Raw genomic sequence first — 144179 nt, 5'->3', positions numbered from 1 at the left:
CTCGAACCCCCAGTGCACATCACCATTTCAGACTCAAATTGTATCACATTAACATACATTATGTTGCGTCACATTACGTTACATATAATGTTATTCAAAGAAGAGTATTTTTAAATATCTGAAGGGGCTCTTTAACCATAAAAATATAATAATTTGTCCTTGCCTTGGGTTGTGACATCCTGCTAAGTACATGGAGGATTATCAAGAAAAATACTCGCATCAGGCCTTCCTGCACTGAGTACAATATTAGACTATAATGTCAAGTAGATTGAGATTTGAAATCAGAGAAAAAGAGGCTGACCTCTTTACTTAACGGGCAAGCCTGGAGGAAATCATATTGGCTCTATAGGTCACATAAAGAAACAAGATTTTAAGCACTTAAGGGCAAAACTCTCATGCTAAAGAAGAAACAAATAGATAAAGAAAAATGTTTTTCCTTTAACGATAAAGAGCTAGGACAAAAAAGCAATACTCTGAGGGCAGAAAATGGTACAGGTGACTTCTGTTTTAGTGTTGCTTTCTGCTAAAGATATCCTGCAGTCAGCCTGATTCACCTGTACATCATACTATGTGTGGACACATGAATCCTCCTGTGCAGCAGGAAAAGCCTTGATTTCCCAGTCAGATAGCATACCTGTCCCAGGTTGATGTAAACAGCATTCTGCAGGAACTCTGAAGCCTCCCTGGCCCTCTTCTGAATGGCAAGCACCCTGACCGCTTTCACGCAGGCCTCCAGCTCGATCACGCCTGCATTCTTATACTGTGGGAGATAACAGGGGGAGCAGAGGAGGGCTCGGCATTAACGAGAAATGAATTGCCCCTGAGGGTCGCCTTGACATCTACAACCCACCTTTTAATCAGAGCGAGTGTTTTTTCATTAACATCTGACCACCCTCATCAGTCAGTGCAGACTGTGGGGTGATAGACACGTGTGATAACTCTGACCCCCCCCCAATCGCTCGTTCTTTCAGGGATTCCCAGCCACTACACCGTTTGTGCTTCCGCTGAAAACCTTAGCCACTGCTGCTGAGGCTTCACGCACTGCGCAAGTGTGTGCATTTTTTATCTTGCCGTCCCTCAACTTTCTTCCACTTTCACGCTCATTGTCTCCCTTTTAAAATTCAATTAATATATGAATGACTATGTGTTGAGATATAATTTAATTCTAAATGAACTAGTTACAGGTAAAAGGGCTGAGGGAGGTCAGTGCAAAAAGGCAATTATAATAATAATAATGAAGATAAAGCACAGGGTTGCTTCTGAATAGTCGGATAGCATAATGAGCCTATTCAGCTTTCCCTAAGCATTAAGGATACTTTAATGCTATTCTCTCTGACTTTGTACAGGTATAGTAGTCAAAAGAGAGGGTTGTCACACTATGAACTTATTATGCCATGAAAAGATGCATAACACTGACTGATTTGTCTGCTTTAAGCAGGTTATCATTACTGACTGATATGGTTTCATTTCCAGAGATTAGACATTCTCTCGTGCTTGTTTGTAAGCCCTGTCCCCATGTAGCATTCAGTAATAAACAGCTGCTGTCAGCAGGTACTGGTCTGATACTGCTCAAAGACAGTGTTGTCACTGCCTTCAAACTCCATCAAAGCAAATCAAACACTGCCCCCTGGTGAGAGGGATAAATATTACACAATGGAGATGTAGCTACATTTCCGCCTGCAAGAAGTGGCTTTGTATTAAAGCAACCTGAACAAAAACACTGTCATATATGACCATGTCTGAGGACTGGCAGAATCCAATTCAAGATTGTTGTGATCACTTTTAGAGCTCCGGATGGTCAGGCACTATGCCGTCTTTATCCTATCGATATATCCTACCTATTTAAATCGAGACAAAGATAGGATAAAGACGCTATAGGCCACCTGTCTACAATAGAGAGCTACTGCAGACTTACATCACCAGTACATAAACTGCAGTACTTTTTCTGGAGTTAAAAGATAAGGCTGGTAATATTCTATGTTTTTGTTATAGACCCATCCAAAGGCCAAAACCAACCTACTGAAGATGGAAATCTTTAAAAATGATCCATGATTATGCACATTATTTTCTTTAAAAAGGCTCAGTAATTTTTATACCATCATCAGGTATTCTGCAGGGGTTAGCAAATTAAATATAATAAACACCTTGTTATTACCAAATAGAATACAATTTGATTTGTTTGATGTTTCACATTCATACCAACCAAAGTATGACAGTATGATGCAAACTCAGGAGGGATGATATGGCCTACAATTATTTGTTATTACATTATTTTTTCAGTACTTCCCAGCAGGATATAACATAAATTCCTACCTATATAATTAATGAAATTGATGGGACCTGGGTATGTTGCAAAAAAATGGATGGATAAACCAATTGAAAATAACAGATACATTTCAGTTATTCTTATTTTGTACTAAAATCGACACTTTCCCCTTATGAGACGATGAGCACCCTAGCTGCCACTTCGTGATGTCTGGCAATGAAAAATGCTATATTAATCTACTTTACTTACTACAAACTCAGAATTTAGTTAAATTATTAAAAGCATTATTTAACAGTCCTTCAGACATGAAATGAGTATTGGGACAGTAGAGAGATTTGTTAGTGTTAGTTAGTTTAGTTAGTGTTTGATCAGGTGGATATGTTACAGTTTGTTGTTGTACAGTTGATCAATATTCTGGTTTTCCATGTACATGTAAACCCTTACTTATACAGGATTCCAGCTGGAAATTTTGATTGACATTAGGCACAAATACATTATTTCTACAATGTAAGTTTTCATTTGAGTTTTTTTGTTTCATGGACTGAACACTGTTTCAAAAATTCCCTTTGTATTTAAAAGCTGGCGAAAACTCACCCAATTTCATGACACTGCAAATGATATTACACATTAGTATCTTTAATCCAATAGTAAACATGGGTTGAAATACTGATTTAACGGTTCTGCAGTTTGTGGTCGGTACCTTGCCATAGTAGGAGATGGCCTCTTTGTATTTCTCGATAATGTCCTCAGGACTCAGGCAGTTCTTTGCTCGTCCAATCTCAGTGCTGGTATCAGCACTAATGCCGTTGGCTGTGAGGGCACCTACACTCAAAAGAGGATGGTATATGATTAGTCTAGGAAAGACACTGGGACGTCCATTCTTCAGTCTGTTCTGCCACAAAAGGAAGGACAACGGGAAGAAGGGGAACCTTAAATACTGCTTAAATACTCTGAAGACATCTCCGTGACACATTGTTACATACTGCACATTAAATAAGACGCAGATATACAGTGTTCAAATGTTGCTGAAGATGAACACAGAGAACAGGATTGTTTTATATATATATATATATATATATATATATATATATATATATATATATATATATATACACACATATATATATAATATATCTGAGCAGATAACAGCTACTGTTATGTAAAATGTGTGTTTATTCCTAATTCTAACGCCTCCTGATCGTCCCATTTAAAAACTAAACGTAAATCTTACATTTACGCCAACTTGCCCCACTCTCCCTTACATCAGTAGTAAGTGATATCAAGAATATTCTGAGGCCTCTGGCGTTTCCAGGGTGTGATCAATGCAGTGTTTACGGCTGTGTCCCAGGCAGAGTTAGACTCACACCTGAAAAGTTTCAAAAGCAATTGCGAGGCGCATCTCTTGGCCAGGTCTGGTTAGAATACAAATACCAATTTAGAGCTCCTCACCTAGCAACAGGGCTGTGCCCAGCAACACTGTAGTGCTGTCACTATGACAAACATGCAAATAATGAGATGCTGTATTGCGCTATTTCTTGGCCAAATTGCACATACAACATGATAAAAAGAAAACACTTCATGCAATATTTGCACAGAACTACAGAAAGAATAATTTTTGAGACAATGAAGTGACAGAATATAAATACATTGTATGAATTTTTTTTCCTAGTCTGTAAGCAACAGTGAGCATTCATCAAGTGGGAAATCAAAGTATGTACCATTGGTAATGGACTACCACCTTCTGGTACTTCTACAGGGTTCTGTAAACTTGTCTTAAAAGAAGTAAATATTCTGGAGACATATTCAAAATATTTTTAATAGGGTGATGTGATTTTTGCCTGATAATCCAAAGTAAGATTTGAATTGATAGAATAATAGGAGCTTAATAAATAAAGAATGGAAACAACTAGGAAAGGTTATTAAAAGGCTTGGTCTTCAATCGTGTAGTCATGTGATAGTGATCATCAAAATGTGGCTGTGGGGAAAAAGCAGGCACATTAAAAAAAAAAAAAAAAAAAAAGTGATTTTAAATCAACACAGGAAGACACTACCTGCAATAGGAGGAGAGGAAAAAAATAAAAAATAAAAAAAAGCATCAGTTGATTTAAGATGCGGGATGAGAAATGACATCAAACACAGGGCTAACGCGACCACAAGCACACAGGCTTCTTGTTGTCTACAAGAGCGATGTTGGTTAGACATACCATACCTGGGTCAATGAGAACCTCTTGAGCCCCTACAGACAGAGAGAAAGAATGCAGATTCACTCCATGACGCCAGGCGCAAGGTTAGCAGTGTTAGTCTGCGTACTGGCTGCTGCTGCTCACCTTAACACACTAATCCAATACACTAAGCAATGATAAGCTTCTGGCATGCAATTTAAAACAAATTTAAACAGCTGGAAAATACTGTGAAAATTCTAAGAAATAAATGCCAAATTAATTTACTTTAGTAAAGTGACAATTTAGACATATTTGGCATATATTTATCTTTTAAGTCATTTATCAAGTAAAAATGGTGGTTTCAGTTTCTAAAATAGAAATATTTGTATGCTTTTCATCATTTCATAGCATTGCAAATCAAATTTTACAGGTATAAACTAAATTATTAAAAAATAATAATCCCAAAATGAATCAAAGTTTGAAAAACTCCTTATTTGCGACCCTTAATTAGTCAGGCCTTAGTTATCACCCTGACACCATAAAAGCACCTCGTCATTATTTATATTCAAGCAAGCATAGGATGATCGAGCGAAGATATACACAAGGCAGTGTTAATAAAACACCAGGTGAAAAGCATGTTAATAACAGAGTGGACAGATTAAACAATGTTAAATTGTCATTTAGTGAACAGTCGTCAGGGTAAATAAGAGAAGCTTCGGCAGTTTAGGAAGAGGATGTCTTGTACTCTGCACACAAAGAAAGCAGCTTAGAGCCAAGTTTATGGACGTTTGAGCTGACAGTGAGCAGTGACATTCTCACTCGATCGCGCCTCAGTCACAGACAACAGCCCTTCAGCTGATATCCCATCAGTCTGGTTACGGAGTGATGTGCTCACCTGGTCTGTGGCGTTTCCCTGCATCTGCTGGCTGGGAGATACTTGGCTTGCGTCCTACCGTCTTCCCCGCTGTGCCCCCAGGGTAGTGGAATATAACAGAGGCGGAACACAAACCCTCCAATGCAGCTGGAGACATAAACAAAGCAATGATAAAAGACATACTTTCTATCGCTCCTTAGTTCTTTCCTTTCCATTTCTGTTTTCTACATCTTACTCTTGGAAGAGCCTTAGAAGGTCCCTCTCGTTCTATGTGGCCCCATAGTACATATTACAAGATTACGCGTCAGCATTAGCAAAGAAACAGATTCTGGCAGAAGCTGCCATCATCTAGACTTACCACCCAGCCAGAGGAAGTCATTAACCCCTCTGAGCAGCTCCACGGCCATGTGGTAATGGACCAGGGCGTCCTGCAGCATGCTTGCCTGGAGACACAAGTCCCCAACATGCTTCCTCATCCGTCCCTGGCAACGCTTCTTATAATGCCTGAGGAAAAGCAGCAGGAAGAGAGAGAAAAACTTTTTCAGACGACAGGACGAGTAAAGTAATAACATACATGGCATTTTGGCTGTTAAATAGATTTTTGTTCACAATATGTTTTCTTCATATAGTGGAGACTTTCCTTCTTATAAAAACAGCTCTGAATTTCTGCTATTGTCATTTCTTATGTCAGCAGGTTGTGAGGAGAGGAGACTCGATGGAATCTTATCAGTCAGCTACAGAGGGAATGTATGGGGTGGGAAAGCACAAGCAAAGGAGAGCAACAAAACAAGGACAGCGTATGAGCTGACCTATGACCCTTTAGTCTTGCACAATAACAGAGGAACTGAGGAAGGAGCAGCTTCACCGGGATACAGGGAAATTTAACGGTTTTGAGGAAAAAGATGATCCCGTTATGCAAGACATCTGAGCATCCCAAAAAGACTGGGAAGGTCATGTGAAGAAAGTAACGTGGATCAGTAGGTGATCGCAGACTGGAAGTAAAACAGAGCCAAGAACAAAACTCTCTTAGTTGTACAATCTAGAGGCAGGGATATAAAAATCTACAACAACATCTATTCTAAGTAAATCTATATCATACATCTAGCAGATTAAAAATTCATACTAATGCTCAGTTGGCTACTTCAGAACAACAATAAAACTGTTCTGGCAGAATAAAACTAAAATGAAAAGGCTTCTCTTAAGGGAGTCATGAAATATTAACCACAGGAATTAAACACGATCTCTGGACACGGGTGTCATTATCTAATTCATGTTTTTACAAGTAGATGCAGTGCTATACCAAGCTAGAACATAATGTATGCTCTCATGAATAAAGTTGAGATTCGTGAGGCCAGTGTGTCACTCTGGCTTCTACGGCCAGACTGACTAAATCCCAAACTGCGCCTTCCCAAACCAAATCTCAGCGGCATGTAACGTGCCAAACTGTGTTCAGTGATTCCAAACTATCGGCTCCTCCTTTAAAAGACCATACCAGTGTTTTTGTGTGTTTCAGCACATAAATATTACCTTTTTTACCGCTTTTAAATCACAAATACAGTGTTTAACAATAAGGCTGAGCATTTTCCAAGGCATGTGGTGGTGTTTTGAAATGGTGAAGGTGGCCACTAGTTTCAGTTCATTTTGTAATGTATAAAAATCAAATTACAGAGACAAGTAATCCTACACTTTGTCTACAAATGATGGAAAATCATTGTCCAAACTTTGAAGCCTTACTTATAAAACTTATAAAAAGTGTAGTAGTTCAGAGCTTCATGTAACACTTTATTTAACAAGTCCCTAGAATTTCCAAGACCTGTCCAGCAAAGAAGTATGAATAAAAAAACAGCATTCAATTAGTACACTATTAATTAACTCTCATTCGTTTTTAGCGTAACCTCGAGAGCCTTTTCGTCGATGCACAGCAGGTTATATGAACATGCACAAACGTAAAATTTGTCCACGGGCGAGAATACGATTCACCATATTGAGAGACTGAAGTTTCCAGTAATAAATGAAAAAAAAATAATATTCAGGATGTTTTAATTGGAGCTTTTATTTCAAGGAAAGTTTCATTTTCCCTGAAACTACTACCAAACTACATAGTTCTTTCCAAGAAACTTCCTACTAAATTATTGTAAGTATTTCCTGTAAGTCCTGTTATTGCAGGACATTCTTCCTGTGTATAACTCAGCTTGAACTATATTATATGTATGTAAAAATATTTAAAATCATATAATTACATATGAATATACTTTACACTTAGTTGCCACTTTATTAGGTACACCTGTAAAATCTAATGCAATCCAATCCAACTGCTCTGCCACAAATTCTACCTTTACAAAGGTGACATTGTACATGTTTACTTTATTAAGTGGCATGAGAGTATATATTGTTTATGTATATTAATTTTAATTATTAGCCTGACAAAATCAGCCCATGTTTGCAATGTGCAACTGTATAAATGAATTTCTTTTATTGTCTTTCTAGAGATTATATTGTTTTGCTATGTTTTGTTTGGGGTTATTTTATTGTTTTTTAACGATAATGCGGATGAAAGCATAGATTGTCTTTAAGATGTTCTCGGCAGGGCTTTCAAGTGCTGGTCAGAATTTCCAACATCTAGGTTTAAGGATTTGCTGAAAAACATCCCCTTCAAAGAAATGTTGTTGGAAAATCTGACAAGGGAAAAACAAATAACAACTTAAACAGTAACGTGCACTTGGCCCCTTCTTGCTTTGAGAAGGTACCTTATGGGCTGCAAACCCTGAAGTTTGAAAAATTGAGCTCTCCATCAGAACTTAAAGAGGGACAGACCATAAATACAAAACAGTGTTTACTGGCAGCTGTATTACAGTAGTAGAGTAACTTAAAACAAGATGAATGGACGGTTAATCAGACAGATAGAAAGAGAGCCAGACAGCGAGATACATGAACATACAGCTCACCAGATAGATAGATAGATACTGAAACCAGTGGCTGCCTGGGGGGTACAAAGATTGACAATTAGGAGTATACTGTACATGATTTTGTTGTAAATGAGCAAAAGCCCTGAAAAACACGGGTATGGTCCTTTAACTGCCCTCTGCCTTGACCATACCAGTAGTGTAAGACTGGAAGTTTCTAGCCAAGACTGAAAAAAAGAGGTCCCTGGGCCTGTGAATATAACCTTGCAGTTCTCTTCACTGTAGCGGTGTCAAACACAGAACTGCTGATACAACATTTGTGTGCAACCAGTGCAATGGACTGTAATGTAGCACTGTAAATCAGGCCTCATGTAGACCGCTAAAAAAACAGCCCTGAATAAATGGCTGGTGGTGGGTTGTGATGAGCCTAGATTCGCTTATATTTAATATTGGCCTTTTTTATTTTGGTGGCTAGTTTTACTGCTGTGGACTAGACTGTTTTGCTGTCAGTGTTTATCACCACTGTTTTGGCCTATACCTTCAATCAGTATGTGTATAAACTGAAACCTGTGGAGGAGCGATGAGTTTGGCTTGGAGTCGTGAGCAATGCACAACAGCACAGAGGTATGGCTGTTTCTTTCGGGGCAAAGCTAAAGCTGGTGGGATTGGTATGGGTTTACTACACTTATGAATCTAACATCTCACCTTTTCACACCCAACAATAAACTCACAGGACAGTATGAAAGAAAAAAAGAAGAAAGACAAATAAATAAACCAAGGGAAACAAAGGAACAAAATGAACGCAGCAAAAATCAAAAGACAGATTTTTGAGAGAAGAATTTTTGAGCTGGCAAGGCCAGCTGACAAGCAATTTGACACAGAAACAAACACACACTAAGAACTTGGAAACAATGCAGTATATCACATTTACTAACTGCCATGAACATTCACACTCTTTGACCAGCGTCTACATGCTGAAGTGCTTTTGAAAAGGGGTTTAGGTGCCGAGAAGAGAACAACTCACCTGCTATCTGTGTCCAAACCCACAAAGTCCTTTTTTTCAAAGGGCACACAGAGCAGAGGGATCTTGTCACCAGACTTGTCTGTGGCCCGGTCAAGCCGCTTGGACTCCAGAACGATAAATATCGACTCCACAAAGTCTTCCACTCTCTTCTCCACATCTGAGCAGTCTTCAAAGCTGGGGTAGAAGGCCACATCGGTGCGCTGCTGCTCGGCAATGTCGCCCTGCAGCCCAAACACCAACAACCGCGAATCATACAGCGTGGAGCTGTACACTTCCTTTTGGCCGTGGAAGCGCTCAGCGGTCTGGGGCCACTCCTTAGCTGAGCCGCAGCTGGTGATAGCGATCAGGCCCACCACCTTGCGGTGCGTCTGGAAATCTCCCCATTCGTTGTTTTCAGGCAGGTAGTGGTGGCGGTAGCGGATGTAGAGGAGGCGCTGCGAGTCCCTGATGCTCACCTGGCTCACGCTGGCGATGCGTTTGTAGATCTTGAAGAACTGGTCCTCGGGTACTATGCCGACCGGCTGGACCACCACAAGCACAGTCTGGTGGTCCTCGGCACATTGCATGTAGTCTGGGACGCTCATCTTTACATGTGGCTTGACGGGACAGAAAGACAAACACGTTTAACAGAACTGATCGTGCTCCCCCTTTTTGATTCATCAGTCGCCATGCCCGCAACTGCCACACACCTGCAACACATCATCTCACCATTTTTTTTTTTTATTTCTTCTGTAGAAAACAGTTGCAATGAAAACTGTTTTTTTTTTCCTTTTTAAATACAATTTTTCAATGCTGCGAGCACCACAGACAACATTCTGTTCAGCTCCATTGTATTGGGATGCAGGCAGACATCTGAAAACCGAGGGATGCTGGCAGATAAAAGCAACACTATCCGCAATGTATAGAAACCACTGGAGGTAGGCGAGGAAAGAATCAGTGCTTGTTTGTTTCGTTTTGTTTTGCACTTTTGGTGAACTTACCCTCTGCCAGTAAAATATCTGATGAGAAGAACGAGGGTGCATAGACACAATTAGACTCATTTAACGTACTCTAAAATGACGAAGCACAGGGCGTTTGTGTAGTGTTGTGAGTGCAGGCACAATGTGCACACACACCTGCCGTGTCTGCGCTCAGTGTGTGACGTGTACTCCGAAATAACAGCGTCTGACGTTTGAATGAGAAAAGTGCTGCGTGGAGTCTCTGATACGTGCGGGACGGAGACCCGGACCCGTGGCGGCTCCCCGGCGGTCTAAAAAAAGCGTTGTGTTTACGACGAGATGCAACGTTACCTTTGCCGCAAAGCAAAGCAGCACACGCTGCCGCCCGTGCTAAACGTAAACACCAGGCAGTGTCAGCCTGACGCGGCGGCCGGCGAGAGTCTTGCGGCGGTCGGACGTCACGGAAACAGAGGCCCCGGATTCATTAGCTTGTATCACGCTAATTTTAAACCGAGAGAAATTGCTTACTTTAAGCCATATTGTCTCCAAACACTTGTGTCAGCTAGCTTAGCTTAGCTAACTAACCCATGAACTTACTGCTCCTGGCAGTCACACAGTAACAACGTTGAAAGGGATAAACACGAGTTCTGAAGCACCCATCAGCTGAGTCAAATCAACTGTCTGTCACGACAGTGCATTTAATACATAACGTTAACTCACGTTACCTTGACAGTATCCTGTCGAATTTCACAGCTTCCTTCTATAGAGCAGTGTTTGGCAACACTGACCCAACAGCCAAACGTCCGGTTACCATTTTCAAAATAAAACCTCACAAGACTAGTAAATGTATCTCTATGCGAGATAATAAAACCAGGAGCTGTTTATTTATCGTTTTGATTATTTATTTATGTTTGGCTCAAGGAGAGCCCCCCGAGAGACATTATTAACTTATATTAATTTGTAGAAAAGCATCATAAAGAATGCACATCTCCATCATATCCACATCAAAATGTTTCCCAGTAGCAAGCCTTGTTTTGGATCCAAAACGCTCTTTTGAATGAAATGAATGTATGAAAACAGCTTGGTCTTCATGACCAAATATGGGGAATTAAAAAAATTAAAAAAAACATTTGAAAAAACATTAGTCTAACTGTGAAATAAGCACACGAGGCTGCACGGAAGATACAAACATCATTCCACTCAGTTGTGTTCATACTATAGAATAATTGGTGGAATGGAATAAACTATGGGAACAATCTTCTATAATAGCATATTTGCCCAAATAAGCACTTTGCGCTACCACAGCACAGATGATAATAACGTGCAACTTTGTATTAGCTTTTATTTTGAAATCAGAATCCTTGTTTCTTTTTTTCTTCTGCTGCAAAGGTAAAAGTCTAAAATCTTACTTCTGCTCTGCCCAAAGGAGAAATGAGGTACTGCAACTGAGCAAGACCTTACGAGTAACGACAGACGGATGACAAATTAAAGGAAAAACCAACACAAAGTGTCTTCTTTATTCGTGGAAGTTTCTACAACAATACAGTACATAAACCCTCACACGTGTGACTGGATAAATGAAATAAAAGAAAACCTTCTGTAGAATGAGGTATGCATTGGCAGAGGAAGCTATGATAGCAATACAGGAGGGTAGTAACAGCAAAATAACCGCAAGGGCAGAAAAATAAAGACATAAAAATGCCTCCTTTATACAAGATATTTTAGAGATTATAACATAATAGACACACTTCGCACTAGTAACATGAGGAAAACTGCAGGACATTGATCACTCAGCCAATGGGGACAGCATCCACCTGAAAGGACCCAACATGTTCTAAGTGTAGCCAAATTTCAGAAGAATTTTCTTTAATTTCACAAAGGATAGGGCCGCCTTTATCCACTGGGTATGAGAGAGGGACGAGGACTCTTCCAGTGAATCGGAATAACACGCTATTTCCCGTAGATCTAAATGCAGATGTCATTTAGTCACTCTTCCTACTGAAACACCAGCCAGTGGAGCAGTCTTTGTGACTGAAGCTCCTGCCATCCGGCCCCCACAATGAACCTTCTTTCAAACTCACTTATTCAGATTTTTTTCCTCTTGCTGTCTTGATATAAAATCAAAATCCACTTGGCCTGCTCTGCATTTTTATACATGACACAGAACATGATTGGATGTTAACTGCTGAATTGTACCATGCAGTGCAGCTGTGGAAGCATCTGCATTTGTTGTTTCTCCATTCATTTATTCAACTTTTTCCTTTCATTTTTCACTACCTGTCTATAAACTGTGCATATGAATGTACTTCATATTAGATTTTTTTTCATATCCATATTATAATACTCTTCATAATCATACTATGATTTCCTAATTACTGATGATCATTTAAATAACATTAATGACATTATATTAGCCAGAAATGAGTGTTTATGCATTTAGACTAACAAACTAGGTCTGTGTACAAAATTGATAATGTCCTATTTCATAATTATACAGAACATACTGATAATGACGTCTTTAGACAATGGTTCTGAGTAAATACTGTATTTAACTCACAAGCAATTACTGCTGAAACTGGAGGATGTCATCCATATGACTCTACTGGCACCATAATATTTTGCTGGCTTACAAATTAGAAATGACCCTCTAGTGGGGGAACAGACAGCCCAACTCTATCTTTTTAATTTCTCATGAAAATGGGGACTGAAACGAAAACGACACGTTCACAGTTTTCATTAGGTTCCATGTTTGTATGAAAAAATAACCAGAAAGGTAGATTCAACTCCATTTTATTTTTTTAACCCATAAATCACTTTTCACAATCTTCTTGGAAGACAACAGCATTTTATTCCCTAATTTCTTCTTTTTTTGGCCAAGGAGAATTGGTCCAAAAGCAAAGCAGGAGCTCAGAGAGACATGGAATGTCTAAAACATGGTTCATAGTGAATATACATCAATAACAGGCAAACATCTACAACCATCAACTTACAAAACAGTGCACAAACATTGTGTCTGAAGGCTGTCATTACTGGGGATCCCAAACTGTAGCAACAGTCATGAAGACATGGGGGTTTGAAAGATGTTAGGAGTGGGAGAGGGAAACCACGTTGTTCTCAATTTAAAAAAAAAAGACATGAGACCAGTACATGAACATATTTCAACTGAGTTCAATTAAATGAATGAATGCAAATACATAAAAAGCACAAATAAGTGAAGCCTTCATTTTTCCCATGTGGTGAGTTTTCCCTAAGGCTAATAAGACTGAGTCAGGTCAATCTAAACACACCAGCTTTGACCTCCATGTCTGTTCATAATGAGGCAGGGTTTCAGTGCATAGTCACATTACTGCATCTTCATGCCAAGTACAATCAGTGAAAGTGGAACATAAAATAAGCAGAGGAAGGAAAAGCTACATGGCTGAAAGCAAGAAGATTCACATCTTTTCTGTCCAATCATTTACACTAGCTGTGAAATGCTCCCTTCCAAATGTTTGGCGTCTTTTTGCTCTGTCATTCAACAATACAGAGCACCCATTGGTAAAATGAAGCTTTCAAGTTATACAGTAAAATTATGGAAAACATAGAAGATGTCAGGTAAGTGCTAATCCTACAGTGAATAACCACCTCCAAAAGCGCATTACAGATATATTGGCACCAAATGTGATGTTTACAGACATGTTCATCCTGCGCAGCTGGATGCTAAAATTATGCTGCTAACTGCTGAACTGTTTAACCACTGACTTCTGAATATACCAACTTTTGAATACGTCTGGCTCACTGGAGACCCTTATAACATATCTAAGGAGAGTGTTTGGTCCCCAAATCCACAATTTTTTGATAAAAACAGGGGCTTATCCATGATCTTAGAAATACTGAGGTCATGAGTCTAACCCCCCCCCAAAAACCCTACCCACCTCGGAGAGGTTTGACCAGAAACCATAAACAAAGTTTGCAAACTTTGTCTAATTATTGGGATTTTTTTTTTTTTTTTTATAAAAAGGTACCCTGTGAAGTTTTTGACCACTTGTAGCAGTATAGAGCAATGTTTTTACAAGTGGCTCCCTTTTTCATCTTTATCATGCACACAAGCAATGGACACTGCTACCACCAGTCTCACATTACTCAGATCGACAGCTCATGGCACTAACACGCAGACAGGGGTACCAATGAGTTTTCAACAAGACAGAGAGGAAGAAGTCGGCAAGATAGCAAACACAGATGTAAACATTGCACATTTTAAAATATTTTAGCAATCAGTCTTTGCAAATGTCGAGAAGGAAAAGAACAACACATATGTTAAGCCCTCAAGGACAATGCATTGTGGTGGGAAACACTAAATGTAACTGTACATTTGTTTTACAAAAAAACTCCACAGGGTACCTTTAATGTGTCACAGACAAGTGCTAGTTTCTAGCTTTATTAAAGTAAATTGCATTTTTAATATCTGTCCAAAATTACACTTTCTGAAATCTGGTGGCTTTGCCGCTCCTCAAAACCGGTCAAATCAGCACAGGACCTCAGTGGGCTACGGTGTAATCCCAATTCAGAATCAAACCTCTCATCACATAATGAATAAGGTAACCAATGGACCAAAATAATTAAAAAATATATATATATATCCATGCCAAAAGGGCATCTTTCAGCTGCTATATGTCATAATTAATTGGGTTTAAAGGACATCGAAGTCCTTGCTACTTCCGTGTGCATTTGCATTCATGTGAAGTACAAATAGGGTGCCGTCATGTACAACATGGGAACTTGAAGGCTACAGAAAAAAAGACAACAAAGTAATTAAGACTGAGTGATAATACGTGTTTGGTCTGCAGAGGATCAGGAAGATTCTGGGTTGAATGTTGTCATCCAGTGGATTAGTTTAATCTCCAGCGATCATGTGGCCAAGGCCAAGATTAGTCAACCTAATTACTGCACATTTAGACACCCCCTTGATTCCCTGTCAACTAGGAGCACTTAGTAACACTGGTCTGTCAGACAGGAAAAGGGTCTGAAAGGAATCAAAGGAAAGAACAGAAAAATAAACACATAATAATAAAACAAATTAAGACTGATTTAGAGTCTAATGGAGCAGTAGGGGGAATGTGTGTCTTCTGATCAGCTGAATGTGAGATATTTGGCATTCTTCATTATGGCATTGAAAGTGGTTGGACACCGCCAGTGGTGCAGAGAGAGTGGACAAAAAAGGGCCTCCATTAGGGCACAGGGTGGGTGGGGTTAAGATGGAGAATTACACTTCACCCTCCTCACGCCAGTTTCAGAAATTGTTCCACTGTATCTGCTTCCACCGCTTCAGAAAACATTTCATAGTTCTGTGGAGAGGAAGAGTGTCAATCAGCAAACAAGAAGACAAAGAAATTCTGATAGGAATTTAAAGTTTGATACTGAAAAAACGGGTTAATTGGGGGAATACTTTTTTAATCTACAGAGTAGAGATTGATTGATTCTGGATGTGATTTGATATTTGAGAGTTTAAAAAAAAATCTCCTAATGTGTTGGCTAGAAATGTATAGGGTTTGCTTTCCTCACCCCACAGTAGTGGTCTTCATTGAAAAGCTGAGGGGGGACTGCTGTTGGGTCCCCTGCTTTGCTTCTCATTTCATCACGAAGGTCTCCGCCCACAGAAATGTCAATGAGTTCGTATTGAATGCTTTTACTGTCGAGGATTCGTATCACTTCTGCCTGTTGAGACTTCACCTGAGAGAGAGGGAGAGAAACAGAGAGAGAGAGAAAAAAAAAAAACAGCAGCCACTTGAAATTTATTCAACTCCAGCACAACAACTAGGAAGGAGTCAAGTCATTAAATATTAAGCATGTTATCTTCATAGAGCTATTTGCCACCACAGCTTCATATCCTGCTTTTATTGACTACATTTCTAAGAACTAAGTGGAGAAAAAGGCTGAAGGATGACATGCCATTTTACTGCAATAAATAGATGAGATAAACAGATGAGAAGATGAGAAGACGAAGGCCACCCAAAAAAAAATGAGGGACTGCTCAAATAAACTTGTACTGTCATTTCTCCTTTTTTCAAGGGAGTGCTGATATATAGAAAACATAAACTATATGATGAGTACTTTTTGTAAGACAAGACTAACTGGAAACCCACAAGCTGCCATTTTAGTTGGCCACACACGGTTTTAAGGCCAGCGTCACATCCTTAAACTGAAAAGGGGAATTGCTTTTGCTTGTTTCACGAAACTTGTGAAAGCAGACTCAGCAGTTTAATGCTCCTCTGAATCATACGGGCTGGTGTGCGTTCTGCAGTTGACCAACTACAGCAACTAAAACTGAACACAACATTTTTAATTTACTGTATATATTTATAAGCCAGGCATTAGCAGGCTACCCAGAGGCATTCCTGCACATGAGAGGGTTCAAAACTAATGCAGTCTCAAAAATTTTCCGCTACATGAATTCCTAACACCTAACAGATACCAGATGTTTGGTTCAGTGCATCGCAAAAATTATTTTAACAGTGGATATTGTGCTGTACAGGATCAGTTTATTGATGTCTGCAGACAGTCCTGATGTCAGGACTACTGTTCTACTCAGGCCATCCTAATGTATTGTGTGGAAAAATACAGCAAAACTCCGTCACAAAAATCAAACATTGTAAAAGTATCTTGCTTATCAAGAAACACATACATCAAAGAATATAAATGTCTGACTTTTTCTAAATGAAAGGCTCTACTGGTTAATTCGGCTTACATATAATGTACCAGGCAGCTCTTACTTCATAAACATTTTAGATATTACAACTGGTTCGCAGTGTCGCCTACCACCAACCGACAGTAACTGATTGAAGAATGAGTGGAGGGTGTTCAACTATCAGAAGATTAAATTCCTTTCTTTAAAAATAGTCGTTTGGCGTATTTGGTGCGTGTGCAACTGATAAACCTATTACACCTTGTTTGTAAAAGGCCTTTCCATTACACTTTGTACTTGCCATATGTAAGGCAACCTTAAACTGCCACATTTTTACACGCAGTTTGGCGTGCAGTTTTCCGTACAGGAAACGGATACATAAGGTCGATACAGCCAGCTATTCCGGCCAGTTGTAGGTACCAGAATGACACTATGATAGTGTCAGCGGTTAGAATAATTAATACCTTCTATATTTTGAGGAGAAATATCTGCAAAAATAGCTAGCCAAGCATGCTCGATTTAAAAAAAAAAAAAAAAAAAAACCGTCCCTCTACCAAGATATAGGAAATGAGGTGGATAACGCAGCCTGGCGCGTGTCTGCAAGTCATTTATGTTTTGTTACATTTCCCAATGATAAGTTTAATCTTCCTTAACGCCTACAACCTAATAATGCTGGCCCTACAACAATGACATAAGTGGGCAATGAGTTGCATAGGCCCGCTGCACTGTTAGTCAGGAGGAAGCTATTACTGATAGGGTGCTAGGTGTGTCTGTTGGACTTCAGCAATGTTAGCTGCTGCCACCGGAGCTGAAAACAGAAACATAACATTACACTCATTAAATTGCGGCCACTCGACTCACCGTCCGTGAGGCCGTGACGGTGGTGTAGTACAGTTTGACTCCCATTGCTGCAGGTTCTTCCACTCCCTTTGTGTAACCGCTTGTGAGTAGCTCTTCTCTCGCTCGAGTCAAGCTGAGCAGTTTTTGATTAAAGGGGAAGGAAGTTTGGCGACACTGCTTTCAGAATAAAAGCGACATGTTTGCTTACCGTAGCCCATTGAGTCGAATGTGATTGACAATCTCCGTGTTACATATGTGGTTGTATATGGTATGCAATGCAGTTTTTCTTTCTTTTTTGTTTTTTTTTGTTTGTTTTTTTGAAAACACAGAGGAAAACAATAATCAGCAAACATGGACGTTATGCAAGGCACTAGGTTGTGTGTAAAAGGTTGCTGTGTGGTGACTGAGTCTGAAATGTCTGAAACGAAACATCCTGGGGCAAAAACGAGCTGATGGGCATCTGTTAAGGGATAGATTCATGTTTACAAATGTGTCTAAATACAGCAGTCACGTGCCTATATGTATGTATATTCAAAGACTTTTGGATGTATGTAATTGTTATTGGTCACTATTGTCATTCCTCCACTCCACACTGGCCATGAAGAGATGCCTTGATGAACACGATTCCCATGTAAGACATGAGGGACTAATTCCATGGTCTTTGCTCTCTTAAAAAAACATATTATGCATTATAAAGTTAGGCCCAAGCTAATATAAGCCTTTGGGCAAGATTTTCTCTTTTTGTTTCCCTGGACAGTGATAACATAAGGACAGACTTTCCTACAAAAAAGTATGTAACTTTGGAACATATCAACTAGATATAAACAACTCAGGCTGCCAAAGCCTTATATTAGTTTAGCTTAAAGTTTAAGTAAATATCCATTTTTGCATTTTTGTTCCCAATCTCTTTGATTTTGTTCACCCACAATTCGATTTGCTGTGTGGTCATTCGATGAAACACAATTTAATGTAGGAAAATACAACATACAAGCCTACTTGTCAGTTACACCTTTCCAAACAAAGGCTGGTGTTAATCAAACTGCCACAAACAAATTGACAGCCATTGAAAATGGGGCTTTTTGTGCTCTTAGGTGTCTGGGGCCCAAGGGCAGTTGCTGACTTTGCCCAGTTTATAAACCAGCCTTGCCTTGAACACATTAACTGGGTGAGTTTTTATGGTCAAAATATCACTGGCAGAAAAACAAGCAGTACAGATATCTAGAGCTGAAAAAGTTAGTAGATTTGCTGATTTACTGCTACTTTCTTTCCCTCTCTCAAGCTTTTTACAGTACTTCTCTTGCCCCTCATCCCTTCTCACTTCCTCTCATGCTTTTCCTTCTTTTCTCTCTTCATTTTCTCCTCCTTAGTCCCCCTTTTCCTTCCCTTTATAACTCATTTCCTCTGTTCTGCTTCATTCATTTTCAGGCAATAACACAGACACACACTGCTCCCCTCGTATCTGACTCAAAGACGTGTTTGGGGTTTTTTTATAATTAACTGTATCTGGCTTACCTTAATTGATTCATTGGTGTGTGCGCACGCATGTTTGTGTGTGTGTAGGTGTGCAAGTGTGTGTGTTTTGTAAGTGTAAACTTAAAGGTCCTTGACAGCTAGATGCATGCTGGGCATCATATGACAAACAGAATTCTATAACATCTCAACATCTCACATAAAAAAATTCATTCAGCTTTTATCAAACCATGGCAATGAGTGAATTGAAAAGGTTAATTCAGGATTTATTCTAATTATCTTGGATGAATTACTCAAATTGTAAAGATGAACATCTCCATTTAGGTTAAAAACTGATTGATTATTTATTTATTTTTTGTAATACCAAGAAGCCTCTTTTGTTGCTTCGTTAATAGTGAATAGAAAACCGTATGTTCTCACAAAGTAAATGTTGCACATAAACTCAAACACTTCTAAGCCAGCCAGTGTCCATCGTAATGTTTATCTCGTAATGTTTAACATCCGTTCCTGCATAGACTACACTTCTTCATTATTGGTCTAATTCTGGCATATATTTTCCCCTGGTTTATTCAGACTTTTCTGGCTTACTGAAGTGCTCCGCCAATTCTGGTTTGTTTCTAAATCCAAAAACAGCTGTGTAGATCAGACAGTTAGTACTGCAATGCAGTATGGCTTATTTTGACAAAAGCGGCGACTGCAACCAACAGGACCTTTGTAACCATGGGACTGTACCCTGAGCATGCTGTCTGCAGACAAACACCTCTGGAGAATGGATCCAGGGCGCAGAGGAAGCCTTCATTGTTCAGCAGTACCACACACAGTGAGCCTTGTAATGTGTGTGGTCACAACAATGAAGGAGCAGTCGTCCCCACTACACACTTGAAAGTCTGGAGATGTAACAGAATATTTGGAAAAATATTTTTGATGCTCTTATTCTGTGTGATGACATCACTGCCTTTTTGATGCATGGGCTTACTGGGGCCCAAGCCCCCGGGGCCTGATGACTTAAAGGTCCTACGAGGCTCAGGGGGGAAAAAAAAAATCACGCTTAACTTTGTGTGGTATGTACTCCTGAAAAAATAATCCACTGTGATTCACAAACTGTCACTCAATGTCAATCACAGGTATGACACACCTGTCTTCATTGTCCCATGAATGAGCTGCTATTTTCAATTTCCGGCTTGAGTGGAAATTTAATTCAGCCACAGGTACTTCAGCCACAGGAAAAGATATATGAAAGTGGAGCTCGAAAACACAAAATTCAAAGAGAGAAAGTGCAGGGGAGTCACAGCTATTAAGAAAAATCCCCAAGCTGACAGGATATTTCAAATATGCAAGCCCAGATGTCAAGACAGACGAGAACAGTCCAGCAGCAGTAGCAGAGCCGACAAGTGTAACAACGTCGATGAGGACACCTGCTTCTGCAGGTTAGCAGGCTAGGTCTTAGGTAGTTAGCTAACTAGCTTGACAACATTAGCGAATTTAGCAAACAAGTAATGACAGGCCCAAGCCCATTAACTTTATCTTGCGTAACTCCAGATAGTTATGATTTGAGCTTTACATTAGCTAGTGCTAGGCTAAAATAGGCTATAATGTTATCTTTAACTGTCCCAGACTCCCAGCCTGGCTGCCTAGCATTAGATAATGTGGTAACACTCTATAATAATTGTACAAATCATATACTTCAGTAATGCTGTGACTCAGTTTGATTTAACTTAATGCATGAATTACTGCAGGGTGTATCATGAATTCCTGTTGCTCACATTAACAAATGAACAAGTCGGTATGACTTTGTGTGATTAGTTCACACACATATGATCAGCCTGTCTGATAAGAAAAAGAACCGCCTCATATTTCTATGAGAATAGACCCAATGTGTAGCACGGTAGAGAAAGATGCACTTTACAAATTAGAGGACAATGATCAGACATGTTTATGCTCAACAAAAGTGGCATAGGCATAAGTTTTTATTTGGATATGTGATTGCTTTTGTTGGGACCTTGAAAGAGTTGCAGCCCCATGGCCCATGGTACTTTAATGTGGCCTCGGTTGACATATTGTCTCAATTATCTATTCGCAGCTTCCTGCTGATTGTGTCTCATTTCAACTAAAGACAGAGTCTACAGTTGTGCTATAGCAGCCCTGTGATTCTGCTAATGGGCACAGTGGAGCTTTGAACTAAAGGCTAATATTAGCATGCTTAAATGCTCACAATGGCACTACTAACATGCGGATGCTAAGCATGTAAAATATTTACTATTTTCACCATCTTAGAGTGCGTCTACATGTGCATTACTATCCTGGTTTGGCGCCTTGTCCTGGTTTTGATTATATTCAGGATATGGCATTAAAGTGGAACATGAAAAACCTGATTATTCATATCCCTGTATACATCATAACAGTATGCAGGTTTTGAATTGTCTGCCTGCAGATGTGTCTTGATTTCTCACCATCTCAGCCTCTCTGAGATTGTTCAGAAACCTACATAAAGTGTTTACATGCTACAGTATCCTGGTTTCTATCAGAGTGCTCGAAGTAATATATCCAAGTTTCTCAAAACCAGGATAAGGTCTTATCCAGATTTCTGAAACCAGGATAAGCTGTTTAAATGCACAGAACATAATCAGGATACTCCAAAAACATGATCGTAAACAGGATAGTAGTGTGCATGTAAATGCACTCTTACTTTAGCATGTTAGCTTGCTAACATTTTGCTAATTAGCACAACACACAAAGCTGAGGATAATTGAATGTCATTCGTTTTGCAAGTATTTGGTCATAAACCAAGTATTGGACAAATTCAAATTCTGACCTGATGAATAGTCAGAGGATCGCCAAAGTTATTACAATTCCTCCTGAGGAAACATGAATGTACGTACCAAATTTTATCATAATCCATCCAACAGTAGACATTTTTCATTTTTCAAAAAAATTACACCTTATTGTGCTGCTAGAGACAAAGTCGGGGAATTACCAAAGTCAGTGCAGGGACCATTGATGTCTGTAGAAAATTTTTGTGCCAGTTCATCCAATAGATGTTGAGATGTTTCATTGGATAAGGATCACGAAAGTCATTGGGATTCATCCTCTAAGCACAATGTGTATCTCAGCCAAATTTCATGGCCATCCATCTAATAGTTGTCATGACAAGTTACTAATAACCGAAAATGTCAACCTCATGGTGGTGCCAAAGGAAAAGTCAGCGGCCTTATCCTTTGGGGAACATGAGCATCTTTACAAAATTAGAGATATTTCAGCCTGTACCAAAATGGAACAACATACCAGCAGTTTCGTACTACCACTGGCAGGGCTAAAAACATTTAGTATTTGATGACTTCTAATGGCACAGTTTAAAAAATGAATCCCCCTTTACCAGAAGTTCCTTTGAATGTCATACAATGAAATACAGTAAAACACATGTTGTAAGCCGCTACTCCTTTAAAAGAACACTTCACTGTGAAGGACATACAATAAATAAGAAGATAGGGGGGTTGGTGTTGCTCAAGGAAACATCAATGTGACACATGGCTGCCAATGGGATACAGTCTGCGATTGTCCAGTTTTGGTACACTCTTTAGAATCACTAGAGCCCCATTAACCCCCATGACATTAACCCCCATGAAATTTAATTCGGAACTTATCAAAGGGAAGCAAGCTGGCCCCTTCTATTGTGAGTCAGACAGGAGGAATGTGGGAGAGGGTCCAACAGTGCCATAATTCAGCTGATTCAGGGTTTTAAGTGAGTAACTGAGCCGTGCAGTATGGACCAGCACACACCAGTGCACAGCAAGACTGGAGCCACACTGCAGAGCCGGCCAGAATGGTCAATATATCTGACACTTTCATGTGAGGTGAACAATATCATTTCTGACATTTGCACTAGAGGAAGTATAAAACTAATTCTGCTCATAATATGCGAAAAATAAACCAAGCCTTTCTGCTAATGTGTTTAACTCAAATAAATGTACTTTCATCAACACTTGGGGGCAGCAGAAATGTGCAACAAACACAGATGCACAGACAGGAACTGCTGTTGCCTTGATGGAAGTGTATGGAAAGGCTCTAAAATGTCTTTATTTAAAAGGGCATCTCGATTGTGGAACTGGAGGCAATGGTTGACATTAGTTTAATTTGGCAATCACATAAAAAAAGAAAGAAAGCAGACACTTTCTAAAAGTCCTTAAAGGAATAATAGAACATTTTGGAAAATATACTTGAGATATATTGAGAAGATCAATAACATTCTCATATCTGACCATTAAATATAAAGCTGGGAGGAGCCAGGAGACTTCATCAACATCTGCACCAGCCTCTCTAAAGCTCATTTATTAACATTCTATATCTCATTTTTTAACCTGTACAAGCTGAAGTCTGAAGACCTGGACACACCAGAATGTAAAACAGCAAAATTTCACGGCAGAATAAATTAATTCCATTAGAATCGCAGCAATCAGAGGATCCGCTCCAGAAGTTGACAGTAATCCAGGCAAATATTCTAAACTGATATTTGAGGGGACAGGCAGCAGGAGAGTCCAAAAATGGAGAAAGCTAAAGGGGGCTTTGTAATCCTTCCAAACTGTTTGTCGAATGGTTGATAACTTCGGAAACCCCCTCCCTCATAACCCTTTTGACATTGGATTAGGGATGTCTGTGTTCTACGATTTCTTAACTTTTCAAAACTGATGACCCGAAATTCAAACCCATCTCACATCCTGAATGTCCAGCTGTGTGGAGGTGAGAGAGGAGCCAGGCATTGTGCATCCCTTTCTAGCTCTCTTCTTTCATTTGTTACTCTGGCACTTTTAGTATGAACAATTACAAAACTATGAATGTCTTGCTGGATAGACTGTCTGAAAATGGGCACCGTTAACACAGTTTTTAGAGGATATAACATCTCCCTGCTCTATATGATGGCTGGCTTTTCACTCCACCTCCCAGTGAGCTGTTCAGAACAAGTACTAACTACTTTTGATTTCCGACCTGGTCTGACAACATGCTACATAGAGACGCTAAGTATGAGTGAGGACCGTGGATGTTTTTTCTTCATATAGTCCTTATCAATAGTTCAGGTGCTGCTGAGAAGATCTGCCCACTGGTTAGGGAATCATTGAGGCAACACACAGGAGGGGTGTGAACCATGCAATGTTCCCTTCCATTCCAGGGTTCTAGCATGCATCCCATGATGAGGCCATGAATTTGCCCTGCATTGCTTCCACAAAAAAAAAAAAAAAACAGAACAAAACAAAACAAGAAATGGATTGCCAACATTGTGAGCAGCTGGTGCATCATTTAGCCCAGTCTTGGCCCCAGGGCTGTGCACAGTTTCACCTACACTGAATAGAGTCTCCCGATTCTCAGTGTGAAGTACCCTCTTGCATATAGTCTTAACAGAGTTTCTTGGGCATCAAGCCCATGTTTTTATACGTTGACCCAGTACTATAAGGCACACAGTCACTTTGTGCTAGAGGCTAGTCTGAGCTTACAAATTTCCAACACACATGCACAGCATCAAAGTGTCAACCGAATCCCTGGAGTACGTAAATAACAGCTTAGGCCCTGCTAGGAGGAACACTGTTTAATGGGTTGCTATGGAGACCAATTAACCATTGAGGGTCATCCATTGAGAACCAGCCTTCACATTTGGTATGCTATCTGTTTTGCATCAAAAGGTTGTCATTGTATTATTAGTATTTTTCAACCAATCTTCCATAAAAAAAACAAACATAGAAGATCAGGAGGAAATTGGTTGACTTTAATTTCATTTGGCAATAACAAGAAAAACTGACAAAAGCCTACAGATTTAACATAATGTCAAGAAAATAATTGGACATCAAGAAAAAAATATCTGCAAGTTTCATAACAACACAAAAACAGGCACAATAAGGAAGGACTCTATTCCCATTTCGATTTTCAGTTAATCAGACATTATTCACAGGCAGAGCATGATATTACATCAGACAATATACATGTGAGGTTTTACTTTCACTTATGATTGTTGTAATTACCTCATTGAAGATACCATTCGGTAACTACATTTTATTCTATTGGCCTGGAGGTAGGCTATAAGCATCTTATATTTTAAAGATATCTATAAAGGTAACAAGCATGTTGTTCCTTGCACAGTGCGTAAGGCCAATATACTCGAGTAACAAGGGGATTTGACAGGGCGACTGGCAAGACGTCAGGAGACGAGATGTCACATCATTAGTCAGTGTAGCACACATGAAACTCTTAAGAAAGTCATGAAAGAAATTGTAGTTTAACAGAATCGTTAAGATTAGTTCGTCCTCCAAGGAATGTTTATTTAACTCTATCCAGCCGTTTTTACATTCTGGTCAGTAGTAGGCATTATTATTTCCCAAAGACATACATTATCATGGTACCTTTATCTTTGATTAGTACACTTATGTAACACCCACAGTCACTTTCCCCTAATGACTCAAAAGCCACAAACCGGATTTCCAATAGGACACAATACAGTGATTGCTGACACCCTAATATACAGGACATAATACAAAACAGTCTACATATATATACTGCATGTCTACAATAAGATATATTCAAAAGGTTAAGACTTTCATTACATATTAAATCGCTCATGAAATATCCAGCTGTATCAAATATAGTCGAGGGACAGTACATTAAATTACCGTATATCTAAAAGTGCTATGAAATCAAACTAGCACAACAACAACATAAAAAAGGTTTAAATCTCAGACTGTCAGTGTAAAACATCTTTTCACATGATGGCAACTTAAATCCTAAAGCTTTAGTTTCTGTAGAATCTACACACTACGCCATTATCTGATGGCATTTAGGGGTTGAGAACAGTATATTACAGAACATTTTTAATAAAATACTCAATCAGTACCAACTTTATGCTAAATTGAACATTCAAATTGCAATCATGGGCTCTCAAGGCACAATGACAAAGGCCCCTGTGTGTTGTAATATTAACATTGTAACATTACACTGTAAAATGGTAGATTGTTTATGTTACTATCTGTACCTCAATTATGAAGTAGTTTTTTGCATAGGAGGAATGCCGCCACTCAGTGTATAACCTTTAAATCATTTCAATAATCATCATCCAACAAAAATCATCCAAATCAATCCAACAATCAATTTGTCTAGGTGAAATATGGCCAAAATATAAATAACAAAACCTCGAGGGAGTCATTTTCAAAATATTCAAAATAAATATTTGCACATTCAAGATGCTATTCCATGTCATCACAGTATTGTAGGATAAGAATTTTAAAAAAAATCCCAACAACGTGACTCTTTTGATTGGCTGTATAATGTAGGCAGTGATATCCACTTTTGGACAGTCTTTGTAAATTGTGAGAATCTGAATTTGATTATTTTCACTTTTTCAAAAAGCACCATCCTTTGCTAATACATGAAAAATTCTGGTTTTCGGAATTATTCCAAAAATTCTAATACAGGTGAGTATCAAAATACTATCTCCTAATAACATTATGTATCCCTCATTTAATCTGCAGGCATTTACATTTACAAGCCTGCAGCAAAAATAGGTCCCTTTCTATCAAAGCAGTGTCTGGAAGTAAAGGCACATAAATGCTTTTGCACATAGTTCCTACGACACTGAATTTATTATGTGGACTTGGTTTTGAGGTCAAGCACTTGTTTAACTTTCCTCAGCATGAAGGCACCAATTAGCACACATACAACCAAAGTGACCACATAGAGCCCCACAAAGACAGCAACCTCACCACTGTAGTGCAGACTCGTGTACAGCTTTCTACGGCCCACGAAGTCAAGGTGGGAGGCATGAATCTGACACAGGGTGCAGCAAGATAGAAAAATATGGAACATCTGATGACTCTGACCAACAAAATCGCACCGTCCAGGGAAAAAGCGCTCTAGCAGGGGGAAGGTAAAGAAGAAGGAACAGCTGAGAAAGAAAGCCACCTGGCCGTAGTGATAGAAAATGGCTGGGTCATCGCTGGCTGTTGACCAGGATAAAAGTCTCTTAGCCACAGGACTGCTATCCCAGAAATAGGCGAGCGCTGAGGGCACCACCTGGCACACCTTACGCACCCACGTTGGTAGGCTGTGGTTGCAGTATTTGCCATAGCAGCACCCCAAGCATGAAAGACAGCTGAGAACAGTGGCAGTGGGCATGAAGATCCCATGCACGTGTCTGTGCAAGCTCTCATCAACAGCATAGTAAAAGTGAACTATAGCACTGCCGTACTGGTACTGTGCTACCCCAACATAGTCCAGAAAGAAGAAAGTGTAGTGACACAGCTCAGACTTGCCACCCAATAGGTGAGCTGCTACACTGAATGCCGTGTAGTTCAAAGAGGACAGGATGAGAATCAACAGGGGCCACGAATGAGGATCACTAACAAAGTCCACAGTCTCAGCGAGCTGGCGCAATTTAACCAGAAAAATTAAAAACGCCAGCAGGTGAGTCCAGATGTTGAGGGTCTCATTGTGGCGCTGGAACATGGACAGGAGGTAGTAGCGCCAGTTTTGGTTGAGCGGTCGGTAGCCCGTGGAGATATAGCGCTCCCTGAAGTAGGAGGGAACCTCAGTGTCTCTTATGGTGCCCGGCATGGAGGGTGCGGCCTCAGTCAGCATCCGGGGAACCTGCCTGATCTGCTGCAGGCTGATGAACACTCGGCCAATTCTCTCCATCACAATGGTCGCCATAACTGTCAGTCGCTGGCTGATGTACGCTGGATGGTTCCTGCGGAAAAGACTTTAAGAGTTCACAATTTTTTCATATTTTTATTGTGCTATATTCCCAACAATTTGAGAGTGAGATTAAATATCTGTGGCTAAAAATATCAATGAATCCATGAAAATGACAAAATGCTGTAACGTGGATCATCAGCAATCAGATGTGTCTCCCCCTGCATGTATTTGGAAATGTTTCTAAATTCAGTTTCATGTTTGTGAGTGATAAAATGATATCCGCATATGTTGGTTCTAATAGACTTGGAAGATGATATATATATGACCACTAACAGGCTTTAATTTTGACAGCAGGGCCGGGCTTCGACCGTAGCCATACACAATTGATGAGTACATTCTCGCGCAAGCCACGTCCTCGTCGTGGCGGCGGTGTGAAGAACACGTGCTTGGTCGTACTTGCTCCTCAGTTCTTCTGGCCCTTAAAAACATATTGGTTATTTGATATTGGGTGTTTTATGGAAGGAGGTCGAAAAGGGAAGTGACGGGGTCGGGGTCCCATTAGCCCATGAGCCAATCACCACCAAGGAGCCATGCAGTTAGCACAGCCAGGGACCTCGATGTTTCAGATTTCCAGAGGCAAGTGAGCCCAACCCCCCCGCAAGAGTCCACGGCTATGCAACAGCATCTTAATCGCAGACCCTGATGCTGTGCTTGGCTGTACATGGCTGCGGGGATGGACCCAGGTTGGGCGCTGAAGTGCAACTTATCTGAATTTTATAGCAGTTATATCAGGTTATATATCACGTCAACGTGTTTTGTATGTCTGTTTGTACGTATTTTACATTTAATCCATGTGAAGCGTTGGAGTTAGATAGTGAGTCTGGTGCCTTTCTCCTTTCTTTTTTAGTTAATGTTAGCCAGCTTGGTCTGTTGGTCAGTGTAGGCAGAGAATGATGCTGCCAACCTTGATCATAATGTGCTGAGATGGAGGGTGAAAATACGTCATAACTGGACTAAAGTCCGTGTCTTTGCCGCTGATGAAACAGAATAAGCAGTAATGATGACAATAATGCAGTGGTAAAGTTGTAGTTGTATGGCTGGTAAAAGAGCGATGGGTCAAATTTTCCGTTGAACATGGCATTAAGACTACCCCCCCCCCACCTTAACTTCTAAGGCCCCCAGCCATCAGTATTTTTATACATTTCATTTGTTTTTCAGTACCCGCTGCCGCGCCGACTATCCAGCATCGAACGGACTGCAGCTGGGGTCACTGCCCCGCGTCGGAGCCACTTACCCGCCAGGTGCGGCGAGTAACGCTGTGCTGCCGCACAGGTCTGGTGCTAACCCCGAAGGCAGTTGAGAAAAGTTCTGCCGCAGCCTGAAACCAACGGCGTAACTTCCTCCGCCCGGTGCCCATCACTTTAGCGGGGTGTTTAGCTGCTGCCCCGATACTCAGAAAGTGGCGCCATGGCGATGTCTCACCTCGTAGCGACGGCTGGCGTCCTTCGGTGTCCCCCGCTGAAGCGACCTCTTCCTCCTCCTCCGCCCGCCGAGAGAAAATATGCAACAGAAGGGCTCGTTGCTGAGAAGTGAGAGAGGAGGATCAAGGTAACGTCCTTAAAATGAGCCCGGAAGTCTTGCGGTTTGGGACAGAAAAGTAAAAGCGTCGGTCTTCGACGAACGCGATAACGCACAAATGGTAGAAGGCGATTGGTCGTGCAGTGAAAAGGGAGCTCGTCCCGTTAACTATGTCAGATTTATCGAGGGACATTTTGAAATGGAAAATGGGAAAGAAAACCAGGGGAAATATCATATTAACTAGGAGGCATAACTTCTGAAAATCTACTACATGTTATCATTTCAATTTGATAGTGTGCAGTTGACAGCGTTTAAACAGACACGGAAATATGCACAGTGTGGATAAGTACGTGCCGTGGGAAATGGGAAAAATATACTAAAGAAAATTCGATTTAGGAAAATCAAAGTATAAAGGGAAAAAATTGAATATCTGACTCCAAAGTCTACATATAAACTCTGCATTAGCAGGCATGCAAACACTGGTGGGACCCAACTAAGTGCATTTACTCAAGTACTGTACTTTAGTTCAATTTTGAGGTGCTTGTACTTTACCTGACTATTCCCATTTATGCTACGTCGTACTTCTCCCACTTCTACCCACTTCTTCAGTGGGAAATATTGTACTTTTTACCCCACTACATTCATTTGGCAGCTTTATGTTCATTCTTACTTTGCAGATCCACATTATTAATACAAAATATAATCAACTGATGAATCGTGATGTATTATTATACATTAATAGTAGGCGGAAATGGTTAACACAGTCCCACATTCAGAGCTGCAATGTTAACAAGTGATGCACCAATAATTAGGCCTATAATCCAGTTCGATCCAGCCAGTGCTGTGTTTTATTGTGAAAACGTATACCGGAAAAGTCGTTGCGCTTGTAATTTGAACCACCGTGTGGACCAGAAGGTGTTTCTGTAAGGAGAATGAAAAAAAAAAAGAAAAAGAAAAAAAAAAAAACCCTCAGAAAACCTCGAACGTGAGGCGCTTTAATCCCGTCGGATCTGAATGCGCAGGAAAGGTGCTCGGGCTAGACCAGCGCAGGCAGACGCCCCGTGCCCAGCGGTAAAGTGACGGGAGATGTGAGAGGACGTGAAGTCAGAACGCCCTCCAATCGCAGGGGCCACCCACGACTCGCTTCATCCCCGCCGACTCCCCGTCGCCGAGGCCGAGTGGGAGCTCTCGACACAACTTCCGTCGACGCATTCCTCCGAAGGGAGAGCGAGAAAGCCCCGAGGAAGGTGTTCCGACTGCGTGGGTGTCAGGTCCTGGAACATTCTTTGCCAGTGACAGTCTGCTCCGGAGACGTTGACGTTATTATTATCACCACTTGTTTTGTTTTGTTTTGTTTTGTTTTCATCCTCGGGCCCAGCCATGACACGCAGCACACGGACACGCATATCATGCAGGCGCCAGCAGAATAGGATCACATTACTTAAACATGATTTGAAGGACTCCAAACTGCTGAGATACTTATCCGATTCTACACGTTCATTCCGATGTGTTGGAGGATAGAACCAGAAGGCGTGGGGGGATTAGTTAAAGGGTTTTTTATGAATATAGCTCATGGATTATTCTGATCTCACCTTGAAGTCCCGTTAATATTTTAAAAGGAGGGTTCAGTGACAATGGAATAACTGAGTGAACAAGTGAATTGGGTCATAGACAAAAGGCCAATCTCAAATGTAGCTAATTCTCCCTTGACTGGACTGAAAGCATGGTTGGTTTCCAGTCAATGGGGAAATGGGCCATGGGATACTTCAGGGACCTTAGTTTGTAATAAAATGATAGCTTGACATTTGGGGAAATATGCTTATTCGCTTTCTTGCAGGCTTCCAGATAAGATGTTTCCCCCTGTTTCCGGTTTTTCTACACAGCGAAGCTAACTGTCTCCTGGCTGAAGCTTCATATTTATCGTACAGACATGAGAGTGATACCAACTTTTAGTTATATGTGCACAGTTTAAAGGATGATTTGTGTATTTTTTAGATTTCAGAGGGCTCTATGTCCCTTTGTGTCTGGTTTGCAGTGTTTTGTGACATTTCAGGAAATTGTTCTGAATCAAATTCAGACTGTGTAGTCAAATAGAAACGGCTCCGGTACATCGCCAAAGTTTCCTGTATGTTATCAAATCCAGTTTTCACCGAAGCTCTCCTTTGTTTGGATCCAAGACAGCCGAGCTGCCTCTTACGTAACCATTTAGCTTGAAGCGAGATTCAGAATTGGTCCTGGGGTTTGAGCTTTGCTGACTTTAAACTTCCCAGTCTGCTAACAATATTTCACTCCGTTTTACCTTTGGAGCATGAGGGCATGTAACAGTATTAGACTGGTACTGTGTGTGTCTGCTGTTTTCTTGGAACTTGACTTACAGCACTGAGGTTTTGAAAACACAACATACACTATTTTCATTGCATATGTTGTCAGAAAAGCACGAACATAGAAGTTGGATAATGTAATAACGACTTTATTCTCAGACAAGTAATCCATTTGTAGAGTGTAATATTTGCTTCTTATGTTTTACAAAAAAGTTAATAGTCAGTTCTTTTTTATTATTGGGCCAAACATGGATTTCTATGTGTGTTCTTGTACTTATATCTTTGTTAGGGCCAATTTGCATTTCAATCCTTGAGATTAAGGACGTTTTTTGGAAATTAAAGTGGACATTTTGGCCAGTCCTCACTTCCTCAAAGGGCTATTTGATGGTTAACATGTGGCTAAGGTTTGGTTAAGTTAAGGTTTAAAGGGTGAGTACATTGTTCAAGAATGTACTCACAAGTGTAGAAGTAGTTTGTGTGAGAGAGACAGAGTGGTCCCAGTTTTTTTGCAAATTTGTGAGTGTGTGTATGTGGGATGACAGGAAGAGGAGGGGGAAAGCATCACCACAGACACAAATAAACCAACTAGAAAAAACGCTCTCGGTAGCAGACGACGTCATAGAATAAACACCAGACTTCAGAGGAAAAAATACTATTTCGTAGTAAATGATCCGGATCTTCCCATCCCTCCACCAAGTTCGGTGCACATTTCACTGAAACAGCAATTAAAAAGTAATTCAAGCTGTTTCCTAGCTGCTCGTAAAATGTTTGCGGTAATCAACAGCTCTGTCCTGTGCTGGAGGAAATTAGTTCACAGTGTACCAGACACCAGAAAGTGTGGTCCGCTCTCAGTGACACAGACTGCGTCTGGCTCTAGCACTTTTACTTTACAGGCAGGATGTCATCAAAGGAACCTCACAGGGTTAAATTCACATCGCATCTGAAAAACTGTAAAAAATATTTAAGTTGCTGATGGTGGCAACTGCATAATGTTAAATTAGTAAATCATGTGCACACTGGACAAATGGATTCTACAGTTGCATCTAAACTAATAGATGAGAGTCATCTGAGAAGCCTCTGTGGTCATTTCGATTAGTGAAATCATTCTTAAAATATTAAAATCTGAGTCAATTTAAGTCAAATTAGTTCTGCAGTACAAATATCTAAATCTAGACCATGAAGCCAGGTTCAGTTCTTTGGCATCTTGATCAGTAAAATAGAGCATGTACTTGTATCTTTCCTTGACAAAAGATGAATTCTCTGTATAACTGATCTAAGTTTGCCTTCAACAGAATTCCTTCTCGATGCTCGTTAGCTCTCAGCTATGATGATCTCTTAAAGTGCTACACCGAGGTCACCAGTAACTCTGTTTCTCTTCACAGTTTCAGATACAGACATATGGCCTCTGATAAACACACATAGATCAAATGAACTTAAGGCTTTCACGCTGGCACTCCCTCTCTCTCTCTCTCCTCTTATCTCTCTCTACAAATACACATTTCCTGTTGCTAACCACGCTCCCTTGCTCAATAATTTCGTTTCCTACTTCAGGCCTTTTTGATTTTTTTTAATGGTCATTATTTAATTCAACATATTGTTGTCTTTTAATTTATTTCTCTCTTTTTTTTGGATGAGATGTTGACGTATAGTTATCTACACTTTTTTTTTTATCACTGTATCTTTAGTTGTACTTCTCAATACATCACTGACTCAGCCTGTTCTGCCCTGTCGTATACTACTGTGTGATGGGACATGGTGTGTGTAAATTACAGCAATTTGTTGATTTGTATAAAAGAAAATCCTGAGTATTTCGCTAAAATGAAGACCAGGATTAGAAAAGGATTCACTCTCTGGGCAAGGCAGGACACCTGTGTTAGTTGAGTTTACATATATTACACACGTTAATGTGCATGTAACAATATACATTAATACATAAGATAAACTTTATTGACTCCACTCGTGGAAATTGAATTCTCACACCAGCAGATGAGCAAGAACAGATACAGACAAGTAAAAAATTAGAGCACTATAAACATGAGCGTTATGAGTACACACAATTAAGGATGGGAAAAGGGGTACTAAATACTATATACAGCAACATAACTAGTAACTAAAAATGTATTGAGACAGAAATAGTCACAAATAAGTCAGGAGACAGGAAAGTTCTAAAATGAAATTGAATAAAAAAACACAAAAACTTTCATAAAGTTGTGTTTAATCCAATTATACAAACCAGCTGACAAGCAGAAAACTAGTGGCAGATAGTATTATGCTGGCATAAGAGTACTGTTTTTTTTTCACTGGGTGAGTGATGAAACTGCAATGTATAGTCAGCTGTGTACACTGTACTGAATGGGAACTTGTAGGTGAGAGGGTACGTACACAGTGCAGAGGGGGAGGGCGCAGTAATCCGGTCCTGTCTCCAGGTGGATCAGGACAGTACAGGTGTTTTGTGCTCTCTTCATCTGAAAAGTCTCTTGTCAGTTGTAAACAGATCTCTTTACCTTGCTCAACTAGTTCCCCAGTAAGATGATGACTTGTTTTGTTTGTACTTCGCTTAAAAACAGTTTATTGGCAGGAGTTCCATGTACCGTGCCCAGTAAGTCTCCGATATATCCACAGAGGGGCACTGTTCCAGTTCGTTTTCCCCAAACTGATCATAGCAGAGAGTAAGTCACTCAGAAGAAAACAAATGTCATTTGATTGTTTATGCTTCGTGAACAGGAGAAGCAGTTGAGAAAATCGACGGGTGGATGTTTTGTGAACACATTTCATAGTTCACTGACTTTGGAGATTTTTTTTTTCCCTGCTATTCATAGATAATGAGAGTTTGAGAGCATCGGGTATGTACCTGTCATCATTTTATTTTGCCCAGAGCCCCAGAAACCAAGCACTGTTCCTGTTTTGTAATAATATACTGCCCTAAGTATGTTTAAGTTAGTGATCATTTGATTGAAATGTACATTTTTTTAGGAATATGTGCCATATAAACACAATGTGAGCTGAAATAGCAATGGGTTTCGGACTTGATTTTCAGACAGGGAACCCTCTTCAGCATAGGGCCTCAAAATAAGATAAACATGCAGGGCCTGTCACTGTCTTGGCACTTATCATTACAGTTTATATTCTGCTGTGGAGGAACAAATTCCTTAAGAAATTTTCGGTCAGTCAAATGATTAAAAACTAATTGCCACACAGTGACCCCAGGGCCGTTGAGTCTAGGGCCTCGGGGCAGTTTCCCACTTTGTCCAGTTGGGACTCTAGGCCTGCACAACATAAACTGTGGGTTAAGTTGCAGTGACCTCCCTCTTGTCCTCGGTGATGCAGAATTTGAAGCTTAGTGTACTGTACCGAACAGAACAGAAAATCAATATCACAATTCAACTAATTACACTGAATCAATGGGGTGATTCATTATTGGAGTTGTATGTGTGTGTGTTTTTTAGATAAGTGACATTTCACAAGGTTTCATTTGCCTTTAATGAAAAGCCCTTCACCCTTGGGAGCTTTCTAAGTGACACGGCGTAATGTAGTCAGTGCTGTGCAGCTTTAAAGTGACTGCTTGGAGAGTGATTTTTCTCTCTTTAATCAGGGCCTTATTTAACCAGGAAAAAATACACTCTTCTACACAAACTTACTGATAAATTCACATTTTCAGATGTGTTTCTTAAAGTGTAGAAAGAGACCCTCATTTCATTTCTTAGCTGGGTAATCACAGTCTAGGGAGCTGAACCAGAAAGTAGCGGACACTTGGCATTTTTACTTTTCAAACCTTTGACTGAAGAGGATAACATGTCACCAGGTTCCAGTCCCTAAAGCAGCACATCTTCTGGCCTAATTGGGCTGGATGGCCCAGCCAGATATCGAGGTGGCATTTCGCCGGAGAATTCCCTCAGCTCCCCGATGATGAGCCCAGTGTGCCTTCGTTTATCAATGTCTGCCTGCTTTTGCTGAGTAGTTTGTTTTTGCCCTTCGCACAATATATCACGTGTCACATCTAATGGGACGCAATATGGAGTACACAGGGCCCCAGTTGATCCCTCGGGTTCATCTTTGTTTCCATTTCCACCATTGCCATAGATAGCTCCTTTGATAGCTGCAGCCCTCCACCTCCACCATGCTTGAGAGCTCTCTTTGTCCCGGCATGAACACAAATAGAGGCTTTTTGCAATAAACTACATAGAAGTCCCATTAAAACACTTGTGGTAGGATTAAATTTGGATATAAAAATTGACCCGTGAAATTTAGTTCAAACTCAAAACTTGCACTTTATTGTTGAAAATATTTTCAAGATTTGGACTATACCAATCGTTCCCAACCTGTTTGGCCCATAACCACTTAAGTGAATCAATCTCTAATTGTGACTCCTCACCAAAGCCTTAGTGTGGACACGAGTTGTGAGCAGTTCAGTTGAAATGTGATTTCTTTTTTTTCTTTTCTCTGATTATATGATTGGAATGATTTTTACAGCTAAAACAGGTAAAAGCAAGTATTATACAAGACAAAAATAAAAATAAAACAGTCAGAAAGCAGAAACATACTTTTGTGAAGCAAAAAGGACTTTTTTCTTTCATCATCTTGTGTCAACGGTCATACAAACCTACATTCTATAATGATTATTTATGTTACCGATTGATTATTTTCTCAATAAGTAAAGTTTGATCTATAAAATGTTAGAATATGGTGATAAATGCCCATCCCAATTTCCTAAAGGTCAAGGTGACATCTCCATTGTCTAGTTCTGTCCAATCAACAGCCCAAAGCCAGTTGATATTCAACTGATAGATATAAAACTGAGAAAAGCAGTAAATCCTCACGTTGAACAAGTTGGAATCACAGAACATGTCTTATTTGCACTGAAAGATTAGTTATACAGGGGGATTTTATGGTTATCAACTAATGGTTTGGTAAACTTTTTGTATCAGTGACATGGTTTGACTGCAGTAAAACATGAGTAAAAGCACTCTGAGTAAAGGATTGTTGCGCGTGTTTTATTTATTGGTTATTGAAGCTGTCTTGAGCCCAGAGATTTCTCTGATTAGTTGAATTAGCCTGCTGTTCTGTAGTCGACAATCGTATTTGACACCCCAATAATTCTAATAAATTCAGTTTGTTACTGGATTTTTTTTTGTTTGTTTTTTTAAACTTAATTATACATGTAGTCTATATAATCAGAAGCCTTTAATTCAACTTTGGACCAAATGTTTTTTCATTTTCAAATCTTCCTCGTAATTCAATGAAAAGATCCATAGTTGGCTCGCTGAGATCCCGGAAGCTCCTGCAGGTGACAAGCAGCACAATAGTATCAAGCGAGATTTAATTAAGAAAGAGAGTTTCCTGTTGTACCTTTCAAAGTAAAACCTATATTCGTCTTTCATATCTTTCACTGCTATTCATACAAAACTCCCTTGCGTTTTTTCTGCGATAATTTTCGCTAGATATATAAATATACATATATAACTCTGAGCATTAATACCGTTAATGTTGTGCCAATCTCGCGCCTTTTTTTTTTTTACATCAATGACCAAAAATAATCCATTTATGTGATTTATTTTGAAGCTTAACCTCACATATATTCCGATCTTCTTCCATGTATTTTGGCTAACTAGACCCAGCTGTGTGGGACAAATGAAGTTCATTTCCCACAGCTGATGATGGCGGATGTTGTTGAAAAAGACACCATGAAGAATTACCACATAGCGTCAGAGAAAATTAACCCAGAGGCCAGTCGCTACCCTTACTGTGTTGTCTGGACACCTATCCCCGTGTTATCGTGAGTTATCGCCGCCGGTGTGCGAGTCGGCTTTTGACCAAAACCTCGGGACATGGGACGAAGTGACAGCTTCACTAGCTTAGCTAGCTAGCAGATGCACGATATCATCCTGTTGCTGATTTCTTTTCAAAGATATGTTATATTAATGTTTCCTTGCTCTCAATAAGAGTGAGAGTCGCGAATATGGGTTAAGAATGTTTTCGATTTTGATTTTTTTTTTTTAGTTTAAATTGAAATAAAAATGTATTTCGGTGCATATATATATATATATATATAAATATATAACTAGACAAAAAATAAGAAGCTAGTTAACACCAAGAGAACAAAAATGGCAAACAAAACAACTAAACAACACAGACTTCAGAGTTGTGAGCTTTTATGCTTGAAGGCAGCCTTAAAGAGCAAGTTATTACGGTGTTACAAACTTAGTGTTCTTACCATAGTAATGTTAAAATACTTTCTGTCAATGATACCCTTTATATCTGTCAGTTCAGGTGTTTCAAAGGATTTTTAACTTAAGTTCCAAAATCATTGTGAAATTAGTCTAGAACAGTGGTTTTTTTTTTTTTTTTTTTTTTTTTGAAGTTTGTGTGTTGGTGGAAAAGACCATATGACCACAGCTTTTGAAATCATTGCGTCTGCTTTCTAAGACCTATGATCTTCCATTGACACAGTGCTGTCAGTTGTGTAACTCGGTACCAATTCAGCAACACTGAGAAAGCATTTCCAAAATGCCCCTGTTACATGACCTGATCAAATGGGAGGTCTGTATACTAGACAAGTGTCTATTGTGTTGTCCTGGAGATGAGACAGGTTGGCTTGAGACTGGAGGGTTACCAGTTTGAATTTCTAAACCACAATAGAAGATGTTTTGGGAAAAGTGAATTAAGTGTTACTCCCTCCTTTCGAGAAAACATCTATGTTACATGTGCATGTGAATTCTACCTCCAACTGCAATGAGGTTGATGAGTTTTGTATATTTAACACTTAGGCATCTTACTCTGATCTGTCTTACATGGACTTAGCCAAAGATGACGGTGTGACGGCTAATATTTTTAGGTGTGTGTTTCTCTTCCTGTGGTTTGCAAAGAAATGCTTGTTCTAAGTTGCAATGTTAACTCTGCATGTTTTTTTTGTATTCATTCAGATGGCTGCTTCCATTCATTGGTCACATGGGAATCTGCACTTCCACTGGAGTCATCCGGGACTTTGCTGGACCTTACTTTGTCTCAGTGAGTAATGACTGTGGTGCTGTATGATTTACATAAGTTGATTCTGAGAAAATATTGTTGCCTGTATGTGAAATTGAGCACAATAGAGTGGCTGTACTCTGGCACAATGGAAGTGAAGCAAGACAGTGGGTGTGAGCGTAAAGTGTTGTTTTGAGTGTCAAACACAGAAAAGTTTGTGACTTGCTCCTTTGTAGAGGATGGCAGTTATAGTCACTTACAGTTGTCACAACCTGGCTCAGAAGTATGCGACAAAAGAGGGGGACCACACATAGTCTCAGAGTGTGTGGTGAGGAGTGTGTGTATGAGTGTGAAATACAAAGTGTAAACAAATGACAATACCAGTCGGCAATGGGGGCTTGTCCGTTCGTCTTTGTCTGGCAAGTTTACTAATGCTGAGCAGAAGCTTGTTAGTATTCTGCTGTTAGGTTGGAACTAGTACTTTGTGTGTCACCTCTGTCTTATGCTAATATGCACCAGTAAAGGTTTGGATCTTGCCTTTAGAAGAGAAAGTAAGTGGGGCATCAGTGATCTTCAGGATATGCACAAGAGGGACACAACAGATATCCTCTCTCCTGGGTCAGCTGTAAGTCTTAGAGGGACCACAAGGATGCATAAATGTTACTTTTCCATCTTGTTCTTCATCTTGGGGCACCAATGTAGCCTCTCCACCACTTTTCGTCATGCACTTGTGGGTGATTCCCACTCAAAGCCACATAGAAACTAGGTCCACCTGACACACTGCTGACCTGCAGATGGTTTGGCATGACTGAAACAAGTGAGTGGGTCCCTCATATGCATAGCTGGAAGATCACGGATGCCCCACTTACACCGACTGGCAGGCAGTATGCACCTCCACCGGATCTGGAAAGGAACATTATTGCATTATTCAAACTCCTAACGTAGACACTATTTCTTCAAAGCTTTTAATTTCCTGACATTGCTTGGGTTAAACTGTAGAACTGTTTTTTGCAGAATGTTGTTTTTTTTTTTTTTTATTAAACATGGTGTATTTGATACCTTAATATATATAGTTTGGTTCAAGGTACGGACTTCATATTTTGTGCATTTACACATTAAAACATGCTCTTTCCAGTGGTGTAATTGTTTTTAGGGTAGACCTTGTCATACATAGGTAATATGCACCTGAAATGTAGATGTGAAATCAATTTTTTCATTTTTAATGCCTCATAAGCTAGAGCTTTAGTACTGTCTTGTGTTGGGCTAGAGGCAGTTTTGGAAATTCAGGTCCTTGGTGACAGTGTTGATGGTTTGGGATGCACATGTTAGAATTGGAGCTTTCCCTGGTAGGATGAAGGAACGTTTCTCCTTTGGGATCGTTCGTATAATGTTGGTAGTGTTGTAGTGATAACAGTTAGGGCAGTTGTCTCGGGAGCGCATCGCTTGACTTGAGGGGGTCGTTGTTTGTTCAGTTGCCTCCCTCACTGGTGGTTTTTAGTGCATAAACACCCATGGTAAGTAGCTGCATGAAGACCAGGGTTGAGATTAATAAAATTTTTTGGGTAGGTAGTTGGCAAGAGGGCTCTAAATTGTTTTGCACCTCAGGATCAATACTGTTTGGTTATGGCTATTGTTGTTAGTTCTGTTCAGTCTACAACAGAGGATTTTTTGAATAATTGTGCAAAAGAACAACTATTGAAGCTTGTTGAGCTTTATAACGTTGATGTTAGAGAAAAAACTATTAAGGGAAGAAATTAAAGGATCGTTGAGGGCTGCTTTAATGAAAAATTTCCAATGGTGACTCTGTTTTACAGAAAAACACGTGTTTCTCAATGTCAAAAGAAATTTCTCAAGCCACTCCTGCTGCATACATCACTTCTTTGATCTCCATTTGTATTTTCATTATGTTTCAAACCCTCACATTTTTTACACTCAGTTTTGGTTCTTTGTCTCTTGCAATCAACGTAACCAAATATAGTTGCAACATCCATCTCATAAACACTGGACATACACTTTACAGTATGTTTAGATGGGGGCTCAGTAACTTTGCATTGAAATTTGATCCAGGAAGTGCAATTTGAGAAATAGATCACTGAGACTGAAAGCCTCACAGACACCACAACACTGCACAGCGGTCTGTGAGGAAGGACTTTCCAACTCTGGACCGTTATCATGGCAGCAATTGTTCCATCTTTTGTTATGACGATCACAAGATAAATGGCAAAAATACAGCATCCACGTTATAAAGTAATCTACCAGGAAGGTGTGCAAGCATGCATTCCATTGGCCAGTACAGGGCCTTGCTGGATGATGATGTGCTGTGTTGTGGCAATCATTGTGCCATGTTAAACTTGGCTAAAACATATAAAATTCTCTTCATTATTTTGGATTTGACACATGACTAAGGATGTGAACAAAGATGCATAAACTTCTGGAGAAGCTTAACTCCTAAATACTTTACACTAATGTAGTCAAATTTGGTCACTTGTTTTCAAAAACTCTTCACTATGGGTAAACAAACGGCCTGTTCACTCAAATGGAGATACTTGGACTCATTTGACCAGTTCACACAAACAAAGTTGATGGGGAACAGGATGTGAGGCCCATTTCCTAAAATGTTACAGCTAAACCATCTAAACTACATATTCAAATTTCCGAAGAACCCCAAAATGTGTCAATGCACTTGAGACTGTTTATCACATATTGGGAAACGGCTTGTTTCTGAGTTAGAAAATCTAACTGAGAAACAGAGGCTGATCTAGGCTTACAATATAACTGCCAAATAATTTGCTGTACAAGTTTGGACCTAATAGTTGCCTGGCTGCACTGAGTAGTAAATTGAGTAGTACATAAATTTGTGTAGTAAAAAAAGAACATAAACTGAGTTCAGGTGAATTAGACATGAGTACACCAAGGATCCCTTGAATCAGCTGTTTTTAAATAATAGATAGAATAGCTATCAATAAACACTTTCTCTTTTTGCAGGAAGATAACATGGCTTTTGGAAGACCAACAAAGTGAGTAAATAAAAATCTTTGGGATGTTGTGATTGCACTGTTACACTGATTTTTTTTTTTTTTTTTTCCTTTTCCTCAGTGAATATATTGCTACAGAGAAATACTGAGAACCAGACCTGTTTCCTTACATCTGCCCTACACAACAGTACAGTTTGTTTTTCTTTTTGACTTTAGATACTGGATGCTTGATGTTAGCAAAGTCTACGCTAGTGGCTCCAATGCCTGGGACACAGCAGTACACGATGCTTCGGAGGAGTATAAGCACAGGATGGTAATAAGCAGTTTTGTGGACATGTCCTTTTATGTACTTTATAAACCAGAATAGACCAGTAATAATTTATACTTTTTTTTTTTTTTTCAAAAGCACAACCTCTGCTGTGACAACTGTCACTCACATGTTGCCATGGCTCTTAATCTGATGCGATATGAAAACAGTACCTCATGGAACATGGTCAACCTCTGCCTCCTCGCTCTGATCCATGGAAAGCATGTCAGGTAAGAAGGGGTAACGTGTCTGGTCGTGGGAAATATTATGTGCTGGAGTTTGACTGATAAATAGGGAAGAATACTACAACTACAGCAAAGGTGGCTGAGTGGTTGTTGAAGGTTGGATCAAGGTTTATCTACACCAGGGTTTTGAGTGTTTTTTTTCAGTTGTTTGTGTCCCGTGTGTCTGACAGAACAGATATGCTTTCATTTTCAACAATACAGCTATACACAGGCTGAGTAATGGCTCACATTTCACTGGCGTTAAACGTGGATAGCCACAAATTGAAGCATATGTTTAAGCTCCGTTTATTTTCTTCCATTTAACACATGTAAGTGCAGTGACTGTCAAAACGCTGGAATGAAGCTGTTGCTGCTGCTCTGCTAATGCTGCTGCTTCCACTAAGCAGCTTGTGTAGATATTGTCATAAAATAAAATCAGACTTCAACCAAACCTCAACCAAAACATAAAGAGGACTCACTTTGAATTGACTTATTTTATCATAAAGAAACAAAATCTCAGGCAAATCTGGATGCTGCACAGTCCAATATAACTTCCAGTCCAGTACTATGACTTACACATTTTTCATTGTTGTGGTTCAACTCCAACACATTGGATTTGAAATGAAGCAACAGATAACTATGAGAATAAAGTATGAAGATTCTGTTTGAGGATGTTCTCATCAATAGTGGATGAACAGTGTAGTACTTGTTGCCCAGTTTTTGGATAATACAAAACATACAAAGAGTCGACCAGTGAGTCTGTACAATGTCCTTGCCTGGCCAGAGCAGTCGCATGACCTCAGTCCAGCTAAGAAGGTGTTCCACATGCTGAAGCCCCTGAAACAAGCAGGAAGCAACGATTGCTACAATACAGGCCTGACAGAGCATCACCAGGAAATATCCAAAATGTCCGTTGATGACTAGGTGTTGTAGACTTCAGACTTTATTTGACTTTGATATTAGCTGTTTACAGGGATCTTGTTGTGAAATGACTAACAAACACCACTAGGAAGGATTTTCATTGAGACCATTGTCATCTTCAGTCCAAAAATATCTACAATCTACAGCTGCTCTGTGCAGTGCGATGATAAGAAATGGGACTGAAGCTTGTGAATGAAGTTTCTCACTGGGATCCAAGGGGCTCGGGCATGATTCACTGGTATGTCTTGAACACTTTGTGTCCCAGGATACGAGAGAGAGCGAGCTCTGATTCTTGAAGTATTAGGACTGTATACAGAACTTTCCTGCAGAAGGCCTTTAACAGTTGCAGGAATGGACTACACATCCCAGAGAGTGTGGAGGTTGTTGAAAAAGTATAGAGCTGATGTATCAGATAACAGGCAGCATTCACAATTCACCATCATGGGTCCACATGGAATAAAAAGCATGCAGACGCCGTTAAATGGTGCTGTAAATGGCAGCTATGAAATCAACAGGTTTAGTAAGAGTTCAGACAGGAGTTTTTTTGCTTTCCCTCTAGTGTCGCAGCACCCTCCATTCATACCAGCTTCTCGGCAGGGATGTATGGGTTTTTAATGTGAAAATGTGCACATCAGTACATGCCATACTGAAATGATTGTTGTCATGGTTACAGCAATCTTAAGGTTATTGATGACTTGTACACTATCGGGACGGTGGGGTAGGAGTTATCCAAAAATTAGATTAGCCCACTGTTTCTGTTTTTGCCCGTGTCGCCACCTCTGCACTCGTCCTCATGTTTCCTCACCTGCATTTTTCTCTCTCTCTCCTCATCCATGTTGGTGTTCCTCGTCTGATCCAGCTGTGCAGGCTTTCTGAAGACCTGGCTGCCTTTCCTGATGCTGATGGGCATCATCCTTACAGTGGCCCTGGCCCTCAACCTCCGGTGACCTGGGAGACAGGTTAAGGAGACACAGTTGAACCCCTGCAGGTCGGATGTTCAGTTGACCTTTTAAACAACGAGGGGGGCAACACACGGTGTCAAGTGAAAGTAACCGAGGAGATAAAGACTACTCACCTCCGAGAGAATGTTGAACAGGAATGTCCAACACATGTACACCAACACATGCTCGCTGTGAGGGAAGCAGACAACCTGTCACTGGCTTTACTCCAGCGGTGAAGCTGGAATGCGATGGAAATTCATTTATACTCAGTTATTTTGAGAGAAGGGACTGAACTCCCCCACCACCACAACTACCAGGACCACACAAACACACTTGATGGATTATGTTTATTGAAAGCCTAACAGCAGGTTTAAGCCATCGCCACCTGCAAAGTGTAGAAGATGTGTAGCTGTATTCATAGTTGAAGAGTCCATTGTTGAATCCTCTGGAGGAAACGCATCCATGCCTTGCTTTCACATTTTGATGATCTTACTTTGTAATGGATTGGGAGTGTAATCCCATGAGTCAGTGCTTCCAGAATGCCATTTTTATAGCCAATCAGGGAGCACAAACATTCTACATCAATTAGATGCCTTTCTAGGGAATTTATTGCATTTCATGCTTGATCTAATGTAGCTCTTCTACAGTATTGCAAATTATATATATGCCAGAGCAGTTTGTATTTTTGTGCATTTTCTTACTTGTACGCAGACTAACTCCATAGGATATCAGAAAGTCTGCATCTTCTAAAAAGAAATATTTTCTCAGAGATATCTTATACATGCATTACATGTATCGCCTCATGATACTACTTCAGTAGGTTTACGATAAATGTTTTCATACCTTTAACTACAGATCATCAGTGCAATGATTGTAGCAACCTCAATGAATGTGGCTGTGGAAAATACCTAGAGAAACCAACAGAATAGTGAAGCTCCGTTTAGTTTTCTATGCCTGTGCCAAATGTAGAAAAAATGGCAGACCAACTCAAACTGTGTCCTTTTTAATATGTAACATTAACTTTGGAGTCACTGATGTCTCCAAAGTTATTGAATGAAAAAGCGCATTGATGTCATAGTTATGAAACCTTGTGTAATCTTTATGTTCAGCCTGAGAGATGTTCTGTTGTTTTTTTTTCATCACTAATTTTGACTTTATGGGAAGAATCAAGTGCCAGTGCCTAAGATCCCTTAAATATCATATTTTCATTTGTTTTTGATGCATTTAAAAAAAATCCTTAATTCCACATTGATGGTTGGCGCTCGAAATCCGTTGCCATGGCTCTCGTGAGTAAATTCAAATCCCCTCATTGTTTGCAATCAAACAGAAAAAAGTGTTGAGCCCTCTCTTTGTCCACGGTGCTGCCAGAAGCAGCAGGTAGCCAGGATCCTCAGGTTTTTCACGCTCACCAACCCCTGCTGAATATTCTCATTTTCCCCAGCGCCTGACCAGCGTCGCTCCTGCTGTTTTCCAACTCTGCAGATCAGATTCGAAGGTCATTGTGAAATGTCAGCGCTGTTTCACAAAGCTTTGATATATACTGGCCAACATCCTGCAATAATCCGAGGTGGATGTCATTTTAAATGTGAGCTTCTCATTTAGAATCCGTTTTATTTTCTGTAGTAAGGGTTCAATGCTAGGTAGGGCTAACACTGTGCCAGTTTTCTAGACTACGCTCTTCTCAGTGAGTTTCTGTTGAATGCGGATATTCTTTGGCCTCTTATGTGTATTTCACCCATGTTGCCTGTAAATGTTTGAACCCACATTATACTGTACACCAGGTGCTCTTTATATACTTTGCTCTCTCTACACATTTATCTTTTGAATAATATACTGTGTAATTTTTGTTCTCTTTACTCTACTTCTGCATATCATCTCTGCTTTGCAGTGAAGCAGATTCGTGCCTGAATGTGTCTGTCTGTGTGTCTGGGTCTGGGCCTGGGTCTGGGCGTCTGGGTCTGTGTGTGCGCGCGCACGTGCGTGTCTCTTAGTCATGCTCAAGATTGGAGAGAGCATGTGATTGCATGCCAGCATGTGTGTATTGCATGCATGCAAGAATACGAGCGTTTGTGGAAGCGGTTCATGGGTGACTCATACTGTGGCCTCTTGATGAATAATCAGCTGCATTTCATTGTAGCCAACTGCCTAGTTATTGATTTCTATATTTATCACTCCACATTTTTTTTTCTCTTAATCTGTTTTAATTGTTATGTGATTGCTGGTAAACCTTATCAAGAATAAATAATAAATTAGACTGTAAAAGGCCTATGTAAGTTGATGCTGATTCGATCCAATAGCCTGTATTGTATGTAGCTCCAGATTCTGTACATGAGAGCTGGAGAGTCATTTTCTCAACGCATTAAAACAAGGAAACAAAGAAAGACATGGAGAAGCTGGCCTGTATTTGAGAAGTGGAAAATTGTCTATATAAAAACACATTGTTTAGGGAATATTTTAAACCTTTTTTTGCTGTGACATCTCATGTCTTTTTTTTGTCACTAGTAACTACTGTTAAGACAGAACTACCTTTTCATTGTAAATATGTCTCTTTGCTCTAAAGTCTCAAATATATTTTAAATTATTGGAAAATTAAAAAATTGGACTCTTAGCCTCACATTCATAGTATTGTTACTACGAGCAGCATATGTTTAAAAAAAAATCTGGAAATATGCTCATTATACCTAAACTAAAGTGACATTTTACATCTCTGTCCAAACTTAGTGAATGTGACTGGTGAAAATACCTATAGAAACAAACAGAAAAGTGAAAATCCCTTTGGTTCTCTGTAATTGAGCTAAATGTCAGAAAATTGGAGCCAAACTTGAATATGTCACTTGTTCTTAAGTGAAACAGCTCATTCATTACATCTAGAGCTATGGGAGGTAATGAATGAATAGCCCTTTGAGATCAGCCCATGAAACTCCCAACATTGTCATTTTACTGCTTCTCACGTATAAATATATAAGTATATTTTAGGAAGAGAGATAGAAATTGTGCAGATAAATAGTAGACCAGTCCTTTATAGGAGTGCATGTGCAAAAATGCAATATTCAGTGGGGATCGTTTGAACGGGTTTATGTGGCCTGCTTCGGTGCCTTGTTGTATCCAAGAGCCAGGTCCAGGAATGTGAAGACCTGTGGTCCCAGCGATTCAGGCCGTTGACAAAAGGCAGTTGGGATGCTATTATTCCTGCCACTATCCATATATACTTGTACCAGTCTGTAATTTCCAAACCCTCTTTTGTTCCTCAAATCCCCAAAATATCTTTTATGCTGCAGATCAAATAGGCCACTGGGAATTCTAAGATTGCTCCAAGTGACTGTGTGAACTCTGAATGTGTTTATGACTTACAGCTATAATACCAATAAAGATGTCTTATTATTGTATACACTTGTGCGTGGGGTTTTTTTTTTTTTAAACTTACATTTCCATCATTGAATTGTGACAACTGTTTCATCGAGGCTGTCAGCGGGAGGGATGATGTTAGGATTTTCAGGCTCTTTGAGCCACGAAAGGAAAAGTCCCCTCCTCCTCCGCGAGTTTCTATAAACATACTCAGAAGTGATTCCTGTAATAACAACCCTCAGCTGTCAGAATAAACACTGAGGAAGGGAAGCTGTCACAGCTTTGATACTCGACAACCAAATGGCCATGAGCCCCGCTCAGTGGCCATTATCCTGAAGAGCATCACGGTATTCAAGAAGAGGAGGATCAAAAGGCTACGCCGTCTGGCCCCCCAAGCACCCCTCCCCCACCCCTCGCCACGCCACCTGGGTAGTTGATTGACCGGAGACATCAGATTCACCAACGCTAGTGGCCATTGCCTTTGAGAACAGTCAGCACAGAAACCTCTATAAACCCAATTTTTAGAAATAAAAGAGTAATGACCATTCGCCAAAACAACAAACGCTCCCACTTAGACTTTCTTTTTTGTGTGTTCACTTTTATTGTAGGACCCATAGAATTCTTCCAATAGTTTGTTCCTGACTTAAAGTCATTGAATCCAGATTCCCAGATCTAAACTTAGGCCTGCGGCGGGGGACCGTATAGGCATATGGAATGTATACAACAAATATTACATTTCATGAGGGGAATGAGAGCTGAAAGCCAAACCCTGCATCCCTCATGCCAGTAGTCTCTACACGAACCTTGGGAGGGAAGTGGGGGGGGAGTCCACTGCCGTGGACCCGGACAGTGTGCGGGCGGGAGACAAGCCCCTCCCCGCGGATCATTGCACTAGTCGATGGTCCTTTTAACTTCATTGTCGGGGAAGTAGCGACGCCCCGCTTTGCCACTGCAAAGGATCAAGCACCCCCTCTGATCGGCGCGACCCCTAGTTCTGTTCTCATGGAAATCAGACCCTGCCTCCCGGCCACACTCTCTGCGGAGATGCAAAGTTGAAGCGCATTCCCAGCCGGGACAACAGATGATAATGATGTCTCGGAGGAGCTGATCGATTCATTTGCCCCCTTTTTTTCTCCCCCCCGTGTGTTTCGCTCTCGCTTGCTATTACTCTTGGACCCCACACTAGCCTCTACCCTCCAACATGCCGGACCTGGCGCGGTGCATTGCTTTCTGCGCGCTCCTCTGCGCCTCTCACGCGTCGTGCCCTCCGGGCTGCGAGTGCTCGGAGGCGGCTCACACCGTGAAGTGCGTCTCCAAAGACCTGCGGAACATCCCGAATGGGATCCCCGGATACACCAGGAATCTGTTCGTGACTGGGAATCAGATCAGTCGAATCGGTCCGGAGTCTTTCAAAGGACTGGATAATGTGACCAACTTGTCTCTGAGTAATAACAGGTAAGACTCTCCGTATCAAACATATCATGGGGAATACGAGGCAAATCTGTCTTAACAGTTTATCTCAATGACAAGATAGTATTTTTCAGTCATCAGTCGATCCCCATTCCTCCTTAAATATAGCAGTGTAAAATATTTCACGATTTTGGTGATATGACACTTGAAATTGGGGCTTTGCCGGCTTTAAGGTGTATTAAAATGACAACCGTGTTCAGTTTTATTTCAGTTTTGATCCGGAGTAATATTTTAGGAAGTAGCACTAATAGAAGTCTTGAAAGATCAGGTTTGTTTTGCACTTTCTTGGTCTTTAAAGTGTAACTGATGTCTCTTGGATGTACTCCAATCCAGAATTTCCGAGGTAGAATATCACACGTTTGCCGGACTCCGCAGCCTTCGCTCTCTGGATTTGAGTAACAACCAGCTGGCAGTCATTCACCCTGAGGCCTTCACCGTCCTGAACCAGTCTCTGCAGGAGCTTAACCTGAGCGGCGCCCTCTACAACCACTCGTCGGTGATGGACCTGGCCACATCTTTCCGCTGGAGCGCCCTGGGGACCCTGCAGGGACTGGACCTTTCTGACAACAGCCTCATCTATTTACCCTCACGTATCTTCTCCCACCTGACCAGCCTGCGACGGCTACAGCTTTCCAACAACTCCCTGGTGGCCATCCACAACTCCACCTTCTCGGGTTTGGAGCACCTGGAGGAGCTCGACCTCACGCTCAACGCCCTCAAGACGCTGCCTGAGGAGGGCCTGCGAGAGCTGGACTCCCTGCCCAGAGCCGCTCTTGTGCTGGGGGAAAACCCGTTTACATGCACATGTGGAATTGAGCCTTTTGCCTTGTGGCTCAACAGATCACAGGGACGCATTCGAAACGCTGACGGCCTTGTGTGCGCCTTCCCAGCCAGCATGAGAAACACATCCATGCTTGCTGTGGGCACGTTGACTCTAGGATGCCACCAGAGGGATGCGGGGGCAGACCTTGCGTTGCAGACCTCTTATGTCTTCTTGGGTGTAGTACTGGGCTTCATAGGCCTCATCTTCCTATTTGTACTTTATCTCAACCGCAAGGGCATCAAGAAGCGGATCTACGACATGCGGGATGCCTGCAGGGAGGTGTGGGAAGGCTACCACTACCGCTTTGAGATTGACTCTGACCCAAGGTTATCACAGGTCTCCACGAGTGCTGACGTGTGAGGGGACAATCTACCCTGGTGTGTTTTCCTATGACTCTTTTCTAATGCATTTATCAGTAGAAAAATGTAAAAAATGTACAGATTTGTCTGTAAATATATAAATACAATAGTGTTAATAGTCTTTCAGCCTTGTTGAGTAAAGCATGCACTGCCCATCCTTCCTCCTTGCACAACTAATACTCTTCTTTGAAACAGAACTTCAGAATTTGGACTTTCTTTGTTCTAACGGACACAAATATTATGAATAGAGTTCATTGATAGACATTTCTCACATCCTTGCCTGCTCTTTATGTTCACACAGAAGCAGCAGTAAGTGCCTAAAGTCAGCCTCGTATTGTTCACCGATCGACTTGGTGATTAGAACTGAATTCACTTCCTACATGGCACTCTTTTCGTTCACTATTCTGTGTCAGATCTTGTCCTCATATTCAACCTGTAAAAAAAGCTACAAAACGCTGCAATAAAAATCCTGACACTGAAAAAACAAACCTCTGGGACTTTGAAGCACAATCACTCATTCATCTTTGAACCATTTCAAGCCCTTTGGTCCCTTCGTCCTTCAGCCCCAGGGTGCCAGGGAGGAATTAAGCCTCCAAAAGCTTTTCTAAAGCTCTCCGTAAAATCACCACTCTGCTTTTCTTTGGCTGTTGGATTGGAATGGGGGGGAGACAATTCAGCACAGGCCAGCGGAAATCTCCTAGCCCCCTCATTTTTTTTTTTTTCATGAAACTTTGCTTTGTTTTAACTCCTTGAGTTTTATTGTCAAAATGATGAGAACCAGTCCCGGGCTGAGGCTGCTGAAAGCAATCCCCCTCCCTCCGTAAAGACAACAGCCGCTCTGGAGGCTCTTTGAAGGACAAGCTCTCCACGTTTTTCTGTTTAGGGGATTTTTTTCCAATGATAAGATACAGATGATTCTGAAACACCAGCTACATTGTTTCATTCAGCAGTTTGCTCTGACGAGTCAAGTGGTGATCCTTATGAAATGGAGAAGAATATGTTCTTAATCTTTTCTTTTCTCTATCTTGTATGCCTTTACTGTTGGAGTCTTTTTAGTGGAAGTTGTTTTCTAAGATCAGTTCCATAAAATAACACTGAAATCCAGAGATGTATATAAAAAATGTATTTCTTAGTCAAATCATAAGCCTTACATGTTACCTGCATGTTAAAAATATAACCTTACAGTAAATGAATCCCAAACAAAACACAATAGCCCTCTTTCTCAAATGTCATGTGTGTCGCCCCGGTAATTCTAAATGACAAATGTGGCAAAAGCAATTCTCTGTGGACCTTTCGGTGCTACAACATGAGACGAACACAAACAGAGAGAGGTGTAAAGAGAAAGTGTAATTTGCCCAAACTGTTAGCTATCAAGGTATTTGGAATGAGGGAAAGGAGCCCCAGGGATAACTTAAACAGCCTCCCATTGTTTGAAAACCAAAGTAGCATCTTCATCCCATCAAGGTGTTCTCCCCGCTGCTGTGATAGTGATCCAGAAACGTTTGTAACATGGAGCCAGTTTACTGCATGTGGAATTACAAAATAAAACATTAGAACGTCATGATGTCTGTATACTCATTTAGCGCAAATGTAATCTTGTGCGTTGTCAAAACAGATGAAATGAATGTAATCATAATGTTTGGACTAAACTCTAGGTATCATTTCTTCCGAGCTGCAGAAGCACATTAAGCCGGGCATTTACCCGCTGAGGAGAAAACAACTGAGGCTCATACGCTGACACAAAGGGCAGCTCTGATGGCGAGACGCCTCAAATAAGCTTTGTTCTCTGCCGCAAAAAGATGCCTTGTGATAACCGTTCGCTTTCTGTTTTCGCAGACAGCCATTATGCCACTGCGTAATAGGATTCGCTCAAGATGACAAAGTTGAGCGCTCTGATCCAGCTATTGTTAAAGTGTCATCATTCTTAATATTTGCCTGTGTGAGAAATCCAAGGAGAAGTTTTCATTTGCTATCACACAACGTGTCACAACCGGGGCCGGCCACGGCTTATTGGTGTCTATTGGCGGAGCAGAGAGAAGAAAGATTACTCCCTGCATGTCATTACTTCCGTTTTCTCTCATTAAAGTGTGGATTAGGAGCCGTGCCTTTTTTTTGTCTTTTTATGGGCCTGTCTGTTTGAAAAATATATGGTGTGGTTGCTATAGGCTGAGCAATATTGTCTCAGCAGGAATGCAATGAAAGGAGAGGAACCCTACAAATACATCCAGACGCTCTCCACTACTAACTGTTTAAAGAGAGGCTTGTTAAAAATAGAAAGATTGCTCCAATTTCTATGGTCCTTCAAACTGTATGTTGCACATATCTGATTAAAATATTCAACTTTATTTCAACTTTGCTTGCCATGTCTTGTATTCCCGCAAGCTATTTGTTGCACCACTGAGGTTTCTTTTGTGGAAGCAGTTTTAAAAACTTTAACAGCTTTATGTCGCTTTATTCTGCGCTGCATGTGGTTTTTCCAAAATACATATTTAAAGCATTTCTTTTCCGTTTTAGTATGTTCCTCTGGAGTATGTTCCTCTTTATTTTATACGCCTCCTGTCTCTGGGAACATCTTGGCGCCATTACATGGGTTTAATGGCCATGATAGGGAATATGCCTTAAAAGTGAACACCACATCTGTGAGGAATTGGACATGTTAAAAAGAGACCACAGTCGACAGAGACAAAGTGGCATACCCCCCCACCCCCACCCCCCACACTGGCACACTATGACAGATGCAGCCGTCTCTCTCTCAACCAAGGACACATGTCATCATATACATTTGTAATCAGTAAGTATTACAGTCATGTGATACATTCTGCTTTACATTTGGTTGCCCACTTTTAAACCCAAACCCAGCACAGAACAGTGAAACGACATCTACCCTAGCCAAAATTTAGCCTCTCTTCTCTCTCCTTCTTTTAACAATGAACTTATTTGTGAGATCAATGATTTCATTCACCCAGCTTCCTTTATGCCAACTATCCATCAAGTCCAACCAGTCTGCTTGGTGAGGATGGCGACTAAACCACAGAGGTGGTTCCAGTGGGGTATTACCCATTGTTCTGCTGTTCACTCGATCAATGTGACTAACTGTGTTTGCCTGATGATGCAAGTAAGGAGAAGTTGGTACTGCTGGCCCAATTACCCGTTAAAGCCAACTGGCCTTCCATTTATCACTTTCACATAGGCTAGAGCTAACAACACACTTATACACACATACGACATAGAGTGCGTGCAAACACACATATCTGAATCACAGTATTTGAAGTGTGTTCAGATATCCTGTCTTCTTTTCGACACCAGTATCCGTTTGGTCAGAACTGCAATCAAGCAAAAAAGAAGAAATTTAAGTTTTATTTATTTATCTTGGAGTAATAGCGCCCCCTACATTTGAGTAATTTGATTAATGTAATATCTGTGTGGGTGAACATTAAAAATAATTCATAATATCCCTCCAGTTCCTAAGAAGTGACTTTCATCCAGGTTCAGGGCTAACGTTGTTAGCCATTGCTTAGTCCGATTTGTTATTTCAGCACATTACTTTGGGACTGTACGTTTCTATGTGTTGCCATTTGAGTCAGCGGGTAACAGACAGAGTGCTGAGGTTACGGGAGGACAACTCCTTGCTGTGAGCGTTGACAGCCTTTTGCCTTTACTTCAACTGGAGCCACGAAAGAGAGACAGCTAGCGCTAGCTAACACAGGACCGTGCAGGAGATGCCGATGAGTCGGGAGGGGTCGAAATAACCTTAAAGAAAAGTGCGAATCGGTGCCAACGTTAGAAATTTAGGCTAACTGCCGTCCACTTTCGGAGTGGAAGGCAGCCAGCCTAGTTTTCTGGCTCCAGCTTTCCAAATGGAGTACAAACTTCACAGCATGATGGATACTCCAAAATCTTCAACACAAAACCATCCTAAATCGCTAACGGTACATGAAAAACACTATGTGAGCTTTTTAAAAAAGGGGGGGGGCTTCAGATTTCATAGGCTATGCAAGACAATGATATGTTCCAGTTAGTAGTGCACTAGAGGTGGTCGGTGCTCAGTATGTTCAAACTAAACTGACCTTACTGAACGAATCAGTGGCTTTTAGCTGTGGAGCTTCCCTCACTGGTGACTTAAACACCATTTACAGCTCGGCCCTGAATAATATCTTCAAGGAAGACAGCAAAAGCCACAGAAACATTACAGTTTGAGTAGAAATTCAGCAGAATTGAAGAGAGTCAGAATCTGCGCCATAAAGTTGTGGAGTGAAAAAAGTGAACAGACTATTACATATCGTTTGATATGAACAGATTGACTCGAATCACCAAAGTGCTTTGTAATTTCCACCTCTGTAGCGCACCACAGAAGATGAAAGCAGTCTCGCAGCAGCAGCCTGAAATGTCAGTAAACTGCTGCCATGGGAAACTCCCACCAAGAGGGTTGTTTCCATGTCCAAAAATTATTCTATCCTCTTTTGAAAAAATGAAAAATGGGCACAATATCTATGTCATTGTAGTTCATATTTCTTTACAGAAAAAGCGGGAAGAATTCAAATTTCAGTTCAACTTCAATAAAACTCGCATTACTCATGAATTTGATTTCCTTTTAATTGTATAATCTACCAATCCCACTTGGGTATTTTCACCACAGAGTTTGTACAACATGTATGTTTCCAGATGTCATAATAGAATACTCTTGAAATTTAAGAAAAAAAAAAAACCCTCTCGGTGCATAACTGCAATGGATCTGCAGGATCAGCAGAAAATGAGAAACAAATGCTCTCAACAAAGTCCTGTCTCGTATGAAATGCAGGCTCATGTTAAAAACTCCACCACAACAATGCAGCTTCCCTCTGAAGTCCTCATGACTTCGTCTCCATTGATCTCTGAATTGACTACAACTGTAAACGGAGCAACAGCATGGCTCTCCCAGGCCTTATACCCCCCCACACACACACACACAACTTCCCCTCCTTTGGGCCTCTAAGCTCTGAGCAGATAGTGTCCTGAACCCTTGTTGTGGGCTCCGCTGTCCTCCAGCTGGCCGCGAATCAGTCTCTCGATCCATGTGGCTTGTCAGAACGTTTAGTTTTGTTGTTGCTGTGGTTGTTTATAGTAGGATGAGGGTAGGGAGTTTTCAATTAGAAAGACATATTTCCTGCTGTGTCCCATCCTGCCTCATTCTCTCAGACTGTGAATGAGCCCCTAAAGCTGAAGCTTGCTTGATGTGTGAGTTTTAAAGAAAAGTTAACACATCTCTTCTCTGCGTTATATTCTCGCAAAGATCCACAAGGGAGAACAACACAGTATAAAGTTCCAATGGCGAAGAAACGTAATCAAGCCCCTTCAATTGATTAGTCATAACCCCTTATGATTAATTAAAGAGATGCTCCTCTGGTCCTCAATGAAGAAAAGAGCTAAGGCCTTTGTTTTGATTATAAATGGCCTTGACCCGTTTTAAAGAAAGGACAAGATACTCGCAACTCCCGCACTACTTCATCATCTGCTTCACGCATCGATGAGTTGGGCTGGAACCGAGCAGAGACAAATACAATAGTCTGGCTGGAGTCATGAGTCATTTCAAATTCCCCTTCAGCAGATCTACAGTGGTTTGTATATGGCTTAATTTATTGTTGGCTACAGTTTTCTTCCACTTTTTAGTGTAGTTGCAGTAGTAGATTTATAAGAAAATTCAAGCTGCATTTTTTAAAAATATATTTTTATGAGCAATAAGTCAAATGGCTGTAATTTTAGAGTTATTGCAGTTTTTCTTGGTTCTGCGCAGCATTTAGCGTCTTTCAGCTCATTCTTTCACTTTTATCGATTTTTAAAACAATATTTTAACCAGTATTTAGTCTAGCTTTTATCTAACTCTATATTATTATTATTGTTGTTGTAGCTTTGCTGTATCTTTTTAAATATAATTTTCATTTCATTCTATTACAGTCTGCACTTGTTCTGTCTCATTATCGGCTTGTCAGTCACCTGTGAGGCCCTTTGAACTGCACTAACCTGCACGAGAGGTGCTATACAAATAAAGTTTGACTGATTGATTGACATTGTTTTGGTTTTCTGGCCCACACATTTACTGTTTTGGTCTAGTTTCACTGCTCTCATCAACCTTGCATCTGGTCACAGCGGGCATCTGTTTTTAGTAAAAAAAATCAAATAAACTGATGTTACACTACTTGCCCAAAACCAAATGGCAGACCGCTAGTTAGCCACTAGCTTTTGAATGTAGTGGAGCAGCTACAGAGCCAGATATTTTTCTCAGGAGATGGTGGAACACACAACATAGCTAAAAGCATAGTCAGTATTGGAGTTACATACGTCAGCTGGCCGGAAATGTCATTAAAAATGCTGTAAACCCTATTGTTGCTCCATGTGTAAACAGGAATAGTTGGCTGTGAAAAGGTTTTATGACAACTTTGTGTCATAAAAAAAACTTTGTGGCCATCACTTCTTCCACTGATAATATCCCATACTCACCAAGTTAATTGTTGAGATTTAGGAACGGTAACATCGCTAAACAGAAGTCAAAAAGAGTAAGAAAAATGAGATGATCCCATTTTGAAATGAATCACCGGGCTAGCCAAACGTATTTGGAAGATGGTTGTGGTGTTTTAACACTTTACAGACCAACTTCCTGTTTCGAGTGATTTTATCTACCTGGACGGGCTGCCCAAGTAAAGCCTATGTATGGGAAAAGCTGACTCCTCCAAAAAGTTTTCCTGTGCCATAAGGTGTTATTACCTACATTAAGTTTCACTCACATTCAGTTTTACCTCCAGATAAAAAGTGGAGGTACAAAGTTGCTTTGTTGTTGTGATGTTGCTGTGTTCCCAGATCCCAGCAATTACTTGTGGGTGAAAACAGTACTTTCAATTTATTACACTTTATTGCAAAGTTGCCGTAAGCTGGAATTGTCCTTTAACTTCAGCTCCAGAACAATGTCAGCAGTACACAGAAGTGGAGAGAGTGCAGCCGCTCCGATGATGATGAATCCTCGAGCTTCTCATGGAATGTGTTGAGTGTGAACTCTCCATAGGTAGTGTGACCTCTTGCCTTCCTGATGGGAGGAGACCTAAGCTCACTATTATTACCTTAATTATTTCAAATGCAGGACCAGATGCCGGAGCGTGAGGGGGCCCAGTACACCCAACAGGGATCTGAGGCACCTGATTGGTCAGGAGCAGAACAGTTCGGGGGCCAAAGGGTAGATTCTTCCGGAGAGGAGACACCATCTGCTGACTGTCTCTCTCTGACTTTGCATCATCTCGCTACATGAAGGACTTTGAGGAGACAAGGTTGCTCACATTGGTTGAGGCCATTCTGTTACAGCACTGCGTGATAAAATACATAGTTCTCGCGCTGTATTATCAGTATCAGATATCATGTAGGTCCCTCCCAACAAAATCATGTGGGAAACCTGTGTCTTGTAAATAAATTCTTTTCATTTAAAGCATTCGAAACCCTTAGCGGCCTCTAATCGTGAACCCTGGTCTTCCTTTCTTTGAGAACTGGGAACCCAAGAAAATTTTGTTTTTAGGGATTGTTTTAGTTTTCCACGATCCCAGTTTTATAAGGATTGTAATATTTTTTTTTACACTAACAGACAATCTTCTGATCCTTCTGTTAGAGTTAAAGGATAATTCCAACCTGGTGTATTTCCCATAAATGTGGCTACTGCGGCTCTATGGGTCATGCTAACTTTGCACTCACCACCTCCACTGTAGCAATTCGGGGAAACGAGGACTCGCACCAAACAGCGTATATATAGCTGTAGGAGGCAACCAGTATAAGCCTAAAACCTAAAACCTTCCAAATAAACACCACTGTTACACGAATCACTTCAAAAACCCGTCTCTGAGTCTGACCAAAAGTAAACCCAGGAAGGAGTCGGCTTGAAAAGCCATTTGCTAACTTATAGGGATTTACATCCAGAGCAACTTGCTGGCTGACCTAATCACCCTGCATTACTACTCTGAGACATCACACTTTTTTTATTTTCACCCGAGGCAAATTACCCAACACGATTGTAACTTTTCCCCTCAGTTACCATTGTAATTTCAGCTCATAGTGGGCCCAGGAACATAGCCAGAGGCTGGGGTTTATTGCTGGTAGGACACACATATTATTTATCCTTCACATGGCTGCGGTCTTTTATTCAGTCGATCTCGGGGAGGTGAAAGAAAAGTTTCCAGGACGACAATGTCGATAAGTGCTGCAAAAACCATTTCTTGTCGTTACACTGGTGAAATTAATAATACAGTGCCCACAACGGTCCTGATGCCTTTCTGTCTCTGCCTCCGTCCTTCGTGTCTCCTCTTCCTCTTACTTTAGCTCCTCGTCTGTTTACTCTAGTTCGGATATTAAATAAGGTCGACTACCACGGTGAAATGACTCGTCCTCAAAATAGTCCAGGGGTAACGGGCCATTGCGTTGAGCTTCGAGAATTTCCTTTGAAGACAGTATAACTGCAGTGAAAGTGCTTTTATGTTAACAGTAGATCAGATCACTACTGTATATGTAAAGTGAAAGTAAAGTGTCACTCAGACTGGCAAAGAGACAGATAATCACCACTCATCTCTGCAGTCCCCCAGCTCCACGGACCCCAAGCGCCTGCTAATGCTGCTCTGTATCTGCTGGATGTGCTGATAGGCAACTGTTTGTCAGCAAGGTCCCTGTCAACTTAAAAGGTGAAAATTTGTCAGTGCTTTGTTTACAGTTTGCTTCCACTGCCATCAAGTGGCAAACAATAAGGTAATCCAGGTTTAAAGGAGAAATTGTAGATTTTAAGCAGATTCTTACTGTCAACAAATTCCACGAAAAGACAAAACCGACCATGAACTGATCCCACTTGCAAGCCGAAGCCTAACATATCTTTATTCGACTGTGCCATAGAGCTCCATTGGCGTCCAAAAAAATAATAAAAAAGTACATCACTAAATCACAGCATTGCACTGGGTGACATGTTCCTTCACCTCCATGACACACACAGTAGTTTACTTGAGTCAGTCCCGCATGACACTGTCCTGCTGCCGCAAATACTCACTAGAGCACCAAATGTGTATTGATCCGTGACTGATAGTAGTCCCCAATGAAAGTAATGTTGAGTAATGTTTGCTAAAAACTACAGTGCCCAATTGTTCTAGAAAGTTATTCAGCCTTTCAATTAAAATCAAAGTAAATGTTATGGACCCATTTTTATACTGTAGATTAATATCTTCTCTTGGAACAAATGGGCTTTGGGCTGAAAACATAGTACGGGCTCAACTGACTGTGTTACTGACCCCTCTCACAAAATGTCTCCATGTCCTGCAAAGCTCTGCACACAGATTAGATGACGACGCTGTGTTTGCCTCCTCTTCCATCACTCCCCATTGGTGGCCCTGCATACACGGATACACGTCTGTCTTTGCATGCAGAAAACTCACGAGCAGAGTGGGACCTGACACACAGGAGAGGTTTGTCAAACGGGCGTGCCTTCCAACTAGTCCACAGGTCAGGAGGTCTGCGCAGATCTAACAGTGTATTTTCTCTGTCAGGGACCCTGTTCTGTGGGAATCAGCATTATGGCAGAAGATGAGACATTTTACAGGTATTTCAGACTCTGAATGAAAATGAGAGACATCATCAACAAGGATAAAAGCGAACAGATCTCATTTATGCTTTTATTCATTTCATGTTTTGTGCAAGTGTTTTTAAAGCCTCTCTGCTATAATACCTGTGTCATCGGTAATGTTTTTGTTGATTCCAGTGGAGGACTTTCACTCGCTTTCTTGCTCATATAAATGTTGATAGGCGTAATGGAAAGAATTCAGAGAGGAGGAAACTGTTCCTGAAAAAAACTCCGCTGCGCTATTTCCTTCGACAGGAAATTGTGTCTTTGATCTAAGCCACCACACTCATCTGGTCATCGCATGCGAGGTGTCACTCTTGCCCGCGTGGTAAAGGGGGAAATATGCTGTCGCAGCGCTGGCTCCTACAGGATGCCCGTGCGAATGTTGAACACTTGAGCCCCTAAAAAAAAAAAAAAATGAAAAATAAGATCGTCAATTTCATAAGTATGGCTTTAAGAAGTGTACCTGGCACATAGAGAATTTAGGAAAGTAGGACAGAGTGACAGATTCAGTTGTCGTGCACTTGCGTCAGGCTTCCACTGGCAGCGGGGGATTGTCGTTCGGGAGCACTACTGACCGAGCACAGTCTGGCATGAAGATTCACACCTGCCAGACTACCAGGGAGTGTGTCCTGTACCTGCCCTAGTGTGCGGGTGTGTGTCTATGTGTGCGTGTGTGTGTGTGTGTGTGCGCGCCACCTGCACTGACAGTTTATAGGGCCACTTTCATGGGGAGCATCCCACAGGGTCACAGATCAGTCAGACACACTCATGCTAATGCAACATCATGCATTCGCCCATCATTTCTTGAAAAACAACTGAGTTCATATAAAGCTGGAATGTATGACGTGCCGACTGTGGTAGGGTGTGACAGAATGTGGTTGATATTCTGCAAACAGAAGGCGGACGTACGCTGATCTTGCTGTGTTGTTTGTCACAGTTAGGGTGGAGTGCACCGTTACCGCAGCGCGCCCCTCGGGCCTGCTCGGCCTCAGCGGGTACGGGAGACTTCACTAATGATGTTAACAAGGCTATCAACAGCAACTTGATCGCTCTCATGGTCAGCCTTGGTGCAGACGGGAGAGGTCTCGGCAAACACAGCAGGCAAGCCGCAGTCCCAAAGACGTGCTGACACCAGGGCAACCAGCACCTGTAGACAATCAGTTCGTTAGGCAGTGATTGGATGCAGGGTATGATAAATGCTGCCTGTCTTCCACACACACCTGCAGAGCAAGTAGCTTCAGGGCAGTTGGGCTACAGTTGGGCTACAGTTGCTTTGACCAGGCTGAATGCAGTGGTGCACAGAAATGGCTTGTGGAGTTCATTTGGGGTAAGTGTTAAACAGCATTTTAAGTTTGTGTTGTGTTGCCGGTGTTCCATTTCTTCTGACCTTGATTGTCTTGTTACTTGAACAGGATCTTGCTGATTTTAGTTCAAGCAGAGCATGTGCGCTGTCTATGGGCTACACAAGGTGAGCAGAACGCACGTGTCACTATCATTTAACACTTTTTTTTTTTTTTTTTTTTAAATACGAGCTGTGGCTTTGAACCCCTGTTTTCTCTCGCAGCTTGGCCTTCCCAGAGGCAACAGGACAACGGCCTAAGAAGACTTGACAGCAGCTATCCCCAGAATCAATTCAGACAGGCCTCCATTTCTCTAGGCTCAGCCCAGAGCAGTAGCCTCCATCCAGAAACTGCAGTTGGCAGTGGTTATAACCAGGGACTTTCCCGTAGTAGCTACACACAAACTGTCTCTCGGCCAGCTCAGAGTGGCTATGCTTCAGCCGGGTTGATACAGAGCAGCTTGGTGTCAAAGCCTAACAGGGAAACAATGAAGCGGGTGAATGTTCAAAAGGTGCCAAACAATTCCTTTGGACTTTCCACCTCTATTGCTAGTGGAAGTTCTGTGAGTCTGTACAGTCAAAGCCAGAACGAGCACACTATCAGCAAGGGGAAAACTTGGCCAGTTCAGCAGGGTACACAGCGTGCTGGACAATATCTGTCCAGCAGTTCTGCATCTGTTCAGAGTCCTTCTAGGGAGAGAGCCTCAGACAAATCAGCCCCCCGCGCTATGAAGTCTTCCAGCCTGTTCAGTGCAGTTGCTCATGTGCCAATGGGGGACTCTGTACAGAGGCCCACATTAGCCAGAGCCCCTGCTAGAAGAGTGTCCTCACATCGTAGCGCTGGAGCATCTAAACGCTCCCGTTTCTCCAGCCAGACTCTGGCTGGACAACCATACCAGAACAAGCTGTTTCCTGTGAATGGAGAAAATGCCCAAGGAAGCTACAAGCCTACTTCCAACATGGCTTCAAGCCATGCGCGTTATACCCAGTCTCTTCCAGCACACTACAAACAAAATCCTGCTAGTTTTGAGCCACACAGTCTAAAAATGCCCACAAGCCAGTTTACCTACAAACCCGGCTTCTCCTCCACTGAGCAGATCCCCAGCAGTGAGAGCTCTGTCCAAGCACTCTGGAACAGAAACTGGGCCCAGGGAACTCAAAACGCCGCTGCCTCCGGGAGCAGCAGAGCGGGAACCTCTTCTCAGCGCTTCGCCCCAACCAGAACCCACAACATCCCAAAAAGCTTCGGTGGCTTTGCTATCAGAAGGCTGAGAGGGCCTGACGCCCAGAAGAAAGCTGGTATCCAGAAGCCTCGGGAGACTTACACACTTCCCCCACGGCAGACTGCACCTTATGAGCCAAAGGATCCCAGTGTCCATCAGGCGAGCAAATGGAAGAGGATCAGGCTGTATCAGGGGCCTTAGCAGGTGAGTATCTGACTAGTCTCAGTTCTATACAATTAAGCTTGGTTTCTAATGTGTGGGGTTTTTTTTTTTTTTGTTCTCTCTCAGGTGTGGAAAGAATGGATAACCCTTGACTTCACTAGTACTTCAAAATAAAATTTATCTCTTTAATCCTTGTCTTGTGTCTTGAATTCACCTCCCAGTTGTGTGGAACTGGTAAAGAGACAAAGCTTGTGTGCCTTGACTGTAGAACTGGTGCCACCTAGTGTGTGTGAAAGATTCATCTGAACCAAGCATTGCTACACAAGCCTCTGCCAAAAGACTAGGGCCTCCAACAACTTAAGCTCTGAACTTCTACCTGGAACCAAATGGTCTGAGAACCTATAAAGGTCACCTGGCAAATGTTGCCAAAAAAAAAAACAAATGTGGGGGAGAACAAGTTTGCTTATGGCTTACACCAGTAAGTGACTACTGTAGGTAAACTTTAGTTTTTTTTTTTTTTTTTTTTTGTTTGAAATAAAAACAGCCTTAAACCTGTGAAATGCTCCAAACGCAGCTGCCTCCAGCAGGGACTGAAATGACATACTTCCTCTACACCAAATTGGTTCCCTCCATAGGTGTGACAGGAGGGGGGGAATGTTAAAGTCCTCTGCACAATCCTTTCTATATTGCTTCATCTTGTTCCAAAGAGATCTTAAAATCCTGGATTCTGTGTTTGGCTCATCAGACCTGTCCTGTTAAGAGGTGCTCAAACCTGGCTATCCAGACAACTCAGGTCCCTGGTGGACAAATAGTTTTTTAGACACTTAAACACATGACAGCTGTGGTTGATTAGACCATTTACAAAGCTTCATGTTAATCAAGCGTCTGAGGACGAAGGATCTTTCAATGCAAAGTTGGTTTAAAAAGTACAAGTAAATAACTGTAGGCAAAATAGTGTTAAACAAATGTGGTTGGATAATGCTGATAAAGTTGTCTACAGTATTTTCCAAATTTCAGTAAAATACATCCACTTAATGCCCTTCAGTCAAATGAGAACCAGGAGGGGGAAAGAATTAAGGCGGTCATGCTGTTACAGGCATGGTATTAAATAGGTAAGTACTTTTATTTATAGGAAAAACTTCCTTATTTTCATGTTCATTGCAAATAACACTGCATAGAGAATGCAGGAACATTCTTCTTTCTCTGCTGGGCCTGCACTTTGCACCCTGGGAGGCCAGTGCTTCTCCAAGATCCCCTACAGTTACCATGTGTTACCACAGGGAGGAGCTGCAGGGGTCCTGGCGACAGAGCAGCTTTTTTTTTTTTTTTTTTTTTTTACACTGGCAGGAAGACACTCAGCCCCTCTTTGCACCTCGGAATGGTATTTGGGGTGAGCTAGTGGCCACAGCTGGGGGCACATCAACACGGTCAACTATCAAATCAAAGTGATAACATCTACAGGAGACTTGTTAACATTATTTCCATAGCAGCCTGCACCTCTGTCTGGAAAACAAGAGTACAACACAAGTGAGATAAATCCTTGAATTGTTAAATAAGATCATTCAAATTTGCAGGAGATTTTTTTTAAAAAGTTGGTACTAACTGTGACTATACTTCTGCCGCTGAGTAAAAACATAGAACACTAATATTAAAACACACCAGACTCGTTCGATGATGTTATTGATCTCCATTCCGGTGTCTTGTGCAGTCATCTCCACCTCAGCAGAAAGTAAAGGAATCAACTTACATCAGAGGGAGTGATCCTGAGCCTCTTCAATAAATGACATGAAATGAATTACCAGGCATATCATTGTCAGTCAGCATCCGTTACTCTCGGCGTCTTTATATAATAAACTGTTGTAGGTCGCCTTCTTTCCAAGTCAGCATCTTGTATGTCTTTTTTTTTCATAGTATGTGAATGGAAGGAGCTCAGGTGGTTCAATCATCGAGTTCAATAATTTCAGGGTAGTGGTATTTTTTTTTTTTTTTTTATAATATCCCTTGCTCCTTCTATCAGCATGGACCTTAGGCCCTCATGGCGCATGGAGGAGACCAGCTGGGGTTTATCAGTCAAACACGTCAACCGGCTCCTATCAGGGCAAAGGAGCAGCGGTAAAGGTGTGATGAGGCCTGGATAAGGAAAAGGACCCCCCCTCTCTCTCTCTCTCTCGCGCTCTCTCTGCTTTTTCACCTCTGACGTCTCCCATGAGAGGCTCATATTAGATAAGGCCCGCCATCTTGACAGGGTGAAGGGTGATGTCAACTCTTCCCCCCTCAGTGTCGCCTCGCTCACACAAGACCCCCATCTTGACATTTTGGCAACCAGTCAATAGAAAATATGACGACCATGTGACCGTGACGCATTGTAACCATGCCATTATTATCATGTATAGTATGTATTATGTATAATAATTTTAATATTAGATATGCTATATATGAATTATAGTACAGGATTTATTTATAAATATATAAAATGATCGCGTAATATATTTTAATTCATTTTATTCAGGGCACTTGATGCTAAGACCCCCTGGGGCTTCGCCAGCTCTGCCAAACACAAGGACCAGTCCTCAAAGTTACAAAATAAAGTTTCCAGCCATCAGATATTGATCGGTCCTGGTGCAAGATGCTACCTAGGGCTTCTCCAGCCCCGTCAGATGCAAAGGCCAGACTTCAAGCTTATAAAAGCCCTGTCGGACGCAAAGGGTAGCACCTAAGGTTTCAAAACTAAAATCCACCTACTGGAACTGGGCCTTGGTGCAGATGTAAATGCCAGCCCTAACATTTACAAACAAAAATCCAGCCACCAGATGCGACTGTTTCCAGATGGACCGTCAGTCCGTGCAGCATTTGATAACCCCCCGGCCTCTCTCCCTGCTCCTCTATGTGGGGGAGCTGAGGCCAGAGGTTGAGGGAACTGACTCTTCTGAGTATTGCTCCTTTCTCGGGCTTTCCTCCCTTTTCCTTGGCCTCTTAACAGGATCCTGCTCCTCCTCTTTGTGGAGGAGCTAATGCCAGAAGGCGAGGGAGTCGAGTCTTCAGAGCTGTCCTCCTATAACTGCTCCAGGGCTCAGACAGAGAGCTCCATCCGGCATCATCTTCCTCAGGAGGTTCCTGCTAATGATCGGGGTTGAACGGCTGAAGAACACGTGGCACAAACTGAATGAGCTCTGGAGGAACTGGTTGTTCCCAGCCAGGCCAGCGTTCTGGTGCCGGCAGGTCCGTGAAGCAAGGAGGTCTGAAGCTATCATCCTCGTCAAACTCGTCATCATCACCATCAATTCAGAATCATCAGAAGAGTCAGACCCGGTCTCCTCATCAGCGTCCTTGTTGTTCCTGTCTTCCCCATCCTCAGAGGAGAGTCATCTTCATCATCACCAAGAACAACTTCATCCTCAGGCTTGTGGATGTCATCACACGAGGAGGAGAGTACAGGAATGACCCCATCTTCATCGTCAGAGGAGATGTAGTATTACCTTAAAAATAAAAAAATTGCCAAAATATCATCTATTAATTACGTCATCATGAGTGATGTGTGCGTGCGTGTGTGTGGTTTTCTCTCTCATGTGAGATACCCAGCAACCCTCTCATTTTGACAGATAGTAGTCTTCATGTAGGCTCGTATTACTTATATGAGAAGGTGATTAAGAAAATACATGCAACGGTTTACACGTGGCTCTTCTTTGGATCCCGATTCAGATCCCAACACATGATCACAGCAGAGGAAGCAGGCACCAGACATGGAACGTGCAAATTCTCACCTATCCTAAAGGAAAAAATTTACATCTCCATGGGATATTTGAAGCACAGTTTTGTTCCTTATATAACGTTAGGCTACAAACTACATTTGTGTAGTTTTGAGATAAGCTACAAGATTGAATTCACATGTATATCAGCTGTATGATTTCGGATATTCAAATAATCAGAAAAGATTGCAAATGGGATCACTAAGATTAATGGAGAACCAACAGGTTGGAACGTCAGCCCATCCCACTTTACAGACGGCCAGTCAGGGAACATCATTCATCCTCACTGCGCGAAAACACCCCCGTGCACCACTCATTACTCTCCTCCGGCATATGACGTGCAAGCATTGGCGTGTAGTCATCCGAGCCCCGGCATGCTCAAAACTCTTTCGCACCCCTCCAAGGACACGTCAGGGGTCACCTCTTTATATCGCAGAATCCTGCTCACAAGACCACTAGCGCCGAGCTCTCAGCATTCCTTGGATCTTTGACCGAGCGGTGTGATTCCTTCCTTTGGTTGCGTATGATTTCACTTGTCTTTCTAGTATCCACTTTAATCCTCAGTAAGTCTGCCGCTTCCTTGGGAATAGTTCCATTGTTGATTACTTCCATTCCTGATATAACTGCTCTAATTAATAGCATCCAATCAGCCAATCGTGTGGCAGCAGCGCAATGCATAGAATCCCGCAAACACAGGTCGGGAGCTTTCAGTGAATGTTCCCATCGAACATCAGGATGGGGAGAAAAATGCGATCTCAGTGACTTTGACCGTGGCAGGACTGTTGGAGCCACACCGGCTGGTTTGTAGTATTTCTGAAACGAAATGTGGAAGATATTGTATCTTGTGCAGACACTATACTGTACTCGAAATCATCTTTTTTTTCTCGAACCACCTTTCCACCAGCACCTGGTGTGTCCATACACAGCATGGCCACTGCGGGCCAGGTCCTCTTGAGTCAGAGCACGGTTAGAGGGGAAACTGAAACTGAACCATGTGACCATCGTCTCACATTGTGGTGCACATTTGCAGTAGCTTGGTAGTTTGTAAACACCTAATAATAAGTGGAAATGTTTGCAGTCAGTAAATGGCAGAGGCTTATTAACATTAGAGCATATGCAGTTTGACATTTGACCCACACTTTTGTTTGGCCTCTTCCTGTGCTTTATAGTATTTATTTCAATGATGAATAAATTCTTCATATTATTTACTGATGTTCAGTTATCTCTTTTATTTGTCTGACTACCTTTTTCTACATGTTTTGGGCTCCATATGGAGGAGCTCTTCCAGGGATTATGGGCCTGGAGACTATATTTTTCAAGACAACACCTGCGTTTCAAACTGGTGGCCAAGGGTTCAAAAGACGTGGGCATTTAATAGCCAGGAAGGTTCCAGCAAAAGATACTATCACGTTGCATTATGGGAAGTGTAGGATCCAGTGTTTTCGAAAGCTGACCCATACTGGGGACTAAAAGTCGGGAAATGTGAAAGAACAAAAATCTAAACTGAAGTGTCCATATAATATGGGGGCTGGCTCTCGTTAAGTCCGGTTCAATGAGCGCTTTATTGCTTCTTCTGCTGGAAACAACGAATCCAGAGTCGGTTTTTAGTCCCATGACTGGCTACCACCCATGCCACAGACAGTGGGCAGTGTGTGACCCATACAGTCAGTCACTTGATATTGTTCTGACGCAGGGACACGCTGTACTTTGCTGTTCTGACCAGATGGCGGCGCCGTTCCTTCAGAGTGGAGAGAGAAATGCAAGATGAACCACATATACTGGCTACAAATAAAAATTTAAAAAAAACAAAAAAAAAATAAAACGAATGCAATACACAAACTGGGCTACTATGCTGAGTTGGTACACACACAAAAGCCTCTAAAAACACCATTGGTTTGATCTGATGGTGTATTCTACAGTGTCCTGTGATGCCGGTTGCTTTGGGAGATTTGTTAGATGCTTTGTTGAAGCTGTGATTATAACAGCTTGAGAATCTCTTTAGAGACATGAAAAATCTCCGGCAGTGTGTGTTTACCACTGGCTGTCTGGACTGTTTGTCATGGCTCTTCCCAAAATCCACGACAGATGTCTTTAGGCCTCAGCGGGCTACAGGTTCTGGTATGAAGGAAATTCGATGCACAGAATCTGGCGTTTGACAATGGAGGTACAGCTCAGGTAGATTTTAATGGTACCTGTAGCTTAGACTCTCCACTTGGTATGGTTAAGGAGTGGTGGCCAGATGTGGCAGGTGGATTCTACTGATGATTTCCAGGTGCAGCTACAGATGGGCTGGATGGTCTTTCACCACATGTTGACAAAGTAGTACAGTTTCCCCCTTAAAACATTATTAAGTTGTGAAAGAAGAATATCAGCACCTTGTTTCCAAACTACGTGTTGGTACCACTCTGTCCAGAAGCTACTGTAGACATCTCTGACTCCACCAGAGCCGCTGTCACGAAGTAGACGTCGCACTTTCAGGGTTTCGCTCATTATCTCAGGGACAGAAAAGGCCTCTATCATTCCACGGAAGCTGTTGGAGTGGTGTAGGACCGACACTATCTCAGACTAAATAGGAACAGAGCTTTGAGAGGACTCATTATCACCTCTAAAACGGCGTAGTTGGCATTCACAGTCTTGCTACATGACTTGATCCCGCGGAGTTTTTTCTCTGACTCCGTGACGGTTTCCTCGGAGACAATCAACAGCTCTGGAAGGCGAGCCTCGAGGTTTACCCGTCGAAGCTTGCCGAGGATTTCGGTCTGCGAACCTTTTCATCACTTGGCACTAAGTCAGGCTCAGAGACATGACCATCGTAGCCAGGGTCATCATCGGACCGAATGCAGCGCTCACTAAGCGCAAAATTTGGTAGCTCGACAGTGGTGTGTATCATTTCCCTGGAGACGTCATTGGAAAGAGGATTTAGCTTGAAGTCCCGAACGTCAAATTCAACATCAGATTTGTGACCTCCGTCTGGAAAGAACAAGGCCTTTCCTCATTTTAGTATCTCATCAAAACCTGCCCAAACGTTATTCTGTCATCATTTGTTTACATGATGTAACAACCTGTACGGTAAACAAGCAGATGTTACTCAGCAATGAGGAATTAGTCTTTTTTTTTTTTCTACTGCACTTCCATACTGGAAACGGAGGAAACACTTCTGTCTGCTTAGGGAGCAGATGACATACAAATAAAAGCAATACAGATACATGGTAACAGCTGCGTGATAAGAGCTATCAAAGAGGGAAAAGAATGAGGAGGAGCTGACGCACATCGGCTGCTGTAAAGAAAACGTGGCATCGTGCTCTGTCAAAGTCGAGAATGGCTGCCATGTCCTGGATCGAAAGATCTTTAAGGCGCCCTCTTGGCGTAACTGCTTCGTCTCATTTTCGGAACAGCACCTTTGGCTTCTTCATTCAAACGGATGGTTTCCTCTCCGACACCTCGGTCGCTCAGGAAAGTTCCCAGTATCGGACAGTTTCTCCGCTGTCGTGGACCTGTAGAGTGAAATAAACAGGAAGGCAGTTTAAAAAGGGTCAATCTGTAGCAACGTTCTGTATCCAACAGACCCAACAATATCTTATTCTCACTATTAATGTCTGTACCCAGAAATATTTAGAAACGACGTGGAAAATAACATTTTCTTACTTTTTTAGTTGGTCAAGCCTTGTTAGAGGCCACAGTGCTGCTGACTTACTAGACTATATTAAAAGGTGAAACTGGGCACCTATGGAAACTTGCGTGTATATGTATATTTTTAGATGCGGCTTTTACAGGGTAACAAACAATATAGGGAAGAATAATAGTGTTAAGTTCAACACGGGCTGTTAGAACGGCAGTATCTGACCATGTAAAGCAATATATTTTGAGGCAGCAGATGACAGAGGCTAGCGACGGCCATGTCCAGCCAGAAATATTGGTGGAGCTGTAATAAAAATGTGTCCTTGCCTGACCATTTCTGATGGACTGTAGGGAATATCTCAGATGCAAACTGGGAACAACTAGTTTGTAGTATACCGTATATCAACAAAATGATACTCCCATACTACTGATTTGGAAAATATTGCCAGTATATGTCAGACCAGTACACTTTACCTAATGTATACCTATTGCAGTCCTTCCTCTTTTTCTTTTGGCATTAATCTAATAGCATTTGCCGAAGTGTCTACTGCCAGCGCTGCCACAAACAGGACATGAGGAGAGAAGTATTACCAACTTCAGTTTGATAATTATTTTATTATTAGTTTGTTTAACTCTGCTACCCTGTGAACAGGCGTTGTATTACTTAGCTAACACGACTTCAGATAAAGATGAAAGGTTAACGTCTGACGAGCTGGAACTGGAGGCAAAACAGCCCAGCTCTACGGGCTCTAGCCATCTGGTCTGCCGTTCTCCTAGTGCCTTCGTGTTGTCTCCAGGTACTAATAAAAACAGATCCGTGTCCTGAGGCCAAACGACTGCAGCCTTTTCACAATATATTGTGTGGATTAAGACGTTTATCTATGCAAAAGGAAAAAAAGGAAGAAAAAAAGAAAAGGAAGTCACCGGCCCTCATACTGTGTCCTAAGATAATGACTGTAGGTTTGAACTTTTGATTTCGTACACGCGTCTTGTATGTGTTTGCTATCTTGACTGAGGAATTTTTACTTATGGTATTTTCTTTTCAGACCACTATGTGATTTTGATGTTTTTTTTGGGAGCATGCAGACAGAAACAGGGTTTCTTTACCTGTGTGACCTATTCCCAAAAACCGGGCTTTTGTTTCTAACAATGCATCAAATCAATGGAAACAAACTGTACCAATGAGCATTCAGCTGGGTCAGTCAATAAATTATTCACTGTTGAGTTATTGCACTATAACCATTTTCTCCATGTTCATTTTTGACACGCCGCATTATGCCAGTGCAGTCTGAATGACTCCTTAACTTATTCCCCAATAATGGCCTGCACTACTGTGTCATTACCACCAACTGACCTCTAGAGAGCGCAATGGCACAGACAGTGAAAACACCACTACCAGCTACTATCAAAGGGACCTTACTGCAGGACTGACAGATAAGAACTTAGATGAGTTAAAACCAATGTTCGGTACGTAGCAATGTAACACACTCTCCTGTTCGACATGTCGTGTTACGTTCAGAGTTTACTAAAACTTACAATGGAGCAGCCTACTGCAGTTCTGGACCTAACCTCTTTCTCTGGATCTGAGCAGCACAATATCAAAGCCTCCAAAACTCAGCCTTTTAGCTTGCTCTCACACATCTTTCATCACCTCACTACTTTCCACTCTCTCCTGTATGCTTGTACATCACAATTTCGAGTTTTTACGCTGCGTATCTAATTGTTAATGTTCCTCCTAATTGAAGGGACAATCCACCAATTTTACACATGAGAGGTGCTACTCATCCTGGGGAGACAGTTGTGTAAAACGCCTTTTAGAGGGAGCTTCCTCAAGGTTAAAAAACATAACCCGGGTGATGAGATCAGGGTTATCCCGGCATGGGTTTGAGACATAAAATTTCAAAAAACAAAACAAAGGGGAAAAAAAAGAAAATGAAAAACCTGCATTATGAATTAAAGGCATGGGGTTTTAAGCTTGACTCACCCCAGGGGCTAAAGGACAAGATATCTCGATCTCTGTTGCTTCATTTTGACCATTCTTCCTGTTTTAAAAAAAAAAAAAAAAAAAAAAAGAAGTGTAAAGCACTTTCCTGTATGAAAGGTATAAATGCATTTCTCTAGCCTTAAATATTAGAGTTCATAAATAGGCTGACAGTGAACAAAGACGCAGTCTTATCCATAGTGCATTCAGGTTTATTCCAGGAGATCCATGTGCCTTCATACATTTCACCAAGTCAAAACCTCCTAAAGTCAATGTTGTGCAAAGGAAGCGAGGACTTTACTTTGGATTACTTTGTTTTCACGTCTCTCTTGCAAAAGAGATCTTGATCTTAGTGAGACTTCTTGATTAAATAAAGCTTTACTAAGTAAAACCACATCAAGAGGTGGCAGTAGTCTTTGAAAATTTAGCTGGTGCCACATTTAGCTCATGCAGTGTTTTGTCTCTATAGATGCTATTTTGTCTCTGCATTGAGGACAACAATCAAAATAAATATTTCAAAACTCTATTATGCATTGTACTGGGGAGGGAGTATGTTTCTTCTTGTCATTTTTTGCCTCCAAAAAAAAAAACATGGCTCTCCATAAGCATGTTCTTGATTTGATCAGTTTTAAAAGTAAATGTAGCTTCTAGAGACAATATTCTGGGTCAAAAAAAAGAAAAAAAACAGAAAGAAAAAAGTCGCTCTCAGTAAATGAGGGCTCCTAGCTTATCTGCGTGTATCAAGCAGATCTGGCCTCTGCATATTTCCCCACTAATGTCAATATATATGGAAATATCAGCACATGTGATCCAGGAACAAGGACAGCCATGTGACATTGGGGTGAGATGTCAGTCAACGCAGGGATGGAAAACATGGCTGCGCATTTGATAAGCAGAATACTTCACAGAGCCGGTTGTGAGTTGTGTCTATGCATCCATGAGTAAATATCAGAACCGTCAGCAAAACACGCTGTATACTGCTTTATACATATCAAACTGTCTCTGTGCCAGTGAAGTAAGAGCCAAATGAAAAATTCAGGACCTTATTTACTGCTGCCTCAACCACGTATGAGGGGAATAACAAATAAATCCACAGCAAACGTCTTACGAAGATTTAATGTACATTTATTCTTAACACGTGGAACATATAGTATAAAGATTTCATACTGAATAAATGATATTCATTAAGCCAAAAAAAGGAAAAAAAGAGGAATTTACATCAAGTTTTTAGCTACATCATCTGAAATACAAATATGCAGAATCCGCATCACTGGAAAAAAAAAATAAACAAAATAAACAAAATTAAAATGGTTTCTTCATCAAGGTCTAGTTTGTCATTTATGAAGGAGCTCAAATGGAACCGCAGACATGATTTTTGTTATATTCTCTACACCCAGACTGAAGACAAACTGAAACTTGAAGTTGTGTTTGTTGGGGGTGGCGTTGGACAGCAGCTAAACACCCCCCGGAGCGCGATACGAGCAGGGTGAGGCGCTGAAGTAACGGAGAGGGTGGGCATCAAGTAATCACATGGCGTACTTGATGCAGGGAAACTTGTAATCGTCAAAGATTAAAAATGGTGAAGAGCAACAGAAGTTGAGAAAGAGAGAGAAGTGTAATGTACAACATCATATATACACTGCAGCTTGGACTGCATCTAGAGTTGAGGACCAGTCCTAAAGAGGTGACTTTTTAATATAAGGGTCAAGTCATACAATCAAGGGACAAAGAAGAGGTCGGGGTGTTGTAGGTTCACCATACTTTGGGGGGAAAGCCGTTTTCTCTCTCGACATTAACTAAAACTGTTTTTAAAAACTACAGTTTGCTGCCAAGCCAGCGTATCTCAGTGTGAAACAGTATTATTACAGTATGTTTACAGTTTTTAAGGTGTACAGTACAGAAAAAAGTCCTACAATCTACTGCACAGGCCTCCCATGACACGTCTGTTCACAGCCAATAATGTGGTTCCTGTGGGGCTGAGTATATAGCATCCAAAGTTACAGCAATTATACCACACCACAGTCCGTGAGTCTATGTAGCCTCCAAACATGAACCATAATATTGTTTAGTCTGTGCCTTCTTCTCCCTGCTGACCCCCAGTAGGAGAATGCGAGCACATGTATCCCCCAAACTCACTGTAAACGAGACAGCAACTTTGGTTACAGTTTTTTTCTTTTTTCTGGAGATTTTTCTTTTCATTAAAAAACAAGTCCTTTCCGCAGGGCAGCACACTCTGTCCTATGCCTGGGTCCCAATCTGCTGTTCTTTGCCAGTATCTTTCCATTTCAGACGTTTAAAATCCACAGCTACTTCATGATATTCCTTCCTTTAGTGAGAAGCAGGGGTAGAAAGACAGTGGAATCCGAGGTGATTTTGCATAAATTAAAAAAAAAAAAAGGGACAGTCAGTTTTGCTCTTTTCACTCACACACAACAGACATACACACACACACGCGCGCGCACACACACAAAAAGAAAAAAAAAGGGTGAAGGGAACAGAAAGAGGCAGAGCTGAAACCTCCCCACGGCTGTCATGACTGGCCAATCAGAAAGAGTACGTCACAGATCACTTGGGACACCATAGAGTTCATAAGTGGGGACACTGAGATGTCCAGTAGCCGTGACTCGTACAAAGTGAACTCCGAGTGGTTTTCCTCTACCTTTGCCAGGGCATGCAGGGCCCGGGCTGCCCGCCGCATCATGTCCACGCTGGTGGGCTCAAACTGGGGCGCGCCCTGCATTTGTAGCAGGGAGCTCTGGCTCTGCTGGTACTGTGTGGCAGCTAGGCTGTCCTCCAGGAAGCCCAGCAGATTACCTACACTGCCTTTCTGCACAGCAATAGCCCGCGCAGCAAGGCTGTCACCCTGGGCCAGATTAGCCAACAGGACAACCGCCATTTCCCGGCAGACAGCCACCTTGCGCTCACCGACCAGACGCACCAGCGAGCCGTAGAGCTTCTCTAAACGGCTGAATGGTGGCGTTGCCAGAATGAGGTCAACGTTGTTGTCCTGGATGCTGAGCTTGCTTAGGGTTTCAAGAACCAGTCTCTGGGGGGAAAGTGAGCCATGGGGCCCCAGCGTGGGGAAGGGGTCCAGGGCCTCTGCTGAGGGGCAGACAGCCCAGTGGAGCAGGCCATCCAGCAGTGGCAGGCATATACTCTCTGGGTAGATAGAAAGGTCCAGCTGGCCGGAGATGTTTGCAAGAGTGACCAAGCAGTTCTCCCTTAACACCTCGAGACAGTCCCACCACCACTCATCTTTCTCGCAGCTCACACCTTCATCTTCCTCCTCCTCCTTCTCGTAGGTGACCGGCGCTTGTTTGCGTTCAGGGTGCCTGTGGTGGAGCAGCACCAGGCGGCCCAGAAGCAGCAGGAGGCCTGGGTGTTTCGACATCTCCAGGTCATTACCTGGGACAAAGGAGAGGCTGCGCACTATGTTGGAAATGCAGATGCAGCGCCGAGCTAGCGAGTCCTGCCAGTCAGACACAGTGCTGAGCGGCGTTTCATCCTTGCTGTGAGGCTCGTCCTCCAAGATCTTGATGTTGCGGCGGCTCTGTAGGTCAGGGTTGATGCTGAACAGGTACTTGCCGTTTTCCTTCTGCTCCTCTGCGCCTCCACGAACTACTTCCTCTGTGACTGACCCTGGGCGGGCAGATAGTACATCATCAATGGTGGCAGTGACTGGTGCGCCAATGGGAAGAGGAAGAGAGGTCTTCTCCGCTGAGGACTTCTGATGTTCAGAGGACTGCGGTGGCTGCTGTCGAGGCTTATCTTCCCCATTGGACTTGGATTTCTCAGGGTTTTCAGTTGCCATCTCAAGCACCTGTACCTTCTTGCGGCTCTCAGTGGCTTTTGGTGTGTGTTTCCGCTGCTTGAGAAGGTCCATCCGACTCTCAAAGTGGGTCTGGATGTGTTCGGTAGTGTCACCCCCACCGATGCTCCAGTGTATCAAGCCGCTGTCAAAGCTCTGACGCTGCCCAAGCTTAGATGAGTGGTTCAACAGGAAGGGATTCTTCTTCCGCACCACCTTGATGGGGAGTTTATCAAACTTGCTAGCCTGCTTGGGCTTTTCCGAGTGGAGGTTGGGGTCTGGTGAGGACCCTGAGGTAGAGGTATTGGGTTCCTTGATAGAAGACTTCCTTTCCTTCTCCTCTTCCTCATCCTCTGAAGACTTGTCTTTCTGGGAGCTCTCCTCCTCTTGTTTCACCTGGACCAGTGAGGTGGTGTCGGGATTGGACTTTGATTCCTCTACCTCCTCATCCTCCTCGTCCTCTTCGTCCGTGTCCATGTCCTCGCCCTCTGGCATTGGAATTTCATCATCAGAGTCCTCAGCAGCATTGGGGTCTATGAGGGTGCGCTGGCCAGGGTCCCCTACTTCGTACTCCTTTAAGATGCCAAAGATCTCGATGAGGCAGCGTCTGAAGTACTCCACCACCAGCTCCAGGAATCCAGGCAGCTGAAAAACCAAGGAGGATAGTCAACAAAACAATCCTATGACCTCATACACAGTGTGACAAGAAAAGTCATCTTTTGTGTTATTGCAAATTTAATAGATGTGGGTTTATGTAACTTACCTGGCATAAGTTAAAAGTAGAAATGCTGTTGTCATCATACAGTAGAATGTTAATGGTGTCCAAGGCCCAGGTGCTTTCAGCTAGTAAGCCGGACTTTAGTGACATCATCACTCTCCAAGCCTCAGGAGTGCCTGCGAAAAGAAAAAAAAAAGAATGCATGTGAGCCAATATGATCATGATGAGTCAATGACAGGTACAGGTTCAACGATCTGTTCCATCAAGTTTAACTGAGCCTCCCAAAATACTTAAGTTACCTATTCCAAAAATGCACCCTGTATCTGATAAATTATTCTAAATAGGCTTTCCCCAAACACAGTAAGGGGTATCAAATAGTAAAACTCAGGTTAAGCAGGCAGGTGGTACCTTTGATACCAATTAACACTGTGGCCAGTCAGTTAAAGAAATGGTCAAACAAAGCCGTTTACACTCTGGTTTATTAGAACTGTTCTCAAAAAGTAGTTTTTGAGTCTAACATTTTATGCCTTCTGTAAAAATATGTCCTCTAGTCCATGTGATACGGTATACTGTAGTCACTAATTGTACTTGGTTTAGTGCATATGCATATCTACTGAAAATATTGAGCGAGGATGAAATAAAGGTTCCGTACCAATGTCTTTCACTGTGAGCCGCCTGCGGGGCTTAAGGTGGGGTTGAGAGGCCTCAACAGAGCCTGGAGGGAAGGCCACATCTCGCCTAATCATGGGTTGCTGCACAGGGGCCTGGCCAATGTGGGAGGCAGGTACTGGAGGTCCAGCTTTCTGCACCTTAATGCCCGGATGCATGTAGGGGGACTTGCTGGGTGACGTTCTGCTTTCCATGGGCCGGGGCATGGGTGCTGGGCTCGAGACCTGAGGAATGTGGTTCTGGGAAGTCTGGTAGGTGGATGGCAGGGGTCTAGTCATGGGAGGTCCAGAACCACCGGGGCCAAATGGTGGCTGCCGCTGGTTGACGTGTCCAGGCCACTGGCCCTCATGGTTCATGCGTTGGTCTGACGACATCATCTCCTCTGAGCGGTTCATGCCATGGTAGCCGGGGCCCTGGCCTGGTACAGGAGGTCCCTGTCGGTTGGGATAGTTAGGGTAGCCCATCTCAGTGCGGCCCTGCCACATTGGGCCTTGGGGACCATCAGGACCTGAAGGCATTGGGCTTGACATCATCTGGGGAGGCATTGGAGACTGGGAGTTGGGGCCTGCAGATGATGGTCCTCTGTCCCGACCAAAGGGGAAGGGGAACTGGTTCTGTGGGCCTGGTGGTCTGCGGTCTCCTCCAGGGTACGCATTATACTGGTTATACATCTCCTGTTGGCCCTGGGGCCCTGAGGACTGTGGTCCTGGCTGCTGCTGACCACTGTAGGGGACATTATACATTTCTCCCTCATGGCGCTTGGCGGGAGGACCATACCCTCCATCTACTGGACGCTTGTAGTTCTGTCAACGGACAACATTCAGTATTTTACTTAACAATTGAGTATTTCTATACAATCATTTTTAAGAAAAATTAATGCTTTCATCCGTTCAACAGAATGCCAGCACAGACAGGAAAGTCTACCCTTAATACTATATATAGTAAATTAGGGAAATGTTAAAAAAGAGGCAATCACATTGAAATAAGAGCTTTGCGAATGCCTAACAAAAAGTTCTTACCGGCTGCTGCTGTGGATACATTCCTGGCTGCTGATTTGGGTATGGGCCACCAGGTGGAGCTCCTTGGCCAGGGTACTGATTGGTATAGGACTCATGCCTGAGAACAATAACAAAAAGTTCACACCATTTTTCTACCTTTCAATTAGTGCAAGGACAGTGTTAGAATAAAATTCAAATGCTGATAATTCTGCAGTCTTTAAACATGATCACACTGGCAAATGCCTTAAAACAACCATCTTTCTCCTAATACAGACCAATCTTTGTATTGAATGGTACAGACCGTTGCTGTGGTGGAGGGCGGCTGGGTGAGTACATCCCTGTGTCGGCTCCAGAAGGCATCATGTTGGGCTGAGGAGCTCCTGGCCCCATGCTGCCGTCAGGGCCCATGCCTGGCTCTTGTCTGTAAACCCAATAAACAACACTCATCAGCTGACTGTACTTAACTACATATTTAAAAAAAGGACACTGAAACACTACAGGCCTGATCTCAATCTTGTCAAACACTTTGTAACCCTTTTATTATGTTTTACAGATAAATATGATTATAAAATCATGCTGACCATTTGGAGAATAACGTAGTATGTTTACCTTCGGTCGTATCCGTATGGGTACTGTTGCCTCTGGCCCATGTTGCCCATTGGGCCTGGTGGGCCTCTGTTATACTGTTCTCCCATCCCACTGTTGGGGCCTGGTGGCATGAACTGCTCTCCAGCTTAAGAAAGAAAAAACGCAGAATATCTTTAATTTCAGTTTAACAGAACTACTACATAATCTGATTTGCTGGTTTGGCTGGCGCTCACCTTTCCTCATGCCACCGAAGGGGTCCTTGTTGGACTCGTAGGGACCCATCCGACCCATCATTTCTGGGCCACCCATCCCAGGCTGGTAGCCCTGAGAGTTGGGGGTCATGGCGTTCCTTCTGGAAAATGCTGGGTCTCCGCCATCAGCAAAAGGGTCCTGCAGATTCACGCTACTCCTACAGGAGCGCGGGAGGCTTGTTAGTAAAATGTTGATTAATTGCTTCATACAGATTATTGTTTAATTTCCAATATATTCAGGACCTACTACACAGTTTGTTTAAAAATTCTTGTAAATTTCTTTTTTTTTTTTAAATGTTTTTTCTTCACCTAACTATGCCTTAGCATCAAAAAATGAAATATTGCAAGTTCAAGAAATCAGAAGTAAAAGGGCTGCAAAACTATAGATACTGTGTTGCATTATTAATGCACCGTCAAACTTACCAAATTTCTTTTTCCTTCCATATATTTCAAGACATTCAAAATTGTGGGGACCATGTGCAATGAATGTATCTACTGGTAAATTCATATTATCGCACTTTATATTTTATATAGTGTCCAATTCTTACTGTTTTACCCCAAATACATAATCTAAACAAGTTTTGTTTTTTGTTTTATTACATTATATACTTTCTTTATTATCATACTCTTTAAAACTTCTTAACAATTTGACTGGTCGTATGACTTTTTAAAATCATAGAAAAACAGTATTATGGCCTGTCACTCGTACCTGACGCCAGGCATTGGAGGCATTTGTGTGTGTGGGGTGGACGCTGGAGTGGGGGGCTTCAGGTCTCCCCCCTCTGCCATCGAACTACTGGTGGACTGAGGAGTTTGGGGTCCTTGCAGGGATCCAGAACCAGCTGCAAAAGGAGGACATACGCAATGAGTACTCGGAAACAACTATCAAGTCCTCCGGTTTGTAAAATTCAAATCTTCCAAAGAATTCAAATAACACCCTCTCCTCCTCTCTTCACTCCAGGAATAAAGGCGAGAGTTGATAGTTGATAGTCAGGCGGGGATAGTCTTGTGGATAGGCTAAGCACTGCTGGGGGCTTTCGGGAACACATGCTGCTTTTGGCAATCCTAAATCCCATTAAGAAATTCCTGAATGCTGCACAGTGAAACACAGTTTGTGTCAAGCTGACTGGCTTTTCAGTGCACAGCCAGCAAAAATGTTGAATCCTCCAGCTCATCACAGAATGCCAACCCCTTCACCCCCACTTCCCATCACCCCCTCTCTCTTAACAACTGTTGGGCTCTTGGAGTCACCAGGAAACAATGATCTAAACCCTGACTCTGACAGATTACTGCCTGGCCTGTAGGGACAGGAGACAGCAAGTTGTTTGTGTTGTATGTTGTGTGTCTGTGTGTTGTGTGTTTGAGTGAGTGAGTGAGTGAGTGAGTGAGTGAGTGAGAGAGAGAGAGAAAAAAAGACATAGTAGCGCTCATCCTTAACTTCAGCTCAGGACTTCTCACCATTAGTACGCCAGTCTGATGACTCACAGGTTCCCATTCATTAAACTGCCACACACACACACACACACACACACACACACACACACACACACACACACACACACACACACACACACACACACACACACACACACACACACACAACACTGGGGTCACAGCCAGGTCACATTTATTCACATTTTCTCACATCACCCTCTCGCCTCTGTAGCTCTCACACATACACACACATTAACCGCCCCCCCCTCCCTCTGGGCAGGGATTTCCCTCTACTAAAGATGGAGGGGGGGGGGGGGGGGAATCTCGTGAGGATAGAAAAAAAATAGCATGGTAGAAACAGATTCGGGAGAGAAGGAGAGAGTGAGAGAATTGTGTGACTTTTACTCACACTCACACTCTCTCACACTCACACTCTCTCACACTCACACACACACACACACACACACACACACACACACACACAGTCTCTTCCCCTCATTCATCATTTCTGGCTCAGTACTAATCTCCAGGGAGTGTTGCCTTGCCTCTGTAGCCCTGGGCCAGTCACCAGGCAGTGAGGACACGCCACTGACAGGGCATTGCTACCGCCAAATCACCTCCTGCCCCACGGTGCTCGCCCCCCCCACACACACACACACACCAAACACACACACACCCACACCCACCCACCCACCCCTCCCCCACCCTTCCTTCGTACTAACTAGAGGGCTGATGCCAACTGACAAGCACCCTGATGTCTCCTGTAACAACACCCCGGCGCTGACTCAGTGCCCCGTGTCTGACAGCCTGGGTCTTGGCCAGACTGAAGCAGCACGTGGTTGATGCTGGTGTGGTTGCTCCTGGCAGCTATAACAGGAGTTCTTCCAAAACAAACAGCTTCCAGGCGACAGCGTGGTCCTGAGACCCCCCCCCCAAACCTCTGGTGTGACTGCCAGTTTACACATTGACTTTTACCCAGCATTCTGAGTTATTGAAAGAGTTGGCATGCTGGTTGCATCGCTATTCATACCAAAACCAACGTGCGGGAGTCTGAAAGGACAAGTCTTTCGTAATGTCCTGTGCAAATGCCAGGGAGTGTTCCCCCAAGAGATGTGTTCATGGAACTGTCCAGAGGAAGCAGTGCACTTCTGTGACTTACAGCCATACTGCTGTCATTTACAACTCCTACAATACATGCCAAAACAGCAGTGATTTATGGATGATGGTAGCCCCATACAGGAGATGACAAATGATGGTCTATGACTGGCTGTTAACATTGCAATTAATAGGATACCATAAAATACACTAGTTTATAGGGAAATGATAAGAGGAAAATCGAGCAAAGAGAATGTATTGAACTGGCTGGAAACCACGAATCACCCAAGGGAGAAATGGAATAATGAAATTAGCTTTCATGAATTCAATATGAGTGCAATTTATTTAAAGGATGAAATAAATAGTGATGAGGTGCAGGAGGATGCCGGTGCTCACCTGGGCTGGGAGGCTGGATCTTCGCCTGGTTCTTTTTGGTGTCTGTGTTGAAGAAGTCTGGGGGTGGGTCCTCGCCTCGCTCAATCTTGCACTCGAAAGCATACAAACACTGGATATACTGTTTCTTGAGCGAACTGGCTGCGCTGCTCGACGTGCCTACGTTCAAATTAGTGGCCAGCTCCCTCCACTTCTTGTTCTTGTTCACCTGGTGGGCGCCAGAGGAAGAGGAGGCTTAGAAAGCTGCACAAAACAGCCTCATGAGAATTAAAAAGCTGCCTGTTCTGATCTTTAATATACACATCAAATTTAGTTGGAATTCAGGCATACCTGGGTGAGGCCGCCAATCTCCTTGACAGAAACATAGAGTCTGAAGAGATCAAGAGGCTTGCGGCCCACAGCGGGCAGGTTGTTCATGCCCATGGCCTTCTCCTCAGCAAAGGCCAGATATCGGTCCACCCACATCTTCCTCTCTGGTTCTGGGCCAAGTTCGTACAGACGAGTAATCTTCTCGTTGGTGATAGTGGAAGAGCTCGACTTCTACAGAACAGATGATGGAAGTAAATCATGAGATGGGAAAAAAGATCTAATGAGCCACAATAATTTCATTGTGTGGACTTCAGTGGACTTTTACCTTTTTGGATTCAGGCTTGGGAGTCCCGTCAACTTTGTTGTTCATCTTCTGGGCAGGGTTCATTTTATCCATGCCAAACTCAGAACTGGGAGCCATTCCTGGGTGTTTAGAGGTAATAAGAAGAGTGCATAAAAATAAGAGATTACCAGTCAATAAAACTATTTTATGGATAAAACCTCTAGGCCCACAGTAGTGCTACAGCCACCTGATCAAGGCTTCAGTGTATCTTTACTCACCAGGGGTGTTGTTGGCCATGTTTGCTCCCATTGGGTATGGCCCTGGCCCTCCCTGGTTAATCATGCCATGCATGCTGTTCATGCCAGGGCCGTATGGCGAGCCTGTTCCCATCATACCCTGGGACATGTTAGGGTAGCCAGGTGGTCTAGAGAAGAGAATGCTTGTTTAAAAAGAACTTTGAGAAAACTGATAAACAACTAGCTTATAAAACTGCATCATCATCATAAATTAATAGAGATTTATGAGTCTGTCATCCTATTCGTGCCTTACTGTTTGATGCTGTAACAAATCTATGCCCTTTCCTTGTCTTGTGTTCACTGGGTTCAGCTTATTCTGTAGGAAACATCAGTTTACTTCATATGATTCTAGCAGTTGCCACATGGGTGTCTCTCTGTGCGCTAAGCTGGCGTACTCGCTGGGGAAGGATGTGATTCACTGATCTAAGAGACCATCTCCTGGTCTCTCATTCTCTCCATTTATTCTTTTTCTCTCATAGATAAGTTTGGTCTACTGCCATCTACTCTGTAGCACAGTCAGGCACCAAAACACAAAACAGACCGGCTTGCACGTGGGAAGAACCAATCATTTTTCATGGTCACACAGCCAGCACATAGAAGGAAAGTCAAGCGTGCGTGCACACACACACACCCCCCCAAGGATAGAAAAAAAATTCTCCTGGCTCAAGAGTCTTAATACAATGAGTTGTACTGACCCTTGACAGTCAAATGGCTCCCTTATGTCTCATTGAGCCTGTGAAGCCAGTAGCTGTAGAACACCCACCTGTTGTGTATGGAGTTAGTGGGTCCGTGGTGCATGGAGGGGCCGCCGTCCTTCCTGTTCATGCCTGGAGGGGGACACATTCCAGATGCCACCTGAGGAGGCATGCTGCCCAGGTTAGAGCCCATCCCAGGACCGTAGGGCCGAGCACCCATCTGCCCCGGGCCTATTCTACCAGGCGGAATGCTTCCATAAGGAGCCCCGCTGCCCTGACTAGGCATGGGGTTCATGGAGCTGCCCATACCAGGACCGCTTGGATAGTTGGCGTTGGGCATCCCTGTGTAGCCGGGCTGCCGGGGGTAACCTGGAAGGTTCACAGATGGACAGAGATTTAGATTTTAGCCTTCTACCTACAATCACCAAATGGCGTTTTCGGGCATCTAGTTGTGTTTTTTAAACTGCATATCATTTTAAAACAGAGAAATCTGCAGAAGCACTTCTACTCATTTCTCACTGACGAAATAAAGACTAAGCAGTCCGGCTCTAAATTTACCTCTGTGCTGCCTGTTCTAACAACTAGCCCGACGAAGCAGGCTTTTTCTGGTCCTTGCTGTTCTCTACTATGACTCACAGCAGAACTTCTTCAAAGCCCACAGAATTCATCTGAGACTTCAGATGTGAAGTGAGAAGAAAGTGAAGTGATATTATTTCATAAATATATGAAGTGAGAGGAAACTTCAAAGCATTTTTAAAATCTGGGCTATCTATGAAACTGTGATGGTCACAGGGTGACAACTGAGAACTCATTCATAATATTTTTAGGATTTGAAAAAAACAAAAACAAACAAAAAACCCCTGCATGATATGATGGAGTAGGGTGCACCACTAAACACTGTACTCTCCCCTCCTCTCTACTCTTTATTTAACCAGTGAGAGCCTAACACCACCCACGCCTTGGCCCTGAGGCTTCACCTTGCGGGCCATACTGGCCCCCCTGAGGCCCGTAGTTTCCCATGGAGTTGTTCTGGGGATACGGTCCCATCCCACCATGCATCTGGCCTCCCGAAGATTGGCGTGGAGATAAGGCGGAGCCAGGTTGTCCAGGGGACCCGTATGGAGGCATCTGAGGGTTGCGCATGTACACTGGAGGGGATTGGGAGAGAACATCATTAGATGAATACTTCATAATTTGTGTAAAAAAAACAAAACAAAACAAAAATTTTTGCATCTGCTTACACATACCATCACATGATATATTATGTCCCTGTGTGAATAACGTCTTTACTTCCTCACAGACACACAGCAGTACATTGTGTCTGTCTGCTGCTGTTACCCTCATTTTATCTGGCAAGTATACTAAAAGCAAATCTTTATTTAAAGATTTAGCTGGCGCAAATGTTTACAGGAGGGAGGAATGTGTACAAAGTCAAACAATCACACCTTAAGGCTGCTGAGGATGTGGCACACATTCTTGCACTATTGCCCACTGAGCAGATGAGGGGTTTCTCTGAAAGGGTTTCTCTCATGAGTGATTTGAATATTTTAAGCTCTTGAAGCATGTCTCCACACTCACCCCTGTCCTGGCCCATGGGTGACTGGTTCATGGAAGAGTGCATGATGCTGTCCGACTGGACACTGGGCGGCCGGGGAGGCATCTGATTACCTGCAGGGCAGCAACAACACAGGGACTCAGGAACTTGAAAGTGCTTTGAATTCACTTTGGGAGCTTTGGAAATCTCATTGCCATGGTTTTCTACAGTCTTTGCCGCCTGAACGAATTACAAATATGATCCACTGTATATACTGAAGGTGACACTTCTATAAAAAATGTATTTAAATTATTTTGGCCTGTTAGGTATTTTTAGCAGGTATATTTCGTACGTTATGGCAGCCTTTGGAGAATGAGTCAAAATGACTGCCTTCACTTATTTCATACAGCATAATGTTACTTGCTTTTGCTTACGTTCCCGTAAATATTCTGCATTTGTTCTTTGTTAGTAATTTTTGGTCCTGTCATTTTGCACACCCAAATACTACTACATGGTATGCTTTTAGACCTTTTTCTTAGTTCTTGCTTATGTTAAAATTTTTCTCCGCCATGAAGTTTCATCTTATCTTATTACATTGATAATCTTAAGTAAAACATTTTGAATTTGCATGAATATAGGATGGTTGCTGTAGGTTATACTGCATTTCAGAGATTTAAGGCCTTAAAAAGAAAAAATTTGAAGAAAAACTGAAGAAAAATTGACAACTGCTTTTTGAGACTGAACAATACAAACAAAAGACTTAAAACCTTTTTTAAAAATATATAAAAATATAATATTATATTTGGTAGAAAAACAAAAATTCAGATATCCAGTATCAAACTATGTGTTCTTAGTATTGTACTTAGTACTTTACCTGGCACAGCAGCAGGGGAAAGGGGGCCGGTGCGAGAGGGGGTGACGCTGGCGGGGGAACCCACAGGTGATGGCGAGGGCCCACGTATGCCTGGCAGGTGGGGCGAAGTGTGCGGAGAGAAGGGCGACTGGGCGGGGTTGCTCTGCTCGCCCTGACTGCTGGACACCCCTGAAGTGCTGACGCCCGGACTCAGGGCCCCCTCTGTACCAGTGGGCAGGTCGTCGATGGAGCCCGACAGATCCTGGAACAAAAAGAGCAACAGAGATTAATGAGGATTTTTTTAAGGGAAATTAAGTTAGTCTTATTTTTTGACTCATTGTGGACTTTGTTTCTAAATAATGATGTATCTACTTTCAAAAAGGAAATATAATTGGCACTACCTGATTTTCTATTTATTTAAAAAAGTTCACTGAACAGCCGATTGGTTATTCTACCATTTTGTTAACTATAAAAACTGAGGCCGTAGCTTTGAATATTACAAGTCCATATCTTTTCCTTCTTTGGTTGGAACCCTGAAATAAAGCTTTATATAGGACTTTACATTTTTTTATGGCTTATGTGTTCTTTTAACACCTAATTCATTCACTTCAAATAAACTCATACCAACACTAATTCAAATTTTATTTTATGCACCATTTCAATAGTTTGCACTGTAATTTGACACTTTGATGGGAATATGTTTAGAAGAATCAATGTTTATAAGATAAAAACCATCAATCAAACAAATAATCCAATGCAACCCTTTGGGGAAGCTACAATTATGATGGAAAGTGGGAAATTAAGTGGAAAAACGATACACAATATCAAAGGCAAATCAGTCTCTGTGTGTGCGTCAGTTTGTCAGTGTGTCGGGGTGTGTGTGTATGTGTATAAGCGGGGATGTAAATAAAGCCCAGTTTGGCTCTGGATCTAAAATGTGAAAAGCTGGAGATGACAGCCGCTGCATTAGGAGAAATGTGAATCATATTCAGGAGAAATAAGTATGATATTCCGGCTTTTTCCTGCACACGCTTGTGAGGGGAGGGTGAGAGCATTTTATTTCAGAGTCATATCAAAGTCAAGTGAAGTCAAGTCAAGTCAAGTAAGTGGAAATCCAAATGGTCACTGATGCGTTACAGCAATCTTTGCCTTCACCAGGGTGTGTCTGCTATTCTCTCATACAAAACTGATTATTATAGTGCAAACATATTCAGGTACAATGAGTTCTTTTTCCACTTTTATAAAAATACTCCACATCCCTCCCATAACGCTGATAATGATCCATCTTGGCAAGGAGAACTCTGATTGTTTGGCTTGCAAAGAAAGTGGGGGAAAAAAAATATTTGAAGCAAGTCATCTTGGGAGGCAGTTGAAATAATTGGTGCTGGGCACAGACTCTGGTGCCATGTGGTGTTGTTATTGAGCCTCGCTGGCTGTGACACAAAGACAGCCAGGCAGGCAGGAAGGTAGGAAGGCAGCCGGTGATGATTATGTTTGTGGGAAGGTGAATGTTTACACACTGGCCAGTCACGTGGAGCCCATGTGCTTGCTCAGAAATGCAAGCTCATCTGCCAGTCACATTGGAGGAGGGAAAAAAAATGGGAGGGAGGAGGAGGGAAAAAAGCACTCATTGGAAGATGGCCAAATATTCCCATAGAAATCTCACATTCGCAGGCTGGCTGCAGCCCTGAAGCCGGTGGTTTTGCACTTGAAACAGCGCCCGTTGCTATTTTTGGGATGTGACCTGATGGAGGAACCCCAGAGGGAGTGACAGGAGGAGAACGCTGATTCAGACCCCCCCCCCACCGGTCCCTCTGCCCTCCCTACATCTCTTCCTCTTTCTTTCAATTCGTTGAGTGCCCAAACCTAGGCTTTTCTGACCAACACGGGAGATGTGGCATCTACAAAGCTAAGCAAAACCTAGCAGGAGGGCTATATGTAGGAGTATCACACTCTAAAGTGTTTCATTGGCTAATACCCAATTCATGTTCACAATTGTAAGAACAGGTCAGAACAAGGCAAAGCCATGCTGTGTGAAGGACATGGAGTGGTGAGATCTTAATGCTCTTGAGTAGAGCAGAGATCAAACAGCATAACATTCCTTGCTTAAACAACCATGGCGGGATCCTTTTTCCAGCAGCCAGCACCGTCAGCTGACCTACATCCCCCTCTTCCCAACCAGCACCACCCCACTTCCACTCAGACATCACAAGACCAGTCATCTGACAAAGGGCTTGGTCTGAAAGCCCTGGGCCGGCCGCCATGATGATCATCTCAGTAGCTGCCATGCTCAAAGCTTTAGAGTCACACCACAGAGTCATGTCCCGGCCACAAGAAAAAAAACCTCCTACACCAACCTCTCCATGACCCAGACCACAGATCAAAAAGGTCAGGGGTCAATTCCTTGAGCTACGCCCAGGAGTCACATCTCAGCAGGAGGTCACCATGGACGGCTGCACAAGACATACACCCTTCAGTGATGAGATAGAAAGAGTGACCAAGAAGGTATTAAAAAGGCAGGATCCATCCTGATAAAAAACAACCGCCTTTTAAAAGTGGTATTTGGGGTAAGTCCAGGGGCCCTTGCGGGCATTTAAGCAGAATGAGAATCAGTTGAGTATAAAAACCTACAAGAAATGACCAAATTAGAGAAGCCATGACACCCCTGCCACCATTACCTGATACAGTCTATACTAGGACTTGGAATTAATCCTCAAAACGCTTTTGGCACTGAGGTCAACTGTTTTACACATGCGAAAATGGCTAGTGAAAGCAGATTCTCAATCTATTTTCAAATCCCAATTCTGAACCAGTTAACAATTTCAAGCAATGTTTTGTAGTAGAGGTGGACCACCTCAACTGAATCAAAGACCAGCACTGCTAACATCGTAAAAACGAACAACGAGGCAGAGGTGCTATTACACACAGAAGAAGCTATTATATTTAGTGCAGCTACTGTTTAGGCCATCATTTAAATTGATCACGAGATTGGATGTGTCAGGATCTGGGCGCCTTACTGCCTATGCTAAACAATTTCCTGGGGAAAAACTCTGTTACTATGGTTCTATGAATTCTATATGACCACCAGACAGTAAATAATCACTGATTATGTATTACTTAAATATTTAGCTACCATCCATCATGATAAAGTAAGAACTTGAGGCATTTCTGATATCTTGAAAAGACAAGTGCTCAGTCCCAGCCTGCTGCTGATGTTGCACCGAATTCTGTAACCTGTCAAATCGATGATTTGTTTAGTTGCTATTTGCTGAATGATAAAATTTACTTAATATCCTTTCCATTATGTTGTTTTTACTTCTGCAACTGTAGCACAGCTGCCCCCAGTCAAGACCAAATGGCATTTCTCTTGCAGCAAATGGAAAAAAGAGTTAAGACAGGGTTAATGTCACAGAGCGGTGAAAAGATATGTGATAAAAGCCCTACACTCTTTCAGCACATCAGAATCTCTGTGGATGTGGTACTGCACTATACTCAGTGAAATAAAAACAATATGTTTCTTAGACTAAGAGATGTCTTCCTTCCCCACCATACAAACTACGTATAAGGATTTAAAGGGATTTGGAACTGGATTCAGATTCAATAAAATTCTATCAAATCCCATCCCAAATTTTTCATGTCTGACAGGGGGAATGGCTCAGATTGACAATGACAGTTTTTCATAGATATTTATTTGGTCCAGAAGATAGAATTTCTCTGGAAAAACACGCATAGCAGCCATTAGTGTGAACACTATAGACTGGAACCTGAATCAATTGACAGTTTGATAAAGCAACTGTTCATATAATTAACTCAAAAAAAGAGGATCTAGTGTTAAGTTACTCTTTAACATTTGAGAAGTTTGGCTTCTTTTGTTAGATGGAAAAGGGATTTTGTAGATATGCACATTCACATTCATAAGTAAGGTAATAAAACAGGTATTGTTTTGGTATCAGTAGTGAACCATTGGCACTAGTTTTGACAAACTGCAGACAGTTGAGCAATTCAACATTAAACCAAGAATAACAAAAATATTCCTGAAAGGGGTTTCTCATGACTAAATTAAAGGGTTTAATGCCCCAATGGATAATAAAAAAAAAGGGTTAATCTACAAAAACATTCAAATATAACAAAATATACACGTGTACACACATGCAGCATAGAGCACGAACTCTTTAACATTCTTTAAATATCTGACAACTGACAGTTCTCATCCCTCAGCCTGGATAGGCAGAAACATTGTACACACAATCACGCACATACACACAATCACATACACAAGCTCCTACCTACTCCCACTCTGCAGTCATTGATTTTTCCCAGCTCAATACTGCACAGCACCAGCCTGTTCTGCTGACTGCACAAGCCGGACAGCGAGGGGGGGGGGGGTACAGATGCTGCTGAGGCTCTGCTATTCAACCTGCTCATTATTAGAAGGCAAATGATGGAGAAGACATGGAACAGGCTTGAGGAGGAGTTGAGGGACGGTGGAGTGGCTAATTTGGAGTGTGGGGCCAGTTTGGAGTGTGGGGGTCTATGGGCTGGGAGGAAGGTTACAACAGTTTTATCTATGACAAATATAACAGTTGTTAACATGAGTATACACAAAAATACAAAAGATGCTTTTTTCCTACATGATGGGAGCGGAAAAAGCTGTGTTGTGGAGAGGAGGAGAGAGCTGCAGCTCTTTCTGTGGAAGATTCACTCTATGGCAGCCATTTTGTGTTTTTCCCAGCACAGCCTAACATGGAACTTCAGAGCTGAGAACTGCAGAACAGTCTTCATAATGTTTGAGGGTTGAAGAGAGGCAAAAAGATTTATACCATGAAAATTTATTTTTATTTTAAATTACTACAACAATTCAATCCAATTTCTTCTGACGTAATTATTGCCCATGAATGTGGAAAATGGCAGACAATCTTTACTCTTTCCACAATTCCCATATTCTCCACTGCTCCTCTGAGTCTGCCTGTGCTGTCTCTGAGTCATCTGCTCTGCTCTCCTCTCCGCCGTCCTAATGTATTCCATTTGCAGATTACTTCACTGAATCAATCAAGCCCGACCAGAGCTATTAGTCTGCCAAGGCAGCCGATTTCTTTTTTTTTTTTTTTTTTGGAGGTTATGAGAAACAGAAAGTGGGAGGACAGAGGTAGCGTAGCAGCCCTGAGATAATGAAACATATCTGGAATGTGTGACCCTGGCCAGTTGTGTAACTAGATCTGGTGGTGGTGTTGGTGGTAAGGAGGGAGGGGAGGGGAGGGGGCCAGAGTTCATCCCTCAGTCACACACTCTCCCTGACCCACTCTTTTCTGTCATTCTCAGACCTCAGGGTTTCACCAACTGCCTGGCTAGCAGGCTTCCTTGTTCTCAGGCCTCCAGATGCTAATCACAATATACAGGAGGGGGAGAAAAAAAAAAGAAATAGAAAAGAGCTCGCTCATTCCAGACTTGCATGCTTGCACATCCTCTGTGGTGAGGTGATAGCTGAGGAAGAGAGAGTAAGAAGAAGGTGGGAGGTTGGGGAGATAGAGGAGGGGAGGAAAAAAAGCTGGCTGCATCTCAAGGGCTGCCATGGTTACTGTGATCCACGTGGTTGACACATTAGAGCCAACACAGTCCCTCCCCCCTGTTGCTGCCATCCCTCTGTCTCTCTCTCTCTCTCTCTCTCTGCGGCCTCCCTGCGTGCCTGGCAGGGTCACAGTGCAGTCAGCTACTACAAAAGAAGAAGCCCGTCATTGTTACAGGAAACGCAGACGCTCAAAAGCCCCCCCGCTCCTGCTCCACCACCGCTTTAATTACACACTCAGCCACTGGGCCTTTTTTTGCTGAGGAGCACTGGGAGACACGCACACACATAGACATGAAGAGTGGACAAACCCCAGACAGCAAAACCTTGAACTTCTTCGGTGTCTTTCCTGGGTCCCTTATGTTTATGTTTATATGTTGACGACCTCGTCAGTGAGAACACTCTAGCGCTGCATATTTACTCATTCAGGGCAAAGTAGGCTTTTGATATCTCAACGGGGTCATGGGAAAAGTCATCTCTTCCCTTTAAAGCGTAAGATCAAGTATAATGTTCTCTGAACGTTTTATAAGGGGGTTCCTCTTCTCTTTCTCCTGGCTCAGTCTGTGAATATGCTGACATAACTTAACTGAGACCAGAGGCAGATTATCTCCACACCTCGATCAGAGCACCTCCATCTGTCACAGACAGATGACAGATAGACTGTAGGTGCTCAGACAAAAAAAAAAAATTAGGCTGTCTGGGCTATGAAAGCACCTGTATTGACTCCATTGATGCATTACCATGGGATGACAGCAGGAAATGTCCAGATGCTGAATAAGAAGACTGACAGGTGGGTGTGACACCTCAGCCACCTGCCCAAGGGTCCCACCTACATCCAGGGGCCGTGCCAAGCTAGAAGGGGCTTCTGGGAAGGCCATCGAAGGCTTGGAGAGAGGCAGTTCCAGCCCCAGCTCAAGGTTTGCAGGGCTGAGCTCAACCATAAGGGGGCACTCCCATCCCACTATGAGGGAAGAACTGGAGAAAGGAGGAGAAGCAAGGCAGGCCCCTGCCTTATACAGCAGAAGCAGCCATTACAGGGTTTCACATACAGCACAGGCTGAAGAGAAACTCTCCATAAACAGTTAGGATACTCTATAGGTGCACCATGCAACCTGTACCCAGTCAACACCATGATAGATATGAGCTACTGAGCAGATGGTCAATGTGTATAATCAGTGTTTGAAATTAACATGTCAGAGTTCTGTTATTTGATTTCTCCAAAATGTAGGCAAACAGTTAACGTGGATAGTGACAACACCAGTAGGCATACTCAATGCTCAGAGCCTGGGAGCATCCTTCTGGATTAGATATCTTGTCTGGGCTATCAGTGCCACAGACACAATGTCTACTACCTCCACAGACGAGCTAGCTTCAGCTCCCCAGAGGATCACCATTACACTGCTACTTTATCACCAGTAGCCACGTGGGACGGATAATAACATGGACTAAAAAGTACAAAATGAAAGGATGACCCGGCAAAATTTAGAGAAAAAAGTCTCGTACTGCCAAGGCATAAAAAATACAGTTCATTTGACACTTATCAATGCTGTTCTGCTTTAACATTCCTGTGTGTTACAGGATTGTAGTCAAAAGAAAACAAATTCCAACTATGAATCTTAATCAATAAGTAGGGAGTTCTTTTTTAAACGCTCTACATTTGCCTAATTGAGCTTCTCTGTGGGGGAACAAAAAAGGGGGGATGCAAGGCACACAAACACTGCAGCAGCCTGTGTGTAGCTAACACAGAGTAGATGCAGGGAGGTGGTGAAGGAGAGGATGGTGGGGGGGCGGTCTGATTGCTGTGAATAATGGGGAGATGGTGTCCGCGTGGGGGGCCTTTTGTAGAGATCACAATAGTAGCAGGGAGTCCCAGGGCAGTGCACAGATGCCCAAGTGAGGCAGGCAGCTGCCCAGCCAAAGGTGAGGGGTGCTGGGATACGGCCGGCCAAGGGGGTTTGAGGGGCTATTTGGGTGGGGAGGCTCCAGACCCCTATAGCCAGTCTGCCTGCTTTCCAGAGCAGCAACGCCCCTCCCCTCCAACTGTCACACACATAGCGTGTCTAGAGGGCGCTACCAAAGCAACTGATACCTCCAGTGAATTAACTGAGGAGATGGGGAAAATATAATACAGAGGTTATTTCATGGAGTGAGATTTAATTTCATTGTGAGGTCAGTTTCATCCATCCAGGCTCAGCAACTCTCCAGCGAGAGCATGAGAAAGCAGAGGACAGACAGTGCTGCAGTCAGCCACAGTCTTTGTGCTGCAAAACTAGCTCAGCCCAGCAGAAATGGAGGCAGAGGGGAGGGGCTTGGGAGAGTGCGTGTGCGAGTGTGCGAGTGAGCAGAGAGCAAAAGGGAGAGGGAGAGTGTTCTGTCTGTTTGTGTGTGTGTGTGTGTGTGTGTGTGTGTGTGTGTGTGTGTGTGTGTGTGTGTGTGTGTGTGTGTGTGTGTGTGTGTGTGTGAGCTCACAAGAGCAAAACAGGGCTTGGGGTTTTGCAGGCTAAGAAACAATTCACTGAAGCAAATGCAAAACAACACACTTTGTCAGCAGATTGAATTTTCTCAAGTACATTAATTAAAAATCACATAGAGGAAAGAAAGGGGGAGGCAGAGAGGGAGCAGGGGAGAGAAACAGACAAGCTGGGAGGAGGGAGGGGGTGAGAGAGAGAGAGTGAGAGGCACCCTGGAATCTGAATAAGACATGCCCACACAGGAAGCAAGGGCCCCAGAATAGCAACAGGAAACTGGCCCTGGACTCTGAATACTGTCAGCGTCAGAGCTTCGCAAAACAAGGCTGCGCTGCACAGCGTTATGAAAGCTGATTTACTGAGAGAAGAGAGAGAACGAGGAAGGGAAGAGGAGGAGGAGGGGAGGAGGGCGCAGGCGAGGGAAAGAGAAAACGAGAATTTAGACAGAAAGAGGAACAAGAGAGAGGGAGAGAGTAAAATGTATTTTTTATATACATACATACATTTACACACACACACACACACACACACACACACATACACAAACACACACACAAACACACACACACACACACACACATACACACACACATATACATACATATATAAAAAAAAGAAAAAGAAAAATGCAGCAAAAATAAGGGTGTAATATTGAAAAAAGCAGGGAGGGGGTTGGGTAGGAGGAAAAAAGGGGGCCGGCCTTGTCAGGCTGATTGCTCCAGAGCTATGTCGCAAAAACAAGCTTAGCTGCCGCAGGAGAGCAGAGCTGGGCTGGGCTGAGCTGAGAACGAAGACTGAAGGAGGGGGCACTCAGACTGGAAGATCCCTCGGTTCCAGATCAGGAGGCTTGGCACATAACATTAAAGGTCATTAAGGGGGGGGTCTGTTGTTGTGAAGTGGGTGGTATTTGAGTTTTGTAAATGCACTCACTGAGACTGAATTCTTGCAAGGGTGGGGTCCTGACAGGCAGTGATCTAGTGATAAATTGTAAGGTGGAAAGACTAGTAACAAACTAAGACCTCCTGTTGATGATCGTCAAAGCAAAACCACAACAAATAAAAAGAACAAAAGTCAACAGATATAAAAGCAAGAATGTATGCCCTTAGCCATTAGAAATACTCCAGTTCTTACCTACTACATATTATAGTTTGTGTGAAAGGTTGTGAAATTTAAGTAGGGCTAAATAAAAGGTATTTTGTCTACTCCATTACACCATTGTTAATAGGAAAAAATACATCCCTGATACAAATCAAGTAGACAACATAAATCCATGGTTCTTCTTTCCAGATAAAACCACTCCAGATGAAGTGTCTTATTCAGGAGGGTGAGAGGAATGAGAGGAAGAGGAGGATGGAGGACAGAAAAACAAACTCAAGCGCGTGTGTGTGACCAACATGTGACCTTCCTCTGAAGTCTGGATCACATTCAGACACATCAGAAAAGAGAAGCACCACAACCAGTAGGCGGTCCTGAGGGGGATTAGCCCCACGGTGGAGAAAGGGTGTACAAAAGACACGGGAGAGGACAAGGAGATTTAAAAAAAAAAAAAAAAAAAAGAAAGAAAGAAAGAAAAAGGACATGGTAGGGGAGGGAGGGTAGGAGGTTGATGGTGGTCTGGTAGTTATTCCCATTCCCATGGGTTGACATGGAGAGGAAGTGTCACTTCCAGGGAGCATGAAAGCCTGACGGTGAAAGCAAAGACTGTGGCCTGCTTTACTTCTTCTGGAGCCACGATGGAGGAGGTGGGCCTTTGTGCCTGTGCCCACTTTCATACCAAAATGCTATCATAATTCGTTGTCCAAAATAAAGACATTGGACTCACTATATCAATTTGTAGACTGAGCATTATGGCATTGGTCTTTGGCTCCCTTGAAGAATATTTCTCCAAAATATGACTGAGATGGTTGGACCCAAAACCCTGAGCAGCACTGAATGTGAGTAGCCAGCTTGGTCTTTAAAAGTAGATCTCCAGTAATTTGGTATTGCACTCCCATAAAATTGTGTTACTTGTGAGAGACAGATTCAATAAAGAATGGTCAAAATTGAAGTAGTAGTGGCTGAAATTGCCTGACTTTTAGTTTCTAGTATGAGTCAAACTCAAACAACACATGATCCTACATTTCCCATCATGCAATTGGATAGCATCCTTCATTACACCCTCTGTGCCTCATAAATGCCCAGTTCTTTTAGACCTACAAACCTATAGTTTGTAAGGCAGGCTTTTAGTTAAAAAAATATTTAGGTCTCAAGCTGAAGCTGAGATAACCCTGATGACATCACTATGACATCTTCAGTTTTACTGTTTTTACAAATTGGGAAGCTCCATCCAGAGCCAGACAGAAGATTACACAACTGTGTTTACAGGTTGTTTTTGTACTCATAACAAGTTAACTGAAGTTCATATGTAAAATCAGTGGAGTATCCCTTTAAGGCGGTTATTCATTATAGACTAAGTCAATAATGTGATTAATTTGATTTAAAAAAAAAAAAAAAAAAAACTACAAAAAAAAGTCCGTCTTTCTCTCCCTTCTTAATTCATTTCCTTTCCTGGAAATGACTTGAATGTTATTAGGTCATGGGAATATTTTATGACCACAAAGAGTAGTACCTTCCAGTTGTATTACTTATTGAGCTGCATTCATTCTAAATTGTTCCAGATTAGCATCAACTAAATGCCTAAACTTTAAAAAGTGTAAAGAGGTTTCTATGAAGACAACAACAGTTCCGGGGGTAATTGAAAGTGTGGTAAATGCTCAGCAGTTTAAGTCTGCAAGCGAGTCCTGAAGCAAGGGTGAAAACAAACCAGGAACAAGCTCAACCTGCTCAGCTAGTTCCACTACCGCTGCCTGTATTTTTCTGCCTACCTCCCTCCTCCACCTCTTATCTACAGCCCTTTTCTCAAGCTGACTGTTGCTTTCCTACCTGCGCCTTCCAGCAGGGGCTGAGCCTCCTGTACTCCTTTATTCCCACCTCAACGGCAGCCTAACAGACGCCGGGTTTTTAGCACCTGGCTCAAACAGACCCATCTGTACTCTGGATGAGGTGATGTCTGGCTGGCTCTGTGCGAATGCAACTAAAGTAGCTAAATGGTGCTTACCCCTCAGCTGCTGTTGGATCTGTATTCAAACATGTTTTGAGGCAGATTAAAACAAATGCGTCTATACAAATCACTAGAGGTTCTCACAAAATATAAACCATTTTTTTATCAAGTTAAATCTGTAGATCTGTAATCTCTGACTAACATTCTGTCAGGTGTATCTTAATTTGAAAATCATCCTTCTTTGCTTAACATAATAAAAGATCACCAATTCTGAATCAACCACTTGAATAACGGCATTTATTGTGTTTATCCATCATTGAAAAAATAAATAATAAATATAGAATATATGATACCTTAGAGGTTAGACAATAAGGCTGTTTATCTGTGATGAACTTGTTTCCTAAAGAAATAATGAGACTGCTGGTGAGCTCAAAAACTGCTAATCAGGGCTGGGTATCATTTGAAAAATTATTCTATACCAGTGCCAATATGATACTTGAATTTCAGGACCAATACCTATGTGATACTATTTTTTTACACTCTACTATGAATTATATAACATCCTTTTTCCTATTTAACAAAACCAGTTTAACTTCTCAAATGCATTAGTGTTTAATTTTGTTTTACAACAAAAAAGTCATACAAGAACTTTACCTAATAAAATGGTCTAAAATTATCAAAACTTCATTATCAAAACAAGACTAAAGGGCAATCCAAATCAGCCACATTTTTTTAGGCATTTCTGGAGCGTTATTGACCATCTGTTCCATCATGGAACAGACATCTTAACTTGCTTCAATGGACATCTTCACAAATGTTATATTCCACATTGACTCAGAGAGACATCCAAATGATTTGCTAATTGAGGACATCATATGCGGTTTCAAAAAGTTAAGGAAATTGTTGGGTGCAGCCTCCCAAGTTCCGACATTAGAAATGTGTGGGGCAAGGGGGTTTCTGAAGCTTTTCAACGATCTGATCTAATGGAGTATACTGGCGCGTTAAGGCTATAGTGTGCAAGGTAATGAAATAAATTAATCCATAACTTAAAAAAAAATAAAAAGTTCTTTTCTTCCTGTATACTCCTCCTGAAGTGCATGTGAAAACTGTTTTTGTTTATTAAAATTCGGATATTGGCTACCCTGGGAAAGAGAGTTTATCCGCCTTGTCTTTTATCACCAGGAGCTGTGCTGCTGACCGGAAGGTTTGTTCCAAAGACAGGGACGTTTATAATATAAAATTCAAATCCATGTATATTAAAGGGAAAGCCTCAGTAGGGCTTTTACACTGCTAACATCTCATGACATTTGTTGATTTAGGGTAAGAATGCAGCCAAGCATTCAATGTCAACTCTTGATACTCTAGTTTTTTGATGCTCTGTTCTATGGACACATAGCAGTCAGTACAACAACGGTATTGGGTTTTGATAACCCAGCCCTATTGCTTATTCAGAGTACGTAAACAGATATTCAACAGGGTTAGACTTAATGAAGCATTTTATTTAGCTTTCATAGTCATGAATCCTCTTTATTTTTATGAACTTTTCAGCCTATTTCAGTCTATCAGAGACTTTTTTCTGCATTCTTTTTAATCTGTGGCAGAGTTTGTGCCATGTAAATCTGGATATCTACAGTCTACAGCTTAATTTCCAGGTAAAACAGATATCACTGGTACACATGTATTCATCCCACCTGTAGGAGTCAATTCAGCTGTTTTGACTCAGGCTATTAGGGTTAATGCTGTCAGTTAGCATGGTCTAATCTGCACACAGTGTCATATGTGCTCCACAGAGGTACTGGGGGAAGAAGAGAAGGAGGAGGAACAAGGGGATCAGTTCATCTCTACCTTAGCCAGATTAACGGCTCTCCCAGCCAATCACACAGCACTGATAGGGAATCCCCGAGAAGTCGGAGGGAAAATAAATAAATAAATAAAAATAGCCCTGGCCTGGCCTGCTCGGCCAATGGCTGAGCCCACAGAGGGCTGTATAAATAAATAAGAGAAATAAATAAAAGAGAAGGAAAACACATCCTGAGGGCATCCCCTACTGGAATAAACAGCGCTGCCTCTCATCGCTCCCTCTCAGCATCTCCCACTCCGACCAATCACTCACACTATTTGAAGTTATTTGCTTGCAATCCTGCTACCCCCCCACAACTCCACTCTCTTACTTTCATTCTCTCTCATTAATGATCTCATTTCTCACTCTCCTTCCCTGAGGCCCAGAATGAGGTTAGCTCTGCAGTCTGACCTATAAACACTGCCATGGAAACTGCAATGTGTTACAGCGAGACACCTCTTTAACAGGGAGGATGGGGGGAGACGTGGGGAACCAAGGGGGCTCACTCACCTTTATCTTAGCCATACGGCTATCGGACACCAGATTTACTTCACTTTCAACTACTTCTTTTTCCTAGCAAAAATGTTTTTTTCTCACTATCAGAATTTTTTTTTTTTTTTTTTAAAGAGGTCAGTAGAAACCTTTGGTGCTTGAACACGTTGTACTCACTCCTGGCATCAGCTTGTTGTTGTGTATTGTATGTATGCTGAAGTCAGGGGCAGCAGAGAAGGGAAAAGGTCCTGGTCTAAATTAGAAAGATGGCAGAGGGGATGCAGATTTTTACTCCTTAGCTCTCCTTGTAATATTTAAAAGATTAGTACAACCCAAATTTTAGATATAACTGTATCATTAATATCCAGATATTTGGTCAAAAATATTGCTATACTGAAAAATGCTAACATTAGGAATTTTATGTACACGTCAGTATCTCCAACTCATGTAAGTAATTTAAGGCCCGTTAACAGAAAGCAGTAAACAAAGCTGGGAATCCACTAGGTGTCTGAAGTCCATAGTACTGAATATTGATCCTCCTCTAGTAAAACATGTAATACCCACAATAGTGATAGCTCTGAGAAAGCATAAAATGTCCATCACATTGCTCTGAATAGACTGATGCAGCTGAATCCAAGTGTTTGGTAGTCAATCGAGTGCACAGTGGGCCCAAAAATCCAATATTTACACCCCATTTTTATATATTTTCCTCAAGCAGAGACACACGAGACACTTTTGGTTTACGACTGTGTCTGCTACTATGGGCTAACTCTTACTGCTGTACAATGAGGTTTCATGCAATGTAGAACAAAGCAAGGTGCGATCACTTGGTTACAAGACAACAGTTTTCAAAAATTAACAAAAATTAACATTTGGACAATTCTTTTTATTCTTTTTTTGTGAACTCTAAATCCAGCTAGTTTGGGAAAAAGGTGTTACCTGTGTATTTATTGGTCCTTCGACTGATTTTTGGAGGAATTTGGACTGGCATGGGTGTGAGTCACTAATGACTAAGGTTGCTTTCATACTGACAGTTTAGTCTGAGTTCATGAGCGGTTTGTCTTGACTATATACCCAAATCAACAGTTTTATTGAACCCGGGTGCCAGAAAACACTGGAATGAGATCTGGTCTAAAATCTGTTCTAACCAGTGTTACCATCCATGTGTAGAGAAAGGAGGCTGCAAAGACAACCACAGTAGAATGATTTTCTAGGGTAAGCCTATCACCAGCTGGTTGTCAAGATTTTGACTACTATATAGTTCTACTAATTCAAAGTCCAACTTAGATCCCTCGTTCACTTTCAGTAAAAAGCATTGCTTTGACCCACATTGCTAATGATTGCTTTTTCTGGTCATAGCTGCAGGAGAGGATGATTACCAAATACTGGACTGACTAATCATGAGATTAAAAACTACTCAGAAATTTGTGGTTTTAAATGTGCCTGCTTTAGTGGGGCTTTTGTGTGTGTTTTGTATGATGGTCATGAAATATATATGAATAGGTCAAACTATGGAGGTGGTTGGTGCCCATGGAGGCCAGTGGATGAAACCCTGCTACAATAAAGGCAAGCCACTTATTAAATGAAGATGATGGAGGGCTCACCGGCAGACTGGATGGCCGGGCCTGCATGCTGTCTTCTTGACTGCTCTTGCTGGAAGCCATGGGCTGGTTGGAAGGAGGGGCGCTGGACTGGGAGCTAAAGGAATCCTGGGAGAGTTCCTGATCACAGGGAAAAGAAGGTGATACAATGGTCTCCAGTCTGTATATCAAGCATCTTGTTACTGCTTATTGGATGTTTGTTATGTACAGCAATTCAACCACTGAGCCACTGATACAAATATCAGATCTGTACTGGGCTGGATAAATGTAAATAAATTTACCCAATCTATGTTAAAAAAAAACAAATAAATAAATAATTGTGACGTGCAATGAAGAACTCTGATTTGAATATTTACTGTATGGCATGTATGTGTCACCATAGGAGAGACATGGTACAGGAAAAATCATGCTTACTTTACAGCCTTTTGCCTCGTTTACAGCTTCAACTTTTTTTCACCAAAAAGTAATTTTAATCAGAAAAGTTTCACTGCCAGGTAATGTAGGAGTTGATGTGTTTTGTGTTCAAATCCTTCTGGTTTTACCCTTCATTTAACAGACAGGAGCCTCTTTAATTAAGTAAATAATTAAACTTTAATTAAGCAACGAGTCAGCCCTAAATGGCTTATGTCAAGGGTTTATTCAAAACCTCCTTTAGCTGCTTCAGTTAAATTCTTACAGAGATCCAACACATTTTCTTATGTGTTATGTTATGGAAAATGACAAAAAACCACAAAAAAAGGCTCTACTGTGAAGCAGCTACGGCTAAGATTCTAAGGCAGGCATGGACTTTATTACAGCACTGACAAAGTAAAGCAAATGTAAAGAGGATGCGTCAGCGCAGGAATCTCCTGCTGTAAATAGTAATGGACACACAGATGGGCCAGACACGGCACATCACATTAAAGCTAAAGTTTGCTAAAAGAGTTCTGTGTGATGTTGTTACCTGTGGGGGAGGTGGGAACCTCTGATATGGTGACTGTTGCTGTTGCTGTTGTTGCTGCTGTTGCTGCTGTTGCTGCTGCTGCTGCTGCTGCTGTTGTTGCTGCTGCTGCTGCTGCTGTTGTTGCTGCTGCTGTTGCTGCTGCTGCTGCTGCTGCAGTGGGGGTGTCTGAGAGTAAGGTGAAGGTTGACCCTGTTGGCCATGACCTGGAGGTTGCTGGGCTTGAGGAGGCGGACCTCCTGGTTGCTGCTGTTGCTGTTGTTGTTGCTGTTGTTGTGTTGGCCCTTGCTGCTGCTGCTGCTGTGGGGTTTGTTGTGGTGGTGGCTGCCCTGGTCCTGGGGGTTGTGGGTAGCCAGGCTGACCCTGAGGGACCTGCTGACTTTGGGGACCAGGAACCTGCTGCTGTTGAGGCTGCTGCTGCTGGGGAGGGACGTACGGTGGCTGTCCTGGCTGAGACTGTGAGGGCTGGCTATAAGGAGGCTGGCCTGGAGGAGGACCGTGGGGACCTTGAGATTGTTGGTAAGGGGGTCCTGGCTGCCCGTGTTGGCCAGGAGGCTGTGAAGGATGACCCTGCTGGGGGTATGGAGGTCCAGAGCTGCCCTGTGGTTGGCCAGGGTATGGAGACTGCTGCTGGCTGGGGTGAGGTGGGGGGCCGTGCTGTCCATAGTAGCCCTGGCTCTGTTGGCCATAGCCAGCTGGGCCCTGCTGTCCATACGTTGACATCTAGAAATGAAAACAAATCTGTTAGGATCACCTACAGTTCTCAGAAAGAACGGGAAGAACAGTCAGATATGCGAGTAAATACAACCCAGCATAGTTGAATTGCCTTTGAACATAAACATCTTTCTTCAGTAAAACTAACATTTTACTACAGGTTTACTTTCCTGAGCCCCTCAGCAAAATATCAGTCACTATCTGAATATAGTCTGTGCACTGACAGGATCATTTCTAAAGCATTAAAAATAACCCAATATCCAAAGTCACCTCTTAATTTTTTTTTCAGTCTCAGTGGAGTAATCAGAGCATCTCTTTATCTTACTCACAGATTAAAAGGAGAAGACGACTGTTCTCCGTCTAAGTGAGAGGAGTGTGTTCCTCGATATAAACTGATCAAAGCGGGTAAGAAAAGCCATCTAAGTGTTGGGATTCAGCCGTGTATCACTTTAAATTACAGCTATGAAAATAAAAATTGAGTTTTGATTTCATCTCCTTGAACTTCAATATGGGGCTTTTCATATTCTACCCAATCCTGCATGTGGAAAACCTTTCAATACAGCGTTTTCATTTCATTACCCTCAAGAAGCATGGAAATAGAAAGCACTGACCTTGTGAGGAAACATAGTAATAAAAGAAGAAGAGGAGAAAAAAAAGCCATGTGTTGTTTTGGGAGGATTCTCAGCTACTCAAGCATTCAAAGAAAATACGAGATAGTAAAGAATTGCCACACATTTAAAACAACATGAAGTGGCTTTATTGTATCTGTCCGACAAAGGAAGGGAAGCCGTTTTCTTCTCTGCAGGGCACTTATCGAGTTCACGGTCAGACACCAGGCAGGCCAGTATGAGATAATCACATCACACAATGGGCACAAGACCACAGACAGCGGACGTGGGAGAAAAGGCTTCACTCTACGGGATTCCCTGCATGCATTTCTCTGTTAAGACGGACTGCCTGGCTGAGAGAGTTCAAGAAGGGGCTTATTCCCAGCTATGAGTAAGTAGCTACGGCAAACTGGATGTTTGCTGTTTTCAATCTGGACAACGCTGTTAGAATATGCTGCCCACTGTGCCAGTAGACAAGTTGAATTTCCCCAACTTTTGCTTTCAAGCATGAAAATAAACCAGACAGTGAAAAGTTGATGGAGTCTGTTCCTGTGAGAGCTTTTTCTCAGTCCATTTGAGGTTACAGGTGAAAAGGATGCTAAGAATATCTTTTGTAATGAATGAACATGTAATTGTCTAGTTCTGAAATACAGGACAACACACTCTTTTTTAAACCTACGTTTGAGAAAAAAAATATTTTCTTATTATTTGGGCCAATATTGTATCCTCTCTCTCCAGAGCGAGAACGCTGAGAGAACTTTCAGCATAGTTTTTTCTACTCATTTGGTTCGGACGCTGCACAAAAATGCTTCTTCACTGTGCCTAAGTCTTATACTGGTAGGGAACCCCCTACTTTTGGACGGAGCCCTCAGAAACTGGTTCTGAACCCCTGCAAACTATCCCAAACCTTGTGTGACGTCCAAAGAGACCGCTCCATAAAGTCCCTTTATCTACTGTATGTTACCATTTCCACCATTCCTGTAATACTGAGTCACTTACCAAATAAACCCTGTAGTGCCTCAACTAACGGAAATGTAAAAAACTTATTAACTTGTGCTCCTGACTTCAAACAATGCCCTGCACCATGACTACGTGCACTAGAAACTCACAATGGCCTTCCTGAATGTCCTCTGCAAAGGCAGGTCGTCTTTCATTTTGAGTATCGTATTGGTTTTACGTGGTTTACACCTTTTTACTAATAACAGCTATTGGCATTGGGTTTGGTGATTAAAGCCTCTATCCATCATTTCCTCAGCTCATTCAGCAGAACCACAGGTTGTAGTGATGGTTTCTCAGTTCCTTTTAGAAAACACTGAGTGCCATCCTGTCAATATTGGATAATCTTCCTTATTCAAGTTACAGGTTTCAAAAGTGGGCAGGAAAAATCCACTTCACTGTTTTTTAATATGTTGAATCTCCCAGCCCAAACAGTAGTTTATTATCTGAGTTCAAATCCTCATTACACCAGACAGTTAATTAATATTTAGTGATTTCAACATTCATGTTGATGATTTTTAACTGATAAGTTTGCCATTGACTTGTTGAACATGACACAATGTTTGAACCTTGGCCAACATGGCTTTGGTCCCAGACATAACCCTGATCAAATGCTGCACTTTGAACTCACCCCATATTGACAATCCCCATGTTTCCTCATAAATATATCGTCTTTAATATAGATTCTAGTCAAGTCTGCTGCAGTCTGCTGTACATTTAGCAAAGTTTTATGATTTTGCAAATGGTAAACCAACAAGAACTTTTGATCACCCCAACAATAATAACCTGCAATGGTTAATCTCAATCATCCAGGTGGCATGAAGACTGGAGAAATTTAAATGATAATCACCTGGTTGGAGTTTTGAATAAATATGTTCTACAATGAATGTACAAAGAACCATCTCAATCATTTAACATATTTGGTCTTTCCAAGCCAAATGGTGATTGCAAAAAGGGACTGTACAAGGTTGGAATGAAGATGCAGTGAAAGTAATCTAAGTCAATAATTACTAACCTGCTGTCCATACTGAATGCCTCCCATAGTGCCAGGTGTTCGGCTCTGCATCCCAATAGGATACCTCTGAGGCCCAGGAGGTCCATAGCCCTGGCCTGGGTAGGAACCTCCCTGCTGGGGTCCAGGCCCTGTGGGAGGCCCTTGCTGTTGGGAGTAGGGGTTGGGTCCTCCATATGGCTGGCTACGCATCTTCCCTACCTGGTCCATTGGGCTTTGAGGCTAGATGACACAGAGAAAATTTGCAGCATATCAATGACTTTTAACAGTGGATGGATGGACTGGAAATTCTGGCATCAAAACTAAGTGAGACCTTAGAAATCATTGTGTGTCTTTCACTCATGGTTTTGGGGTTGATGGTTATAGTTGGTCTACTGTCCGTATTAGACTGTGCAGCCACACACCTTAACAGGCTCCATATTAATGCAGCTGATAGGACATTATTCAGAATCCAATGATGTGACAGGAAAAGAAAGAGTTATTGTGGAACCTTTTAGAGGTGTTTCCCTAAAAAGCAATACTCAGCAATGAACACAAATGATGACTCTTCCATTGCAATGTGTCATGCAAGCATCATCTCATAAACCAGTTACTGCATAATCAAGCAAATATAGAACAAAAAGCAGGAGGGGGAGGGAAAAAACAGTAGTGGATTTACTTTCCTACTAGAAAGGGAAAAAATTGGCCATGAATGAATGAATGAGCCCACTATATCCGCCAGGAGCGTTTCCCTGCCCAGGAGATCATTGTGCCAGTGGGTGGATACTGTTACGGTGGAGACGCCGGGGAGGGTTTCTATGAAAATAAGCTTAAGGAAGTGGAAGTGTCTGCGGTGGCTGGAGCTGGGCCCACCCCTCAGCTGGAAACAGGTCAGGATGGAGGCCGGGGTGGTGGTGTTGGTTGGGGCTGACCTTGGCCGGCCTGGACTCGGGAGATCCACACATGGCCTGAGCAGGCAATGTTATTGGGCCAGACGGCTTTCTCTGGCTGGAGAGCCGGGGAGGGAAACAGAGAGCAGAGCAGGAAGAGAAGGGGGGTTCATAATGAGGTAGCCTCGCCTGTCAACAGCTGGAGCCAAGGTCATAAAGTGTCTGATGATATGTGTGCACATAAGAGATGAGCTTAGTGGAATCCCCTCAAAAACAACACTCCTCCAGTGTAATGAAAATAAATACAATTAAAAAATTGAATTCCATTAGAGTATGATGAACCGGTCATCCTCCAGAAAAAAACAAAATAAAATTCAAACAAGGGCTGCATGGGTATCTTAATGGTTTGCGCAACCCACTGCCATCAACTCATCACACCACTGGCAGCCCCTGTGTGTTCCCATCAAACCCACGGCAGCGGTGTCTGAAAGTATGAGGTACAATGGGGGCTTTGAAGTAGCAACACCTCCTGGCCTGCTGACCTCAGGCAGCAGACACAAGGCTTTCATTGCTTCCCACGGTTATTAATCTGTGTGTGTGTTTTTTTCCTCCCCCAAAAACCTCTTTTCCTTGGTTAAGGGAGACAACCACCAGTGCTATTTATAGCCAGTGAGACGGAGAGGGCAGTCTGCCGAAAATGTAACAGGTCCCAGCTGCACTGCTGTTTGAACCTGGGCCAGGCCTTGCTCTTCCTGGGCTTTAATAAAGCAGCAGGCTTTGGCACTCTATGAATGACAGTGGTGCAGTGAGAGAGAGGAGGTCGGGTGGGGGGTGGCTCAGCGGTAGACTGGTGTGTGTGTGTTTGTGTGAAAATATGTGTGTGTGTGTGTGTGTGTGTGTGTTGGGGGAAGACTGTAGGTGTTTTGGGGGGCGGAATCAACAGGCTGTCAGGGCAGTCAACCAACATTATCCAAGATAACTAATTCCACTCCATGTTTTCCCTCCAGCCTCCCCCAGGCCACACACTCCTGAGCTCCTCCAGGTTCAGGAGAGTATTTGTGTGTAGTGTATGTGTTAGGTTGTGTGTTGCAGGAAAGGAGGGAAGGGGAAGGGGGGTGTTACTACTCTCCCTAGGGTCATTACCGACCATACCGTGGGGGAAAAGGTAATGCCACGGTAGGCACTCTCCTGTGACCTCTAATGCACTTTTAACCCCAGTCTGCGAAGAAGGCTGCAAGCCCCCTCCCCCCCCCAAACTTGACATCAAGCCTTGATGGGCGTCCACACAACACACTGCTTAACCTAAAGATGACTGCTGGAAAATGCTGTGGCAGACACCACGTTAGTGCTCCAATCCATTTCAGACAGGTGTATTTGTCCAATTATGGGGGACAAAAAAAATCTCCACATTTCCACAAACAAGGCTGAGCCACTTCTTTAACTGTATAGAAGTAAGCTATAGTTCTTTCCTAATGAGCTCCTAAAGCAGTAATACAGAGCCTCCTGTGTCATCCATAAAGTGTGCTGCCGAGACCTGAATCACCAACTAACATCCTCCAATCCTCATGAAAAATGACTAGTATGCTAACAAACGACAAAGCAGCAACAGTAAAGGTAAAATCTATTTCTCATTTAGACAAAATCTCCCTGCAATGACCGAGCCATAAAACAATCAACCTCTTTCCTCACCAATTTTAGTCAATAGTTTGCCGGTGGTGAGAATATTTCTACAGCGGCTTGTGTACCCGCTTTTCCATTAAAAAGCCGGACAGCTCAGGCCCCGGCTCAGCAGGGAGAGAGCTGGAGAGTGCAGCTCGACCACAATCACTGTTTCCAGTTCCCAGAGCCACGTGGAGAATCATTGCTGACGTTTCCAAAACAACCACTCATCTCGCTCTCATGTCTCATTTAACAACCACTCTAAAAGGTGGAGATAGTGGTCATTTGACCAGGTGATCAGATAGCAAAGATAAGTGTGCACTGTGTAGACAAGTGTTAGGCTAATATGTACCGTAGAGCAATCATTGATACGTCTGAACTAAAGCCACTGATCATTTTTCGTACAAATATTTACTAAATATTCGCAGATAATCTGATATTTTGACCAGTAATCACTGAAGTTTGCAATTTTTATGCCAAAACATTGGTAAAAAGGATGAAAAAGCACTGGGGAAAAATACAATACATTTAGACTACTTATGCTATTAAAATTCTTTTAGGTGGGTTAACAGATCCTTTAAAAGATGATTCCAATTTATCGAAGCTTGAGTCTTGTTTTCATATTGATCTACAACAATTAGCCACTAAACAGAAAAATTCATTGGTGACTATTTTGATCAAATCAATCGTTTTTTAAAATTATTCAAGCAAAAATTCACATATTCCCTATTTCTAGCTTCTCAGTTGTAAGGATTCAATTTTCTTGGTTTTATATCATTGTAAATTGAATATTTTCTGGTTTTGAACTAATCGTTAATTTTAGCCCCATTTCCATAGTTTTAGCCATCATACCAATCCTACTGGTAATAAAAAACATTAGAGCTGTAATGATTAGTTGATTCATTGATTGGTCAATCCACGGAAAACATCATCACAGCTATTTTGATAATCGATTTAAGGTTAAGTCATTTTTCAAGCAAGAGCTAAAAAATAAAATGCTGTTTTCAACCTGTCATATATGAACATCCTGCTTTTCTCTGTTTAATATAATTGTAAATTGAATATTTATGGGTTTTTGACTGTTGGTCAGAGAAAATAAACTTCTGAAGATGTCTTCATCTTCATGATTAATCCAATCGAAAACAAAACAAAGTCATTAGTAAGTAATTGTAAAAAAAAAAAAAATATTATCCTTTAAGGCATGGTCACACCTGCTTCATTGCACACTTTACACCTCAACATAACTGTGGAGTAAATTCAGTATAAAAAATAAAATGCCAATATGTGCACAACAAATGGGTATGACTCCTGCCTAAACCTCATGCTCAATATCATGTAATAACATTCATAATATGTCATAATGGTTTTAAAAGTATGTGGTCTGTAGAGTAGCACAACTCCGGGGAATCCAGGATGGTAAACCTAGTCAAGAGGTCTTGTTTTGTACTCCACAACCTAATTCAATCATGCTAACACATCTGTGTGCTGCGGGCTGTGAGATAGCTTTGGCCATTCTGCTTCTCTGGCCTTCATTGATCTGTTTAGCAGCATTTTCCTCGTATTGCTTAAGTTGTTCACATCTGACACACCGTTACACATCTAGAGATCTTTGGCTGAAGCCTCTGAGGGTATATGCTTTAACCACAATAAACAACTTCTACTGCATCCTGTGTATAGAGGTCAGGGAATGCTATAGAAGGCTCTGTTCCTTTTTCTCTTAGTTATAGAATGAGTGGCTCTTAAGGAGGGCGGTGCCAATGCTGGAGCACTGCTGTTGTCGAGTAAAGATCTTGAGTATTTGATTTTATTTTCCCACATTTTTGATTCAGAGTTGAGGGTTTAATCATAACCAACAAATATATCATTGAAAGTAGAATTATTTTAATATTAGAGGTACAAGGCTGAGAAAATAATGCTAATAAAAGGAATGATGTGCATTCCATTTTGCTCTATTTAATTTAAAGGGATAAAGTATTTCAAGGTGAAAAAAATTTTCAAGGGAATATTAAACATTTAATATAAAGTTTCATTCAATTTTACAACATGGCAATGGTCAAACTTGTTATTTGGTGGTTTTGTAGCCTAAGATGGTTGCTGTGTCTTCAAGGTTTAGGACAGAAAGTGATTTGTTTCTGATGTAACACAGAAAAATTTCAGTGGTTGGAGGAGGTGAGGGTAAGATATAAACCCAGTAGGAAGATGATAAAGCACTCAGTTTCTAAAACTGAATTGAGTGTATGTCTAAGTCTTTCCGCTTTGAAACACAAATGAGTATGAGGAGGGTCTGACACAATGACCTTCCATCTGCCACATACTGCTAAAACTAAGCTTTGGAATTTGATTTTACAAGTAAAGGGTTGAAGATACTTTATGCAGGGTTTTCTTTAACATAATAAGACTTAGGTGCAGCACCTAAAGTGAATGAACAGAAAAAAAACTATACTGACTATTCTACGCTTGGCCCAAATAAAATAATTTTTTTTTTCTTCTGAAACGTAGGTTTTAAAAAAGTGGGGGTTTTCTGTATTTCAAGACTAGACAATACATGTTCATTCATTATAACAGATATTATTTTTGAATGGAGAGAGTACCAGTGCAACAATCGTCTTTTACAGAGCGTTGCATTTTTGGGTTATTTGTAGCTTTATGTTGCTAGGCTAATGTAACGCCAACTTAATTATTCTGGAAGGACCGAGGGTGAGAGAGAAATCGATTTGCTATAGTAATTCAGTCGGCTGACTAGTGGCCACGGGGAAAGTGAGATGTCTACAGACGTCCAACAGAACAAAAATTTTCGTTAGCAACCAAACGCTGTTACATTATCAGATGGCTATGGGAGGATGAGAAAATAACAGTTCAGATCCATTCACCATAAGTCTTGTTTTACCAATGTTATTTTGTATGGCACACAGTGCGATCATTTAGAAAACATGTGAAGGATTATTTCAGGACACAGCGCTCACTTTATCAGTGAGCATATGTGTTTCGCTTTTGTTCTTGCTAATGTCTGAGTGTAGTGAGAAAAACAACAACCTGTGCTGTGGTTTTATAAATAGTGAATCGACAATGGTCCAAAATGATGTGAAAATACATATTTCCACAGTGCACAATGCCCAAATGCCCAGACTACACAATCTCCTCCTCAAGCCACCACAGCACCTAAGGCTTTGAACTGTGACTATATGCCCCCTCTGTACATTGTGTAGTTAATGCTCAGATGATGTTTTTTTCTGATTGGAGCAAGAGTAAAGTGATTAGTTATAAGACAGTAATTTGACAACTACCCCTCGATTTTCCCTCGGTTTCTAGAGGCAAACCATGTATTATACCAAATTTGGCCCAACATGTTGCACTATGTAAGCTACTTTGTTGCTTAATCGTAGAAAAGAACTAGGAAAGTTGGATTTTCATGACAAATTTTGGGGAAAGTTCTTCCAGTCTGATAAGTAACACGAACAACTGCCTGATTTATTATTGGTGGTTGTGCTGCCTTGAAATGCCCAATCACAGAAATCCCCAGAGCAACTGATCACTTTAGCATGCAACAACAAAACAAGCTAACAAGTGTCAAATGGATTTTTCATTCAAAGGTGACACTTCTGAACTTCTGAAAGAAGAAATGGAAATGGCTCAGTCATTCTTTTCTAATACAAAGCTGAATTCATAGTCAATAGAATGCACCATAACTCAATAGAATATGCTTAGGGGTTTTGTTGCTACAGCCTTACTTGATCTGGTTTGACCAGTAGCTAATGGTGGCTAATATTAGCAAATATTGAAATAGCTTTTGATATACAGTATATTGTTGCATAACTAACATTAGAGAATTAGTTCGCTGACATAATTACTCCCCTCTATTGTAGCTAGTGTTACAATACGTTTTAGCATTTTTCATGATTCTGCAATTGCTACATGTGGCCACAGTGGCCACTGTTAAGTAAGAGTTAAATAAAGCTTATTTACCATGTTTAAGTTACCATGAGTAAAGAAAGTCAAAAGAAACAAGAAAACAAGTATCATAAAATAATTACATCTTCTATTTGGTATTAGTCTGATTTAAGGAAAAAAAAATTGAACAAAAACATGTACTCTTATTTTTTCTTCCAAATAGACTGATAGATGTAAGTAAAAAGCTATTGCTAAATTGGTGTACCTTTTTCTCAATGTATACTGCAAAAAAAAAAAAAAAATCAAATGTCCATGCAGGAAATATTAACCAAATTATAAATTAAGAATGGTATGAGGATTCAGTGTTTACTCAATAATTTTAACTATGAAACAGCTTTCAGACATATTTCAGGGGTTCAAAATAGAGTAAAATTCTCTTTCAAAACCAGTGATAGTACTTTAAACACACTCATCAACAACAATTAAAAATTTCTCATCAGAGTCAGTGCAGGGCTTACTGGCTTTTAGCTAAAATCTGTTCTTTATGAAAAGGCCAAAATTGTCCCGATGTGTCTTTCCTCACCCAACACAGCTTTAAAGGCTTATAACAAACTTTTCACATATAGCTACAAACTCTCAAACATGCTCACTGGATGGCAACTCAACTCACAGCACTCTCTTTTTTTCAGCTCAGTCATCAAATCAATTTCTGAGGAAACTCCTCCCCTCCCTTTTTTTCCTCTCTTCCATAATAAATAAATAAATAAATAGTCACAATTAGCACATGGCTAATCTGCATAGAAGAAAGCCAGAGCACTCTTGGCAGAAGAGGTTGCACTGAGTATATTGTGTCTTGACTGGGCTGCTGATGGATATTGCAACTATTCAAAATTGTGTGTGTCTGTGTGTGACATCAGGATGGGGATAGGGATTTGTAAGGGGTTGGGGAGGCTGGGATGGGAGGGGTCTGGAGCAGTGCCTGAGAGCAGAGCTGGAGACTACAGGGCCGAGCAGAGCAGATGGACCGGGGGGACAGACGACAAACAACTGCTGCTAATTTAATCCGCCACATGGCCTCGGCTCAGCACACACACCATTGTTCTGCCTTAAAGCCCTTCGACACGCAACACACCAGCACCAACACATGCCGGCTACGGCCACCCTCATATGGTGGCAGACACACACATCACATGTCAAAGAGTAACAGGATACTTTACCCTTTGTCAATTTGAGGGGTGTGATTTGTTTCTAAGAGGAAGTCAAGTGAATCTGGGCACTTTTCTGTAGCAACAGCTTACATCACATTAATGCCATTATCCAGGTTTACAGTGGGAGATACACAGTGTGGCCAGTCTTTGACTGTTTAAGCTTTGAATATATTTATACACTGCAATGCACTGAAGAAGAGGAGGGTTAAGTACTTTGCTCCAGGACAAGGGGCAGCGTTCCTCATCCACTTTCTCTTTCAACATGTCCCAGCTGTAAGAGGAGTCATGCCCCCAACGCTTCTCTAGACTTAAAAGCAAACTAACTTTAAACTGAATACAGTGTCAGATACTCTTCAGAAAGGAAAGGAACTAGGGCTGGGTATGGAATCTCACTGCTTTTTTGATACCAACTATTAAATTACAAAGTTACAAATTCAAATGGCCTTTGTCCAACCAACAGTCCAAACCCAAAAATTAAATATTCAGTTCATGCTACTTCAAGACGTGAAAATGTTTCTCAAATATAAGATTTTGAATCATTCAATGTTTGAAATTTTTGCGTGAAAAATGAAAATGACTAAATTCAATTATGACATTTTCTGTTGATTGACTGCTCTGGTATTGATCAGATGGTTCCTGATTTCAATCACAATTTTGGCCAATTTTGGACCATATTTTATATAGAAAAAGTTCCTCCACAGCTGTTTGGGTTAAACTGAATTTTCAATTTATTTCAGTTTTTGGAAATTTTACATTTTACAACTTTGTTCAGGATCTTGTATAAAAACTTGTATGTCTCACATTCATGTAAGTATCAAAACAAAAGGTACTGTTTTGGTACCACGACTCAGGTATCATAGCAGCACTACTATTAAAATTTTACAAACGTCAACCAGCCCTAACAGGAACTGTGTGCAAAAAATACCGACTGCCACCTCTGAATGTTAAACTTTAACACTGACCAGTTATCTTAACCAGCTCCCACATATATAATGACCAACACCAGAACAAGGCAGGAATGTTACTCTATACATACTGATGATATTAAAATGGATTAATAACATTTTGACACTGTGCAACCTTATTTAAAAAAAAAAAAAATCTCCTTCATAAATAACCACACCAAAACCCACAGGGAAAAGACCTAGCAGCGTCTCAGCAAAAAGAGCGGAGTGGTACTCTAAGTGTAAGGAAAGATCTGTACCTGAGAGCTAAAGTAAACAAGAAGCGGGGGGGGGGGGGGTACAAACAAACAAAAAGACCATATTCTCAAACAAGCAATTAGTCTGCCTTCACAATTAATGAACCTGAGGACTTCCAATTTGATCATGACCGCTGCATGACTCTGGATAAAAGCAAGGAGGAGCTGGGTTGGGTAGAGGGGGCGGCAGCCTGTGCCTGCTGGTGCTATCATCCACATCGAGCAGAGGCAACAGCACCCTACTCGCCCAGATGTTCACCCAGCTGTTCGAATTTGAAGGAATTCAAAAGATGTTCAGGGAGGAGAGGAAGAAGGGAACTTGCACACTCAGATGACAAAATCAGCTTTCAAATCACAGGGAGACGAGGTAAGAAACAAAGCCTTCCCATGGCTTATTTGAGGTTAATAAGAACAGCAGAAACAACAATTGCAACAAAAAGATGGGGGTTAAAAACACTATTCTGTACCTGCATGAATTAGGGGTGGTTTTAAAGGAGTAAAGGAAAACGCTGCTGCTCAAAGGGTCCCCTTGCATTTCTGGGCACCTTATTCCCACAGAGAAGTACCTAAAGGTAGATGTCATATATATTAAGAGATATTCCAAGGTCTGTTAAAATTTAGTCCAATAGCAGACGAATTTAATAAACTTTTTAAAGGCTAATTGATTCTTTCTATAGCTTCTATTTTACACTGACATTTCAACAATTATACACGGAGAAAAAAAAAAAAAAATCTCAACTCAACGACCATTTACTAACTTTTTTTAGAGCTTTGAACTGCATTTCATACTATAGTTTGTTGTCACGTGACCAAAGTTCCATACTAAGCTCACATAATGACAACTGAACTATCACCATGAGACCGGAGCAAACTCAGTCCTCTAGGTAGACTGAGATACGGTTTAAAGTTCCAGAAGAAGCTTGACCTTTAGTCAAGATTTGTGTTACACTACTGTTTCCAAAGTCAAAAATACTCTCTTTTACTCTCAGATTGTGTGGTATTTTGAGTAAGGGACAGTTCTCATTCTGACAGTAAGAATAGAAAAGGCAAGTTAAGGGGAAATGCCCCATTCTTACACATAAAGGTCAGTTTATTTGTCATGTAAAACAGTTGTATAAAGCTTCCTAAAAGACTGAAAAAACTACCCGTAGGACGCATTCAGGTTATCTTGAATTAGGCTGGAAACTTCAAGTTTATAAAAACAGCCTGCATTTACAACCAAGGGGACTGAGTATAGAAAGATTAATTTGATTAAAAGACACTATTAGTTGAATTATAGGAGTGTAGGATTCAACGTTTTTAGAGCCAAGTCAGAATATCTGAACCTCCTCTGCTTTGATATTTGCCACTATCTTCAGGAAGTGCAATGCTAAATCACTGGATTACCCTTTTTTTTTTTTTAAAAGTAAACTTTATGCAGTAACAAGTCATTACAAAATGAAAGAAATACTTCTAAACTGTATTTACCAACAATATATAGTGGCAGAAAGTGTTCACACCCCATCACTGTTCAGAATAACAATGTGTGCAAAAAGTGAAGGGGTCTGAATACTTTCTGAATCCAATGTATGTTTTTTAGTCCAATAACTTATAAACTCTCAAAAAAAACAAAACAAAACATTCCTTCCTTGAGAAGAAACTCAACTGATTAGTACCAATTTGGCATTGGTGATTAGCACATGAGAGTTATTGTTTATTGACGAATAATAACATGGCTAAAAGGTGCTAAGTGTTCCCAGCACAGCAACGACAGGGCCAGTGTGGTCGATAAAAAAATCTCCTATTAGGTAGATCAGAGCTCTTTGCCGATAACATCCATTTAAAAAAAAAAATTAGAAGAAAGAAAAGGCCAGGCTCCTGCCTGGCCTGTCAGGTTGGGTCAGGTTGAAGTTTCAAGAGAGTGGACATTCACCCTGACTGCCGGCTGTCAACCTGTCAGGCCAAACTTATATTTCCAGGTGACAGTGTCTGATTCCCAGAGAAGGGCTGAGAGCAAGGCCAGTGGGTAGAGCGCACATTGTGGCGAGAAGCAGTAGACGGCAAGCCAGATGTTCATCATTTAAAAGTGACTAGTAAGTGAATAGTAAACTCCAAGTGATTCATACTGCACCTGCAGACACAACACAAACAGCAGTTTTCGCTTCCTTCCCTTCTTTACTGCTGGTAAAGAAGACGATGAATGTTGAAAAGGTAGCAAATAATAATCATTTTGAAGTGTGGAAACCTTTTGTAGTTGAAAGAGATACCGTAACAAAGTTCTTGTTTGTCTGTTTTGTGTTGAAGCCACATTTAACATTTGAGTACCCCTGACTTTTTTGTTACACAAATAAAAAGTTCTACAAAAAAACTTGTTTATATTTCTCAAATTAAGTATTGTTTTGGTAAAATTTAAAAATTTAAAAAACGATACCCAGCCTGTCTTCTCTGCTCGTCTCCCCTTCAGTGTGACATGTCCAAATCAGTTCTTCATTTTAAAATGGAATGAAATATAATAAATAGTTGCACAGTAATGCTTGATAGATCAGAGAGTGTTTACAGTTACGGTCAAACAGCATCTTATAATGAACACCAGTGTGGCTTATTTGAAGGCTACAATGTGGTTACAACTTTAAGAGTGGCATTGTCTCTTGGGTCACATGAGCACTTCGCCAGGACTGTTCCATGAAGAAAAGGCAGTTTATGCTCTCCCGTTCTGCTAAAGATAAGCCACTTGCTGTGTTAGCGGGCAGCGACTCCTCCGTCAGCACTGGAGGCAAAACAGTGATCGGTTACATCATGTTGCCAAGAAGGATGCTTTTTCAGGCTGACCATTGGCACCCTGGACGACCCATTACGATAAGTGTGTCACTCACTACTATGCCAAAAATACCCGGGCTACTGAATGAGGCGAAGCCACTTAAGGACCTGGCTGGGTCACTGCCTGCCTCGTGGTTAGAGTCACAACTCTGACACTGATGTCACACAGACTGCTCTGCACACACGCACTCGATCAGAGGAAACATGCTGGGTCATAATCTGAAAAACAGACTAGTAATTTAAACAGAATATTGAGTTTCCGTATTGTAGAACACCTGTGCACTTTTAATTTAAACAGCAGCATGGATGAAAAAAAAGCTTTCAGGTTGCAGTGAAGGACTGTTTCCAACATGCTTCAGGCCTTGCTCAAAAGCAAATGAGCAAAGGACTGAACTGGACTGTTAAAACCGTTGGGATTGTTAATTTGCACTCACTCGCTGACAAAACAGCCACTCATAGGCACAGACATGCAAATCTTCAGGTCCAGAGAGGATCATGCCTACAACAGTTACTCCTTTTTCTAGAGCCACCCAACCACACTTTCAAGTATCAGGACATGTGTTCAGCCTTAGCATCAGTCAAGCACCAAATACTCTTCAAATGTGTCTTTGGTGCACAAATCATTGTCACCTGCCACACAAGTCAGAAACGATGACGTCTTTTTGGTTTGTTTTTGTCCGTGTAACTTTGTCCCTGCTGACCACTGACTGCTCTTTTTTTTTTTTTACCATGAGCTGATGAAATCAAAACAAAACAATGGCTCTGTATCAAACAGTCTGCTAACTGGAAGCCTGGTACACTGCTGCACACAAAGAGGAGGTATTAAAGTTGTATAAACATTGGCCTATTTCTATGAAAAATGCAAATTAATTGTTTAGGTCAGATAGAAATTCATATACTACAATACTGAAACATATCCTTTTTTTAAAGAAGTGAAAGGTTTATTTTGGACTGTACATTTTAAAGTAAAATTCAGACTCAAGCCACAAAAATGAGCGAGAACTGTTTGTTGTTACATAGTCTTTAAAGTGTCAAAAAATAGTAATAAAAATGCTTCTCACAAGGTGCAAGAGGCCAAGGTAATGTTCAAATTTTATCCAACCAACAATCTAGAATTAGACTGCCAATTATTTTCTTCAATGATTGATTAATAATTTTTTCAAAAAAACTGTTAGGAAATAGTGAAAAATGTCCGTCAAATTTTCCTGCAGCCCAAATTAACAAGTTTATATGTCATGTTTTGTGCAATCATCAGTCCAAAACAAGACAAGTAAAACCACCAAATAGTCCCATTTGGACCCAGAGGAGAAAGATAATGAAAACAGTCATTAGTTGCTGCCCTGATTCAAACTGCTTGCAGCTAAACATGACTGTATTTAGTTTAATATAATAGAAAAATATGGAAGCCAGAAAATATTCAAATTTGAGAAGCTAGAACCGGCAAATAGTTTGCATTTTTGCTTCCCCAAATGACTTAGGTGGTTGTCAACTTTAGTTATTATTGATTAATTTTATATCAATCAATTAATTAATTTATTGATCATTTCAGTGCTAATTACATTTTTCCTATTCTTGTGGCATAAATATCTAGAACATGAAGCTTACACTGGATTCAAGATCTGACTATTGGTCCATCACTGGTTTGCTAAGATTTCAATACCCTGCACAGGCTCTTTCACCAGTTTCAGCTTGCCCAGTGTGCACTCCACAGCATTGGTTTTATTAGCTTCAAAAAGAGGCTGAAATAGGGCATAACACGTTAGGCGAAACACAAAGCTAAGCTATGACAAGGGGCAGAATCCACAATAACATGACTGATTTCCACAAAAAACATAAAAGGGAGAAAACCAATTGTTACCTCCGGTTCCCTTTTTCCCACTTTACATATGAGCAATTGGCTTTTTTCTTTTCTTTTTCCTGTACAGAGAGCAAAGGTGAGTGTTGTATGAGAGCTGTGAGGAAGCATCATTCTCTACCTTCTAGTATCAACAGCTGCACCCATTTAAAGGTTAACCACTTTATTCCATAAAGGCACACACCATACGTCATGTAAATGAAGTCTGTAGTCTCACACAGGCTCAGAGAAGTATATTACTATGCTAATCTGGAGCATTTTAGAAGGTAAATGTCAAAAGAAATGAATTACTTTTACATTTCCAGCATGCCCTGATGCAAGAGCCCAAGTTTGACATTTGTCCAGGGAGGAACTTGTTTCTCCAATGGTGTTTTCAATATACAGCTCTGGGCATAGAATTATTTGGACTCATTTTCACTATCGGGGATGTGAATTAACTTTTTGAGTCATTAAGCCAAAGTTTTCAACAGTATCATCAAAAACCGGTTGGATACCTTGCTATTTTGTGGACATCAATAAACCTGGAAGCGTTCAGTCACTTTTCTCTGTTGTGCTCTGTATCGAGACTTTGCAGGGATAATTGAGGGGTCTTAAGGATGACGCTACTGAGGAAAATAACAATAGCAAACTGTGGAAAAAGACTGAGCTGGAAAACGCAATGCTGTCTGTGGTTGTCAGCGGGATGAAAAAGGCCAATGTTACTAAAGAAAGACGGATGGCTGGTGACACGTGGAGTAAGAGCAGGTCAGAGACTCCTGAGGAAGCCGCGGACACACACACACACAGACACACACACACACACACACAACGACCAAGTAACTGCTGCACTTTATACACAAATACACACAGCTGTCAGGGGCAGACGAAGATCATTCACAAAACACCCACCCCCCCTCCCCTGGGTATCACTGACACAGTTTCTCCCTCATAGGCACACACCATGCAGCCTCTAACACACATACACACACACGCACACAGTTGCCGGGAGGCAGCATGCTGTCCATGTGGCCTATGTAGAATCATTACTCAGCAGTGCAGACTAAAGAGCCAAGAGTGAACTTCCTTTTTGAATGCTCGGTCTTCCTCTTCTCCACAGCACCAACACCCACTAAACAGAGTCGAAACAGTAGCTGGAAGTTGCTCTGTATGCGTTCTTGGAAATATGTGGTGTGTTGTGTTGACTGAATAGAAACTTTTAAAAAAGTAGCGTAGGGCCAGCTGTCAAGGAACAGTTTAGAACTGTCTAGTGATTGTGTACAGGTTGATACTTAAGCATACTGTCTAGAGCTGCCGCCCTTGTCCATCATCGACTCATAGTTTGAAACAAGGTTTTCAAATACAAAAAACTGAGTTAGGGCTGAAACTAATGATTATTTTCATTATTTATTGACTCTTGATTCAAAACCAAATTAATCATTTAGTCTATCAAATGATCGAAAATAGTTAAGTAATAATTTTGCTTGAAAAATGACCGAAACGCATAATTGATTATCAGGGAAGTTACCAATTAATTTTTTGCCCATCAACCGATCGCATAGTTGATGAATCATTTCAGCTCTCATCACAACCTCTCTCCATCTGCCACTCATAGTTTTTAACAAAAATTATGTGTGTATCTTTTACAATACAAAAAGTGAGTGAATGTGAAGGGTCTTCATAATTTGGGCTGTAACAGTTACTTTTACTATTGATTAATCTGCTATGTTTTTCTTTATTAATTAATTACATTTCTTTTTTTTTTTTTGGTCTACATATGTCGGAAAACCTCACAGCATTAAAAGTTCCCAGACTCCAAAGCGGCATTTTAAAATGTTGTTTTGTCTCTGGATTTTTGTCAACAGTCAAAAATCCAGAGATGTTCAGTTTACTCTCATATAAGACCAAAAAAAGTGATAATATTTACCTTTAAAAAGTTATAAAAAGTGACTTTTTTTTGGCTTTAATAATTACTTACATGATAAACTGATTAACAAAACAGTTGGCAATAGACCTGAAAAAATTCAAAAGATTCTGTAGTTCAAGCCTCTCAAATGTGATAATTTACTGCTTCTCTTTAACTTAGGTGATAGTAAACTGAATATTTTTGGGTTCTGGGCTGTTGAAAAAAAAGAGATGAGATCACCTTGGAGTCTGGGAACTCGAAATGGTCTTGTTTTGCTAATATTTTAAATTATTATTAATAGCGGATTCTGCTGATTAATCAGTAATTTAAATCAATCCAAAATCTCATGGTAGAAAACAAAGATAATGACTTTAAAACTCAGGTTTTATTAGGAAAGATGACCCCTTGTCACAATGACTCTCAGTATACTTTCAAATTCCCATTATGATCGCAAATAAAATTTCCAGTATATCCGCAAACAGATGACACAGCTCTAGTGTGCTAAATAACTGGGTACTGGTCTGTTCAATACCTCATTTAGTTTTACTTTTGAAAAACAACAAAGCCAGGCAAGACATTTGCTCTGTTAAATATTAAATATATTCCGTCTTCATTTCTTGTGAGAGTTTTTGACACAATAAAACTGTCATGAAACTGTTTATTTGTAAGCTTAGTTTCCAATTTGCAGTTGGGCCCCCTTTGTACACCAGCACCAGAGCTGTGTATGCGTCTATTAGCAGCAGTCAATTTAACACCTTTAGTTTGGCGTTTTTCATTATGTTTTCAGCTGTGGGACTTTCAGAAAGAAATATTTACCAAGTGTCTTCAATTATGATTTAATTCAAACTCAATTTGAGAAGTCAGCCTTGCAGAGCTAAGGGGCATCCCTGATGGCTTACTCCCATGTGTTTGGTGGGAGGGAAACACCTGGCGTTATACCATCCAAAACAACCCTACTACGAGCCACTTCAGAGTATTTGTTTTGTGTTCAAGGTGTGATGAAAACCCATAATAGCCCTCACCCATCACTCAATTAACACATTTAAAAAAGGAGTAAGCGATTGTTAATATCTGAACTCAACAAAAAAATACACTCCTCCCTTCAGTGCTCCTTCAGAAGCTCGGCCCCCGAAATTCTCGGATGCGCATTGCCAAGGCAACAACACCAACAACTGGGCTAGGTGACGCAAAAGAGAAATTCATAATCCTGCGGAATCACCAGCGTCTGCTGCCCGAGGATAAGTTAGCATCAATAAGGGGAAGCAATTTTTATCACTATGAAAATACAGGTGGCATATGCTTTTTGTGGTACATTAGAAAGTGTGACAATAAGCCTTTAAAATACAATAGGTTTTGAAGCCGAATACTTATCTAAGCAAAACTTCGAGGAGTAGCTGAGCCTATGACTGCAACTGGTTCCAGCAGCCTGTCCTGTGCACAAACCTGAACGCCCCCTGTTGCTGATTTCCTGGAACACCGTTTTGTGGCTCGGTGCAAGCCACTTAGTTCATTTCCCATTTACAGAGCCAGGGCTGTTTAGGAACACCGGACAGCTAGTGAACTTTGACTTGATATTCGTTGTGTTTGAAAAAAACACTAATGCTGACCCCACACTAGAAGATGACTGGGCAGACTTTGGGTCCGATTCGCCCGATCGCGGGGACGTTCCCGATTCGAGGCGGATTGGAACTGATTATCTGCCCAAATGATCCTGTATTGTGAGGGGTTTACAGACATAATCTTAATGATACTGACTGGATTGGAGTCTCCCCGATTTCGAATCTTGAAATCCTGTAGTGTTAAAGGAACAGCGATGGAATATTCAGTAGAAACCTGCAATAGCCAATGACAGCGAGCTTTCCAAGAAGTGTCACCACCCAGATGTTGCATTCTAACAATAAAACTTTATTTCCAACTCACCTCCAGCTTGCGCTGCAAAATGTATAAGCCATACCAATTCCGTCCTCTAAATCATGACTTTCAATCATGACTTCATCCACAGTTTTTTTTCTCACAATTTCTTTTTTTGCTACAAAACATAGCACACAAAAGTTCAACCGGCTGACAACGATGGTCCGCCTCCATGTTTGTTTTGTTCCGAGGCCACGTTTGACCACACTAGTTTCTGTGAGATCCCAATTTCCTAGAATCGCTACTCGCCTGGTGTGTGTGTTCTTACAATCTAAATATTAAAAATCTGTTAAATGTGTCACTATGTGCGTGGTCTCCCACATTTTTAAAATTAGCTTGAAAATCCTTTAGTGTGCACCAAGCCTAAAGCTCTTCTCCAGAGAGTAGCCTGTAAAAGTCTCTCCACCTGAACTTTGGTCTACTGGCTACCAAATCAAGCTCTGCAGTCAAAAATCAAACACAGAAGTTCTTTGACTAATTATTTGCACACTGTGGTGGCCTGATGTGACATCTCCATGCCATGATTTAACAACACCTTATGTCCCAAAAATGGACACTGTTCACCTCGCATTTCTGTCTATTTGCCCTTGTCTGGGATTATATGCATTATCTTAAGGTGTTCTCTGCACCTGCACCACTGTCATCAAGACAAATTCCTATTAAAGCTCCATTTTAAGGTGATTCTGATTCTTCCCAATTCAGTGACACTAATGAGCTTTCAAACAGTACTTCTGCCTTCTGTAAAAGAGATGTTCAATTACCTTCCCAGATATTCTCGCTCCACTTGTACATTGAGCCTCATTTGCTTCTTTAGCAAATAACTGCTCTGAAAGCACATTATTTCATATGTAAAACCTGCATGGGTGGAGATCTACTAATGAAAGGGTGTTCAAAGTGTTGGGATAGGCATCAGTCTTTTTGCTTAAAAAATGAGTGGATATGGTTTTACAGATATGAACAAAAACAAAGCTCACTACAAACTACTCTAATCACAACACTGTTCTCACATGAACTTATGTATGGGTACTTTAATGGCAGTACTGTTAACATAATCTGTCACCTACAATAATCATTATACCCATAAATTCGAGAAAAGTGACAGGTGATTCCTTTGCACAATAATCTCTGAGACAAAGATGATGCACTTAGTCCAAGTTCATAACTCTAATTTGACACCTGGAATACAAACATAAGTTTCTGTCTTTGTTTTGACTGCAACATAGCCAGAAACTGACTTGAAGATTAACACTACACAGAGCTGATTCAGTGGGATGAATGTTAATGAAATCGGTCCACATCCACAAGATCTAACAGTTAAGAAAATAAAGAACTATGTATGTGCAAACCAGATATACTGGTGCTTACAAGCAAATGCCTCAACCTTTTCTAAACTAACTTCTATTGAGAGTAAGCAATGATCAAAAAGAAATATGATTAAAATATATTGTTAAGCATGAGTCGTTTACTATATTTGCAATGTCATGTGAATAATGACAATGTATCACAATTGGTCATCTCAGAAAGAAACATGGTTCAAACATGACATCAAAAAAGAACATGATATCGAGTAATTAATGACGTAACAAATGAAACAAATGTCCTATTTGCCCAAATGCGAAAGTAGAACTTCAACTAAGAAAAGTGCGGCATCAACAAAAACTGAGGTTTTGTCAATTCATCCTGTTTGCCAAAATTTATAGCTGACCTCGGGGATGGACACTTCTCTGCACACAGTTAGTGACAAAATGAAACTAAAAAGGAAAATCCAAACGTTCCTCTAAAAAGCAGTGAGCAGCACACCAGAGAATGATTGACTCATGAGCATGACACTTCTCATCCTTTTTTCATATATACTTTTTTTTAAAGAAGCAATACAGATCAGCCTGGTTTTTAATATGACCATATTGTGTGCAGCTGCTGAGGTCAAGTCACAGAATATCGGGCATTTGGGTTAAAATATTTGGAACCAAACCGTTTTGCTCTCATTACCTTTTCATGATGCAGCAAAGCAATTGTTAAAATATGTGAAAAGCTGGCACCTTAAACTTTAAAGCAACAAGTGGTGGTAGCACTTCTCTAGATGAACACTCTGCCCTTAATGACTGCCCTTTTGCTGAAAATAAAGAAATAAACACAGTACATCTACCTTTTTGTAGAAATAAATCAATATATCAACACACATACAGCAAGACCGTGATAGTTGTAACATCTTTGATTAGTAGATGCAGCATGCAAAATTTCCCGAAAAAAGCGAGAGGGTGCAAGCCCAAATTATCTGAATATTTAGAGAAAATGCATACAAAATACTGTCACTAGGAGAAGTCAATGAAATCTCCTCTTTGGGCCAATGTGTCATACCAAAGAAATAGAGCTCTTTTCCCAAAAGGAATTACAATAACTATTTGTTTGTGACTTGTTGCAATTGATATATTTTTCACAAACCCATGATAAAAATAGTCCTTCACTGCAAAGGTAGGGCTTCACAGTTCACCATTGGTGTCTATGACACATAACTGTAGACTAAAAACAGAGCACATGTGGCTGTTATCACTGAGATGAGAGATTTAGGGAAGCACTGCTGACATGGTTACACTCTCTACATGTGGAAGTAAATCAGGCTATTATAAACCTGCTGAAAAAAAAAAAAAAAAAAAAAAGCTGTGACACTTGGCTGACACCTTGGTTGCTTGTAAACACAACTGCAGCCAGTCTGACTCTCTCACGTGGCCATGAGACGTTCAGGCACACCAGTCTCCTCAACTCCTGATCTGGAAACAGTGGAAAACACAGTTCTACAATGGGGCTACATGACCACACCTACTCTATCTGCTGTTCCAGAGTCAGCCAACTTGAATGAGCAGTGCACACAGTATACCTAAACTGCAAAATACTTCAGGTGCGTGTCTGAGGTCAACAGCTAAAAAATGACAGATGTGAGATGTGACTCAGCACAAGTGAGCTTAAGGTTTAATCAAACAAATAAAAACAATGGTGGGTTTACATGAGTTCAGTCATCATGCAAATTACTGCAGTAGGGGGAACTGAATAAAATGTGTTTAAAAAATGCTTTTAATAAGACAACCTGTGAAGAAGTTATTATTCTGAAATAAATATCGTTGTCTCTGGTGTATATTTCTGTTGACGTGGTGGAATATTCAGATATATTTATATGTATAAAAAAAATAGATATTTTAAGACTACACAAATCTATACAATTGTGTTCAAAATGAATAAAATACAGAAAAGACAATGGGACTATGTTATCTTGACACGGTGGAGGAACACTTAACTGGGCAGAGGGGGCTGTTTTTCTGCAGCCTTCCATTAGATGCAATTATAAATGGCCGAGAGCAGAGGGATGGGGAGCCAATCAGATCTCGGCTCGCATGTCAACCTAAGACCAACTGTCTCTTGGCTCTGACAGCAGGATTTTACCTCCATAATTCAAATCCCAAAGCAAAGGCAATCTGCACTTTGCCAACTCCAACCTGCGGGGCCGTGTTTACAAAGCGGCACATGGAGGAAAGATAGAGGAAAAAAAAGGCGAACGGAGTCGAACCGAGCCAGAATGAATGAAACCCTCCGTCAAGATGAATCAATCGCGGTCACAATCACACTTTGATCCGAGTAAACACTTAGCGGATGCAATTGTTGCCATTCACTGGACTGTGAGACACATCTCCAATTCACTGTGCAGCGGCTTTTTAACCGACAGAGGGGTCTTTTCTTAATGATTATGCAAATGTTATTTAACGGCTATCGCTGTCATTTGCATCTTGTTTTGTCGCCTTGACAGTCATTGACACAACTTTGATAGCACTGGAGGGAGCACAACACCAAAAAGAAGCTATTTCGCCGCGAATTCTGGCAGAAAATAACAGCAGTTACAGCTCTTCAATCTGCAATGAGGGGTGAGGGAGCACTGCGAAGAAATATCACCTTATCTCCCTCTGCACACACACACACTTTCTCCTGACAAACTCTTGCTCCACTTAGTCAAACTCTTGCCCTGTACCAAGCAGGGACACACACTAATACCCACAACTCAGAAAGTTGTTTCTGGCAGAATATGAGGCTTCTTTCTCTGTCTAAACACTATTGCAGGGGGTGGTATTGGGAGAAAGAGAGAGGCAGCCATTTTATAGCTCTTGCTACATAGACAATGGCTGGTCCAATGCAATATGCAACTCTACAGTGCATTTTCTGAGCTACTGAGTGACTTTAACTCAGTCAAAGTGTGTCAGTGCAGTGTGTGAAGTTTACCTGATTTCTGTTTGGAGGTTGTCCAGTGTTTCCCGGGCTCATGGGAGGCGGGTGGTGGGTCCTTTGTTGCCAACCCGGATGGACCCCACCATACTGACTGCTGCCCATGTCTCCTGTTCCCTTGTTGGCCCCGTCCTGATTGTTATAGTCTCCTTGGGGGTAATTCGGGTAGCTCCTGGCAGAGCTGGGGGATGTCAAAAGCTGATTTAAAGTTGGCGTAGACGTAGGTTGTTGGTTTCCCATGTTATACCTCTGATTATTATAAGAGGCAGCCATAGCTGAGGTTCCTCCTGCTGGCTGTTGCTTGCCTGGCTGCCCCCCAGCCGCCGGAGGCTGGTTGTTACGCGGGGAATTCATGGCCCCGTACCCTTGGCCCTGATAAGAAGTCCTGTTCTGGAACGGGCTGTAGTTGTTATAATGGTTGGGGTAGCCGTGTTCGTGTGAATTAGGGGGGTAAGAGTCCATCATGCTCGGCCCCGATGCAGCTGCCATGCCAGGGCTTTGTTGTCCGCCATGTTGATGAAAAGGGGCCCGGCTGTAGTGCTGGTTGTAACCGTAAGGAGGTGGAGGAAAGGGGCCCGGGTGGTGGTGTCCCATCCCGGGATGGTTATTCCCTTCGGGCCCGCCTGTATCATTCTGATTACTGCTATTATTATTTACCCTGGGCAAATTCCCGTTGCCGTTCTTCATGTCAGAATCCCCTCCTCCCCCAGCATTTCCAGCGTCGGTCCCGTCCTGCAGCTCCTTCTGACCAGGAGATCCGCCGTCAGGTCCCGGTTCCTTATTTTCATGTTGTTTCTCCCCCGGTACCGACTCCTCCTGTGGGTCCCGATCCGGCTTTTTGAGTTCGGATGGCGGGCTAGTGTTGAGAGTGGCGACGCTGGCGACCTGAGCGGCCATGATATCCCTCTCTCTCTCTCTCCCCCACTCTTTCTCTACCTCTCTCTCTCAGCACGGCGACTCACTCACAATCAAACTCCGAATAACCATTGAATATAAATACAATTATATTTATATCAACGTACCCGTTGTCCCGGTTCATTCCCCCCTTTGCCCTCCGCCCGGACCGGTATCCGGTAATCCACTGCGACTGCGTTTAAAGTTAAAACAGAGAAGGGGAAAGTTTGTGAAAGAAAAAATATATAAATACAGAGCCAGGGAAATGAATTTCACCGACACAAGTGAGTGTGTGTGTGTGTTGGAGGGGGGGGGCTTCTGTTACAGAACGAGAGCGCGAGCTAGAATTCAACCAAACCAGCACGAGGCTCCGCGAGACACAGCCATCTTACCGACCTGTCGCGAGAAAATAAAAACTCGGCACGGAATCCATAGTGAAAACTGGATCTGGAATGCGCTGACTATCTAATAACAACATTGTTTCTACCAGCCAAGAGCCATTAATTGTAGGTCTAATGCGCTTTAAACTAAGCTCGTACATAAAAACGTCGTCGCGTTCGAAAAGACCCGTTTGTTAGCATAAAGTACCAGTCATTCGGAGACTAATTAAGTGCATATAAGTGTATAGTTTATGTTAAAGAAGATACACAGCAATGGGCTGTCTGTCAAATTATGTGAGTTTATTGCGTTATTGAAGATTTATATTTTATACATTTTTTATAAATTGTGCTTTATATGAGTTACGTTATACGTAGAAAGACATACGCTGTTCAGTACTAGTGCAATTTATTGTTGAATGCTACTAAATCATATTAATAGTATTTGCTATGTTATAAACTATGACTGTTTAATAGCTACATAGCTGTTTCTGTCCTAAAAAGGAAATATAATTTCAGTGGCCAAAATGACCAAAGGGAATCTGGCATATATAACTTAAGTTGAATTGTGTTTTAAATAGCCATATGATTTCATTTACAAGGTCTCTGTCTAACGCTGCTAAATGCAACAGACTTTCTGTCTACAGTTTTATGTTATCAAACCATCAAAAGGGCCCTTTCTTTACCATAGTGTTCTGCCTTGAAGTCAACCATAACTATTCAACCATTCTGAATACAAATTTGCCTCATGCATGAGTTGTGTGTTCCTCTTTGTTACATGAATTTGTGCACTTTATCATATTAGCTCGTTAAAGGAGTGGAACAAAATAGGCTACAGTGTCATCTTCTGTTAAGAGTGGGCTAATGGGTGGAAGCGGCTTCCTCCATGCCGCCTCCATGTGTGGACGGCAGCAAATGAGAGAAGTGAGTACCGCGGAGGAAAGTACAGGAAAGCATGAAATTACAACCTGTGCATGTTTGTGTAGTTTGTGTGTGTGTATGCGCGCGCGGGGGGGGGGGGTGATAGAGAGATAGAGAGAGAGAGGAAGAGAGGATAGAAAATGAAGAAGGATGGGGGATGGCCAGTCACAAAGCAGGAAGTGAAGATACAAAAAGAGAAACAGTGTCGGTGGAAAAGTGACAGTGTATAGGACACTGAAATTCAGCACATCACATGTTGTCTTTTAAAAGTCAAATCCCACGCCAACACACACGAGAACGAGGAGAGATTTGGAGAAAGCACAAAGTCGCCCCACACAATTAATAGGAACAGACACCCTATGTCTCTCCACCACTCTCTCTCTCCCCACCCCCTTTCTTCGTGCTCTCTGCCTGCCTGCCTCGCGCTCCCCTAGCAGCAGCAGCAGCAGCTTTCGCGCAGCCTTTAAATGCAGTAGGACATTTCGCTTTTACGCCTCGCGTAAGACATGAGCGACTCCCACGTAGTAAAATTGAACCATTAAATGTGAAAGGGAAGTCGGAAATATCTTACTACAGGATAACTTAGTTACTGAGATGCAGTGTAGTTTAGAATGTGGTTGGAGAGCGCGAAAATTGTCTCATAAATACACACAAAAAACCTTAGCAAAACACATTGATGTAGGATGCAAAATAACATTTAAGGCTATGGTGACATTAGCTACACATTAAAAAGACAAATGGATTGTTATATAATTTAGTAAAACAGTGTCATGTTCGACACAAGAACATACCAAGACTACAGATTGCTAGAAAGTATTTACAGCAATGTGAAAATGTAATAAAAATATACCAATGTATGAAATATTTTCTGTTTTGATAAATCAACTGCCCATTTATTTTTGACATTTATTCTTATATAAATATTGTTTACATTGTTTTGTATCAAAAGGTATTGTGTTTTTTAGCTGCATGACAGGCAAAAATGCACATTTTTGCAAGATCCCATAGACATGCCCGACTTTTATTTTTTCCCTGTAAAGTATCTTTGAGATATAAAAAATGAGCAGCAAGTTGAGAAAACAAATGCACACTTTTGCAGTAGCACAAAGTTCAATATTCCCGACCAGAAAGCACTTGAATACTGCGACATCGTGTATTCCCGAGGCTCGGGTGCAGCCCGTGAAGGCAGCATCACCGCTTGCAAAAGCAGCAGAACTTTGCTATGTGAATGTGGGGGATGGGAGGCAGCAGCTCCCTGCACTGTTCAGCCCTTTCTCTCTACAATGCGGGGCTTTCTGCTCACATTGCTCACTCAGTCCGTGGAAAAAAAAAGATGCCGTGTTACTTGAAGTTTCACTTCAAGTAAAACATCCAACAAACATACTCAAATGTATTTAAAAGCTGCAAGGACAGCTTTTGTATGTTTAATGACGGGGAGTATGCAGGGTGGAGGGGGTCAGCTCAGTTGCTGCCTGCTTATATAGGCTAAGGGATGAGTGTGTGAGTGTGTGTTAGCAGAAAGCGCAAAGACAAGGCTGTAAGGGAGGAGGGGGTAGGGACCTTCTTTTTCTTTTTAGCATAAACTTGCTGTTTATTATCAAGGGGTGCAGTCTCTCTTCTCCTCTCTTTCATATTTATGAAAAGAGCACTACAATCTGCTTTCCATGCTCTGTTTTTTGTGGTCTTATTTTAGAAGTGCCCTCAAAATGCGCTGTATTTTCAACGCTCACCTTGAAAAATATTTATCTGTTGTTTAGCTGTCTGCGTGGCTCTGTGGAGCTGCAAAGTGACTTTAAACCGCAAAGATCATATGGTATGTTAAATCTCTGTGGGAGAGCAACAACATGATGCTAAAGACCTCCTGTGCAGAGTGTCATGCATTTATTTATGTGTTTCTTGTTTTACAAGGATATGGTGTTCTCTAAAATGCCATGCTGCCTGTCCAGACAAGCTCAACAGCAAGCATGACAACCTCCTTAACACCAAATTAATAGGGACAGTGTGATTGTTGAAATTGATATAACATGGAAAGCAGAGTCTTTTACTCTGAAATACTCACACTGAATCAGAAAAAAGGCCACCTACAGTAGTTTATGGTTGATATTGCTGTTCATATGCAGTCACTGTACTATAACTGTTACCGCCCACAGATGAAGAATGACTTGACAAAAAGTGTTACCATGAAAACTTCTCACTGTAATTCTCTGTCATAATCCTGTCTGGCTCACGTAAAATAGGATTCACACTTCCCACATGATCTCATAGTATTGCGCCCTGTGTCCGTCTTTTGTCTAATTCAGAATCACTCTAACAAAGAAGAAAATCGGAACTTATTTACAGCTTGTTGCACAAATGCTGTCTGGACTCTGTCACATTGGTCTCTTTGCTCTAGTGTGTGTTGAGGGAGAGGCAGGAGGGATGGTGGAGGGGGTCATGTGACACCCCCCATCTGTCCCAGGATGATGATTTAAGAGTGTTTACTTGTGCCCCACCACCGCCTCCCTGTGAGGATGACCATGATGCATCACCTTCGGCCCGATGCCGTGGCTTCCCCAGCCATCACCAAGGCAGCAGCCTGGACTTCATCCAGGAGCCCTTTTTGTAATCATTATTAAACTGATATCAGGGGTTGATTAGAAGGAGGGAAAAGAAAGTAACAATAGAAGCAGTGGTGAAAATCTCCATTTAAGGATGCCCACATTTAGTGGGAGTTCATTATTCGTGTCATCAAATCTAGTTATAAATGCAAAACAAAAATTTCAGTGGACAGGCTAGGGCCATAAATATTTTACTAACTTAACTAAGCCAAAATATTCTATTTCTGTTAATCTTTACTTTGATATTCTTAAATATGCATTTTTAATGTTGTAACTTTCTTCAATTAATCTCAGCTTTGGACAGTAAAAGTGTCACTCTTGTTAACTGATGACTGATCATTCAGGAGTTTTTCTTTTATTTTAATCCCTTGGGATCCAGTCTGGGAATGGAGCCATACAATCACCAAGACAACCCAATAATGTGGTGTGGAATTTCCTAACAAGAGTGGAGTTGAATTCAGACACTCACACACACACACACATACACACATACACACACACACACACACACACACACACAGACACGGATTCACGGTACACGCCCACGTGTACAATAGTCAAACACAGCCCATACCTGACAATAGTGCACACACTGGGAATTTATGGCCCTCAAGAGTCCGTCATTAACGCACACCCGCGCCAAACATCAGTGGCAGTCCCACACTGAGGTTATCCTGGCCACACACATGAACACTAAAACAACCCACACACACTGTCACAACAGTTGGGCCCTGTCCAGATGGTTGCCAGGCAGCAGTTCAACGCATAGTCTAGAGTGTGTAGAGGAAGGAAGTGCCACTTTGTGAAGTGCAGTGGGCATCCGGCTTTGTCCCAGATGTTGTGTGTGCATGTGTGGAACCTGCCATTTAAACTTACACCTGACAAACACACCCACTGCTTTGTAAACAGTGTAGAAATAAGGAATGTGCAAAAGAAGTCCTGCATGGTTTCCTAAAGGGTTCCTTAATAAATGCGGACAATCAGTTTCCTATTGGCTTTAAAAATCACAGTGTCTCCCCACAGTTAGGGCCTCAGTATACGTTTAATCCAAACATACAGCCTCGATAGAGGAAAGAATATTAAAAAGCACTAGTGGAATTATACCACTGCCTTATAAGGTCATATTTCAGATTAATCTTTCAGCCATTGTTCTTACCTGATTTGATCAAATGGGATCAAACTTTTTACAAGCCACAGCTCACCCTGAACTGCTTAGCAGACATTCAATCAGTTGCTCCTCTCTCCTTGTATTATTCTCTCCCAAGCAATGAAATCCTCCCTGTTCCTTAGGTGAAAATAGACTGAGGGACCTCAATGCCTTACGACAGGCTTTCAAATCAAAGCAGATTGGACATACTCAGGTTACACCGGAGCACCTTTATCTACCTTTTTTGTGTGGGTATGATAATTTGCTAGGGGCCATTTTTTTTTTTTTAAATCTCCAAATTCATGAACGCCACACAGTCACATCATTCAGTCACTGAATTCTAAACACTCCATTTTCTCACAGTGTGTTCAAGTGAAGTGAAGGAAGAACCCCCAATTCCAACAAAGCCAGGCAAGGTTAAGAGCACTCAAAATTATGGTATCCACCCTGCAAGGACATAGAAGTGCTCACTCTCTTTTCAGCAGGGATGAAAAGAAACTGCGTGGGGAATCATCTCGGCAGTAAGGGAACTCATCACCGCAAGCATACTGGGAACTGCTCCATTGTGGGTCACGGAGCCCAGTATGTTAGCTTCTCTGTGACTGACAAACAGTCCCATCCCTGTAAATCACAGAGAGCAGAGAGAAAGACCATGCAGGGGGTTTTCAGGGAAAAACACAACAATTGCCGCTCAAAAAAAAGTACTCTTAAACTTACAACTAGAAATCTAGATTTTAGTGCTCTAAACCTTTGAACTTATTTTTATTCCTCTACAAGTCGTTAGGGCCGGTCAGACGGAAAGTTATCCATATGTCTTCAAAAGAAGGCTAACATGCTAGCAAGCTGGGAATATGCTAGCACTAGTCCATCACAGCTGCTCCTCACGCCTCTTTCTCTTTGCTCTGTACAGCGCTGTGGATTGTACGTGATTTCGCACGACTAAGAGTTATTGAGGAGTGCGAAATAAGCTCTCTGAGTTAGCTAGCTGGATAACTGTCGGCTAGCTCGTTCGCTATTGAGACAACACGTTCACGCAATTCATTCAAAAGATGTACCAACGACGGTGTGATCAAGCCTTCACACAGAGCTTTGTAAAAATATCGCTTTGCTTAAGGCTACCTTTATGGAGACCCAAAGTGTTAAAAAAAACTTATGACAAATTATGAAATAAATGATGATATGAATAAACACAATTCATTTTTATTTAACTCCAGTAGTTTTTATTTCAATGTCCTTTTGTAGAATAATGTACTGTTATTATTTCATGACTACTCTTTGTCTGTCAGTCAAGATAAACAGAGCAGAGCCAGTTCTGTGATTGGCTGTCAGCTCCTTTAGACCAAAGCAACAGCCGATCACATAACAGATTCTGCCCTATTTACTTCTGTAAATGATAAAATACAATAAAACAGCTCTCAAGAAAAATTGGCATTGTGACAAAAAACCACTGGGAAAAGGGCATTTTGAAATAAAATTTGCTGCAATTACATAAAATTGATCTGCAGTAACATTCCACAATAGGAAATGGAGTTTCATAAATATATCAGATTATTTCAAAATGTGGGCCTTATATTTTGTCTCGATTTTTTCAAGTATTTATTTAAGTAATTTTGAATAACTATGGTCTGCACCTATACAAAATCATTTTAAGGTTTCGAAATGCTGTAAAAATAGTATTTGTTCCTGCACATCATTAGTAATTTGAGAATTTTTTTATGTTGTGATAATAGATTGGGCCTTTAGATTCTGTTCATACAGTACATTTGAACTAGAAAGATAGACTAGGCTATGAATATTTAAAACTATAACTCAACCAAATATGCATGTTTGAATTAGTGATTCAGAAGCCATAGGTTTGCAATCAATGTTGGCAGTCTGGGGACCTGCGTTTGTTTTGAGGTGAAATAGCTAACTGTAATGCAAACGTGATGAACAGCACCATGGGCTGGCAGAGAGATGGACGAAATTGACATGTTGAAAACGGAGTGATTAAGTTACCTGTTACAGAACAGCCCCTGAGCATACATCAATATGAAGTGTGGCAGGCTTAGAAGATGAATTGGATGCGAATGAATGGATGTGAAAAAAAGAATTGCAAGAAGCTGTACTTATCCCGCACACAAAATAGAGTCTATGTAGAAACCAAAGGAGCATTTTATGGAGAAACTATTTTCTGTGTAATATCAGTATGTTGATACAAGGCATTATATTGAAAAACAGCTGATGTAATTCTCTCCCTGGGCCGCTGAGATGCTCAAGAGACCAATCTTCTCATATATTGAAATTGGGTGTATTTCAGCTGTTACCAGCTGAATCATTTTCTTGTCCCACTCTTTTAGCCTATTGTTTACAGATGTGCCTCTTGTTGTGCCTGAACTCTTCCCTCTTATGGGGGCTGATGTTTGTGCTGTTTCAAGCATGAGTGCCTTAACTTACAAAAGGTAACGATGAGGTGAAATTGAAAAAAGAAGGGAACACATTAGCATAGCAGTGTGATGTGAGATAGGTCGTGGAGTCGATGTTGAAACAGCAAGAGAGTTCTGTTTGAAGGAGGATAAACACAAACAGAGGCTGTCAGGGAAACATGTGGAACAACCTTTGGCATATAAAATGTAATGTTTGCAAGGTGACAACATCAGGACAGAATGGGTTTGATGAGCAGAAAGCTATACGGACCAACAGGGCCTCCAAGAGCGGGCACTTATGTGGACTTAAGGATGATCCAAGTGCCCCTCTGTAGTGATGGGAATTGTCCCCATGTGTGGCGGCACACTTCAGGAATGACCTTTTGCTTCCCTGCTAGGACAGCAGGTGGGGGTGAGGGGGATCCTGTACCACCCACTGGTAAACTGTGAAAACAAAACTTTATCTTGGCTCTGTGGGGAGGCTATAAGATAGGGGACTACAAGACTCTTGAGGGCAGAAACTATTCTTTGGGGTTGATTATCAGAGTGAAGACTGCAGGGCAAGGTTGAAAATGGGGTAGTACTGGCTGGGGGTCAGATCTCAAATCTTTGCATTGAAATGCTGAGGACATTCAGCTGTAATTGTTCTTTTGCTGTAATTCTGGGTGACACACCTCCAAGCTGAATACCAAGAAAACAAACCATGAACGCTAATGTGTTGCAGCTGCCACCTTTTTCTCCATGCATGACGAGGGAGGAGGATGCTGAGATTAACGAACCAAATCTACTATAATGTCTGACAATAAAGTAAAACGAGGCTGTGTGTATGACTTTCCAGTTTTTCTCCATCTGTTGCCAGTCGAGTTGATAAAACATAATCCACGGTTTCCTCTGAATTTGATATGAGAGCTTACGATTTGGAACGCATCATTTGGATCATTTAGGATTTGGATCAGGTTCACATTTGAAGAGGGTATTTGAACCAGAACCTTAAGAGACACTGCTGGGCACAGCTCTTGCCAAATAGGGCATTTATAAAAGGTTGGCACAGACCCTACAGAGTGAAGCCTGGCAAAGGCATGATGCCCACATCATAGTGCCAACCAAGGGTTTTGTTTGGCATGTGTCTCTGTAGTATGGCTTGTCTCCTCCAGACAACTGGCCCAAACACAACTTAGCATTAGGTTACAAAAGCATTACAAACTGAAAGTGATTCATTAAAAAGCTCTCAGTCTCTGCGTGAGATGAGAGGTGCAAGAATGAGGCTGAGTAAATAGCATACAGCAAAGGTGGAAAAAATTGTGGACATGTTCTACGTGACTGTTAGTCATGTATGGATTCACAGTATCAGTGAATGAAATGTGTTTTTTTTTTCACTTTATACTCAGTATTGCACAGAAAAACAGGTGAGGAAAACTAAACTAAATACACTATATCTCCTCAATTATGAACTCAGAGTGGCAGTGTCTTTTTCATAAACCTTATTACTTGAGGATTTAGCTGAATGCCTCTCCAAGAAATTCTGATATCCTTTGTTTTGATAGCAGCAGGCGCCACATATGCAATCCTCACCGAGACTGTTACAATAAAAAGGGCTCTAGGAACATAGTCAGGGACAACAGTAATGCTTAATTTCAGGTACCAAGGAGAGCAATTTCTGTCCTGCTACTGTACAAATCAAGACAGTGGGGAAAGAAGGGCAAAATAACTAAAGTAATTTATTCTGTCTCATTTTGACCTGCCAGGAGAGGCCTATTTTAAGAGAAAATAAAAAAGAGGGAGGAGGTGCTGGAGACAATGCATTTTAAAGGAGGCTCTTCCCCCAGTGCGCCTTTATTTGTCAGTCAAACCCAGCAATGTAAACACATATTAAGGGGGAAGACAGAGGGGTTTCCATAGCCACAGTTTTAAATGGCACTGTCATTCTATACACAGTACCCCCCCCCCAATACCCCCCCACCCTCCTTTTTGCATTGTTATTTATTTGCTGTTGTGTTAGAAGAATTCCGGTTGTGCAAAAAGCGCTGATAGCGAAGCGCTGGGAGGCTTGGCTTGCGCTATTTCCACTGCAAGAGAAAGCAGAGACAGACAGAAGAGGGCCCAGCAGACTGAGAAAAAAAAAAGCATACAAGGCCGGTTATGCAGAAACACAGATTTAATGTAAGGCTTGGCTCTCTATTATAAGCAGGGGAGAGAGGAAAAAGCTGGTCTGGACTGGCAGGAAGAGGGAGACGGAGAGGTGAGGAAGAAGAAGCAGAATCTCACCCAGCAGCCCAAGGGATGTCTGTTACCCCCGGATGGAGCACTCAGAGGAACTTTGGAAAGAATTCAGTCCAGTAGAAGTCACTGGCCTTGGGCTGAGCGGACCGTCTTTCTGGGAGGGACTTCTCAGAGAGGATGGTACCCCTATTGAAGCTGCTCCTGCCCCCTCTTTGGGTAAACAGTGCTATAATACACTGAATTAACAACACAAGCCCTAGGGAAATCAGATCTCTCTACAATAAATTGGCAACCCCACTCCCCCATCCCACCACCAATGATTTTTATGGTTTCAAGCTATATAACACAGTTTTTTATTAAATCATGTTTACTGGAATCATGTGCATACCCTTGTCTTAGCTGTATAGCTATTGAGTTGTGATTTCAGATGTGCCCTGTTTTCCTTTTCGGTGAATTCATTGCATGATATTTCATAAGCAGTTATTGATTGTAGCTGAGGGCTATAGAAATTCAGGACAGCCCTAGGTTTATATGTCTGTGTAGAGGAACTGTATTACAGCTTTAAATACACGTAAAAATGGAATCTGGTTACTGTCATTTGTTCAAATATATCACTACCGGCTGTTCAGGTCATCGGTTGCCTATGTAGCTGAGCTTCTCCCTTGGAGGTCTTTACTAGGGCAATACACAAAACATCAAGCATGTAGACAAGAAAAAGTGTTCATCAACACAACGTGCGGTGTGAAAAGGGGATATGATTCGTGTCGAGCCACATTAAAGAGTTCTCCAAAACCTCTGATTCTGTTTGTTCTGTCGCCTCTGCTGGAGACCAGGTAGGAACCCCTTAACTGTGGCTTCTCACCCGCCGCTTAATCTTACCCACAATCACATTCAGTGACAGGCGCACAAAGCTGTCCGGCAAGCCCAACAAGGCTCTGCTATTATGTAACCATGGACAGCTGGGCTTTCAAGGGAGGGGTGAACCCCCATCCGTGTGGCAGCACTTTGTGTCAACCAGACGTGACAGTCAAGAAAGCGCCTGGGTAGAGAAAGGGTATTATCAGGCCAGGCAGAGGTACAATACAATCCCAATAGCAAATGCATTGAGTGATGGAGTCCAAATCAAAACAGCATTTGCACAACACCAACATGTCCTCCAAATCCTTTATCAAATGTCATGTAACAAACTGTATCTGAGTGACACTTGATAACACGTGCTGGGCCATCAGTAGCCTATAATGTTATTACAATCAAGAAAATATAAACTAAAATCTATATATATTCGTGGCATCACAGTTCCTCCCAGGGGTAACAGATATTGTAGCTTTCTATGTTGCAGAAATGGATGAGAGGATTCTATCTCTTTTAAGTGCACCCGAAAATGTTCTTGGTTGAATTTCAACCAACTGCACCTCAATGCAGATTCCCATGTCCTTAAAATTGTGGGAACAGGCACATGTGCATGGTTTGAAGTCTCCTCGCTCCAAAAGGGGGGTGATTTCTCCCCATTGTTTTTCTTAATATGTCGTTTCTTTGAAATGGTGGCACATGACACTGAACACAGAGGCACCCAAATGTTTGATTAAACTGTGCATCGCCTCCCATTAGGCCGGCATCTCCAAATGGGTCTTTGATGCTCTGAACACACAGTGGAGCCAAAGGACCTGGAATAGCCGGGGATAACTGACAGACGGTGTGTTGATTTTGCTACCCTTTCCAAATAATTCCTTGTTGTTCCAGGGAAGAATCATTATCAGTGGCGGTATTCCAGGGGAGACAGACTGAAGAGATTGCACAGGATGTGGGCCGCCGTCTAGATACTGTAGATCTAAACATGTCTGTGGTCACACGGACCTGGCCTTCAACATGCTCTTAAGCCAAACTGGCTCTGGCTTTGTTATATGCCTGCATATAACAGAGCCAGCAGCTCAGCATGCACATAAGCTTGTTTATGACATCCAAAATTAATGACTGACACTTCTGTTTGTCCATAAAATCCTTGATGAGGTTAAACTTTTATGAAAGTAGACTGCTGTTTCAGCATAAAAGGATATAATTCAAAGGCAAATAGGGAAACATTACATTACGGTAAAATATAAAGCAAGTTATTTTAAAAATAAATAATATTAGGTATTAGATCATTAGGAATAACTATATATCATATTTTAAGGACCATATCAATTCTTTTGCATTTATTTTGTATAGTAATTTATGTAAACACTAAAATCTGACCAAAGCAGTTTTGTATGGAAATATGAAGAAAGCATTACATGAATTTAGAGTAAGCTTATTAACATAAGAATTAGCAAGTAGACATCTGTTGTTAGAACTATCCACTTCATCATAAGTGTTTATAGCATATGGTAACATAGACAAAACTAGGTTTAAAGTTTATAGACTCAGTGGAGGGTAGCGCCGTGCTAACTTTTCCACATTTCAACATTTCAACATGTCTTCCCTGGACTTTTAATGGTGCAGAGGCTTCAGAAGCATCACATGAGATAAAACCTCCCCATTTTACATCCGTGGGACATTTTGTGGACAGCTAACTGACCTTCGTGGCTATTCTTGACACAAGGGGTGTCCCATTTTTCTGCCCACCAGTATGACCAGTTCCACTCCCTGTGTAGATGGTGTCTAGCGCTCTCACAGTTGAGCTAGAGATTGTCAAGTCTAGATAGAGGTCATAGTACAGCAACCGTTCCCTCCAACACACAGGCACTAAATTAGCAGACAGAGGCTAAAAAAGGCATAAATGTATTAAAATATGAATCATTTTACCGTCGCACTTTGGTATAATATACTTCTAAGATGACTTAGAGTACTACTGTAGTTTACTTCTTTATTTTTCCACTTTTAAAATGTGTTTTTATTTCAGATTAAAATCAAATTCCAGTTCGGGTTTTCCACGAAGCCAGAGCCTCAATTTACTGTGTGTGCTTTCAGCGCCGCAGCACTCACTGGCAACCTTAAGGATTCCTCCGCGGCTCACTTGTGTGTGCGTGTATGTGACTCTTGTTTTATAGCCCAAAACGACAAAATTTTCACCCGGTACATCACGTAGAACAAACTGCAATAGTTCATTTTGTTCGTCTTTTCACGGGATAGTAAATATAATACGTTTCAACATCCGCAGAACAGGTTTAGGGAAGTTGGTGCACTATTTAGCCCCGGTTGTCCTAGCTTTCTAACGCATACAATACATTCCTGTGTTGTTCCGCGGTGTGACAAGGCCCTGCCTGCCTGCTGTTCCTGTAAACTCCCGCCTTGACTCAATGAGCGAGAGAGGCAGAGAGAAACAGAGGCAGAGGCGAGAGAGAGAGAGAGAGAGCGAGAGAGGGAGAGAGAGGGAGAGAGAGAGAGTGAGAGAGGAAAAGCCCTATAAAACAAGCAGGCCCACAGCACCCACATTGGAGTTCATATTCCATTATAGAGCCCACACCAAGTTTGGCGGGTATAATGAACACAGTAATCACATAATAAAATATTGACTCACACATATCAGTAGAGAAATATCAATGTAATCGACAAACCTGCCTGTGTAACAAATTATCCAGTCTTCACTGTCTACTACATTGCTAACAGACAACAAATAGAAGCTGTTGCATATTGTATATATAAACAAACAACCCCCCCCCCCCCCCCCCCCCTTCGCTTATTTGCAGGGATTTTAAACTTTTGATTGCCTTATAATGATAAGACATAATTCAATATAGTGGAATTTCTGAAGAATGCATTTTAAATTCCCAAAGTCGACATGTCCTTCAACTGACATCTCAACCTAAACTGTGGTGTTGAAATAATTTCATAACTGATTATTTTGATCGGTTTCGGTAACTAAACCTCAAAGAGGCTAATAGTAGGCTATCTAAAATAAGGCTCTCCAATAAAAAGACACTCCTTAATGTTCCTATTATATTCCTGTAGGGACTTCAAAGTACATCTGTTCCACTCAAATGTGAGTCCGTAGTACCTTTGTCTTAAAACTTTATCACGCATCTTGTCACTAAAATATTCCCATAACAAGGGTTTTATGGCTAGTTTTGTTGCTATGTGACCCGAATTTGTTATAGGATTACGTTTGTGGTTTTTCTTGGGAGCTATTCAAGAGAAGCGGCTCCTTAGTGGCTTTGCATCTTAACCATCAATTAATTTCTCACCAGGTTCTGAATTGTGCGATGTGGTTGTATGATGACCGACGCTTTCGCAGTCAGATTACATGCAAAACCAGATTCCTACTGCCCCTAAGTGACAGTTTATGGTCTTTGATTTGGTTTGGCTGGAGCTTGCCAGGCAACAAAACTACCCTGACTCCTGAACGAAACAGCCATCTGTCCCGTAGCCCGGTAAAACTGAATTAATTTGACACACGGCCTAATCCTGGAATTCAGCTGCAGATGGATTTTTTACACCAGAGTAACCAAAAAAATAGGTTACATCAAAGAGCACAGTGGACACGTCGAGACTGAGGATGAATGCACACCAAGAGCATTGTTTAGTCACACCTTCATTGCACTTGTTTAGGAAGGAAGGATGAATGCAACTTTGAAATGACAGTTCCCTGACTGAGAGAGGATGAATGAAAAACAAAGGAGAGGCTATTGTTTCCACTGACTGTAAAGCAGGTCATAGCATACTAATCCCCTTGCCTGGGCTGTTACACACTGAATGCTGGCCATTCCTTGCTATTCATATACACACACGACTATTTAGAACCAGAAGAACACGTGAGACATCAGATTCAAAGGTATAAGACTAGCTACAGCCAAGGCTGAAAGATGCACAGGGGATTGTAGCACTCAGGTGAGCGGGCTTTGACCAAGCTCATGTCCACATGTCAGTGACCTTTTCCCATACAGATTACCCCACTGCCCTTGACCTGTGGCAGGCTGAGGGCAAAGCCCTTTGGCGTGGAAGACAACCTCTCCTTCCAGTGTCTCCCAGATTTATCCTTCCTTCTTCATGCCTATTAAACCTACAGGGATTGTTTTACCCTCCGATTCACGGGGCCACACAATACCTATTGAGAGAGAGAGGTCAGAGGCTCACCACTGCGACCCGACTGCGGGGGCTTTTTGTATGGAGCCAGGCTTGTATCCCATTCTCCACCCTGGCTCAAATCGTGTAGCTGAGCACCAGACACACTTCTGGGCTCACACTAAATCAGCTTGAAAAAGGGTGCAAGAACAATGGAAACAGAGCTGATCATCTGGCTGCTGTCGTTTTCCTTCCGTTGTGGGGTTAACTTGGATGGTTCACACTTTTTTCCCCTTTTTTTTCAGTGATATTACACCAATGCTGACGCTGACAGATCTACTAATACTGCCATGGTGTCAGACACACTTCCAGGCTATGTCACTGTCACAGCTGGTGAAAGTGCCTGCTAACCTACACGCTCCCTTTCGTCTCAGATGTTGTCTAATGCTCATCGGGGTCATAAGGTGTAGCGTGGTGATTAGGGCCCCTTTGGTTTACCTGCAAAATGAATAACATCAACTAAGGCGGTGTCTCTCTCTTGGTGTGGGAACTGTGAACTCATTAACGGCTGTTGTGTTCAAAATGTGAAAAACCAGCAGAGAAATGTGTGATTTCCTTATTTTCCTTTATTGGCAAAGAGGGGGACGATAATTGGCAAAGAGGGCCAGGAGGAAAGGGGCAGATGTTCTTTAAGTGCTATGAGAAGGCAACTGGACTTGCTTTAAGTTCTTGAAGACGTTTCGCCTCTCATCCGAAAGGGGCAGATGCTATTTTCAGTGTTGATTGTTTCCAATAAGATCCTTTTTTAATTATTACGCCAAGCTATTCTTGATTTGGAAATTGCTTTGACAGCAAAACAAGAACGTCTATCTCAGTCTGAGGAATGATGATAGTGTATGAGGAGCAAAACGAACAAACAGCTCCCTCTTTTATGCCAGTAATTAAGGCAGCAGTGGATGGAAAAGTGTGGGAAAAGAAGCAGAAAGAATAGGAGAGGGCTGGTTCAGGACTGCCACCTAGTGCTACAGCAAGCGTAGTGCAGGATAAGACATGCACAGTGCTTTGTTTTAAGTATTTTTCTGTAGTTATACTGTAGTATGGATTGAGTAGGATTGTGCAATGATATTATGCACAGTGGAGACTCTGGCAAGAATTGAACCTCTCACAGAAATCCCAGTCACCTTTCCTGAACCCTACGCTCGCTCTTCATCAGTATGTGAAAGCACCGACTAGCAGGATCTCCAGGATCTCTCATCTTTTATGCTATGAATGGCAAAAATAATTGAATAGGGTGACCCACACTTGGCAGCTGAAGTGGAGGATGGATTCTGATCCTTGTAATAAGTAGGACTCAATAAGCTCTACAGGAAGCCCCAGCTCCGCTCCAGCAGGAGGAGGACTGGGTCAGATTAAGGTTGAGGAGTTTAATTATGAACAAGGAAATGAAGTTCTCCAGATCTCTGGCTCATGGGATAATTTTAGCTGAGAGACGGCAGCGGGTGTCTCGGGTCTGTCTTTCTCTCTGTCTGCGTGCTATAGCTGAAGCATCTTCTGCCACTCCACAATCAGAAGCCTCCTGAGGGATGAGGAGGGGGTTGTGGGATGACGTGGGAAGGAGGGAGTGGGGGTGTAGAAGAAGTAGACTGGGATGAAGTGCCACTTAGGATATTGCTTCAAGGACTGCTCTCCTTGTTAAACTCATTGCTGTGGGCATAAATATAGCCAGGCGTCAGATGATTTATTGACACGCGCTCCCTCTCCTCCTTCTTCCTGCCTAACAAGCCTGTGGACAAATGAATTGTCGAACTGGAGGAATTTTGCCTTGATTTACACTCAGTTCCCCGTGCCTGTGGGAAATAGTAGGGGAAGGGGCTGAGTGTGCGAGTGTGTGTGTGTGTGTGTGTGTGTGTGTGTGTGTGTGTGTGTGTGTGTGTGTGTGTGTGTGTGTGTGTGTGTGTGTGTGTGTGAGAATGACAGACGCAGTGTGTGCAGTGAACTTGAAGTAGGAATGATAGAAGTTGGAGGATGTAGATATTTTGTCAACCAAATCAAAAACACAAAACTTCATTGACTATTAAGTGTTCTTTTTGTCAAACTTTATCAGTTTTAAAGGGGAACCGCACCAGTTTTACACATAAAGGTAATTTCGTCTTGACGAGAACTATTCAGTGTCATCTGTGCTTCTGGAGGAGCTTTG

At 41.8% G+C, this 144179-nt stretch overlaps 7 protein-coding genes across 15 annotated transcripts in view; 3 read left to right on the top strand and 4 right to left on the bottom strand.

Moving 5' to 3' along the window:
• The window catches only part of trappc9 (trafficking protein particle complex subunit 9), a 206214-nt gene extending 195226 nt beyond the window's left edge, over positions 1-10988 (bottom strand). Inside the window, exons 1-7 of one of the 7 annotated variants that reach the window (XM_040121713.1) lie at positions 10893-10988; positions 9230-9825; positions 5661-5806; positions 5324-5449; positions 4476-4502; positions 2967-3088; positions 635-760 (exon numbers count right to left, since the gene is read on the bottom strand). In XM_040121713.1, the coding sequence (XP_039977647.1) occupies positions 635-760; positions 2967-3088; positions 4476-4502; positions 5324-5449; positions 5661-5806; positions 9230-9813 (1131 nt within the window). In that variant the 5' untranslated portion in view covers positions 9814-9825; positions 10893-10988. The other 6 variants (XM_040121717.1, XM_040121715.1, XM_040121714.1 and 3 more) reach the window with 6 other exon arrangements.
• Positions 10989-12941: 1953 nt separating this feature from the next.
• sh3bgrl3 (SH3 domain binding glutamate-rich protein like 3) lies at positions 12942-17836 on the bottom strand. Its single transcript, XM_040122625.1, has 3 exons — positions 17690-17836; positions 15709-15876; positions 12942-15491 (listed from the first exon to the last, which is right to left on the bottom strand). The coding sequence occupies exons 1-3, from the start codon at positions 17732-17734 to the stop codon at positions 15426-15428; spliced, it is 279 nt and encodes a 92-aa protein (XP_039978559.1). The 5' UTR covers positions 17735-17836; the 3' UTR covers positions 12942-15425.
• Positions 17837-24888: 7052 nt separating this feature from the next.
• On the bottom strand, positions 24889-29367 carry paqr7a (progestin and adipoQ receptor family member VII, a). 2 transcript variants are annotated; one of them, XM_040120959.1, is made up of 2 exons: positions 29288-29367; positions 24889-27857 (listed from the first exon to the last, which is right to left on the bottom strand). In XM_040120959.1, the coding sequence occupies exon 2, from the start codon at positions 27818-27820 to the stop codon at positions 26756-26758; it is 1065 nt and encodes a 354-aa protein (XP_039976893.1). In that variant the 5' UTR covers positions 27821-27857; positions 29288-29367; the 3' UTR covers positions 24889-26755. The 2 variants fall into 2 exon arrangements, with proteins under 2 accessions (XP_039976893.1, XP_039976894.1); XM_040120960.1 differs by having other exon boundaries at positions 24889-27869; positions 29288-29345.
• Positions 29368-37330: 7963 nt separating this feature from the next.
• tmem222b (transmembrane protein 222b) lies at positions 37331-47395 on the top strand. 2 transcript variants are annotated; one of them, XM_040122068.1, is made up of 7 exons: positions 37371-37477; positions 38469-38536; positions 38625-38709; positions 41653-41684; positions 41859-41955; positions 42049-42179; positions 43954-47395. In XM_040122068.1, the coding sequence occupies exons 2-7, from the start codon at positions 38493-38495 to the stop codon at positions 44039-44041; spliced, it is 477 nt and encodes a 158-aa protein (XP_039978002.1). In that variant the 5' UTR covers positions 37371-37477; positions 38469-38492; the 3' UTR covers positions 44042-47395. The 2 variants fall into 2 exon arrangements, with proteins under 2 accessions (XP_039978001.1, XP_039978002.1); XM_040122067.1 differs by lacking the exon at positions 38469-38536 and having other exon boundaries at positions 37331-37477.
• Positions 47396-48348: 953 nt separating this feature from the next.
• tpbga (trophoblast glycoprotein a) lies at positions 48349-50748 on the top strand. Its single transcript, XM_040121077.1, has 2 exons — positions 48349-48835; positions 49184-50748. Exons 1-2 carry the CDS (start codon positions 48582-48584, stop codon positions 50031-50033), a joined length of 1104 nt encoding a protein of 367 aa, XP_039977011.1. The 5' UTR covers positions 48349-48581; the 3' UTR covers positions 50034-50748.
• A 10088-nt stretch (positions 50749-60836) lies between these two features.
• On the top strand, positions 60837-62555 carry LOC120785983 (serine/arginine repetitive matrix protein 2-like). The gene is made up of 4 exons (XM_040121026.1): positions 60837-60969; positions 61055-61110; positions 61207-62408; positions 62493-62555. Exons 1-3 carry the CDS (start codon positions 60929-60931, stop codon positions 62403-62405), a joined length of 1296 nt encoding a protein of 431 aa, XP_039976960.1. The 5' UTR covers positions 60837-60928; the 3' UTR covers positions 62406-62408; positions 62493-62555.
• Positions 62556-72830: 10275 nt separating this feature from the next.
• arid1ab (AT rich interactive domain 1Ab (SWI-like)) lies at positions 72831-127341 on the bottom strand. The gene is made up of 20 exons (XM_040121296.1): positions 126442-127341; positions 104913-105131; positions 101583-102302; positions 100643-100759; positions 85657-85897; positions 84827-84916; positions 84226-84396; positions 83317-83617; positions 82536-82681; positions 82300-82397; positions 81996-82205; positions 81669-81873; positions 79453-79585; positions 78726-78901; positions 78514-78637; positions 78206-78325; positions 77926-78022; positions 76890-77709; positions 76283-76413; positions 72831-76164 (listed from the first exon to the last, which is right to left on the bottom strand). Exons 1-20 carry the CDS (start codon positions 127339-127341, stop codon positions 74242-74244), a joined length of 6942 nt encoding a protein of 2313 aa, XP_039977230.1. The 3' UTR covers positions 72831-74241.
• Positions 127342-144179: the final 16838 nt, after the last annotated feature.

The sequence above is a fragment of the Xiphias gladius genome, chromosome 24 (genome assembly GCF_016859285.1).
Source record: "Xiphias gladius isolate SHS-SW01 ecotype Sanya breed wild chromosome 24, ASM1685928v1, whole genome shotgun sequence".
Lineage (NCBI taxonomy): Eukaryota > Metazoa > Chordata > Actinopteri > Istiophoriformes > Xiphiidae > Xiphias > Xiphias gladius.
Note: the sequence above shows the minus strand (reverse complement) of the source record. Positions and strands in the feature narration are given on the sequence as shown.

Bases quoted from the DNA above. Each gene is read 5' to 3' on its own strand.
- sh3bgrl3 (XM_040122625.1), bottom strand. From the start codon at position 17,734: ATGGGAGTCAAACTGTACTACACCACCGTCACGGCCTCACGGACG. The intron at 15,877-17,689 runs GTGAGTCGAGTG...CCTCTCTCTCAG, and splicing joins CCGTCACGGCCTCACGGACG to GTGAAGTCTCAACAGGCAGA. The intron at 15,492-15,708 runs GTGAGGAAAGCA...TCCTCTCCACAG, and splicing joins ATGAAGACCACTACTGTGGG to AACTATGAAATGTTTTCTGA.
- paqr7a (XM_040120959.1), bottom strand. From the start codon at position 27,820: ATGGCGACCATTGTGATGGAGAGAATTGGCCGAGTGTTCATCAGCCTG.
- tmem222b (XM_040122067.1), top strand. From the start codon at position 37,356: ATGATGGCGGATGTTGTTGAAAAAGACACCATGAAGAATTACCACATA. The intron at 38,710-41,652 runs GTGAGTAATGAC...CTCTTTTTGCAG, and splicing joins CTGGACCTTACTTTGTCTCA to GAAGATAACATGGCTTTTGG. The intron at 41,956-42,048 runs GTAATAAGCAGT...TTTTTTCAAAAG, and splicing joins AGGAGTATAAGCACAGGATG to CACAACCTCTGCTGTGACAA.
- tpbga (XM_040121077.1), top strand. From the start codon at position 48,582: ATGCCGGACCTGGCGCGGTGCATTGCTTTCTGCGCGCTCCTCTGCGCC. The intron at 48,836-49,183 runs GTAAGACTCTCC...ACTCCAATCCAG, and splicing joins TTGTCTCTGAGTAATAACAG to AATTTCCGAGGTAGAATATC.
- LOC120785983 (XM_040121026.1), top strand. From the start codon at position 60,929: ATGCAGTGGTGCACAGAAATGGCTTGTGGAGTTCATTTGGG. The intron at 60,970-61,054 runs GTAAGTGTTAAA...TTACTTGAACAG, and splicing joins GCTTGTGGAGTTCATTTGGG to GATCTTGCTGATTTTAGTTC. The intron at 61,111-61,206 runs GTGAGCAGAACG...TTTCTCTCGCAG, and splicing joins CTGTCTATGGGCTACACAAG to CTTGGCCTTCCCAGAGGCAA.
- arid1ab (XM_040121296.1), bottom strand. From the start codon at position 127,341: ATGGCCGCTCAGGTCGCCAGCGTCGCCACTCTCAACACTAGCCCGCCA. The intron at 85,898-100,642 runs GTGAGCCCTCCA...TTTTTGTTCCAG, and splicing joins CCCGGCCATCCAGTCTGCCG to GATCTGTCGGGCTCCATCGA. The intron at 83,618-84,225 runs GTGAAGCCTCAG...TGAACCTTCCAG, and splicing joins GGGCCAGTATGGCCCGCAAG to GTTACCCCCGGCAGCCCGGC.